The sequence below is a fragment of the Centrocercus urophasianus genome, unplaced genomic scaffold (genome assembly GCF_019232065.1).
Source record: "Centrocercus urophasianus isolate 14NV4802_14NV808 unplaced genomic scaffold, USGS_Curo_1.0 seq_13, whole genome shotgun sequence".
NCBI classification, from domain to species: Eukaryota; Metazoa; Chordata; class Aves; order Galliformes; family Phasianidae; genus Centrocercus; species Centrocercus urophasianus.
In genome coordinates, this window is record NW_024884475.1 from 51,424,708 (window position 1) to 51,546,603 (window position 121,896).

Here is a 121,896-nt window from a genome sequence, read left to right on the forward strand (position 1 = left end):
ACAGGAAAGCATGAAACAATAGAAAGAGCCTTCCAACTGTCACCTTGGATTTGTCATCAAATATGGAATATTATGGGAAAACTTTCAAGAGGTGAAACATATCTTCCAAACTGGCAAAATATGCAAAACAACACTTCATCATGTTTAACTGGCTCTCAGGTATCTCCCTGTACTGTTCACAGTCACTGACTTAAGGCTAGATACAGTAAGCCTGTCAGAAGTGTTTTAAGCTTAGCAAAGTCCAAAATCAAGCAAACAAAAATTCTCTTTTCAGTATTTATATAGTGTTGTACAATAAATACTTTTTCAGTAAGACTACTGCTTGCTTATATGCCACATACTCTGTATCACACCTTTTAATACAGCAGTTAAAGCTACCGAACTCTATCAGTTCATTTCTAAGACACCAATTCACTGCAATCTATTAACAATATCTGCACGATGAAACTTCCCAGGTCTGTTATGACATATATACAAAAGCCTAATATATTGTATCTACAGTAAAATCAAGGTTGCTTTTACTGAAACTTGAAAGACAGTCACCAGTTTCTGGTCTGAAGTAAAACATAGGCATTGCTACAATTTGAATGTGTTGGTTACAATATTTTCTTCTATGTTTTAATGCAGTGGAGTGTGTATCGACTGAAACCCAACAGGGATTTTTTCACAACTTCTACACAGCTAGGATCATCAAAACAATTTTAAATGATCTGTATGGTGAGTTGGATGAAGTTTGTAATACAGTAGCTAAACAAAAACAGTCAATAATTGATTCTGCAACTATTCCTCATGGTTATTTTTCATATAAATAAAAAAAGATAGCTCTCTCTGCTGATAGCTATTTTTCCTAGTATGGAAGTATCAACATCCTAAAAGCCTTTCCCTTTCATTAATAAAAGTATAGCCCTACGTATCTATATATTAATAGCATAACATCTGAAGATGCGGAATCTTGCCTAAAATGAGTCCATCTGCTGTGCTCTGAGTAAGATATTCCCATAAAATACAGATGCAAAAAGAGATGTACACTTGCAGTCTCATGCTTTGGAGTTAAGGAGAAAAAGCTAAACCTTCTGTCTAAAAGAAAAAAAAACCTAAGGCAAAGCAACTAAGCACAAATGGCTTCATCTTTTGATGTTGCTGGATCAAGCATTCTTTGCTGGCATGTTCAGAATCAAAAGAAACATCCTGATAATGAGACATAGTGTTTTTGTGATCTTTTTTGATTTCCTGTATTAACATTAATGAAATAAAGAAGGCAACACTTGAAGTCTAAGGTCTTCATTCTTACATAGCACAAAATCCTTTGCGGCCAAAACAGAATTGAAAAAGAAGTCGTATCTCTTAGACAAAAAACATATAAACTTGTTTTGCAATATGCAAACCTATTTCTTATTAAGTTTCATGTTCTCTACTTATTTCCATCATCTGTTTTCTCATGCTCCATTTATGTGAAAATTCATGTAATGTTCAGTCCATTTGCATTGTTCATATCCCTGAGACGAGGTCTACCTGAAGTTAAAATACACGTTCATACACACTGGCCTATACACTACATGAATTTCAGCCCTTGCTTGTATATTTTATGACCCTTCTTATAGAAGGAAGTATTCCTAATAACCACCTACTTGACCTACCAGAAAAAAAAAAATGTTCTGGGAAGAATAAAATCTTGTTGGGTACCTCTGAGCAGCAGATACGATGCCCAGAAAAACAAGAATGAAAATTATCTTCTCTCAAGTCAAACAGCTGCAATACAACTTTCACATGTCCATTGATATGCCTATCATCTCTAAATTAATTCCAGAGGAGTCTCTATTTCTGTTTTTGTTCACTCCTGGTAGGGTTAAAATACAACAGAACCAATTGTAATCATAGAAACTTCAATTTGAAAACCATCCCAACTCTTTCAGAAATATTGAAAGTTTTCAGTTTACTGAGACACTTAAACAGATGCAACTTTAAGGATATGAGTTGGTTCTATTAATTTCATGTGAGATTAATCCCAAAGCAGAGCTTTGAATATAAGTAACTTTCATTCCACTGAGTGAGTTAGAAAAACACCTCATTTGACTGACTTACTCAGGTACAAATGTACATATGCTTAACGATGATACCTTGCCAAGGTGGCCAAAGAAGGCAAAGTCAGCCATGGCATAGAAGCAGTTCTTGTTACACAAGCCCTTTATCCACACTGTAGAAAGAGGTTTGTTTTGCACTCAGCTTTGCCCATGGACCCTTCATGAGCCTCCTGTTAGCCATTCAGGATACTGCACACAGGAAAAAAATGTTGAGGGAAGGGAGCAGAGGGAGAAGGGGTGCATTTTTGAGCACTCTTGCTCTGTGTTATTGTTAATTAAACGATAATGAATAGGACTCAAAGAGTCAGCAATAATAGCCCCAAAGAACCTGCAATCTCCGTGCTTCCCCAAGGAGCATCCTAACGTTTGCAAGTCCCTTACATTCTATACCACATCCACAAAATAACAGTTTGTAGAAAAGCAAAACCTTGGTCTACCACCAAAGTGGGCAAAAAGCTTTTCACAAAAGTTAGCCAGAGTCTTCATTATACACATTTTGAGACGGGTACTGAAGGACTGACAACACCTATTCTGCTATGAAACACATCAGAGAAAATGTTCTCCTCTCCAAACACATTTCAATGTGCAAAATGATTGTCTATCAGTTTAATCTTTGATAGCATTTACCAAAGACATATTTAAGCCTGTACTAAATACGCTGAAGCTGGATTTGCCAACTTATTAAACTACGCTTTCATTTTCACTCTTCCTGGGTCTCCCATCCCCTACTTATACCAATTTCACAGTCAGGTATGATTCTGAACAAAGTACAGCCTTCTGTAATACCACCCAAATGTAACAGAGAAAAAGAAAAGAAAAAAAAGAAAACTCCCACTGTTTTTAAGATTGTACAAAAAGTTGCCCCTACATGCTTTGTTCCATAAGCAAACTGTCCATCAAATGTCCTTACACACAAGAAGTATTTAATACTTCTTTAATGTTAGATGACCACTGACTGGACTGACAGAATGCACTAGAAAAAAAGAACATCATTCTTTGGGTTTCCACTTTAGCTACTTGATCATTCCTGGTAAAGCCTTATTTTTTGTATCTAATTTCTCAAAGCTTATGCCTGTATAAACATTTAAGCTTCTTATTAATACAGCTCAGCTTATTTCTTTTTATCTTAATATATTCAGTACCTCAGAAGGCGCCACAGCTGGAATGCAGCTCTTGGATATGATCGTAAGTGCTTCAAAGGGAATGGGAGAGGTCAGCATGCCTGAAAGAAAAGATATTGCCACTGCCAAGGACAAAAGAGATTGTGACAAGATGGGAATATGGAAGTTAATATAAGAAAGAAAAGATAGCTAAGAAAACCAAGGTCAGAAACAAGGACGTTCTAGTGGTAGGAAAGTTAAAACCCTTTGCTTTCTCTAAAATAATCAAAGCAAATGCAACAAACAGAAAAGAATTTCCCAAGAGGCAATTACAGGCTGATAACCTAGTGCAGGGCTACAATAGAAAGATTCATCACAGAAATGTAAATCAACTCAGGGAAAACCAAAGCACTTTATAAATCTATACTATTTCCAAGAAACAGCCCACACTGTTGCTGTTTTTGTTTTTTTTCCAAGCTAAAACACTGTGAGGTTCTGACGTATTTGAATAGTTGATTGGGCTGTTTGTGCACATATTCAATTTTTGGCTTTTAGCCCATTTGAAACTAATGAAATACCTTAAGAAAATGTTTATTGCAAAAAAGCCATGATGTATCAGTTTTGTTCAAAGCAATATTAGTAAATCAGCAAAAATGAAATCAGTGTTTGTCCCCAGTTGGTTCAGAGTGAACACAGTTCTAAACTTATGAAGAAACTTCAAAGGCAATATGGAAAGGAAAAGGTCTCATGAGAAGGAACATATATATAGAGTTTCAAGTAGTTTGTGCCCATATACAAATATTTGTTCAGGGGTTATTGTTAATGAAAATACTTCTCATTGAGTTCAACCTCTGTAACTTCTTTCAATTTTCCTAAAGCTAGACACATCCAGCGAAACAAATACTCCAGATGCTGCCATGTTTTTATGATGCAGACTGATGTCCCATAGGTAAGGTCACCTCGACTGTTTCAATTGCGGATGTTCTGAACCACATTGTTCTCATCACAATGGTATCTCAAAGGAGCTCAACTTTCTGTGTGTTGAAATAAACATTAAAAAATAACAGAAAAAAAACAAGGATTTCATACATTCATACTTAACAGAGTCCAAATATACAAGGCTTACATTTAGTCTCAGTTCCCAGCATGTGCATACGTAAATTCCCTCTAGCAGCAATTCTTATGTCTGTGAAATTTTCACATAACAGATGCTACGTTTGATGGACAAGTCCAATGACAAACTGATGAAGGTTAGAAAAGAGCAGACATGGCAGGACAGTCATTTTTCCACCAAATGAATCAAGATGACGTCTTAACACAAGCCAGAAATTTCAAGTGATAACATCAATGTCAACAGCAACCTTTATCTTTTTTTAATGAAAACCATGAAGTGTGATGAAAAAAATAGAATGGAAACTAATTTTTGAAGACCAAATATTCTTCCTTTTTTTACCATCCCACCAATAACAGTCTTTAGATGAATTTAAAGTGTGTTGCTCTCCAGCCACAGGTATATCCTTTTGCCCCTGAACTCAAACACATCGAGGTTCATTCATAGCAGGTGCACTCCATATCCGCTACACCTGGACACTACATTATGTCATACTTTTGCTTGTCCGCATCCTCCAAAGTACAGATACATTTGAGATTAAGACATCAGTATTGAAAATTGACTTTCCAAAAGCCTACGTATAAATACAGTCACCGTACTAATTTCAGACACTTGGAAATTCGACAAGACTGTTGAAAAAACTGATCAAAAAGATTGCTTCTAGTCAGAAATTGCACTATCAAGTAAAATCAGGCTAATAAAGTTGAAGAAATACAAGCAAGACCAACAAATATGGGCTTTTAAGTATCATAATAAAAAACCTGCAAATGGAAAAAGAAATTAACAAAAAACATGTTGCTTTAAAAAAGCTTCACCCTGTTCTCGATAAAGCTACCAATCAGATCATCCAGATTAGCAATTGCAACTAATTGATTCCTTAGGTTAGAGACTCTCACAACAGATCTCAATAGCTACCAAATACTATTTATTTTAGGATGCCCAAAAGTCCATCTCCAGCAGTAATGCACTGGTGGTAAAGCCATCCAACCTAAAATCCAGATCTAGGAAAAATCCAGTGTTCCTTGGAAAGATCTTTGTCTCACTCCCAAAACAAATCATCAACACATATTATACAAGTCCAGAGATGCTGAACGGAAATACCTATTTACCCTTGGTTCTGCTGAGAGAGAATAACTGAAACACGAGCAAATTTCAGAGAGAATCAAGTGGCAAATGAAGACTGCAAAGCAGCTCCCAAGAGAGATATTGTATCCAGCAATATTTACACATACCTCTTCGTGCCTTGCAGAGGATTGTAACAAATGGGATAGGCATAAAAACTATTCCGATTATCATAAAGATTGCAAGGGCTACCTATCCTTATTTTAAATGAATTTGAAGACACCACTGTTAAGGTTTGGCATTACATGTTATACTTGTATTTAAAGAAAAATTTACAAAGTAGTAGTTTTATCTGATTTTAATGTAATCAGTTATAGCCTAGAAGCGTCTACTAATTTGGGACAGCCCACAAACAATAAAAATCTCCAACTCTCTGATTCTTATTCTGAGAGTAACCGCTCTATCAGTTTTTCCTGGTTTGCATTGGAACAGTCCAGCTATCAAACTACAATCCCTCACAGTACTGAAGCCAGCTCCAGTAAATAAGAAAAGCTGCTGAAATCAGACTTGCATCCTCTGGTTACAGAACTAAAATTGTTTCATGAAAGAAGAGCCCTTTACAGTTGAATGCCTCTTAGGAAAACGTGAAGCAAAAGTTTTCCATCAGATGAACTAGCATCCTCTACTGACTCATTAGAAATATTTTTTGCAACATCTGAGTTTTCTTTCGTGACTCTTCACCTGAGTATTGGTCACAGTTGACACCACTTGGTTCAGAGTGACTGATAATATTACACACACAAACTGTCCTTCTGCCGATCTGTGTAATAACATACACAAAGATAATCTACTTGAATTGATGATTCCTTTGTAAATAAAGCTAAACCACAAGATCAGAATACTGTGATTGTATAGAAGGGCAACAAGTGACATAGGTTATTTACTGATTGATACTTCCCTATAGTAATAACACAAGTTTCCACTGGAGAACATCTGGAAACATTACAGTGCAATAGTTCCTCAAAATAATGAGGTCTATCAATCATTCACGTAACCACTGAATATGAAAGAGCTTAATGTTGTCTATAAAACAACCAGACTTGATGCTACTCGCTCATGACTGGTGATTTCACTTTGGCCAGGACAAACAGGTATCTGCAGAGCAGCTGCTGTAATCATAATATAGGATATCTTCTTTGAATGGATTAATCTGCCAAGACCAGAGAGTGCACGATACAGAAAATAGCTCACCAAAGAAAAGAACAAAGCCACAGCTACAAGATAAATAAGTCAAAGAGACTTAACAAGATTTATAGGAGTTACCAAATCTTGGGCATGACTTCAACCGTCCAAATGCTAACAAAAATCAGAGCCGTTGTTTTTTCGCTTTTGTTTTTGTGTTTTTAAATTATGCCACTTCGAAGAACACATATAAGTTGTGTCATTATTAATTCTCGTAGAATAAACTAGTAAGACTAATATGTAAAAAGGAGATGTTACAATATACAGTAAGCATAGACAGCCCTAGAAAAGGAGTTGGAATTCAGTGTTGTGAGAACTTATTGCTCAATAAATTCCCAGCTGATTCCTCTCTCCAGTGCAGCACAATTGTCCTAGCCTACCACATTTCCTACTCACTGCCACATTGCAATATGTTCTGATGAGCATGAGCTGACTCTGTGAAAGAGAAATTAAGGAAAGGCAAGAGAGAGAAGAAAACTTAGGATAGAGGACAAGATGAGGAAAAATGACATAATGGGACATTCCTGAATTTTGCAAAGACAAAATTCAGAGTTCACTGTGGTGGTAGGTTAAGAAACTCTGTATTGCTTGGTTAAGTTAAAAAACAAAACAAAACTTGGATTTTTTTCCTGTTCAGAATTTTCTAATGTCTGTTGAAAAAATTGAATCTAATCTCAGATTTCACAGATAAAATCCCTGATCCAAAATACCGAGGGTTGGGCAACTAACATTCTGTACCTCTATCTATCTGCAAGCAGGCATCATATCAAAGGTCTGAATTTTCCTTACAGCTGTGACTAAGAGAAATTGTTTCAAATTGCTGAAATGAAACATAAATGGAGGTGCAGTTACTTGGTCCCAAATTATTACCTATTTATCTCCTTCCACATCTTTTTTCCAAGAAAATTGATATAAGGCAAATAATTCGCTTTTACTACCCAAAACACCATTTCAGAGAAACTTTTTGCTGGGAAACCTGTGTTCAGGCAACTTTCAAATTCCGTACAAAGTCCATTACTATTTCAGTAGTATTTTCTCTATTACCTAGACTCTCCTTTTTTCATTAGATTTTCCTGTCTTTGTTTTCCTCTCTTTGTCTAGCTGGGGAAGAAAGAAATAGCTAGCCAATCACATTTCTACTTCAGAGTAGAGAAATCAAAGCCATATTCCTGTAGTGCTACCTCCTTCCCCTTCTATCCTAATAATTTAGTCTTTTTTTTTCAGAAGAGTTATTTTAAGAGGGCCATGGAAGAAAGCTATACAGAGCAAAGTACAAATGCTTCAAAGTAATTTGTAGAATACAGAAATCTCCTAGGCAGGCAAAAGGCTAGTGAATTATCTGGGGCATCAGCAGCAAAAATAGTTATCAATTTGTACACATTTTCACCCATTTTGGGGGTAAAAGAAGTATCTTCTTTTATACATTTATATTATAATATACGCTCCACAGCATCACTTAAGGGAAACCCAGCCAGAACTATGATATGGTACGTTACCCAATTCATAACAGGCAGCACCTTGTGAGTCATGGTGTGGCTTGCATAAAAGCCAGCCCCGGACAACAAATAGCAAATATGAATTTGAGGTTTTTGATTCACAGTGTTTTCTTGTTACTAACAAGCAGCACAAGCATTTTTTGCTGTTACCCAGAGCATATGCTACTAGAAGCCTTTATCTTTGAAAGACCCTTGCTGGCAAATTTTCATGTAACATATGCTCTCTTGTATTGCCTGAAGGAGGCTTACTCCTCCCGTTCACTTCAGCCAGAGCAGAAGAAGAACTGAAAAAGGATTCATTTCACATCAGCTTCACTTGCACCAGCAGCCAGGCTCACATCACCTGGTGAAGGACACAACTGCCTTAATAGCAAACAAACAAGAGCAACAAGAGCTCACAAAAGAAAAGAAAGCTGATAAATAAATCTGTTCCTCAAGCAAGAACCTGTTGTACTTGTACATGCAACTCAGTGCTTGGAAAGTAGCTATTTATAAACATAGAGACGAATTAGGCTCATTTTTCCACTTTCAGTACAAGACAGTTTCTCAAGACCAGATTGATGATAGGGGTGGTGAATGCTGACATAGGCCAGATGGAATACTGCCCTTTCAGATCAATGTCAAAAAATGATCTTCTGCCAAACAAATAAACAGAGAGGGGAAAAAAGAAAGCAAGCCTAATTATACCAACCTTTCTAAGAAACACTTCCAAAAATACTTATTGGCCTTATCTGGAGTGGAAAGTTTCAGAAGAAGCACCAGAGGTGTTTTATTTTAGCTTGGCAAGAGTAGTGAAATTATAGGAAGGATTTCTAAGTGTGGCAGATGCAGCTGCTTCTCAAAGACACAGTTTTAAGAGTTCTACATAAAGCCATAAAATCCCGGAGAAACTTGTAAAGGCTGGCATGGTTTCATTTGAATTTAAGAACTTTTCTTTTTTATTTAAAGAGGCAGTTGGTCCCGTTGTAACAGAGCTCAAGGCAACACCATTAAGACAACAGTGGGAATACAGTAACCAATGGCTCCAAAGCATTGACACATCCAAATCTAGGCCCTCTAAAATTCCTACCAAATCACATCAATCAATCCAAAGATTTCAAATAATAAGAGGAGGATAACCTTTGCCAAGAATAGCCTCCTTTAGTTTTAGTAAATCACAATTACCTTAATGAAACAAGCAGAAACAAATCGGAAGCAAAAAAATTAAACACTAATCAAAGCCTGCCAGGCTCATGCTGTGAATAAAAGTCATGCTCTTGTTATATGCGAACACATTTCAAACACATATTGGGCTAGGCAGAAGTAACATTATATGGGCACTTTGATGAGTATTAATAGCTTTTACCCTGTACGAGGGAGGCAATACTGACAAGTGGAGGATTAAGAGAAAAAACTTCTACACCTGCAAAAATGGAGGTTTTTAACATGAACACAGAAACAATAAGGAATGTAAAACTGGTAACTTCATTGTTGAAAATAATTTCATTGTTTGTGATGCTGACACAACCAAAGACTGTTTCAGGAAGTACAATAAGTACATCAGATTCCTATCAAAGCCAAGGCTTTGAGGGATAAGCCACAGACTGATGGTCTTTAAGTGGAAAGTTTGTCCTCTGAATTTTTGGAAAGATAATGTTTTCCAGCAAAACAAATATTTAACTATAACAATTTTGCGAACAAAATTCAGACTTACAGGCTGCAGTAGAGTAACAGGGGTTAGTCTGGCCTTAGGAGTGGGCACCAAGGCATTAGCTGACAAGATGCAAGCATATTTTATACTCAAACCAGGGAAGTCCAAGAAAGTTACTTTGGATGTCACCGCTCACCTCAAAAATTCAGAGCATTTCTTTCACTTTCTCCTCAGCACACATCTTGTTTTTTTCCCCCTGTTATCTCATAGGAAAGCAGAAAGTCTGTTGCAAGATAATTTAGATCTGCTCTGCAGAGCTACAAAGCACTTCCATCTAGATTAAGAGACAGATGAGTATTTAAAGTTTGAGAGGCTGCTGATGAAGATGGGACTTTCCCAAGGTTCATTCAGCACTCATTTTACATGTAAAAGGAGGCTGTGCACATTTCTGAGATTTATCTCAGACCTGCACCCCTGCACAATGCAATAGAGACATTCATTCTAGTGTTTCATATAAGGATGAAAAATGGTGGTTCCTGAAAAACGTGAATGTCAACAACTGTTGTCTCTGCAAAATACTATGACAACCATAGCTCCTTGAAAATACTCTCTTACATGAAACAAGGATATTTGAGATCAAAAGTGTCGAGGTAGCACTAAAATTGCCACATTTTCACACAGGGTATGTGAAATGACCAATATAAATCAACGCTTTCATCCAGTATAGATTAAAAGAAGCATTTCTGACAAGATTGCATTCAGAACCAAATTATGAAATAAGCACAGCATATCAAAGCGGGGTTCTTATCAGTAGTTAGTATCATCAAGACAAAAAAATACATATTTTTTACAGTTACATTTCCAGGTGCACTTCAGGTACGTCTTTCTTGGTGTCAGATCATTAAGAAGCTTGCCCTTCTAGCAACAAGTTCACAACACTGCTCATCAGCTAGTTTTGGATATAAACAGCTTCAACCTTCACATGTGATGAAAACAGAAAAAATGTATAGCCCTAGAGTACCAAAACTTTGACATCTCCCACTGTTTGCAGAGAACCAGCAAGTAGCAGAGTTGGCCCGGAGTGATGGGAAGTCACTGACTATCCCTTATTGCCTAGAGTTTCCATAGTCTACAGCAACAGAACACTGCATAATAATCAAGAGTAGCCTGCACACCACCATATTTTTTTCTTAAAAGCACAGAGAGCAAGATACATTAATCTTCAATAAATTCCTAATTGTGTCATTTCATTCTGAGAGTCCCTTCAACAGTAAGGACTAACTCAGATTAGGCACAACTGAATGACTGCAACCCCAGAGGGCTTTCCAAACTTCTGACTTCTAATAACAAGTACATGATTTTTCCCCTAAAAATGATGTTTTTTTGGGTACAGAATGAGCAGTCTAGATATATTTTATTCTAACACTCAATTCCCAAATCACTGGCTTCATTTTAAGCCTATTGGTTAGAGAATTACCCTCTGTTTTTCTTCAGAACAGATGATAAGTAATTGTTCATACAATAGTGGTAAAGATAACCAATTTCTCAGGCTCTGCCAAAATGAAATATGTCTGCAATATCCTATTTTCTAGGTCCTTTTTTTTTTCCCCTCATGTCTACCTGAAGCATCAACTTTCTTCACTGTTTTGCTCCACAGTAGAGAGACTGCCAAGATTGATCATTTCCTGCTTAAGCAGCAATCTAAACCAGACCTTTTAATCAGATTCTCTATTGTGAATCCTTTTCCTTTGCTCTTTTACCTAAGATTCATGTGAGAATTAGAGAAGTGATGGTTTATTTCCATTTTCTCTTCTAATATTCAAACGTGATTTAAAGGTGAGTATACAGTAAGAAAAAAAAAATTACACTTGCTGCTAGATGAGGGCACTAACTAAAATTAAGTCAGTTTCTATCTGTAAATTTATAGGTAAGGTTGGGTTCAAACCAACAATTGATACAGAAACTATCAGTCACAGATCCAAAAGACCAATATTTCACACAAAAGTATTTTAAAAATCAGGTGCGCATATGTCAGAGACCCTTTTGCCCAAATTATCAGCTCTTAGCAATTAATTACTGAAGCACACAATTTCCCTATTGATTTTTTCTTACAAGAACTATTGGGAAAGATAGAAAACCAAATTTAGTTATTCAAAATCCCAAGCAGCAGATTTTCTTGTAATATTAATTCTTAGACACAAGAATGTTTTCTGTATTCCATAAACAATTAATTGTAACAACAACAACAACAACATTTTAAAAAATGGAATAATGAAATGGTTTTGTAGATTATGCAGCTTGGAAGAAGTGGTGCTTGTTATATGGTGATGACAACAAAAAAGGCTTCTATGACTCTCCCTGGCAAGACAGAAAATCTTTGTGCATCACAGACTCAATTCTATATTTTCATAATTCTCTTGCTAGCTCACCAGAGAAACAAGACAATAATTGTATGTTTTCAAAACCTATTTGCTGAATACCTTCATTGTGAGTTTATGAATAAGCAATACTTTTTACACCAAAACCTCTCAAGCTGATGCTCGATGGCTACTAAACCCTTTTTGAACTATGGCCTTGTTCATAATCATTTTGGGAAAACTGCAAAAATACTAAACCTTGTGTTTTCTCCTCATCCCTTTTCCCACAGTATATTAGCAGTCAGTGTTTTAAACCATTCTTGTATGTTATGCTGCAGAAGCACCCTACGTTTGGCCCCATAGAAGAACCCATAGCAGACTGCACATTACCAGGGTCATGGCAGGGACATGAGACCAAAAAGAGGAACAGGAGAGAGGCTGATCACTTGTAGGCTGATGAATACACCATAAGGAATAGTACAATTACATAAACAACATTGATTTCAAAAGTGCATAGTTCCTTCTTTTTTTTTTTTTTTTTTCCCTTTTTCTAAACACTTTTTTCTTTTTCTAAAAACTCCTCAATGTTTTCTTACAAGCTCACCAGAGAAAAAAACAGATCTCTCCTAGAAATCTGCCTTTCTCATCTGTTTAAATTGAATCGTCAGTTTCTACAGCTCACTCTTCACTGGAAGTAACTATACAACCCTTAGGGTATCTTGCTTTACTTCATTACTGTTTGCACATCTCAAATGGAAAAGCATTAACTTAAAGAAAAAAATAAGGCATGGAAATCCTTATCTACATCTAAATATTAATCTCTGTACGAGAAAGGATATATTACAATATTACAGCCAAACTCAGTTCTTTTTCCAGCTTTCCTGTTAAGTAACAGAAAACCTTTTTAAGGTGATTAGATTATAAAATAATCCAACGTATAGGATTACTGTCAAAACGGGTTATTAGAAAGAAAAGTATAATGTAGCAAACGGTCTGACAACGCATCTTTCTTTTTCATGTTTTAGTCCAAACACATGCTTGAAAAACTAATTCCATGTTTTGCAAGGCGAATGAGAAAATACATAGATTAAAAAAAAAAAATCATTCTCTCACATGTAAATGAATGCAGAACATTCCCACAGTTCAATATATCTCTATTAGTATCAGCTGGCAAAAACTGTTTTCACATCACAATCTGTATAAATCTGCAGAAATCCCACTGAAATTACAGCTTTAACAGACAGTAATTTAGCCCAGATCCACTCACTCACTAAATACAGTAACGACTATATCTGAGAGATGTTTAAGACAGGCCATTATGTTGGTCTCTTAGTCTTCATTAAGTATTCTTACAGATGTTGTTCATTTGAATATTTTTACTGGGTTACCCCCAGAAGATCCTGAAACCATATTTTGAAAATGTCTAGAAAAATCAATTGCAAGGTAATTATACAAGCAAATTTTGTCCACCTTACGAAAAAGATTTATTTGACTGAAGAGATGAATTACTTTGGTAGGATTAGCTTAATATGTCAAATATGTCAAAATATCCTGCAGGATCTGTAGGACTGAGAATAGAAGTTATCTGCTTGTAATTTCAAGACTACAGTATCATCCCTGAAGAATTATCTAAAATCAATACTTTGTTTGGTGATGAAAAAATTTAAATTTGCTAAAGCAGAGATAGAGCCTTGAAAACCAGTCTCTTCCATGGTATTGGTCCTGCTGTCAGGTGAAAGATCTTAGTCATGCCATGCTGATCTCTTGTATTCATGAGACAACAAGTATTTTTCTATAGAAAGCAACATGGAATTAACAATGCTACATCATTTAAGATGTTGAATAGATCACCAGGATGCATAGAATTCCCAGTAATGAGTACACGTCAAAAATAGTTCACGACTACAATTTCTTGGCCTACAACAGGCCTCATAAAAGATGCACGCAATACGGGATGTTGACCAGAAGTTGCCTACAGAGCAACCGAATAAATCATTCAATTAGATATTAACAGCTGCTGAAGAAAGGCACAGACAGCCCCAGAGAAAGGTCAGTACCTCTGGGAAAATCACAACCTGAATCTCTCCTATCTCAATGACTGTGGAGCTTGTGGGCTTACGGAATTATGACATCTTAGTTGTAACATAAGTAGCTCAATATGAACACATTGCACACATGAACGCTGCACACTTACAACGGAAGCTGATAGGTGAATCCTTTAAAAATAGTAAGAGATAAGTCTGCAAGTCTACCTAGGCTTTGACAGGCTCCTATATTGCAGCCTTTCTATAACTCCCACAGTCAGAGTACACATACAAAATACTTCTCTCCATTGTAAGAGATTCAAATTAGGAAAGATAAGGGAGTCAGTAGTGATATTAAGGATGGCAAAGCTAAGCTGTAGGCAAAGTTCCAGTACATACTAAACAGAAAGCAAAAGTCTCTAAAATACAGATTTTCACTAAGGCACTGTAGCATAAAACACACTTCTAAAGATTATTCACAAGCAGTTTAATAAAAGCTATACACTGGTAGTGCCTGTCTGTAATCCTTTTTATTAATATTTCTCTAAACAAAATGCCAGTAAAGTGAACATTTACATTGGCACTCATGAAAACCTGAAGGACTGTCCCTGTAACATAGTTGAATTTCTCAGATTATGAGTAGTAAACACTTTAAGACTCCCAAGGTGTAGGGCAGGCTATCCTGTGGTATTCACCTTTTTGTTTCCATGGCATGGATTCTTCTCTGAGATGTCATTCTACAAAGATCTTTGAACTTGCAGCTAACTGTCTTCCAAAAGCCTGTTCCTGTGGAAGAAACTGGAATATTTTCCTCTGGGCCATTTTACTCCTTTGAATGGCCTTGCACGTGTAACCAACCAGATATATAAATAAGGCTTCATGTAAGATTCAAAACCCATTCACCTTTACTTGCTACACTACAGGATTTTTGAGCAAGTCCCCAGAGGATGTGAAACCACCTAGACTGCTACAGGATTTGTACTCTGGCGGAATTGTTTCAGCTCAGCTTAGCTCGCTGTCTTTGACCTTCGTCACCAAAACCACCTCCCATCACATAAGCAATCCTTTATCTTCTCTCCTCCTGTTGAAAGTATTTTTGAATCTCCTCTACTCCGCCTTACAACATATGGCTTCTTTGTTCTGCCTTTATTAGTTTTCCACTACTTCAAACCTCCTGCCTAAGGACAGGAAGAATAAAACCTGGGTCTCTCAGTCTGCTGTCACTAATTCCAGCTCAATTTCCTAAAGATATCCCTGCAAGGAATGTAGTGCAACCTCAGCCATAACAGCAGAAACAAGTTCGAAAGATTAAAAAAATAAAAATAAAAAATTAAGAAGTCTTATACACAGTTAAGCCAACTAGAATACATTAGCTACACATAGATTCTGCAAAGTTATCAGAATCATAAATACTCAGAAAAGTTCAGCCCAGAAATGTCTGCGCACCCACAGGAAATGCCACTGCTTTCCCCCTCCCAAAGCTTACGGAAGCTTTATCTGTGAGGTCATGAATTAACAGAAAATCATAAATAATGAATAGTTGGAGGTATTGCTTGAAATGCTCTCTCAGCAGTTTCAAAACAAGGAACAAAATCATACATACATAAACATCCAAGACTTTCACTTAAATGAAATAATTCTGCATTATTTTGTTATCTAAAACATCCAATTCCTTTTCCACTCTCGCTGTATTTCTGTCTTCCATGACCTAAATGCTGGAGTTCCCAACCACATATTATGTTGATATTTCTTTCTATCAGTTTTGAATCTGCTTTCTTGAAATTTCATGAATGTTTCCGTGCTGCACTACCCTCTCTGAACCTTTTTTAATTTCATTGTTGCAGTTCTTTTTTAGCATCTTGTCTATAGGAAACAATCCTAGCCTCTTCATTTTGATTTTATATTAGCACAAATAATTTTCTACAGGGTAACTAGCACATTAGTCTAAATGATACAGCTTACTAGGTTCCCATACAGACATGTAATGTTTTCTGTATGGTCTTTCACCCTTTATGTTCTAGTGTATAGCTTACAGTTGCAAACACGACTACACACTAGACTGTCTATGGTAACATATTGATCAATCTAGATCAGTCAACGCAAGTATACAAAATGAATGCAACTACACTTTACCCTGAATGTTCAGACAACATAAAATGCTCAGTATCCTTGCAGATTCATTTATGAATCCACTTATGTCTGATTTTCCTTCTTAATTCCTTCAGAAACTCCTTTTAACCATTACGTACGGTACCACTACACTCTACCTGATGATCTGTCATGAGCTTCAACTGAAAAAAATATGGTGTCAAACTACTACACTGAATAAAAATCCATTAAGGGGGTGTACCTGGAAAGGGAAGGACAGCCATTTAATTATACTTCTAAGCTGCAAATTCCTAAGTAAAAGTAGAAATGTGTTATGAAATAAAGCCGCTCCAGAAGTCAGAATAGCTGAACTAATAGGTTTGCGTTCCCTTTGCACTGGAAATATTCAGAATAGGAGCACTCAAGGAATGAAAGAGAATGGTTTGTGCCACTCAGGATTTTTTTCTTTGTCAAAGAAATTCCTCAGGAGTCTTTGCCATTGTGTTTGCAGATTCTCTGCGACAAGGCAACCAAAGTATCAGGCCAATAGCTTATGTAAAATATGTCCATGAAATAATACGTTAAAATATAAAAGAAATACAGACATTTGCACATTCAAAGGAAAATGATGAACAAATCAAAACCTAGTACAAACAGGGAAGACCAGCTTGTTCCTCAGCTGCTGCAACCTGGAAATGCTACTTGGAAAAGAGGTTCTGACTTGACGTTTAGGAAGTGTAAAATGAAGATATCTTTCTAGAGTTCAGAGAAAAATAAAAAATAAAACAAATTGAGAGAGAAACAGAAGGAATTAATGCTGAGTCTAGTCTCCAGAGTCATGGACCACCATGCAAGAAATGCTTTGTGCAAGGAAGAAAACAAGTCCTATGTCGCACTCCCTGCAGTGTTCTTAAGCAGTGATCAATGAGAGCTCTGGGCTGGATCTGATAACTGTGAAATCTCTGTATTATTGCAACAGTGAGACTTTGAAACATTTGAGAAAGAGCTGTGAAGAAAGTGAGAAAGGAGCTGTAAGTCTCACTTCAGCTGCTAAAACTAGCTCTCACAAAGCTCCAGCAGCTGTCTGGAGCGAGAAGTTTTGAATGACCTTTAGGGATCGCCCTTATAACCATGAATGCTTTTTTTATATCCTCTCCAAGCAGAAATAAGTCTACTAATAGACTTTTTTTCTTTACCCTTAGACCATATCCAGCTAGGTTTGTGATGCGCTGCAACTGCTGCTTCTAGTGCTATGCCCTGTTCCTGTTCTTCCCTAACTGTTCCTTCACACTAACAGTCATTAACTATTCAGCTCAATTTCAAATAGATGTTACTAGTACAAGCATAGTACTGTCCAAAATCAGGCCATTTGTTTCAGAATGTCAGTATGAATAAACCATAAGGTCTACCTTGAGACCATAACTTCTTCAACATATTTGACGACATGTGGACCTAGTCAGCAATCAGACCTTGATTTCTAGATTCATTTCTACACAAGTATTTGTCACAGCGCATTCAGACATATCTTGAAATTAAACATTTATTAGGGTTTCTTTTGTGAAAAATCTCAAGTTCTGGTACATTTAGGCAACTTACCCGAAATATGATATTTTAATGAACTTTAGGAATCCATATAGTAAAGTGCACTGTAATGTCAATACTTTTCTTGTTATGAAACATACAAGTTCTTTCACAGGCTAAAAGTAACAACAAAAGTCACAGTACTTTATCAGAGTAGGAAAACTGCCTCCCTAACAAATGCATTACTTAACATAATACCAAGAGTGTGACAACATGAACTATTAGGAAGAAGTTCAGGCTTGAAAAAATATTCAAGTGCTAGTCAAATAAGCTTGTAACCCTGTATTTTCTGCCTGGGGCAAATTTCCCACTGACTTCCGGGCTCATTTCCCCCCCAAATAAGAAGGATAATCCTCTCTCAGAAAGACACTAGAGTACAAGGCTTTTTGAGCAATTTCTTTGGAATCTAGCGTATGCTAATACAAACGCCCCTATATTGCTTTCTTTACACAGAAAAGATCATACTTTGTCATGGATTAAAAGTCTTAACTTTCAAAGATGACAAGTTAGTGAAAGTTTTTACTTTAATGTACTTCATGTGTGCGTGAGAAATAAGCAAGAAAAAAAAAATTCAAGCATCCACAGCCTTCCCTGAAACCAGGCTCAGCAAGCAAAGATCTCCAAAAGCAGAGTAACACCCCAAACGTCAGAATCTTTGCCAAACACTGCTGAAGAGCAACACTCAAGCACTTTTAGTGGGAAAAGAGGTGATAACAATTGACATGTGGAACAACATCTATTGCTGCTTTGGAATATTTGCTGTGTATTGCAGATAACAGGCCTTGGCAGTCCATACTTCCAAGTCACATTCTTATCTCTTCCATTTTAATCTTACCATTCTACTGAGTTATGGACCTTTCAGCTGGTCACATACTGTTTACTTAACACAGCCTGGACTGCTCACTTGTCTAACTCAATAAAATAGAGCACAGTACATTGCTAGAAAACACCAGAGATCACACAACCTGCTCATGGTTTTTAGACATAATGGACATGATCAGACGGAAGAGACTACTTTCCATACCGAAGACCTGGATGAAATTGCTTAAAAATCCATTTGCAAAGCAAAACTCTCATCAAAGAAGAAAAAAGACAAAAAGAAAATAATTGCAGGAAATAAGATAAAAATGATAACTCACCACCATTAGCCACTGGGTTTCTAGGTGCTGTTTTCTTTTCCTGTGGAAACAAAAACATCACATCAGACACCTGACCTGAATCTGCTGCACAAAATATTCAGTTATTAAACATCTTGCTATCCATCTGTCTCCAATTTAGTGTACTACTTCCTTCCAGATAATTCTAAAACAGCTGGAGAACTATGTTATCCATGGTCCAGTGCTGCTAAGCTGGACTAAGCTAAAACAGCCAAAGGTTTGACCACCCAGTATTCTCAAATGAACATTTCCAGTTCCAGCTCCTTTATTCAGACTTCAGATGAAGCATCTCTGAGTCTTTCTTGCAGAACAGCTGTTTCTTAGTATTACACTGTCAACAGAATGAAGTGTTTAACAAAAGTCTATAATAATCCGCATTTTCAGCGAACGAATTTTGTGCAGCAAGACAGGAGATAGGTTGTGACCTATTTTGTTCCTTTTCTGCTATATTATGTAACACAGAAGACCAAGAAGCCAGAAGTAATAAGACAGTTGAAAAATTCCAGGCCTCTTGAATTCTGTAGGACTCTTCTTCACTGACCAATCTATGACCACATTTTTACATACATTCATTTTCTAACAGATACGTTCGCATAATCAAAATACAATGAAGTAAAAAGGCTAGCTGCAATAGAGTTTTGATAGGTAAAATTGGGAAATAACAGTAAAAAGCTGAATTTCAAATAAGCCATAGTTTACTGAGCAGTATATGGTTTGTATATGTGTATTGATATACAAAATCACTATCACGTTTAGTAAAAAATTCTGATTGCGGAATTGAAGCTACTATTGCTGATGGAGATGAACTGTCATTATTTTGTTACATGTAACAATCAAATCTGCTTCTGATAATAAGTAGAGGGGAAAAAGAAAAAAAAAAGAAAAAGGAGAAAAGGGGGTAGAGGGGGGAAGCGCCCCAGAAATGTTTCAGAAAGGAAAATAAGTTACGCAAGTGTTCTTGCATGCAACTTTACATTACAAGCCTAATTTTGGTTTAAATGCAAATTTTATGATCTACTTCCAGCTGCCTAAAATCTATAAATAAAAATAAAATAAAAAAACAAAACAAAACAAAGCCACATGGAACACCAATCATGAAATGATATAAAGATTTCTTTTATCCTGAGATATATTTTGTGTGTAATAAAAATGTACTGTAGAAATTGTACTCTGCGAGAATAATTCTTCTAGTCTTGGTAAAATGTTAGCTGCTCAACTTCCTGTGCTGATCAGCACCACCCATCTGATTGCCAATTCCATATGCTTTTTCATATTTTCTTTAATTTTTTCTATCATTGTTATTTATTCCAGTTACTGTGATCCTTAGTTATCCTATTTTTCACAGGTATCTCAACAGATTATTTTGAGGAAAACATGTACTGGGCCATATAACTGGAGATCTAGGCTCACAGAGCACATGGAATTGAAATTTTTGATCACAAATGTGACTGAAAGATGAGTTGGAGGGAGGAATACAAGTATCAATAACAACTACATCAAGAATTAGATTTAGCTCAGCACTATATGCATTTACATTTTCAGCAGTTTATTTTCAAAATATGGGAAACTTCTCAATAGAATAAGCTCACACCTAAAGAGAGAAATTCTCCTCTACAAGACGATTTCTCAGCAACTGACATTTTAATTTAATTTTAATTCAATTTTTGTGAGTGGATACCACAATAAGGAAACTCACTGACTTTTATAATTGTGAATATTACCCAGCCTATGAAGTTTCATGGATGTGTGCCAGGAGGATACCATGTACAACTGAAAATGACTGCAGGAAATGGTACCATTTCCATTCCTGGAAATAGAACTGGTTGAATCTGTAATTAATATTTTAGGTATCACCAACATTGTTTTGGAATACAGGAATAAATTGATTATATTTTGATGTGTTTTTTTAGCCCTAATTTCTATAATAGCAGAGAAAAACACTTCAACATCTGTATTCTGAGCATTGATTTTAGCATGGGTAGAACGGCCCAAATAATTAGTAGAATCTGAAGCATGCCAATTCTCCTAGCAGCATTAATACGAGTAATATCTGTTTTATTGGTACTGATATTGACTGAAGTAGAAAGATCAACAATACAAACTGAGTCCTTTGCTTGTCCATCGGGAGCACAGCCATTTTTTCTACTCCTGAGACCCTCATGGCACATCTAGGTTAGGATCTTGCCTGAACTTGGCATTAATCTGTCACCACCATGTGTTTTTCCCCACATAAATCGTACTTCAACATATACAAGACTACTAGAAATTGTGGTTCTGTTATTGCAGTTTGAGTTCATCCTACTGAGTAGCCCATCCTGCACAGAGCACGGAACCCAGGAACAATTCTCTCTCATAGTAGAACTCTAGTATGGAGTCTTTCCTGGGCATCTGGAGCCTATTCACAGGAGTGTTCCCAGAATCCCTCCACCCTCCACATTTCCAGCAGTTTCCCTGGAGCAATTACAAACAACCTAGTCATACACAAGATAAACAATCCCCAGTTCAATCACTGAACAATTACTGTTGCAAAAACCAAGCAAAAGAAAAGATTTGTAAACAATAATGTCCAAATCCCAGCAGATAAAGAGAAGGCAAATGTCAGATAAGCTTGTCAGACTCATTTCCCACTCAGGGAAGCATTAACATTTGTTCTTGGCTTTTCATTAATCATATGCCCTGATGTACATTTATCCAAGTGTAATTTTTTTTTTTTTTCCTACAGATCTGAACATAGTATAACATTTAGTAATGGAAAAGCAGAGACATTCCTAATAAGTGAAGTGACAATTCTTCCTGAATCTTCAAGTATATCTGCACATAATATGGCTCTTGGAAAAAAAACGAAACAGAGCAAAACAACAGCTGCAAGGACAATAACACTTTCGGAGTTCAGCCACCGTAAATGTCTTTATTTTGCTGAAAATCTTTTGATGAATCATTACTCATTTTAACTGCCAGTTGCACCAATTAAAGTGATGCAGCTTAAACAGCAAAGTTAATCTACAGTTTTTCATCAAGGATGAAATGTTTTAAAATAGACCTAAGTTGTATTTTGTACGTCAGTCATTTGCTAGAGGTTAATAAAAACATTAAGGAATAAAGGTAGGCAAGCATCAGAGTAGTAAGAATGTGTTTCTGATGAATTGAAATACTGCAGTTTCCACAGTTATGAAGTGTTATTCAGTCAAACCGGAACACCACATAATCCATCATAATGCCATGAATTAGCTACAGAAACAAACACATAACTAGAGTTTGTTACAAATCACTGAGTAATCTAGGTCATTTGACTAAGGAAGCATTATAATGCAAAAATTATAAGCAGATGACATTTTCAGCTACAAGGATGGTAAACCAGGTTATCTACTATACTGCAGATTAAAATAGATTCTTTAAAAAAAAAAAAAAAAAAAAGATATTATTAAAAATGCATGCAGATTCTACTTATCCAATGGTGTGATGAAATATTAATTATTAAAAAAAAAAAAAAAAAAAAAAAACCTACGAAGAGAAAACTAACCCTCAAAGAAAAGGTGAGTTACTCAAACTACAGAAGAAAAGTTTCTAGTTTATTAGAAAAGCCTCATGTGGACACTCTTGATTTCATTTCCCATGGCTCACCTGCAATTTTATGTTGCAGGTGAGTAATCAGAAATACAAATTTTTATCTGCAAAAATACTGTTTGTTACCCTTTCTATCTGTAGGATTTATATGTAGGTAGTCACTTGTATATAATTGCTCTATATTATCCAACCAAAAAAAGATCATTTTATTCAGTTTAAAAATCCAAATCAAGCAAATCAGTCACTAATTAGATAAAACTCAAAGAGAAACAATAGCTAAATGTGACAGTAGGAAGGACGTACTTAGATCTAGCTTTTAGAGATGTGAAACGTAACAATATTCACTTAGCTTCCAAAACATCCCACAGAGCAGACTCTGGGCACTATACAGCTTAATACCAAATACACCAAGTTTCGTACATGTAACCACAGAACAGAAATGTCATTCCAAATTGTTAGCACTTATGTTAGTACATTCTAAAGTAGACAGCTAGAAAAAGAACGAAAAAGGCAACAAAGTTGTCTTTTTCTACAAATTCAAGATAGATTTCCCAGTGAGTTCTTCCTGGTATAGCCAGAGTTCCAGTAAAGAGGAGAGAATCAGAAGGAGCATAGACCACAATCCTGAAAGCTGGAATGAGAGGAAAGATGATAGACATGTGAAATTGGAAAGGCAGAGAGGAGATTAGCAGCTCCTGAGTCAGTGAACACAACAGTATACGCTCTTAGCTTTTCTCTCTCAGACAGTCTTTACTTTCTGTCATAAGCCCATGTTTTCAATGATTGCACAAACTAACACTGCTGTATTTTATGCAAGAGGAACCAATGTCCAGCAGAGAACATAAAAAGGCCTCTTCCTGACTCAGAAGCTGAAATGTCTTTTTAATGTTGTGCTCCAATCCTTTGACCTTCCATCCCTTTCAAATGAGCCTTTATGCTTCTAGGACAGCTCTATTTGGCCCATGAAAAGTTTACAGGCATTGGAATTTGTCACTTAAAATTGACATTCAGTTGATGTTTTAAAGCATTCCAAACTGTTTTCTTCACTGTTAGAGCTACCATAGAATACATGTGGCTCAAGATATACCAAGGGAAAACACAGGGTCCGAACACAAGTACCCATTTTACCTGTGCTATTGTTTTCTCCTACAGGAAGATAAAGAAGACAGACAAGGAGAGAAACTGGTAACATCTCTGAGCTACAACGCTGGGAATTGCCTTGTTCCCATTCCCTGCTCTCACAGTATCTTAAAAGATCTCTGTATCTCTTCTTTCTCTTTATGAGGCTACCAAAAACAGCACCTTGGTCTCTCTAGGCATTTGGGAGGATAAATACAAGAAAACTTGCATGTTAATTAATAAAGCGTTTGGGAACCAAATTTGCATTTCCTAACAATGAGCTAAATTTTGTAAGGATTATTTCTTACCCTAAGAAGGTTGTTTCAAATAGCTGTGCCCTGCAATAGGCACCAGAAGAGTGCCTCTGTTTTCATTCCTAAACACACTTTGTGTGTTCTGGAGAAGAACAACTAAGAAATGTTTTCTTATTAATAGTTTCCATTTGATCTGCCATGATTAATTGAAGAACACACTATTTCATTATGTTTCTCTTCCTGGCAGCCTGTACAGTAATTGCACACAGTAGCTAGAGACAAGCGGACTAGGAGTTCTGGAATGATGAACAGGAAGGATGAACAATTTGTAAATTAATCTCTTCTTCTAGTGGTAAAAAACAACTGAAGTATTTATATTTTTTTTTAAAAAAGTTTATACCAGTGCTGCACACTGAATCATGTCAACCTATTATGACAGAGTTTGTATCATTCAAACAATGAACGACCTCCAGCTTTTTCCTGAAGCTCATTATTCTCCAAACTTGATTTTAATGGGAGTCCAAAGGAAAATAAAAAGATTCTTGAGTAAGAGATGCCAATTTCAGATAGAGATTAGAGCTTTTATTACATTGTTCCTATTGTACATGACAGTGGAGAATCAACTAGATAAATTCCAAACTGTGGTTTGTTACTGGGGTTGGACTGCTTGTGGTATGTAGTATGGAAGTCATGCCTGTGAGAGAAAAAAGAAAAAATAGCCTAAAGAATGTGGACACAGAGACTGTTTTTTCCTTACTATAAAAGTCAATCTTCTTATTGTGGTGACAACTAATTATTTTTCTTCTGTTTTCTGAACTAAATCTTCAGAAATTTCACACTACAGATTTTAACTGCAGATGAGTTGATGTTTTTTTAAAAATGTAAATAAATCTTTATTACTAAAATGCAGGAACTACCTCTTAACGTCCAGATTAGTAGGGGGGTTAGTATATGTCAATATATGCCACGTGCTGAGATCTTCAGAAAAGCCAAGTTGGATAACCAGAACCTTCTAGTTCTGGTTACCTTCTAGTTGATGTTACTTTCCTAGTTACCTAGTTTCCTAGTTACCTTCTTTTTGATGCATGAAATGAAACTGGGGGAGGAGGGAGAGTGGGACTCCTCTGTATCACACCTAAGAAGATTTCTTTCAACAAATTATTACATTGACCTGTTTATCCAACCAAATCTTGTTAATACTCAACTAGAACAAGCAGGCATAACTCTGACTGTCATTTCAGGCCACCAATTTATGCAAAGAAACACATATTCCTGATACATCTTGGGTTCCCCACCAGTGTAACCACACGGGCACACAACTACCCTTGTTAACCGAGGCACTCTGAGAGGCAGCCGCATAAATCCAGGCAGACTGTAGTGTGAATAAAGCAATAACATTTATGGTATAAACCTACTTCACCCACAATTCAGTCACTTCTGTATAAATCAGAATCCCTCTGGGCTTGTTCCTGGAGTTCAATGTAACCTAGAACTCCTAAAATCTACAGTTTAAGTGGTAAAATACATCACAACAAAATTTTATTTAACTGCTGACTCTATTAACATATTTTAAACTCCAGATCATGTCAGCAAATCCCTGATTTTGCAAGATTTTTCCATACACAATATTTTTGACACCCCTACTTAAAAATAAGGAAAGACATCAAATGACAGGCTTTAGTCAGGAGAAACTATTACACAGTTTCATCCATCTCATAATTTGGATATTTTTCCCCAGATGTTTTTTCTAGAATTTTTCACCATTTTTCAATCCACTGTTTCTAGTTTCAGCACCTTTTTACAAGTTCAAGTTTTTTGCCCTCTCTGTAATCTACAAATATCAAATATACAGAGTCACTGTTAGCTATCTTGGAAATCATTTGGTCAAACTTTGCCACGCACTGTTGCTTTTATCTTTTTTTTTTTTTTAATATATTCCTCCATCTGTCTTCTTCATGGCCGCATTTAGAGCAAACATCAAAAAACGCTCTTTTCCAACTAACTCAGTTGTTAAAACTCATTCAATATTGTCCTAGAAGAATATTTCCATAGATGGAAGATAACTGGTTATGAATAGTAGCAAAACAATACAAAACAAAGCCATTTATCTCCTTTGTTTGGAGCACTTAATTCTAAATATTTCCAATAATTTTCACATGGCTGACACAAAAGAAACTGATGATATATGGTCTCGCACCAAAAGCCTGCATGATGGGTGGCTCTTAGAGCTGAAAACGAGGGTAAGCACCACAGGAGAGAGAGGCTGATCACGCAGTAAGAACTACGCACAAAAGAGAGGAAGAATGAACATCCAGAAGGGAAATCCAGATATATTTAAGGAGCACTGAATCTCAAGGATGAGATGCAGTGTTGTAAGGATTAATACAATATTAAGAGCTTATAAGATAGAAATTTCAACAAAGTATTGTGCCATGACAGTTATCTTTTAGGTGCACCCAAAACAGCCAGCTTTGTCTTAGCAAAGCACAACTGTGTATCAGACTGACAAGAGTCCCAGGACAGTCAGTAGTTGAAGTCCACTCTCAGCTGCAAATTTTTTGTTGTGCACATATAAACTAATTTTAATTGAATAGCTTAGATAGTCACAAGTTGTAAGCATTCATCCCATCACAGCTGGGCATACCCAACCCTAGCCTAAAGATGCAGATTCTTTTTCTTCCTCTTAGAGTTTGAGAATTACACACCTGTATGGAATTGTATGAATTCATACATACACACAAATTTCATAACATTGACCTAGGGTTCAAATTTGAGGGTGACTGTGGTCCATGGTTTTTTAGATCCTTATCTGAATCTAGGGGAGTAAGTGCAGGAAATGGAAGGATTTGTTGTTCTATTGTGCAGCAATATAGAACCGAGACATCACTTGTGTAATTAAACAAAGGAAATAAAGGTACACCTACATTAAAATTGAGGTATACTGGGTTTGAACTTTCAAAAAAAATTAGAAAACAGTTAAGAGCAATGCTCTACAGGTGCCATACACACATTCTATCTATTCAGACTCAGACACCTTTCACCTGTGAAACTCTGCTGTTTCAAACAACTCCCAGCAAAATCATAACCCTTTGTGTGCTTGTGGGGACAAAAAACCTTCTTATACCCAACTTCCTTCATTTGCACACAGGGATTTCTGCTTCCTCCACCTGAACAGATTGTTTCTTAGAAACACTATGACTATCAAAGGAAGTAATTCACAGCCTGCATGTTTCTCACATAGCATTACATGTGGCTAATGCAACAAAAGACTGTTTTGCAAAAGGATAGAATTTCTCTCCTGAGTGGTGGGTCACATTATTGACAATCTAGAGTGTATTAGTCCCAGCGCTGCTAGCCAGTCAAGGGCATTGTCTCACTCCGTGCTGGTGTGGCCACACCTTGAGCACTACGTGCAGGTGTAAGAATGTAAGAAGAACTATTAGAGAGCTTCCAGATGAGGACTACAGAGACGGTAAACAGTCTTAAAGGGAAAGACGCATTCAAGAGTGGCTGATGTTTCTGGGTTTGCTGCAGCTTCTCACAGGGAGCAGAGGGGCAGCGCTGAGCTGTGCTCTCTGGAGTCAGCAACAGGACTCAAGGGAACGGCAGGGAGCTGTGTCAGGGGAGGGTCGGGTGCGGTATTAGGTACTTCACCAGAGGGCAGTACCTCAGGTGTAACAGGCTCCCCAGAGCAGAGATCACAGCCCCAGGCTGCCAGAGTTCAAGGAGCATTTGGGCAACGCTTTTAGAAATATGGTTTGAATTTTGAGCGGTCCTGAATAGCCAAGAGTTGGACTTGATGATCCCTGTGGATTTCTTCCAAATCAGGATATTCTATGAGATTACACTGCTACCCCAAGGCAGAGCCAATGCCTGCAAATCACAGATTCACCATGAACTGTACAACAGGCTGATTCTTTATTCCTTATACCAACCTGAAATCTACATTAAAAGGGGTAATCAAAGATAGAGGACTGTATCAAGCAATATGCAAGACAACCAATTTTTTGAAAGTTCTTTTGAACACTTTCCATCTAGCATTTCCCTCTCTCTGACTGCCAACCCTAGAGGTTAAGCAGTATGAAGGATTATTTCATGCAGAAGCAGATATCTATAAAGATAAGTGAATTTGAAGCCTTTATAGATATATTTTTGGAAGGTGGGATCCCAAATTCACTCTACTGCTACACTAATGCATTACAGATACAGTCTTAAACATATTAATGTCATTTCTTTTTTGTGTGGAATAAATTTTAAGAGTCAGTACATAGTTCAGTAATTTAGCTAATTTATTAATTGGCTAAAACAGTAATCAGAGTTAAAAACAAGGGAGTAGAATCATTTAAATAGAGATACTATTTTATCTGTGGCCCCATGAAACTGTAAAAATGTTTCTACAATTCTGTAATCTAAGAACTAGGACCATTAGTATGAGAAATGCCTGGGATGTTGAATAGGAATGCAGACTTCCAGAGGAACTAACCTGATAACGCAGTAAAAGGCATGAGATTTGTGTTTCAGAACATAACCAATATGCTTAATTACCAAGAAGTAGAAAAGCACTTGAGAAGCAAATAAGGTAATAAATACATAACGAGAGGGGTGCTATACTTTATGACATCTGACTGTTCTTAAGAGTTGAGATGCAATCCTGTAGATCTATCACATAATACTTGAATGCAACTACTGCCAGAAACAAAAGATTTTAGAACCTAGCCTGGAGTTGAAAAATACCCCTATACATGTTTACATGAGCTTTTCACTTGTTCTCACAGTAGACAGGACTGTAACATTGTAGGTATACTTTAAAAAAGGGAAAAAAAAAAAAGAAAAAAAAGAAAAAAAAGGGGGGGGCGGGGAGGGGGAAAAGCTTTCTAATCTCCTTGTCTCAATGCAACATCCTTCTCCTCACTAACCTTAGGGTCTCGTATCATTTCTTTGACAAACTGCTATAATTAAAGTGGTTTTAAAATGAGTTTGCACTGCCCTTCCTATTGTTGGAGTAAATTGCAATAGACTTCAGTGTGAAAAAAAAAAACTTAAGGTCACCATATTTTAGAACCATGTAACTTCAAATTTCAATCTCCTCCCTCAACATCCAGAGTTTGGTGGCATATACAATTATGAGTAAGATCAAACAAGCCCAGTGAAGGATTATTAAAATGATCAGTTCCATAACCTGTATCGTGTATCAACTTGAAGCAATTCAGCAAAAGCACACATATCAGCAACATAAGAAAATTTCCTGTTTGACAAAATAAGCTTGGTTTTTTCATTTATACCCTTGTAGTTCTACCCGCCAAAAGCTAAAAGGTTCGTAAACAACAACGACAAAAATATAATATATCCAATGGTGACTGATGTTTATCAAGAGGGTCACAAATGGACAAATGGAGCAGGTGGAAGCTTCCAGATCATGAGCAGACACAAAACTGTAAGTGGGTGAACCTAAGAAACAGGATAGTCTGTTCTCAAAACTGAGATGAAGCTTTAAGTGACTAGCACAGCACCACAGCTACAAATTAAAAACTCCTTAGTATAATTGTTTCTTTATTAACAAAATCCAGCTCAATTTCAGCAAAAGTTTTTGGTGTGTTTATTTTTTTCCTTTTTCTCCTTAATGCAACTTTGATTCAAAGCTATTGGAAAAAACACTGTGGTTTCTGGAGCCATTTAGTCTAACAAAATGTGGGCAGATCCTGCTGATAAAGGAATGATTTAACCAAAATGAATTTCTATAATCAAAAATAAACTAGGATGGGAAAATCCAGACCAGCCTAAATGAAAGAAAACTTTAAAAACATCAATTATTTGTTGCAGCACAGTTAAATATTAATGCAGCCTCTTTAAACTCTTTCCAGTCAATCACAAAAAATGACAAAACATGGGGCTAGAAGGGAAACAAAATGTAATGTCTGGCTAACTTCCCCTCTCTGTTACATCTAAACACTGGAAAGACTCAAATAATTTACACACATGCAAGACAAAATTTGGCCTTCAGAAACATATAGCAAAGCCAAGGATTAAGCCAGTTTTAAGCCTCTGTTAATAGAGAACCTTCTAGTGCTATCCTACTGTAATTTGTCTTAAAGAGAGCTTCTTAAGTCAGTTTGATAACATAAAAAGAAACAGCCACTTTCTCATCACTTTAAAAAAAAAAAAAAGAAAAAAGAAAAATTAAACAAAAGCAAAAGTTAAAAAAAAAAAGAAAAAAAACCAACCTCTCCTGGCATGCATCTGAAGACTCTCCTGGCAGCTCCACTCCCCATGCAGCAACACTCACTACACTAGCTGCAGCTGAAAGTCATTAAAGAAGATGAGGAACACCTGGTCTTCCCTCACCAGCTGAAAATGATCTGTTCTTACCCAAAAGGTGCCACAAAGGGTCTTGGTTACTATTCTGCAGATGTTTTGGGATACTGTTTAAATGTTCAGACTGGGATGTTTTCCCTGTCTTTCTAATTCAAACCTGCAAGGCTGGGAGTTAGCTATTCCACACTGTGTCAGAAGCTTAAGCAGAAGAGTTAAACAGGTCAGTACAGCAAGGCAATATCTCTGTTGTTACCTGCTGGGAGAGGTCACGCAACTCCTACCCTTTAGAAACCACACTTTCTCTGTTGGTTGTTTGTAATCTGGTCAGTCCTACTTCAGCTTGCTAGTTACATCACACTTGTAGGAGAAAATATCTTCAAAGCATTCCTTACCCTGTGAGCTATTTGGCAAAAAGAGAATGAAGACAACTCTTCCTCCTCTGGCTAGACTGAGAAACCCTCTGTTTCCTTTGCTCTTTAGATGTTACGACCAAAACCAAATCATATTTGAGTCGCTTTGAATACTTCTTTCACCTGCAAAACTAGGGTAAATTTTGACGTTTATGAAGACATTTATGGGGGATTTTCAAATACTTTTCAACTACTACTGCTACTCTGTGCCTTCCTTATTCTTTTGTGCTGACTACTGTGTCCCAGTAACATTTCCAGTAACTGCCAATACATTAGAAACCATGAGCAGACTCACAGGTAATGAGGCTTTACTACTCAGCCATCTTTTCTATGGTGTGATGTTCTGTTTTCTCTGCATGTGTAGGTAGTAGTTACCTCAAGCCAACTTATAAGCTGTCTTTCTTTCCTTATTTCTGAAAACTCTTCAGTTCTAGTCTTTCATTTGTCTTCAGCCACTGAGACAAACCTGCACTTTCTTCTACAAAGCCTACAGCAGTCTTTACCAAATAGCCAGGGATATCCCTGGGCTGAAGGCTACATACAACATATCATTATTCCTATTGCATTTTGTTTCCATCAGAAGCATTTTCTTCCTGTTACACACTGCCTACCTCTCCATTTATTTGCCTTGGAAAATTTCTCCCCAGTGAATGTCCCTGCCTACCTGTCTTTCTCATAGCAGATCCGGAACTCAAGCAGATTCTGGATTAAAAAACCTGGTAGCAAGTGTGCAGAAATACAAAGCAATAGAAAAAGAAAGAGAGAAAACTAAGAATGTTAGAATGAGGTCAAGCTTTCCTCCTGGCAAAGAAATAACCCTCAGATTAGACCACTGAAACATCACCTGTGGCACGGTGGAGAAACCACTCTTTTTTTCACAGACTCATGTTCCCTGCCACACAGTCAGTTTCCTATGGATGTTTGTGACAAACATCCAAAAAGCTCTTCTGACATAAGAATTTCATTTGTTGAGCCCTAGTTAAAATCGAAGATTACTTTGCTGTCTTGATTACACTAATTTTTTTTATTTCTTTATTTGAAACACTGTAACAGTAAAAGAAGGCACAGAAAGTCCAGGTGGTTCCTGCAATGCATTGATAACTTTCTGACACAGGTGGTGGAGGAGCTAATGAGGGGTATGCTACATAACCTTTTTTTTTTTTTTCACTAACAAAGAAGGGCTGGTTAGGGATGTAATGACTGGGGAACACTCAGGATGCAGAGATCAAGAAGATGGTGGAGTTCAAGATCTTAAGTGGAAGAAGGAAAGCAACAGGTAGAATTGCAACCCTGGACTTCAGATGAGCCAGCTTTGACTTCTTCAAAGACCTACTTGGATGTATCCCATAGGCTGGAGAGTTTGAAAGTAAGGGGAACCATAAGAGCTGGTTGACACTTAAAAAGCACTTCTTCCAAGCTTGAGATTGGTGCACCCCTAAGAGTAAGAAGTCAGAGAAAGGTGGCAGTGCAAACAGAGTATGTATACAACTACCCACAGAACTATTCTAAAATCTTTCAACTGTGCTATCATGTATTTTTTTTCTTATTAAATCTTGAACAATGCTGCTCATTCTAGAGTAGAAGCAGGCAGGAATTTGTTTTGAAATAGCAAGGAGGGAAAGGAACAGATTTAACTCTGATCCCTCAAAAGCACATGTGTAAATCACTGATATTTTACTCCTTATAAAAGGGAGGCAACTCCTTGGCATTCTAACCACAGGATTAATTAATGGAATAGATTACATTTAAGGTTCTCTCCAACCTGAACTATTTTATGATTCCATGATATCTAATCACTAGAGATCAGTTATAAATCCACGCGAATAGAAAACAACAGCATGACTTTCAAATTGTTAGTATGTTATTTTTTTAGTATCTATCTCATAACTGAACGCTGTTGTGGGAAGGCTGAGTCTTGGTATGGATTACATCTGTTATGGAATGTAGATCTTTTTATGATGGAGCTGTAATAGACCCCAATTAGAAATAGTTATCTGGTAATTTTGTATGGAAACATAAAATACTGATAAGCAACTCAAATGTCAGGAATGTAAACTGAAAAATAAGATACTGTTAACAGCTATCATTATTAAAAATGTTATACACCATTTGGTTTTAAAGCCAGTTATTCCTTCAATAAATACACTAGAAACATCTACGATGAAATTTTGCAATGATGTTACAGTAATCTGTTGTTTTTAACCTGGCAGATGGCTCAGCACCACAACATTGTTTGCTCGTTCCCTCCCTTCCCAGTGGGATGGGGGAGCAAATCAAAAGGAAAAAATAAAGCAAAACTTATGGGTTGAAATAAAGCTATATACAAAGAGAAAAAGGATAATAGTTATGACATTCGTAGACATAAATGTATATAACAAGTGATGCTCAAGCAATTGCTCATCGCTGCCCAGTCGATTCTCAGTTTTCCATCCCAAGCAGCAAAAGACAGTGAGATGAACTCCTACCCCCTACAAAACTCCTTTTGCATGATATCATATGGTATGGAATATCCCTTTCGCCAGTTTAAGTCGGATGTCCTAATTCTGCCCCATCTTAACCCCTTCAAAGTATGAGCTGAGAAACTCATCCCGACTCATAGGAATGGCCTTGGCTCTGCACAACACTACTTAGAGGCTACTATAAACATCAGTGTGTTACCAACACTGTTTTCTCCTAGAACCAAAACATGGCATCATAACAGGCATTCTGAAGAAAACAATTTCATCCCTGATGAAACCAAGACTCAATCCTAAACATTTAGCTATTTTATAACTCATGTACACAACTCCATTTCCAAGGCAAGGGAGAAGAGACATTAAGAGAAAATGGTTGTCAGGGATTAAGATGGATTAGAGAATAAATTATTTAAAGGGACCAAAAATGCTGAAGATTATTGTCAGTTACCATTTTAGGTCATCTTTCCCCTTTTGCAGACATAAAATACGTATTTTCCAGGCTTTGCCAGCAAATACTTTATTTCTACAGGAACCACTTGAGTGTTCAGCAGATCAAAGGTAGTCGTAAAGGTCTGTGTTCTTGCAAATCTGGTGAGTGTATGTTTACCTTACACAAAGGTTGTAATGTGAAACTTACAAAAGGCATGATATACACAAGAATGAATAAATTGATAGTTACGTATTTCCTTTAAAATTTCTACATGATAGTTATATAAGAGGCATTATATTGAGAAGAAAAAAATGAAAAAAGTACCTTACGTTACTTACACTGACATAATAATGCTAATCTAGCTTCTTCTTGCATAGCCTTTCTTTATGCTTAAGTAAGTCCATGATACTGAAGACAAAAAAGAATTCATGTTCATATATTTAAGCATATATGTTACTAAATGTGCCTGGGCTTAGACTCCACCTATTTTATAAATTTAAAAAAAAAAAAGTAATCATTGTCTTTCCATTAATCTAAAATATTATCTTATTATTCTAAAATAGTTAAAATGCTTTGTGGTAGGATAAATGAATTAGAAATAGATTTTAAAATTGTTATTATGAAATAAGCTGCATAGTTCTTCTTGCACTACATTAAATATATCAAACATCCAGATTCACAAGACTCATCCACAATAAGGCAGATTTTTTAATAGAGGAGTAAAATCTGGGATGAAACAGACTTTTTGTAGTCCTGAAGATGAAGAAACTGAGAAAATAAGCATCCATTCTGCATGAAAACAATACATCTAATCACTTCAAGAAACAATTGTATTGTTTTACGCAAATGAAAATATCTTAAATCTTCTCTCACTTCACCTCCTTTTTTATAACCGTTGTCCCATTGCACTCAGCAGATTTACTCTTGGCTTGTGTCCTGTTCTCTGTCAGAGCCTAGACTTCAACTCAAAGAACTCTATTTAGCCTTCACAGAGTCTGAATCCAGACCTGACTTGCCAAATTATTTTCATCTTTCTGAGTTGTGACCTTTGACTTCTAGAAAACTAGTGAACTCCCCTCAGTGCCTTACACATTCAAAGCAGCACAAGAGCCAAGACAATGACAGCATAATCACTGAAATCAGTGCTAATCACTGAGGTAGATTCACTACCCATTTCCTAAATAGAAAGAAGGTGAGCATATTTCTTAATCTGGAAATAGAACTGGGCAGTTTCTAAAATATCATACAAGGTCACAAAGTTAAAAAGAAAACTATCAGTAAGATAACACCTCAAAGATTCCTTTTAGTGAGATAACTTATTATTTTACTCAACTTCTCCAAAGTGTATTTGTCTGCTCCAGTAAAAGATGAAATGTACCATTTGCCAGGTGACAGACCACAGCAGTCAAAATGAGTTATTCAGTTAAGGAGCATTAGAACAAGTTCTGTGTATTCCTTTTGAGTTTGGGGCTCCTCAGAGCCTACATTTCTCCAGAAACCTTTATCTCACCTTCTGTCTCTATAAACTATCATCCCTAGTGCAGTCTCCGCAACTCTCTCCTTTGCTGACTTTACTACCCCAAATTACACTGAGATATAAACATAGATTTAGATTTCAATAAATGTTTCCTACCACACTGTTTTGTTTTCTACCTTCTCCGGAAGTACTGAATGTTGAACACTGACAGAAACAAAACACTGAATTAGGTAAACTAGCCTAGATCTCTGAGGTAACATGGTATCTTCTATCTATGTTGCTAGTCTCACTTTACGTTAGGTAAATTTCCAGGAAAAATATTGGATGCATGTTTTCCCAAACTCTTCATCATCAAAGTTATTTTATGCACCTAGATGAAGATACTTCATAGTGAAGAAAGTAACATGGCAAGAAGCAAAATTAGAAGAAATCAGATAACATTATACAGAACAGACAGGTACAGAAGGAGGTGCATAGCCTGTCAAAGGAGCACCCAAGCATCAAAGTAGTAGGACTATTTATAATAGGAGGAATTTCAAAGCTGCCTCATGTCAAAGCCAGAGATAATTACAAGGGCTGCTTGAAAAATAATGCCTCCCATTTTATTATGTTGGCCCACAACATCAGAAGCAAATGTTGTAATTTAAACACTTCAGATTAATCAAAAATTCAAAATCCCCAAAGCGAGTTTTTTTTTCAGAATAATCATCACAATGAAGATTTCAGGCAAAACATTTACAATCGGCTGCAACTTCAAATTAGAAATGGATAAGTCATTCTGCTTTTTACATTCAGTATAACATTATGTGAAGGCTACTTATTTTTCCCCCTCAGACCAGAGCAGGAGTTCCTTCTGCTAATATGAAACACTCCTTCTTTCTGTTTTAGTCAAAATGTCACTGGAAAGATGGAATGCTCAAAGTCAGCTCAGATCAGCTGCAATTTTATGCATCTGTGTGGCCTTCTATGTACACAATAGCCCTCTGTAGTTATATGACTTCACATCCCAGGAAACTGATCAAGGAGAAGGCTTATAACTAATGACCTTTGAATGGTCACTGAATTCCTCACTTCAGAAAAAACTGCACCCTCTGACATTCAGTGAATGTTTACGGAGACCAAACAGTGGATGTGAGCACAGTGAGGCAGTGGGTGGTGTGTTTCAGCAGGGACAACAGCGGGTTCACTTCAGCTGAGTGTAGTTTTGTATGAGTGCAGCATGATGACAACTATGTTGAAAAAATAGTGATTTGTAACTGAGAATTTGCTCTATCAAATAGTGCTATTATGCTCTTCTTATCTATCGTAGTTTCTGTGGAAATAAATAGGAGGCGTTACCTTCAGAGCCACCTACTTTCATTGCTGAAAGAGAAAAGAGGGGAGACTGAAAGTCTCTGAAAGTTTCTGAAAAAAAAAAATAGGTTGGCTGTAAAACCTCAGATATGTCACAGGGAAGAAGTGCTTTTGGAGAAGCTCAACTTGAGCAGAAAATGGAGGAAAGTAACAATCTGTGACTTCCTACAGCAATCCATTCAAATCAGAGGGAGATTTTGTTACAAAATATCTGATGCCTTCTTGCATTCCATGGCCTACATTTTTTATAAAAGCTTAGAACTGTGTTGTCTCTTCCAAACTGTGTTTGCATATTTCTATCAAGCTATAGCTAGTGGGCTAATTCTTCAAACAATTGTATGGTAGATGAGAGGGTGAAGCAGGATCTGTCAACAAGTGTTCAGCTTCCCTCCATATCATCCTAGGTTGTCCAAAAACTACCAGGTTATAAGAGAACAGCATTTAAACAAATGCATTGGACTGGAGAGTTGGTATCCCAAGAATTACATACAGAAGGGGAATATTTTAATGACCAGCAATAGCCAAGAAAGCCAATGGGTAAATGGCAATGAAGTGAAGAACACCTGATCCTACCGACTCAAAAAGAAATATATAATAATCATATTCTTGAGACCAACGGGATTATCAGGTCTGATGCCACAGAAACTTTTTTTCCCCAGGTTACACTGTACAAGACTGTGGGAAAAGTTCTTCTCATACACAAATCAATGAGGAACATAACAGCTGCTTATGTTCCTAATGCTATACGATCTTCAAACATTGTTATTTTCCTGTTACAACTTCATCTCCTGCTCAGACTGAAATGCTTTATGTAAATTCTTTATATACAATAAATAATTATTAATAATTAACAATAATATTAATGTTAATTAAAAATATTAATAATTATCATTGTATATAATGTATATATAATGCTTTATATAAAGTGATATGGATACTTGGGTGAAGATATGACAAGGTATATTAAATTTCCTTCCGAGTTGGGACCTTCTGAAATCCAAGCTACCCAATGCAAATCTGTAAGACTATATAAAGTGCTTTCTTCTCATCTTCCTCTGTCCAAGCTGCTGCCAAATTGTGATTCTATCTTCCTTCAGCTCATATTATGTACCCTTAATCTCAGATCCAGAAAAAGCACTTGAAGTGGTATCACAGCAGCGAGTAAAAGCAAGTGTCACGGCCACAAACTGTTTGGAAGAACAGAATTATTTGGGAATGCAGCCTGTGTACCAGCACTTGATCTGAATGCATCTCACCAGAATGTTTTAGGTTAACTTCTATTGAAATAATATACATAATGTTATTCAACTAAAAAGGAAACTGTCTTAATAAAACTCTGCTAGTTTGAAAGAATCCTAATAGACTTGCTTTCCCAGATAATTTGATAGTGGAACAAATTCTGCGGGACCGACATCTCAGATAGGACGGATGCTTTCCACTTCCTAAAAACCTCTGGTGCCCTAATAGTTTGTGTTATTTATTTATTAGACTGAGCTCAAAACAGAGCCTAGTAATGTGAGCTCTGTTAAGATTTAAAAAAAAAAAAAAAAAAAAAAAAAAAATTTGGTTTTGCTCTGTTTGAACTCTTACTGTCAGTTCATTTGGTTTGAATAATATGCATGATATACTCGTAGATTTTGCTGTGGAAAATCCCTTTAATAAGGAAAAACATATGAGACCTTGAAATATGCAGAGGGTTTTTTGCAAACACCAGAGTACAGAAAGCCTTGAACGCTTACCAAAGAGGGTGATGCGTGTCTATTCCATCTCCTAAAAACACTTCCTCCTTCAGATTTACAGTTACTAAGAACAGAGCAATTTTGATCAAAAGAAGCAGTAGCAGCTGTAAGGGAGAAGTGTTCAATTCTGATTGCTTCATCTGGAATGAAGGGGGTAGTGGCACAACTTTATTATACCAGATGCAGTAGAGGGCTTTATTTCATTTAATCTGGAAAACAGAGGAATTTGTCACAAACAAAAGATGAAAATAATCTTGTTCTTCTTGCCACTACCTAGGCATGATGGTTATTGCCTGGGTCTTCATAAGAAGTTGGAGATTATGATGCCTATTTACTTTCTCCTGCATAATTGTTGCAATACCAGAGGGCTGGTATTTTGCTTCACTATAAAGACATGCTGAAAAGTTATTTTTGTTTGGCATTTGCTAGAATGCATTTGTTTTGGGAATGTGTGCTTCTGGGATTCATGGTGGGCTTGAAGTTTCAACTGTACATCATAGTATGCTACTTGTTACTTGGTACAGGGTTTATTAACACTTATTCTAAGAACCTTCTTTGACTGGCAGTATACGCTGATAACACAAAATGGGCTCAGATAGAATTATTATTATTTTTTTTTTTTTTACTCCTATTCCTTTCAGTGGTAGTACAAAGGATTATTTAACCTGGTAAATGTATTACCAACTTATCAGTATTATCTTTGTTTGAACTCAGTTTTGGGGGTTGTATATTCCATAACTTTATTTATGCCATTAATTCAACAACATGGCTCTGTGTGAGGTTGAGCAGGAGCTAAGTTCAAAGTTAACAGAAAAGATTTATCCATCATCTACTTGTTCGACAAATAGTTCTTAAAGGCCACTGTTTCTGACATTGATATAATAAAACCTCATAGTACAAAGGGTAATAGCCATACAGAATAGAGACAGGAGAAACTCAAGCCCAGTATTTCTAGGTTAGACAAAGTTAGAAATTGCATTTTCTTGAAAATAGGAAAAACAAAACACAAGTTATTCACTGTTTTTTCTCTCAAGGGAAAACAACTTATTTTCAACGGATTGGCAGGTTCATTAACACAAACACAATGCGGCCAGGAAAATGGAAGATCATCCAGATCATCTCCCTTCAGTACTGTCCAGTGTCACAACACCAGGTTGCCCCTATTTCAAATAATGAGTATACAGGACCATTACTTCTAAGTGAGATACAAAAATTGTGTGTGCTCAGTCTACATATAAACAAGAGTGAGTGTGCCATACAAAACAAATGTGACTGACAAATAAGAAACCTTTCTGCTCAGATTTCATGAAGATGAATTTGTAACAGCCATCAATGGATCTCAGGCAGAAGCAATTGCATAATGCTAGGAAAAACGAAGAGTGATACAGCTTTTGGCAGACAAGAATTCTATGACAGTTTGAGATGCTCCTGAATTCAGCTTTGTTGCCCATCACTACAAAAATTAAGCTCTGCCACCCTTAAGTAGAAAGTCCCTTAGTACATAGTACTCATTTCTATCACACAGTATCTATCCTATATTCTTCTGTCATGACTATTAGACCAAAAATCAGCATTAGTTACAGAAATCAAAGGTAAACCACAAGTAAAAATCTCTTAAAAATACACAATATCTATTTGCACATATACTTGCAAAACATACCTAGACAAATTTTTTTCTAGCATTGTTTTCATATTTTCATTATCAAGAAAAATCAGTGCAAGACTTACAGTTTGCCTGGAATCCCACTTACTATTATGGCTAATTATATGACACTTCATGCTTTGTATCTTCATAATATTTACAACCTCCCCGCTTTCCCTAGTTCAATGGCCACATCTACTTTCTCCATTACCTTCATGGGAAGCCAAAGCCCATAAGGTCTACATTACTAATGCTCCAAATTGTGCATTACAATTTTAAATATTAGTGTTGACTGTTTCAGTCACTAGAGCAGGCGGTGAGCATAAGCATAAAATCACCGCTGAAATCCTCATGTTCTGTTAGGTAGGACAAATTAAAGTCATGCTTTTGCAGCATTAAACCAAAAAGTTAGAACTATGAAATCCTGCTATGGACTGAAACACCTGTCCTGTAAAAGATAAAAAGCATCAGAAGTCTAACTATAATTTAATACAATTTTTTTCTTTTTTTGCGTGAAAATCATCACTGCTTCTGCTTATCTGTGAACCAGCTTTTTCTATACGCTGATTTCATTCACGTTAATATATATTTTTGCTATATTTAAATGCATTTGTTATGGACGCAGTTCCCGGTTCTGGAAAGCACTTCCTACTAAGAATAGGAAGTTTTGAACAGCAGTCACACCTTTCCCTGAATCATGGCCATTCCAAGCAGTGGAAGACTACAGCATTCATAGAATCAGAGTTGCTCAGGTTGGAAGAGACCTTAAAGATTGTCAAGTCCAACTACAACTTCACCATACTACTGTAATTCCAACAACCCTCCACTAAATCACATCCCTGAGCACCACATCCAAATGGTTCTTAAATACATCCAGTGACGGCAATTCAGTCACCTCCCTGAGGAGCCCATTCCAGTGCTTCACAACCCTTTCTGTAAAGAAGCGTTTCCTGATATCCAACCTAAACTTACCCTGGCACAACTTGAGGCCATTTCCCCATTTCGTCCTGTCACCAGTGAGAAGAGACCAACCCTGCTCTCACTGTAAGCACCTTTCAGATATTAGAAAAGAGCAATAATGTCTCTCCTCAGCCTCCTCTTCCCAGACTAAACAGCCCCAGTTCCTTCAGTCTCACCTCATAGGCCACATTCTCCAAGCCCTTCACAAGCCCTGTTGGCCTCCTTTGGATCTGCTCCAGCACCTCCATGTTCTGTCTGTACTGAGGTGCCCAAAACTGAACACAGTTCTTGAGGTGAGGCCTCACCAGTGCCGAGTACAGGGGCAGGATGATTTCCTTAGTCCTGCTCACCACACCAATCCTGATCCAAGCCAGGATACCATTGGCCTTCTTAGCCACCTGGGCACACTGCTGGCTCATATTCATCCGACTCTCTATCAGTACACCAAGGTCCCTTTCCATTAAGGAGCTTTCCAGCCACTCCTCCCCAAGACTGTAGAGTTGCCTGGAGCTGTTGTGACCAAAAATGCAGGACCCAACACTTGGCCCTACTGAAATTCATGTGGTTTACCTTGGCCCACCGATCCAGTCCATCCAGGTCCCTCTGTAGTGCCTTTGTCCCCACTGGCAGATCAACACCCCCTCCCGATTTGGGAATTGTGCTAGAAGCTCACGTGTTAAAGAGAAACGGAGAGTGCCTTAAAGAGAAACCTACCTAATTTGATTCCAAAAATTCCTCTCTTGCTTCACACCCTCTGTCCTTCGTTTTCTAGGCTATCAGTCTGCTTTTATACAACTGGTGTCAGAGGACAGCGATGTTAGCAGGGCATCTTCCACGGGCTGCTCAGAGCCTGTGATGTAAAACCACAGGATTATCAAATACTGAGTGCATCCACAGCGCCACCTGCTGTGGATGAGGGGCAATAGACATTTGCTTCCCAAGTGTGTATATCCAAGTAAGAGTTTTCCTTGTGAATGTATCAACAATACCCATATGAGCAAGCGATTGAAACAGCCTACCTCTTATGGGCCTGTCCAACTTCAACGATTTTACCATTCCATGAACTAACTGCCAAAGCAGAGGTATGCAAATAATTACTATTCCCACACCCCCCTTCCTCCCCCGCCTAAGCATCAGTGCTATAAAGCCTGTTCTAAATTTTAAATACAAGATGTTTGTTCCTTTTCTCAGACTATTGTGATTAATAAAGATTTTGAAACCAAAATCTAGTAAACAGCTGATGATACACAAGCAAACACCATGAGAAAAGGCCGCATTACATATCTTTCACACACTCTTGGAGAAAATTCTGCTGCATACCACTTAAACGCAAACTGTACTCCAGGAAAGGAAAACTTTAATTCTAATCTCTGGCTATTCTGCCTCAGGCTTAGCTACCAGTTTCACGAGTAAACAGAGAACCTTCAAGAAAAATAATCATGCTGAGGACAAATTTGCTTTCCACTTTCATTCCTGTTGAGGACCTAAATAAACTCAGTGAAGATGACCCATTACTGAATCAGAAAAAACAGTGACTGCTTATGTCCTCTGAAAAGAGGAAAGCTAGGTAGAGCATCAGGCAAAAGGTAAGCCCAGACTAGTGATGAGAAGAGCAGTCTTTGCCTAGGAATGATTCCAGAAGAGGCTCACCCAAGTGCTGTGATGTAGAATTCCCCCATTTCATTAGCTGTATCACTCAATGAAAATAAGGAAGTGGAACTGATTGACGTTATGAGAGAGAATAATAGAGTGAGATGAAATTTCCAGCCATTCTACAAGCAGCAGGAAGTAGCTGATGATGAACTACTTTAAGCACCCACAAAAACCTGGAAGCAGCAACTGTGGACTTGTTCAGAATTTGCCAACTGACACACTCACTGATCTTGAATGTATGGTCAGCAGGCTGGTGCCTCAGTGCAAACACTGACTTGTTGCTGCTTCTCCATAAAAAAGTGTAATAGAGTAATATATGACAGTAATCCAAAATTAACTCCTGCTCAGATAACCAGTATTCTATCCACTCACCTCTCATTTGCACTTCATTTTCACTGAGAGTAGAATAAGCATACACAATTCTTCAGTCTCCTGCTCATGAATAAATTTCATTCTCTGAAAACATAAAAATGAGAATGAGTAATGGGAAACCCGTTCAGCAAATTTGCCTTGTATCCTACAAGGCTGCTTTCACAGCTGCTTTGGGAAGAGTAGTCTGTCCTTCCCTTTAGGCCATGAGAAAAACACCAATTCATCTAACTCAACTTTTCTCAAGCCCAAAAAGACACATTAACAATTCTCAGAGTATCAGCAACAGCAGCTTGCTAGTGATAGTGGGAGGAACTAACTGCCCTACCTACTGAGGAGCACATCCAGCAAATCACTCATGGTCATAGCAGACATTAAAGGTTTACAGACACACTTGTTCACCCCTCCCAGCAGTAAGATCATGCTGCACGGAAGTCTGGAGAACAGTGTGGCGTGGATGCATTAAGAGCATGCAGGAACACAACAGAGGCTGTCTTGCTACCGTGGTACTCATCAGTACATTCATACTAGCCTACTGTGCAAGGAGCAACATCATGGCTGCACACCAAGGAGGCAAACAAAGACAAAAAAAAATATGCACTTCTTGTTCAAGTTGCATGTGTATTTCTGCTTAAATTAATCTAGGAAGATTAATATATATGTAAAACATATACACATATAATAAATATATATAATATATATATTTTTAGCACATCTTATCTTTCTGAAGATATTTAAACATTTCCAAAGCAAGATTTTGGTACTGATGATCTTGGTTTGTGCTTTCTTACGCAGCTTCACAGCTAGAACACTTACAAAAAAGAAAGATGGGGAAAAATACCTAAAAACCTAGACCCTAAGTTACAGTTACAGGAAAACACTATTTCTTAATTATATCTGTTCAAATCCTTGATTAGTTTCAGGTGGGTTTCTATCTTCTTCACATTCACTTTCAACAGATATCTAGCAAAATGTTTAATGGGAGACAGTCACTGAAGCAAAGATTTGTAAAAAAATGGGTACAGAAAATGTGCCTAATGTGTTTTAAAGTGGTAGTCTCAGATGCTTGGGGTGAAAAATAGGTTTTACGTTTTTTTCTGAATGCCACTGAAGTCAGTGGAAGTCATTATGGAGGGTCCAAAGTCAAACTACAGGAATGCCATAGGTGATTCACACTGCTACCGATTTGTATCCTCGTAATGCTTTGGTGCCTCGTTTGTGAGCCATGGACACTTTGAGTAAGGGATCAAAGACAAAGAACAAAAAAAGCGGTTCCCCCCAACTAGTGAAAAATACTCTCCATTTAAAGTATATTTTGATACTTTTTACAAATTGCTTCTGAACAAGCTACAAGCCAAACTATTCGGCAGATGCTGTTTGGTGAATACTGCTGAATAATGAATACATTCTAGAAGATTGCAAGCAGGAAGGCAGAGAACACACCAGATAATTTTTTCCTCATGCCTTTTTTTAAAATCTATCTCTCCTCAGTAAATACGTCAGGGGCAAGCTGCCATGGGTGGTGTTGATTTATTTGATTAATAAGTGTCCCTTCACTTACTAAACAACCAGTAAAATAAAGTTTCCTGCAATAAAAGTATTTTATGCGTTATAGTAAATTAAATTGAATATTTTAATGCCTCAAACAATGATGTATTCTTAATGATCATGTTCCCATCACATAGCTTTACTATAAGTAGTTGCATCTTCAAGCAATTTCTAAAATAAAATGAGATACAGAATTATAAGTTGCTGCAGTTGGTAAGAAAAAAAACATCTGTTCCTTTCTTACTTGGTCAGTTCCCTTATGGCTTCAAGCAGGACACAGGGCATACTATGTATCACCTAAGCCTGATACAGAAGCAAAGCTACAAATGTGGTGCTATAGGATATTTTAGCATCAGAAGTACCACAGGTTTATTATCAACCAAACTTAGTAGTCATCTCAAAATCTGCCGTGTTAAAGTATACTTTCAATAAAAGTAAACTGAGATATCAGAGATGAGATGAAAGACACCATTTTTAAACCAGAACATTTTAAAGGAGGACACACTTTTGTAGAAATGAATATACTACACATTACAGGCATACCATACAGAAATGTGTTTCTACAACATATGGAAAGTATCTGAATCAGTTAGACAATGACCTTCATAAATCACTTCTTGTTCCAACTTTAAATTATGTCTTGTTCTCTCTCATGGGATATTCACTATATCTCATACAAACTCACAGTTGTGTATGCACAGTATTCCTACCTTTATAGAGAATTATATCATATCAACACAGAGAGGGTATGTAAAACAAAGAATAAACACATTTTTATGAGACTCTGACCAGATGAACCCACATACCTCACTTTTTATCACTTCCCTTTGGCTTAAGGGAATATTCTTTTTTGTTGTATGTGATTTATTAAATGGACTAACCAAAACTTTGGGGGATTCCTCTTCAAACTTTATCAGCAGAGCACTGAAATGCTCTGTGGGTGGCAATGGCCAAGCCAGTGCCACACAGGAGAATAACGTGGGATGAAAATCCCATTTCCCTACTCTCAAGTACATGAAGGCTCTTCATGGTTCATTCAAGCCAAAATTCAACTACCTATTAAAAAAATGAAGATTTGTGGGATTTTGTGCAAAAGTGTTACAACTGAGTGAAGACTATTGCTTGTGGTTGACTTACCTTTCCCTTCCTGTCACAGCTGTAGTTTGAGCAAACGTTGTCTATAGTATTGTTCTTTTGTTTTGCCTATAACAAAAAATATTCTTTTAAAAATAATACAGAAATATAGTACGTAACTGAATGCTCTAAAATTTTATCCCCTGCTTTTAGCAAATGTCCACCTGTTGATCCTATTCACGTAGTCTCAAATGAGCACCTCATATCAACACAACCTTCCTAGAGATTTTATATAATAACAATGCAGCTTTACTTACCTGTTCAGCATATTCTATTTCTTCTCTAGAGCTTTCTAATCCATAAAAACTGACAGAGGAAACTTATAGTCATCTGAGTCAATGATACAGCATTCAATACTTAGAAATATCTCCAAATCCAAAGGTTAGTACTAGCCCTAGAGACAATTAGCTGCACCCAGATGCTTTAATTCAACAGCTGTTAAAAAACGTTTTCATGAAGTGTGTATGCAAAGCTCTACCTGACCACTGCTTTTGCAAAGATAGATGCAAGAATACAATACTTCATAGACATGATTAATACTGTAACTGAAATATCTGTATCATATTTTTTTTTCCTTTACTTCTGAGGTTGGAAGGAACCTCTGGAGATCAACTAGTCCAACCTCTCTGTTCAAGCATGGTTCCCTGGAGCACATCAACCAAGACTGTGTTCAGGCTGCGTTTGAAGACCCCCATTGAAGGAGATTCCACAGCCTCTCTAGGCAACCTCTTCAGTGCTGTTACCATCACAGTAACGAAGTTTTTACTCCTCCAGACAGAACTTCTCTGTGTTTCAGCTTGGGCCTGTTTCCTCTTGCCTCTTCAGTGTGCACCACTGAGAACCCTAACCCTAGCCCCAACCTCTTGACTACCTCCCTTCAGATACACATTGAAGAGATTCCCCGAGAACCTTCTTCAAGCTGTACAGGCCCAGGTCTGTCAGTATTTCCTCCTGGCAGAGATGCTACAGTCCTTTAATTGTTTTAGCTGCCCTTAACTGGACTCTCTCCAGCATGTCCATTCCATGGGAAGCCCAGAACTGTACACGGTACTGCAGGTGAATGTTCTTCTTCACCAGGGTTGAGTAGAGTGAGAGGATCATCTCCCTCAACATGAGGGCAATGCTCTAATACAACACTCTAATGCAACCCAGATACCAATGGCCTTCTTGGCCACAAAGACGCATGGCTGTCTCATGGTAAACACACTGCCCATCATGATATGAGGACAGCATAGGAGACAGTATAAAAAACTTTGCTGAAGTCAGGTAGACAACATCTACTGCTCTCTACTGCTGTTATCCATGCAACCAGTTGTCCCATCACAGAAAGGACTTAGATTAGTTCAGCATGATTTTCCTTTGATAAATCTGTGCTGACTACTATTGATCATCTCATCTTCCACGTGCTTAGAGATGACCTCCAGATAACTGTTCCACCTCCCTTTCCAGGGACTGAGATGAGGCTGACTGGCCTGTAGTCTCAAGTGTCTTCCCACTTGCCCTTTGATGACTAGGGTCACATTTGCTTTCTTCCAAACCTCAGGCATGTCTCCTGACTGCCATTACTTTCTAAAGATGATAGAGAGCGGCCTGGCAATGTAGTTCACCAGTTATCTCAGCACTCAAGGATGCATCATATCAGGGCCTGTGGACTTACGGATGTCAGAGTACCGGAATTATATCTAACCAATCCTTCTTAACCAAGGGAAACTCTTCCTTTCTCCAGAATTTCTTACTAGTCTCTTGGGTCAGGGATTCCTGAGGGCTGGCCTTGGAGGTGAAAACATTCAGTAAGAATATAAGTCTTTGAAAAGGTGCTGGAACTATTACTACTACTGCAGTTATTTATGAACTGAACTTGTTCTACAATATGCTGACACATGATAAACACACAATGTTAAAACTCTCGGAAGACAATCATGCTTCAGCAGAAATTATATATCCATCTGGATAGTTCAGTTATATGTGGTAAAATAAACATTCTACAGCTGTTTGTTTATTTTATTGACCAGGTTTTGAATTGAATTTTAATCTGAAATTGTTAGTAGCTGTAAGAACACAGAGGGATGGCAATGAGATGTCAGTCTGCACTCTAGAGATTATTTTGAGACCAAACATTTTCATAAAACAGATTTCATCCTTCCTCTCAAACGATATTCCTAGGCAATATTAAGAATATCAAACCCCAAATGAAAAGAAATTGTGATACACAGTTTTAAATCAAGATGTAGTATGGTTGTACAGTATATAGGTAAAGCACATCCACATTGTAATAAAAACAAATGACTAAAGCACAATTATAGACCGCAGGTAGCTGTGAAGAGAAAGAAGATACCATCAGTGCTATTTTTCAGTGGAGAGAAAACACTTTCAAGAGGATATCTATCTGTCAAACTTCACTGCCAGTTAACAATTCATCTTCCCCTATGCTATATAAAAAAGTGGTAGAATTTGTCTCTTCAGAAATGCAGATAAAACTCTTTCAGCCTTGTTAACAACTTACACCATAGCGAACGAGCTGAAGCTTCGCACAGATTACCTTTAGCTTTGCACAGATGAACTTTTCAGTAACATCACATTACTTTTGTAACGCGTTTAAGTTAGTGGAACTAGAAAACACTTATCCAAGATTCATCATGATTAAATAAAGCATTTCTAACATTATGACATCAGCTTTCCCTCACTGAGACTCGTCATATGAATGCTGTCAAATTAATCACTTATTCTTGGAATGCCTCATTTGTATAATTGACTTCTCACATATGTGCCAGAACAACTAGATCAGGACTATCTCCACCGGTGTCTACGCAGCATTCACCAGACTTTCTCTCTGAAAGTGGAGGGATGAGAAAAATTCCTGAACGTAGCAACTAGTTAAATCCTTTTACCACACACAGTAAAGAGGCCAGACTAACAACTCCATAGCCAACAAAGGAAAGAACTTCCTATAAGCCATAATCCAAACACCAAATTTTTGGGGAATTTGAGGGAAGGAAAGCGCCATCCCACTTAAAATGCATGTTTTGACCATACACAGAAGGAGATATTTATTGTGTCACAACCAGACAAACAAACCATTTTTTAAAATTATGAGACACTGAAAAATACAAAGTTTCAGAATTTGGGCAAGTTCCAGTTTTCCCTGTTTGAAAATTACACTCTTATTTTCATTCCTTTTTTTGCTCCCTTTCTCCTATTTCAAAGGACAAAGAGTACTGGAAATAAAAGCTTCCTATGCAAATAAGTCCTCAATGGGCAAAAGAGGATATTTCCAAAAAAATGCATAATAGTTTAGGGATATGTGATATGAATGGAAGAGTCATGCCTCATGCAAATATTTTGTTTGTATTTTACCTGCCTACGCTTAACCTTTCAGAACATATTTACTGACATAAATAGTAGCATTTCAGGTCTGAACAGCTGCTAATCAACTACAGCATCATTTAAATCCTGGTAACCATTTGGAAACTCAGCATCTTTGAAAAAAAAAAAAAAGCTTCTGTTTGTATGCTTAGGGCCTAATATCAAGTGTGCAATCTATTAATGTTTCGGCATGGAAAAAAATCAGAACATATAACCAGCCACTCAGCTTGTAAATCTGTCAGTTTTTTTTTCCCCTCAAGAGTCACAGATGGCTCACATGACCAAAACCAACTCTGCAGCCTGTACCTAAGCGGGTAGGCCTAAGCAGGCATGTCCCACTCACAGCCCAACCCAGCTCTCCCCGCAGCTGCCCCCTGCCCCACTGAGCAGCCTGGCCCAGCCCTTCTGCTCAGCATCAATCAAATCTTGGTGCGTGCCCTTGGCACTGTCTAGGTTGGAACCAGGGCACAAGGAGGGCACAGAGCAATGCTAACTCAAGTTATGACAAATACATTTATGCATTGTGATTGATTGGCTAAACACAGTCTCCATGAACAACAAAAAACATGCAGCCATGCTTTCTGTTGCGATAACGGAATTTGAGAATGGGTTTTAAGGTTAAGGCCAAAAAAATCATAAATATTTTGCTACTTTTATGACTCCAGTTGACATAAATAAGTTACCTGCTTATTCTTGCATGGAATGTACACAGTTGCAGATACTCAAAGAAAAATGCAAACATACTTCTTTCCCAGACTTGTGTAAGCTCTCTCTTAACAGAGAGAGCTATCCCTCACCTCACAGTCACACCTTACATCATCACTTCTGGCAGTAGATACAGTTGCAAACTACAGTTTTCAAAACTGAATTACAGGAGGAGTAAGATTTCATCAAAAAAATATGACAAACACTTTGAGACCTCACTAAGAATTGGAGCCACTGCCATCAAACCAGAGCACCGTGTTAGCTTCAGAAAAATAAGGTCAAGTATCACACTGGTGTTACGGTTTTGTTACTTATAGAAATGAATTATATAATTATGTATTTTATATCCAGTCCAAGATGACTCCTCTTCAACCAGTGCAGCCCAGGCAAGCCAAAAGACTCATGGCCTAAGCTCTACAGTTGTCTTACAGACTCTAATGGCAGCTACGACATTTGGTATAACCAGAAGGATTTTAACCTGTAGACACAAGCTGTCCCTTCCTGCTGAGCATTAACCACTACCATTTCGGTGTCTCTGCCAGGCTAGAAAGGTCTGATAAGGAAAATGCTTCCTTAAACCATATATTCTCAGAGGTGATGCTATTGCCATTTAGATCTGTTTCTTTCTTCTAAATTAGCCAGTGATGTGCAATCTACAGAGCTAAAGGGACCAGTGACAAGTTTCAGACAATCAGTCACCTCCCCCCACTCCATATTAAAAACAAACAACCATTTTCCCTCCAATTTCAACAACACAAGAATATCAAGGGAGACATGTGAAAACTTAAAATGCCCTCACAGTCCATTGCCTCTTAAAATAAATGTGCAACATAATGCTTAACATTGCACATTCCAGAAATAACCTTCTTGCCCTTCTCATTCTGCCCTGCTTCACACTATTGACAAGAACCCTCATAAACCACCACTCAACAGCAGAGTGGTCTGGCAATTTTTAAAGTCCTGTAATAAAAACAAGAAAGTGTTGATAAATTTACTTGACACTTAAAAATAAATCTAATTCAGCCATGGATTAATAGAATTTTTATACCAAATAATTTGCAAGCAGAAGTTTTACTAGAATAAAGGCTGGCAATCATTTCTAGTGAACTCCTGATGCTAATTTTCATGATAGTTATTGAGATGGTAGTTTACCTACGTTTTTCCTTAGTATTGCAGGATAAAAGAATGTCAGGTATTTGCTTTAGGGTTAGGTGTTTGCCTGGGTTCTGACCACGTGCAATCTATTTCAGGCTTTTTTTAGGCATAAGTTTTGCCAAAAAGTTATAGGCCTCATTAGTTAGGCATGAAATGTGCTCACAGAAGTTGTAAGACCCACAGGTTGTGCCAACAAAGCTTCAGAACTTCTGTGAGGCTTCCAGAACTTTGTTCATGCTGGTTACAAGTAACACGATTTAAGACAGAGTTAAAGAATAACGTATCCCCATCTTTAAAACATACATCCCTTAAATGCCACAAAAGCTGGAAATTTGTAATCAAGCTTCTCATCTGTGATCCTATGCTTTCACTGTCCCTCTATTTCAAATCTTTTATACCAACTGTCTTTGGTACAAGATTATTCTCTCCTTACATCTGCTTTCTACATCAGTCAGCAGACTACCCTCATTCAGTGCCTTCAAGTATTAAAGAGATCACAGTATCTGGAGGCAGACTTGCTCTGGTGCAACTGGTACACGTGAGAACAGACTACAGTTTGATATCAGACCTTCAATTTGAAGATGCAGTTTTGTGTTGAACTTCCCAAGCTGCAGGCATAACACATTTTCAAGATGATAGAGTAAATCTCTGCTTAAATTGCTTGGTGTAGTGGGTCTGGAGTTTTCTTCACAGAAGCTCAAATAGTGTTGTTTTAGAGTTGTGACCAAAACAATGCTGATAACCCATGTCTTAACTATTGCTAAATAGTGTTTACACAGCATCAAGGTCTCTGTTTCTCACTCTGCCCCTCATTGAACAGAGCAGGAGTTCACTGGAGGTTGAGAGGGGCCATGACTTACCAAGTAACGTTTGCTTCAACACAAAGTTTTCTTGCTTTTACTTTCTTTCTGCTTATTTGAACCTTCTGAGGCTGGCTGGGTAGAATTGAGCAAGCGGCTATGTAGTGCTTATCTGCCTACCAGAGTTATCCCATAGCACTTGGACATCATGCTCTACACACAGAGAGATTTCAGAGCCAGTAAGATAAAACTTGCCAGAGTTCAGTTGGGATAAAACTAGCTACATTACTTATGTAGCTTTTGCCTTTCTCTCTTTACTGCTGGTTGCTACCATTTGGTTTCAGTTACCTTGGGCACTGGTCCATCCAGCTCAAAATTAATTCTAGCAGTGGCCAAAAAACATAGGAGACTTCTGTATGAGGTCCCCAGCCTGTTTTGAGAGACCCAGTAGGCTCAGATGAGCATCTGCACTTTTCACTGCTATCCAAACTAGAAAAAAAACCTCTGAATATTTTGAGATTCACACATCACCACTATACTATTATTTCTTAGACACTCAGTGTTGCCAGTATAAATTAAACAAGCTTTGTAACCTATAGTTATGGCTACCCATGTAATACAGCATAAAGTACAATGCAGAGAACACAGCTGCACTCACTTTAGTTCCACAACTCTACACAGTTTCGACACTGTGATGAACTCTAATTGCATTGAAATACCTTTCTGTCTCTCATGAGCAGAAATATTCCCCTTACATGCATTTGTCTGTGTAACACTCTGCACCTAGAGGACACAGGGAGGATGACAGCCTCACCTTTTAACCCCATCCATCCCAAGAGCTGAACAATGGCTCATATCACATTGCAAGCAGTTTTATGGAGACAGGGTGACTCCATGGCCTACTGGTAACGTACCATTTACCACAGGTTTCTCAACCATAAACTAAAATGGAAAAAAAAAAAAATTCTTCTTCCCCTTCATTTTCCACTGGTTTCCCACACTGACAATAACATCCTGATTGACATGTGGGACAAGGTACCGTACAGCTTCAGTAAGGAATGTTAACACACAAATATTAAACAAAATGTGATGAGTAGGTAGGACACAGATCGTGAGGAAGCCTGATCTGGCTGGAGAAAAATATAGTTGAATAGTCACCAAGTTAATCTTGCCTTAAAACCAGAACAAAACACCAGAAGGACATATAGATAATAAACAACTCGCTAAACCCAATTATGCAGTCTTTCATCTCTTGCCAGCTAAGAGGAGACAAAAGGGTTCCCAGATAGTTAGAAAACCCATCCATACCAAAACGTTTTGGCTTAAAGTAGTCTTTTCATTGGCCAACAGCCCTGAAACTGTCCTCTCACTAGCTTCTCTCTTGCACATGGGAGAAAGGTACACCAGCCACAGCAGAGATGACGGTTTGTTCCACTCTCTGCTTTAACAGAGGAGCCCATCCAGAGATGTGGGTACCAAACCTGGGATCTGCGTATGCGTTTTGGTTTGGGTGCTGCTCATAAGCTGGTACAGGTAAATAGAAGGCAGCTAATACATGACATGGCCTGAATAACACTTCAGAAGTAAACCAGCAGTTTAAGGGAACTGTAGGGACAACTTTCAGGATCAGAATTATTATTAGTTTAGCAGACTTCCACACAAATATCATTATATATATTGAAAGCAATAATTTCATGTTCATGTATTAAGTAAGATGGTCTAACGCTGTTGACTTCAAAACAGCAGTCAATTTACACTGACCAAGAACTATATAAATCTGTTTGTATTAAAATCACAATAGTTTAAGATGCAAATTCCTCCTTTTTCTTCTGATCCTGTTCTAATGGCTCACTGCTTTCTACTTTAAATATTATCAGTCCAGGGTTGGCTGCTCTCCTTCAAATTCCAACCAAGATGACAAAAGTGACTGAAGTTGAGAAGAATATTTTTATAGTAAGTAAATGCAATAGGCTCTGAAAGGTTCTAAAATAAACATTTATAAAAGCAAGGTAGGCATTTCTTTGTCAGTTAAAGTACTCATGGCTCAAAAGTTAACATATATTTTTATGTGTTGGCTTATTGGATCAGACATGGGGACTTTTATTACAGAAAGTGGAAACAGATTGTGGAAAAGAATGTCAAAAATGCAGATGTAAAAAAATTTTACTCTCACTAAAGTTGGAGGCAGTAACTGGTTTGACTCTGAGGTGTTACACGTGCAGTGAAAGTGGACTAAGTGAGATGAGAGTGGTTTAAATTAAAAAAAAAAAAAAAAAAAAAAGAACTTGACTGAAGTTGACTTCCACAAAAAGAACTTCACCATAAAAAATAAACAGCTAGAGACTGAACATCATCATGAAAGGAATGTAACGCAACTGTTACAATACATTATGCAGATTTCAGAAACACTTCCTTTCAAAGTCATAACCTTACATTAAATGTTCAGCAAAATTAAATGTACAATAAATAAAATCAAGTACTTGAGGAGGTCTTCGGATTATTTCATTGATCTACTCATTATCAACTTCTGAAAAAAAGTATTTCTAGTTGCAATTCATCCTGCAAAAGCAAAATGCAGAAATTTCTAACTTTAGTGTGTTTTATGTCAGCCTCTCAGATGAGTAATGATAATATAAATAATAAAGCTTACTCTCATTTTCTCTTGCTCCTCTAAAATAAATGAGAGCATCACATTAGTCTCCTCTGAACTCTGTGGCTGGTGAAAAACCCCATGAGATGTATCTAAAATTTCATTTCTTACAACTGGTGTATGAATAGTACTTCTGTGGTTATAATAAATAACTTTGCCTGAGACAGTTTTAATGAGAATGGATCTCCTTCTGGTTAGCATAACGAAAAAATTCCATCATTCTACGTAGTTTCATTCTTTATGGTGAAAAGCTGAATGCTCTATAAAGAAATGAAGACACGTTCCTTCACATACTCACGAGAATAAAAGTTATGGAAGATGTCCAAATAAGAATGTGGAAGTATCTATTTTTCCAATGGTATTTACAGATACAAATGCATCCGCACAGATTGAATTAACAGTATATTCTGCATAATCTGTGTCAGTTAAAATAAACTGTAAAAATCACTAGTATTTCAACTCAGATTTTTTTTTTTTTTTTAAAAAACAATAGGATTGCATGCAGTGCCCTGCTCAACTCATCAGAAACTGGAAAGGAGCAAATATAACAAAAGAACTCCAAGATCATCCAGTCCAGTCATCCACCTACCACCAATATTTCCCCACTAAAACACATTCCTTAGTACAACATCCAAGCGTTTCTTGAACACCTCCAGGGACAGTGACAATCACAACATAGCAGTAACTTACCAATGATTTATAAGACCTAACTAGCAACAAGCTTTAAAAAAAAAAGTCACAACTAAAACACGTCAGTTATACCTAGGAATTCATTCTTGTTTGTTTTAGAAGGTTGCGGCTCATCCTGAATCTCCATCAAAAGATTGGCCTCCCTTCCCTTTCCTGGAAGAAAGGCTCACTATCATCAATGGGTTTTTCCCCAGTATGCACATACATTAAAAAAAAAAAAAAAAAAAAAAAAAAACCAACAACAACTAAAAACCTTTCACAGAACACAAGAAAAAGTGATAAAGTGATAAACGTTCCCAATTTTCAGAGTGTAAGCAGAGCCTAGGAAACAACAAGCAAACTTGGTTGCCTGAAAAAGAGAAGATAATTCAGATTTTTCTGCATTTTTCACATGGAAAACCTGTAGACTCTTCTAGCAAGTCATCCAGTGCCACTAGTCACTTCAGAAAATCAAAAGCTTTCACACTGCACTCCTCCAGAACAAAAATAATAGAAAACAGTACAACTGCAATTAAACTGAGACATGAGGAATGCCCTTTTCAAGACACAACTCTCCAGCCCCATATTTTAGTGGGATTTTTTTTTTTTTTAAAATGAGGAAAAACACAATTTTTTCATAACTGGGTTGCAACAATCTGATGAAGACTGCACAGTGGATGCAGAATCAAATATTTATCTGCAATATAATTACACACAAAAATGTTTGTTTCTCAGTGTTCTAGGAGACATAACAAATTCACCCACAGGAAGAAAGCAAATGAAAGTAATTTTTTGGCATTTGAACTTTTTTGGATGTTTACTTACCAGAAATAATGCTTTTTATTTATACACATACATACATTTTAATTTTGCCAGAACAAACCTTTAAAAAAACAGATGGCCACAGAGAACACTACACCCCATTTAACCATTATATTTCAATAATAAAGCCCCAACATTCAGAGCAATAGCAACAAAGCCAGTGCCTACTTAATAGTTTTACGTGGGATTTGAACTAATAAAGTCATGGTGATATTAATATGCCTGCTGCAAACAGACTAAATACCAAGCAACAAAATAAGTCCAAACAGAAATATATCTTTGTTCACTCACTGTTGGAATGCCGTTTCACTGCTTGGAAAATGGCTCCCAGCATCATCTCGTCTCTGAGTTAAATAAAGGACCTACACTATCAAGTTTATCTCCTCTGCAGAGCCACCTTCTTTGTGCACATAAACATCAATTTATCAAAACATCCTGTGACAAAGAGTTAAAAAATAGCCCTTGCAAAGTCCCAACTGCAAAGCACATCATTTCCTCACCTCACTGTTTCTTTTCTACCATGATATTCTTTCAGTCTTTTCTAGTCCACATCCCTATCTTTTCCCAAAGTTGCATGAACATAAGTTCTAAGATCTCAAAATTTTATGCCAAATAGAATTCTAGCCAGATGTAACAAAGCCACATCTGGAGAAGATAATGCAATGATGTGACTACTAAATTAAAGCAGAAGATACAGCACAACTGAAGCCTGAGGCATATGGCAATTCACTTCGTAGCTACATCAGAAAGCTGCTGGTGAGGAGAGAGGGAAAGGCTATTAAGTTTTGCCAAAGTCATCAGACTTCTCGTTAAAGTCTTTCCTCAAATATGGAAATGTGAACATGAATAAGTGAATGAGCTTTTATGAGATTCTCCTGTGCAAAGATGGAGATGGATTTCACTGCATCCCTTCTCCTTTATCAGAATTCCATCAACAAGATGCCTCTCACTGAGCACTGCAGGCCAAGTTCAGCCTTATCACAGCCATACACTACAGAACAATGATCAAGCTTTACAGATCACACAAGGCCTTCAAGGGTCTTCACGTTAGCAACCATTCAATAGCATTTGCCTGAAATACCTCTTTACAAAATTATTTTTAACTACCCTTTCTCTCCATTCTGTGCTAGGATTTTCGGACTTCTCTGTCACACTGAACATGTGTATTTCTTTTCTTTGTATTTATCTGTTTTTGGTTTATATTTTTAAGCCTTTCATTTGCCAAAGACTATCATTTTCAATCTTTATTTCTAATTTCATGGATTCAGGAGAGCTGGCATTTCTAGATTATTTTCAGTTCAGCGTTGTCAAAAACTTCAGTAATTAGATGTTACCACATCTTTTCTAGGTGATGAAGAACTAAAGGCCCAACAAGCTTGACAGAAGTTGCAAAGTCTGATCTTTATCAATTCTTCTCCCAGTTTCTTCTTGTCAGCTTAGCTTCCTTACGTTCAAACAGTATCACAAGTTTTACCAGCCCTTAATATAAAAAAAAAGGCACTTTATGACAGTTTTCTATGTAATACACTGAAGCCAGGTTGGTAAACATATCTACTGTAGTAAGCGTGACACAAGTAAAGGTGGCATAGCTACTAACATGCAGAACTTCAAATTAAATGGCAACGGTACATAAGGCCTTATTCTCAAAGTACAAGCCCTGAGCAATCCAGCTAAAGGTGAAACCCCTGACAGTTCTGACAACTAAGCAGCTGTAAACAGTCATCCTTTCCTCCTGAAATTCAATAGATCTTCAGTCTCTAATATCAGTAACGCTGTGCTTTTATGGACATCATAAAATAGATTTAGTTATCTATGCAAAGGAGAAAGCGTTTCTTTGTTTAAGTAGTCCCTCAAGCCTTTCAAGGCATTTAATGGAATACAAGTAATTAAGTTTGGATCCTGAGTGCAAGTGCAGGAAGACCTTGTAATTGTTTAGATGTGTCTGCACTTTCTTTCCAACTGACCTTACTCAAATTACAGTGTCAAATTTTTTATCCCTCAAACACCACCTGAGTTTTCTAAGAATCTGTGGAAGGCTACAGCCTTTCACTAACAGCACATACCTGGGGAAGGGGGAGAAAGTGTCAGCAAAAACAGCATTGCAGATTTGTATTGTGAACGTTTATATCTGCCTTCTTCATGTGGTTCCCATTCAGCTCTCAAAATGCAACTAAGGAAAAAAATAAAAGATGTGTTTAAAAGTTTTGCTGTTGCTAAACTAAGTCTTATTTGCATCTGCCGACAAAAAGTTTTATTAGCATAACAGTGGAAAGTCAATAAACCAAATAGAAGCAAAAGAGCAAATTCTCTGACAACTTTTGTTAATGACAAACAGAAAGAGCTATGTGAACACTGTCAAACAAACTCTGGGGCAGATCCAACTCATGCTGATGCCTGCTTTTCAGCTTTTGACTTCAGGAACATCATTACTGGACCTTGAGTTTGTTACACTGGCATGTATTACAATTCCAAAATATAGATATTCTTGGGAGACAACCTGAATGGACAGATGTATTAAAAAAGTTTGACATTATACACCATTTTCAAATAGGCTTTATCAGAACTCTAGGAGAAATATCATCTAATTCTCATTCTCTCAGTTAATTATGTTTCTAAGAGATTCTGTATCTTCATTTCTATTTTCTTTCTTGCTTAATGCAAACTAAGTAAAGTATATTTTGTGGAAATTTTTCAATGCTGCCCCTTAAATTCCTTCTCTGCCTCCTTCGTACACATACGTACATCAAGGAAATTTGTGACACAGGCAGAATGTAAAAGCAGACAAGAGCCAGCAGTGTGCCCCCACACACCAGAAAGCCAACCATACTCCATGATGCATAAATAGAATCACAGCCAGCAGGTCAGAGAGGTTTTTTTTGTCTTTTTGTTTGTTTGTTTGTTTTTACAGCGAGAGTGGTAAGGCACTGGAACACGTTGCCAAGAGAGGTGGTGCATGCCTCATTACTTGTTTTCCAAATTAAGGCTGGAGGGTCTCTGTGGACGTAATGGAGCTGTAGGTGTCCCTGTTCATTGCAGACGAGTTGGACTACATAGCCTCTTTAAGGTCTCTTCCAAATCAAACAATTCTATGATTCTATATACAGTCACATCAATACTCCATGGAGCAGAGTATACTTTCTCCAAAACTGGAGAAACGATGACAAGGTAACAGTACAAGAAGAGAACAAGTGGATTGTTACTCTGTCCCAGTGCATACTTCCAGCTGCTAAAATTGCTCAATTTCTGATACTTCAAAAGTAGTATCTTCTTAGTATATTGAATTATGGCTTATAGTAAATGACAAAGACTCACTGACTGTGTTGACTATTAGAAGCAATCTTCTCTATTGTTGACTATTAGAAGCAATCTTCTCTCTACAACCACGCAAAAAATAAATATTACCCTCTACAGCTTGCATGGTACAGACCACACAGGCATTGCTACAAATACCTTCTTCCACATAAAGGGAGTAAGGTTAATCTCTGGTAGATAACTGCCAAGCAATGTGACAACTTAATCAAGTCTGTAATCAGCAGCTTCCAAGGAAACAGAAGAAAAACAAAACAAAAGCAAATCCACAGTCGCAGAAGGTATCACACTGCATAACAACGTTTCATGTCTCAATTACGTATTTAGCAATCTACTTATCTTTTAAACTGCTAACATCAAGAAGAAAAACACTGAAGACTATATTAATCCGGAACATGTTCTAAACCCCACTAAAGACTGAGAAATAATTTAAAAATGACCTATGCAAGGTCAATAGTGAATTAAAACACGGAAGGGAAGAGGGGGATGGTAAACTAGTACAGTACTTTTGAAGAAAAAATAATTCATAAAGCCAGAAGCAGCTTCTTGGAAGAAGAATGTACTACGTAAGAGAGTTAATGTTACACATATCTCTACCGCAAGAATGCCTGGAAGGCCTGTTTCAGATCATAGCCTTACTGCATTAAGCATTATATAAATCCAAACAAACTTAATAAATAAACCAGCTAGAGATCAGTCTCCAAAGTCTCCTCTGACAGCAACAGGACTTAAAGTTACATCACATCACGGACCAAAGTTATGGTTCTGTGCTGTTAATTACGTATGAAGTCACAGCTGTTAACACCTTGTTATTCCCTGTCCTTCACAGTTACACTACTAGAAAAAAAGGGTTAAAGAAATTCAAGTTTGAGCATTAAGAATAATTTGAGTCTAATTTATACAGAAAAATTGAAAGAGCTAATTAGTAAAGGTATTTTAATGTTTGATATTAAAAAAAGATCACTTCAAACATTTAGAGTAAAATCCTGGGAATTTGAACTGAAAACAACAGAAGTAGTTTTAAAAGGCAGAGAATTAAAAAGTGTTTAAGCAATATGAATAAAAAGTCATCCTCAAGGGAAAAATTCTACAGTATCAATGTATCAAAAAGCAATTTTTGTTTTCTCCTAGCATAACAAGATCAAAACTTCATATTCAAGTGTAGAAAATTATAACCTACTCTACCAAATACGTAACATTTCCTCATGTAGCTTAATCGCTACAGGAAAAAGATCCTTAAAATGCCAGAGTCTCTATCTCATCTTACACTACTGAGAAATGAGGTTCTGTTAATAGAAATTTGCATTTTTAAACCCACGATACACATCCTTGTGAGTATATTTATGTATATTGAAGCAGATAGCAAGAGACTTTGCTTTTAATTTTTTAGGCAAACGTCCCAACTTTAGAAGCTTTGACTCCTTTGAAAAGACATATTTTGGTTTTAGAATTTTGCTGGCTATAGGTTTAACAACAGAACTTCAGATAAATGTATATTTTGAATTTTACAGCTGTGGTAGCTTTCACCCCTCTTAAGCCAGGCCCTACTTTTTCTGCCAAAATGTGCAATTACTTGATAACTAGCAGAATCTGACTCGAACTTGTATCCTCAGTACTGACTTCTCAAGTGGCTATCACAAATGGCCACTGAAGGGCAATCAAACTGACAAGATTGCAGCAAGTGGGAAGCTTGCTTATCTTGTACTTGTCAACATGTACATAGCAATTGTCCTCTCTGCCAGGAGCCCCGAAAGCTCTGCAAATTGGAACCTCCTGCTTCAGCTGACTGCTTGGCAAGTTGTTCTTGCACTACAGCTGAACACTGATTTTCTGGATGAAGATTTATTTTATTTAAAATTTCTGAAACACAAATCACTGAAATTAATTTTTTAAACATACAATTTTATTGCACTATTGGATAGATAAGTGTTTGATATGCAATTCTATTCCAATAAAAAGAATTTTAAAAATAGTTTTGGATCTGAGCTGAATGAAAAAAAAAAAAATTTTCCAAATTTCCAATGATTCAACAACGGCTCGGTGATGCGCATCCACTAATTGCATCTCTAATAGCACAAATGATCCAACAGAAGCTGCCATGCTCTTACAAGCACGTTATTTTAAGGAAAATCTGGTAGCTGGGCCAACTCTGAAGTCAAAGACTTCCCAGCCCAAGAAACCATTGTAAATACTGTGCAAATACACACCTACTGAATTAAAGCCACGATATTCTATGATATTACTCTCATCATATACAACACAATATTCTATGGTACTATGAACTGTGATAGAACTATGGTTCTATGATATTACTGTGGTACTGACATGCTAAAATAATTCACTAGCATATCATCATTAGTTCAAACTACATAATTGCGCATATTAAAAGTGGTGCAATTTATCCATTGAGGAGACAGGAATAATAAAGTCATTTATCCTCCGCACTAACCCTGCCAGATGTATCTTCTAATTTCACTACATTAAATGATAATTATTTGCATTACGTTATTCGCTAGTAGTTACAAGAGAGTGGGGTCACATTCATGCATAAAGCTGAGCATTTTAATATTAAAAAAAATTCAATTTATAAGGAGCCAACAGATAATGCAAGGCTAGATACAAGTAAACATGTAGAAGGCAGATGCCTAAGATTCTCCAACAAAGCAGAATCAATAGCTGTGGTAGAAGAGAAAAGCACGAGCTCTCCATCCTGTCAGACAGCTACCTCCCATTCAGCTAGACACCTCTGAACATCTGCCCACAGAGCCTTGCTCCAGGTTACATGGAATGAGCAGTAAATCCATCTCCTTGAAGATCCCACTAGCTCTTAATCATTAGAGAGCCCTTCCTTTTTTGGTTTCATTCACTAGGTTTAGAATAAGAACATACCCAAAGCAGTATGACACAGGACTGAGGGACATAGATATACCTCTTTTCCCTTGAAGCAGTTGCAATTGCAGTCAAAAGTTTTGGAGCATTCTTGATTTCTGGAGGTAGTTTTGGTTTGTTTCTTTGGGGTTTTTTTGGGGGGGGGAGGAGAGGAGGAGAGGAGGAGGGAGGGGAAAGAGGAGGCAGGCGGAGGGATGGTTTCAGGCTTAAGCAGGTACAGTAAGATGGTTCCACGCTTCTTATTACCTTATTGCCACAAATAACAAATGATACTTGCTATCAATTAACCCACACAAAAAAACCCACTGTACAAGGACCAATTGTGGTAAATAGAGGACATTCACAGACAGACAAAAGTCATTCTGGACAATAACTTTACAAACTATATCTGACTCACTAAATTCTATCTTGTCATTCAATCAGTATTCCCCCATATTACTTGTAAAGTAACATGATACTCCATGCAAATAATGAGGACAGTGGAAAAACAGTTCTAGAAACCTTTCCATTGACTTGAAGGGAGAGTGAAATAAATCGGTTTCCTGGGAAAATATAAAAACAAATGGTTTAATCCCTGCTTTCGTTAGAGTCACTGTGGAACAAGAAAATCTTTCCAAAACAACTTAATAACTTCGTTTACAGCTATTCATCAGCACTAATCCAGAAGGCTTGTTGACATCAATCTATCCCTCACCATTCAGGAAAATTACTTTTTCTTCACTTCCCTTCTCTCTACAACATAATTTAGAAGTAAGAAATCTGAAAAGTTTACCAGCATAACATCTACATTTAAATCCTTCTCCATCAGCAGCATGCTATCAGTCTCAGTAGAAAGTGGCTAACACTGTTTGCAAAAGCATTCCTAATACATTCTCCTTGGTTCCTCAGTTAATGCCAGAATAACTGATAGCTGAAGTGCTATATGTTCTGTCTTCCTGTGTAATAACAACTCAGTTTTACCTTAGTTTGGGGATGTTAAATACTGAACAGATGGATTTGATGCATTATTCTATTTACTCTCTGACCCACCCAGAAAAAACTCAGCCAGGAAGATGACAGGCATGATATAATGGAAAACCCAAAATAAGGAAGCAACAGCCAAACAAAGCAAGAATAAAATTATTCTGCAAATTCACTTAATCTAACTCCAAGTTTCAAGGTTTCAAGTTTGACCCTCCTCCCAGCATCATTAAAGCCTTGTTTTGTTCCCCCCAAGTATCAATCAGCAGATACATGCTAAAACCATCCCACAGGATGGGATGAGCTCATGCTTGGACTTTGTGCTTCTGCAACATACTTGTCTGAAAAGTAACAAATAGGTTTACTTTTTTCTACAGACACTTCACTATTTGCTGGAAAAAAGCAATAGACATTAAACCTTACATTCTCATTCCTGATAAGAATGTTTCTAGTTTCCTGTTTCTAGTTCACTTGGTCACCAGCCGTAATCTGGATGATGAGTGATGCCATGATCATAAATTCTTATCTGACATGAAAACTGATGTTAAAAATCTGCCTTTAGCTTTTGAGTTCCTTGTCTGTGCACTGCAATGCAAGTCTGCTTTTCATAACAAATATAAAGAATCTTGAAAAGGTACATACAACTGTACTTGGAACTGCAGTAAGTGTTAGAGCTAATTAATCTATTCACGTTTTTATTAACATTCTCACCTTGTAACTGAAGCATTACTCAACCAAACTGCTCCCGTTTCAAGAGGAATCTCTGTAAACAACATTCAACCTTCAGTTTGCCACCTAGGAAAGAATTATCCACGTGCATTATTTATCTATTTCTGGTAGATCATAGTCAGAGCTGTTTGATTTGTCTTGGAAGCAATCAATTCACATATAACAATAAGTATATAAGGCATTTATTAAAGCATGGGTGAACTTATTCTTATAGAATAATTATTGTTAGGTTTTTTTTTGTTACCAAAAAAAAAAAAAAAAAGAAAAAAAAGAAAAACCAATCTATATTATAAGCAGCAAGAAGGAACAGTATTTACAACACAGAACCAGTTTCATTACTCTGAAACCAGTTTCCTCCCACTGAATTTAAGGAATTAAGAAGTTTTAACTTCCAGCTTGCTTACAAAAAAAAAAAAAAAAAAAAAAAAAGGCAAGTGGAATATTTTCATTATTTAGTTTAAGAAAAAAAAAGTATTTCTGAGTCTTTGAAATAAACACTGCTCAAATGAGTCAGATAAATTCACATTAAGAAAATAAAATCAAATTAATACTCTTCATGGTATTTTCTTAATTGTTTTTCTATGTGAATGCTTTCCGGGTTCCACCCAACATCAGGATCTGGCTAAGATATTGAAGTAAAGCCAGAAAGGACACTTTCATGCTCTTTCCAGCTCACAATAAGCTTCTGGCATGCAACTCATTCAGTTGCCTGTGGAACAAGAAGAAGAAAGTGGCAGGGAAATGAGCATATGCCTGACAGCAGTTAGTCAGAGTCAGCCACCCAATGAGGAAGCAAATTATAGCATTCAAAGAAGCAGAAAGAAGTAGAAAAGAAAAGCACATCCAAACGCAGAGTAGTCATCCTCAGATGTGAACTTCCTGTGTTTGTTCCAGGTTCTATAATATGAACGGGCACAAGACTTCAATTGTTCATACCACAAATATGTTTATAGTTGACATTTTGAAGATACATTTCTAACGGCCTATGAATCTCTTTATGAGGTTGATTTCCACACTGCTGAGTGCTTCATTAGAAATCAAAAGTGTTCAGTGCTGCTTGGGATTAAATGCTTTTAAGAAACACAAGAAGATAGGGAATTTGTTTGAAAACAGGTAGTAGTCTGACAGCTGCTATGACAACTCATTAGTGGTTTCTGACTGCCCAAATGAAAGTTCGTAGATATTTATTTGGAATGGACGCATCTGCAAAATAATCATAAAGGCCCAAAGAAAAATTAAATAAAGCATTTTTAATAGTTATTTAACACACTTGGGCTCTGACATTAAAAACACTTGATTTTCACATCCCTGTAAAAATAGTAGAGGTGAAGGGAGTTACAGTTCTGTCCCTTCCTGAGTACTAGTTTATAGTGGGAAATAAGAAGCAAAATACTCATTTCTTACTATTTTAGTTACAGGTATATAAACCCATCAGTCCAATAACCAAAGTAAGTCTTCCTCAAATTCTGATTCCATCCTTTGTCCAAAACTCAAGATTCTAAACCACGTCCTACTTCACAGAAACTCTATATGCCGTGCCTCTTCATCATTTCTCATTTACTTCATTCAAAAAGTTTGATTAATCTAATTTTTACCACAGTCATTAAGCTCAAGGCTAGATTTTGCATTTCAGAATATTTTCGCATAAATCACAGGAAGTCTAAGGTCTGCTAACACTGAGCAGTGTTTGACCTCAAAACCTTTCCCCTTCTCCTAGTTCGCAAGGATAACTTTCCTCCTTAAAGTGAAAGACTACAGCAAGGAAAACAACTGAGATCCAATATGTTTTTTTTAAGCATTTCCTGAAGTTGTTGGCTTTCTTTTTTCCCCACCACTGGAAGATGAAGATTAATGAAAAAACAGAAACATATAACTCCCATGGAACAGATATATTTGTTTGTAGAGGAAGCATGTAATACAGTACAAAGATAAATATTTTTTCTTGTCTAACAGGTGGAAAGTCATACATGCAACTTTTTCAGAACAAAGAAAGGAAAGTCATTTCATTCCAAAGCATGTCCTGAAAAAAAAAAAAAAAAAAATCCAAATCCTTCCATGGATGAGTTTTAACATCACAACAAGCAATCAATTTTCATCAGAGCGATTTTTTTTTTTTTTTTTTTTTTTTTTTTTTTTTTTTTTTTTTTTAATTTAATTAAAACCTTTTGTTCTTCCCTTTTCTCCTCCAAGGTTCATGGAATAATTTAGGATGGAAGGGACCTCCAGAGCACATTTGATTCAACTCCCATTGAAAGCAGTTTATTCAGGACCTTGACTAGTTGCATTCTGATTATCCTAAAGAACAGAGATTCCACCTATTCTCTAGCCAATTATTTTTATTATTTAACTACTCTGACAATATTTTTTTTCCTAATAACAATTCCCCTTCTTGCAAATGGCTTTGACTCTTATTAATTGCTACGTACCTCCAATAAAAGCCTGCCTTCGTATTCTCCAAATCTCCCATCAGATAGCTGTAGAAAGTAACAAAGTCTCCCTCTAGCTTTCTCTTAAAGGCTGAAAAAAAAAAAAAAAAGAGTCAACTCCCTCAACCTCTCCTTACACTTCATGTATTCATTCTCTGATCATCCTTGCAGCCTTCTCCAGGACTTGCTCCAGAATGTTAATACAAGGCCAGATCCCCTGACTCGTGTTTTCCTTGTCCATCAGAAGTGCCAGATCCTTGCTGGAATAGTTGTCCCCTAACCCTAAACGAATCATCAAAACCAAACCAACCAACCACAAAGAGTTAACTATATTTATAACATTAAGAAGGCATTCTGGTGAGAGTTCCTAGTGTTTTGCTTTACCATTGTCTTAAAACTCTATTGCTTTGTTGTGTTTTTTTGTTGCTTTTTTTCTTTTAAATAAAGAGCTTGAATTTTGACGCAGAGGTCTCACATTGTAAAAAGATGAATGGGCAAAGATTCAAAATCTTACAAATGTCCTTAGAATATACAAGCTACAATTTCAACACTTATGTATGTACTGGGGCTACAGTGCCATTGCGTGACCAATAATGAATCTGGTATCTTTATTTCTCAGCCTAATGTCAGATCTTAATAATCTCATTTTTACGGAAAAATGAATTGACTCAATGTGAGTAACAAATAAAAGCAATTTACAAATAGCCTTGGGTTGAAACCAAACTATTTAAACTGTTGTTCAAAAAGGTCAGCTAACCAATATTTATTATAGTCAAGGGACTCATTAGCTTACATAATACCAAGACACAGGAGGAATTTATAAAGAAACTGTTTTAAAAGAAAGGCCTTCTGGAGAAAGGTTTCAATTGCCCTCATCCAAACAGAAAAAAAAATAAATAAAGAAAAAAAAAAAAAAGAGAAAGTTTCCATTAGTCATTAAAAATTTAGAAAGCCCTTACACTGTGCTTTTAAAACCATCTTAATTGTATGAAATTTCTCTATCAGAGAAGACAACGTATTCTGGTTGCTTTTTTAATTTTGCATGTTATAGAACAAAGATGTTCTCCAAAACAGCTAATTAACAAAAAACCCTTGCTTTTAATATTAATAGACCCAGATGCTGTTTATGTAAACCTCTGACCAGTTCCTACAAAGTATGTAGCATTACTTGTCAAAATTAAGCAAAACACCTCCTAAGACCTGGCTCCCAGGGTCAGTGACAGTTCAGTCTTCTTTAGAGCACTGAAAGACTAAGGGAATTCAAAAAGCTTATAGTTTTGAAGGCAGGATACCAAACATTCTCAGCATTTATTTTTCATCATAGGATGCCTTATTACCATCATATTTTCTTATCTTGCAGTATTTTGTTCTCCTATTGTACTGAAAATAGAGCTGCGAGTTCTTTGCAGTCTGCTTCCCAGTTAACTCAAAACACAGAATCACAAAATGATTTGGGTTGGAAGGGACCTTATAGATTATCAAGTTGCAACCGCCTAGTTGCCTCCCACCAGATCAGATTGCCCAGGGCCCCGTCCAACCATGCCTTGAACACCTCCATTGAGGGGGCAGCCACAGCTTTCCCAGGCAGCCTGTGCCAGTGTCCCACCGCACTCTGATTAAAGAATTTCTTCCCTGCATCTAATTTATATCTACTCTCTTTCAATTTAAATCTGTTACCCTTTGTCTTGTTACTACACTCCCTGCTAAGAGTCCCCCTCCAGCTTTCTAGTAGGCTCCCTTTAGGGGACCTACATTGTACTCATTTTAGCAGGCACGCATGAGGCACGCCAGAACAGAACAGCTACGGAGAATTCCGTAAGTGCTATCATCCTCAACAGATTGACACAGTAACAGCACCTCTCCTGCCATAACATTTTACATGCCATCTTGAGATGTCAGATATCAGCTTAAAAGCATGAATAGATATAATATCCTATACATCCTGGATGGACATCCTAGCATAGCAAATACAGAAAAGAGATATTAAGTTAACACACTTTATAAACAGCTTACATCAAATTTATTAAAATTTAGATCTTTTTATGTTTAAGTTATTATGTATCTATCCTAATATTCTGTATTTCTAAGAAGTCACAGAATATTTTATGCTCAAGTTTAATGATTCCTACAATGAACAGCAGCACATTTGGGCAACTAGCAAGTGTGGGCAACTGCATGGAATGAGATAATTAACACCAATTCAGAACGACAACATGTAGGCAATGATGTGGTACCCACATTCATTAGATAACATCAGTGTGATTTTACACATACTTCATTTTCAACCAGTTAACGATCTATTCTTTAAATAGCAACCCTGTGATTCTGAATACTTGTGCTGGTCTGAAAGAACTATAAAGGAGCACTCTTAACTCGCATTAGCCCTTTTGAAAAAGGGGTAACTTACCACAAAGCAGTATAAGTTAGAACTTGCAAACCAGTAGTTTCCATTAGGCAGCTTGTTCCCTCTGCATTAACATCAGTGCTTTCTACAACCAGTTTGAGAGTCTGCACCATCGACCTCTGTGAGTGAATCACTTTTTCCACTGGAAGACATTTTGTGTACAAGAAGTCACAGCATGCAGATGCAGAAGCTCCATTTAAAAACATTAGTGTCAAGAATATATTGAGAGGAAGTGACACACTACTTGATATAAAGGATTTTTTTTTTTTTTTTTTTAAGCCACAATGAGGAATAATGTGCAGTTTACGGGTAAGAACTTGCCAAAAATGAGTGTTCCAAACCTTTCTCCAGCAACAACAACAACAAAATCATAGCATGCCAGCTGCCAGCTCTGGTTGCTAAATTTCAGCTGGGTATAATTAGAAAAACCTCACATGTGGGAACTCAGGAATTAAGTTTGCTTAGCAAAAAATGCAGCAATCCTACAAACACTTTTCTCTAAAAGGTTTTAAAGTCCCTCACTACCACAGTTGTTTATTTCCATCTTTATAAACTACAACAAACTATTTTTCGTTCTAGACTTCTCTTAACATCCTGTTACAAGGTAGGCTAATAGTCTCAGAGACATTATTTTGGTCTTTGCAACTGCATCTTTTGTTATGATCAACTTTTGCTTAACTAAAAGCACCTTCCATCTTCATAAGTTCCTCGCTGAAATCAAGGTATGCCTTTCTTGAACACTGTTCTTTACTCAATAAAGTTCATCTGACATCCACAGCAACCTACTGGCAGTCAGCAAAGATTACTAGCTATCAGCTCTTTCCAGCACATAATGAAAGCAGTATATTAGGATCACTTTGCATGCATTACGAATTTCTTATTTGCCAGACAAAGGCATAATTGATAATATCAGTTAATAAAAAACATATGTCCAAGTTTTAATACGCTATTAGCAACAATGGTGGGGAAACTGAAAGCTAAATTTAACAGTAGTAAGCAGCATTGTCTTTCGAAATTAATTAAAAGACTTAAAATAGTTTTGGAATTTTAATCATGAAACTGGAGCTTCCACTAGAATTGCCTGCCTGCCTGCCAAGAGAATCACAGAGCCTCAACTACTGCTGTTTACGATTTCCATATTCCAATAATTTTTCTGTAATAAAGCCACAAAACCACTGGATATTTATTCCTATTGGCTTTTCCGAAGTTCACAGATCCATCAAGCATCGTCTTCAGGAAATACGTTGTTCGTCTTTGACATCATTAGCCTACTTATGTTCCCTTCAACCTTTTAAGGAAGAAGAATTTGGTTACAGACGAATATGCTTCTGCACGTCACCTTTCTTTGTCATTATAGCACCAGTGCACCATATGCAATCAAGGAACTTGTTCAGGATAAACCAGAGAGCAGATGAACATATTCTGCAGACGGTCCCTCCTGTGAACCTAGTCCACATGGTGTAAGTCTGCACAGTCCTTCCCTCCCATATATTTCACATGGATACTCCTACATCATACATATGAAAACAAGACAAAGAAACAATCGCTTCTCTAGGTAATTTGTTCTAATCTACAACCATAACCACTAAGAAATACAGCTGTATATCTCATCTGAATTTCTTTGACTAGTTTTGAGACACTAACTGTAACTATGTCTCTCTCTAGATCAAAGACTTCCGTCCATCACCAACTTAACCTAACTTGGAAGCTTTCTTTCATTATCAATCAAATAACTTATGAAACACCATGCCTTTCTGTAAAATACTTTCCACTTCTAAATTTATTATGATACTATTCTGATTTTTTGGCATCACCCCTCTCCTCTTGGGGAAACATAAGACTGAATTTGATGTTAATCTTCCCAGCTCTACAGAAGTTGTAAAGAACCATTCTCTCTCTCTTTTCTGCTGCTGTTCTGTACTTACAAAAATTAGGAAATCTGCTAGCCATTACAGTTTCAATGTGTACTGCTATATCGTGAAGGAAAATACAACGATAACAGCAAGGTAGCAAAGTCTTCGGCTGCAACAAACGAGGACAAGCCCAAACACAGTGGCTACAGATACAGAAATGAAGGAAAAAAAGCTGCTTACCTACAGAAGGCTTCAAGCATGCAGGAATCTCCAGAGCAAGATACCCTTGCTTCCACTGGCAACCATTAAGTGAAGTCTGGGAAGGGGTGGCTCCTGGCTCTACCCATTCTGGTCACTCAGATAGATTGCATGCACCTGAGCTCCGCTGGGTTGGCCCTGCCTTCCCACCAGGTGGTCAATCACTGGTTCAAGCTGTGACTTAGCATTTCTGCTACACCTGCAAATTAAGTCTCAATATTTTTCTCATTACAATGCCATAATACTTTTTAGCTTTCCCACCCTACAGAATTTTCATTTTATATTGGCCTTTTAACTGTTTGAACCACTGCCCTTGACCTACTTCTTGTCCCACACAAAAACAAAGCAAAACAACAACAAAAAAAAGATGCCTAAGTGAAGGTACAAAATTTGCTGCTTATCCACTGAACTTGGTAGCTATTAGTTATGAAACACTAAAGCCTATTAAAGTCATTTTCTGTAACAGAAAGATCTTATATTTTGTTATTACTCTTAGTAAATTAAGGCAGATCTACTTTATTTTTTAGAAAGATAAAAATGTAACACAGAGCTATTAAAAAAAATCACTAAATCTCATAGTTTTGTCTATTAGATCCACCATAAATGCTCTTTAAGTTGTATTTTTATATAAGTTATATTAAGTTCTATCTTTAAGTTATATTTAATTTATTTTGAAAGACAAAAGGCACATCCATTTCTCTTTCAAATCTCTCCAAGATATCTTGATACAATGGTCAGCATGAGAGAAAACTACAGCATAGTGTTTGCATTAAAAAAAAAACAAAAACAAAAAAAACCCAAAGCCACTACACCCACCAGTATTCGATTCCCTTCCCTATAAAATTTAGCAGTAGGAATTGAATTACTATCTTCTACTCAGTTCCATATTACATTGCCTTGAGCAGTACAGGTGCTCAAAATACAAATTATACTTAGAGATCATCCACGTTTTCAGAGGTCGCATGTTTTGGGTTGTTCCTTTCTTCTTCCTTCAAGTAACCTACAAGATTCCTAACTATAAATTGTTCCTTCCAGCAACCACACGCCATGATTTTGCTGGCTATTTTCATTCATTAATACCAGCTGCTTCACAGTGCCTGGAAGTAACAGAAAAAATATGCATATATGTTTTAACCATATGGTAAAATCTGATGAAGGATGGCCTTTTATGTAGGATAATTCATAAACCTGCAGTAAAATTCAGTCTTATGCAAAAGACAGAGCTAAAAGTATGTTCTCCACTTGAACTTTCAAGGACCTGCATCAGTTTAAGTTTCTGAGACAAACTCGGACACCTGAGTTTGCTCCCATAAAGTCAGCAGAGCAATATCTATTTTCCATCATGATGGACTTTCTGATCAAGTGGAAATAGGACTTACAATGACCTTCTGTACAGAGATAGATTTTACCATTGTGCTTGAAGATAGCAAAGCGTCATGCTGCAAACCAAAAGGTTCTCTTCCAACTCCCACTAGTCATGATACACTTCAGTTCCAGAAATATTCTCTTGCCACTATTTGCAGATATTAACATATAGATAGAAGTTCAAAAGGGATGAGAGCTGCAAAAACTATGCATTCAAATGACATGCCCTAGTAGTCTAAGAGCAAAACAAAATTAAGAACATTACATTCTAGCACTTAATTATGTACATAAGACTACTTAAGCAAATATTTTTTTCAATGCACATGAAATGTTTCTTACCTCGTAACCACAATAATCCTGAACACAGAATCATAGGACACATCAAAACAAAATAAATCAAAATAGAGAGGGAACTGGGGTTTACAGAAGAGTAACAACAGAAGGTAGAAAAGAGCCACTTATGAATTAGGAAAGATAGGATCAGAATCGAAACTAATTCCAGGAAACTAATTCTTTTTCCAGAGGTTACAGACCACTTCAACATAAGTGTTATCTTTCCAGGATGATCTGTCAATTCAATTAATAGATTATTTTTAATTTGCTACATAGAAAAAGAATAGGGCTTTTGTTTGTCCTCCCTCTACTGTTTTTTCTTGATGTTGTTTGTTTGTTTAAGACTATGTACACCTGTGAATGTTCTTTCACAGCAGTCTCTGGTATTTTCCCTGTTCCCACTTTATTCAAGTTTTACGTATTTTTTCACTAATATAACCAGTATATTCTCCAGCATAAGAGAAATGGATACTTGAAACCTGCAAAGGGCTGAGCATTCATTTCTGCTGTAGCTAAATCAAAAAACTATAAATAGAAAAATATATTTATATCACCTGGAACACAATGTTTTCAAGACTTACCACTAGCTTAAACAGAAAAAAATATATATAAATGTGAAACAAAATTGTATCCAATTGGATGATTAATTGTCATAGAATTCAATTGTCAAACTTCTTAGACAAAAATTGTCAGACTAGAATTAATCTCTTAAAATGACAACAAATTCTATTTCACTAAGTGGTTATTAAAACCACTTAAAAGAACATTAAAACATTAAAAGAGGATTTTTTTCATTATGTTCTCCATGAACATCAAGATCATTTAAACCATGATTTCTCTATTCTTTGTGTATTACAAGAGAAAGAAATGTAACACCTTTAGAAGAGCCTTTGTGAAACCCTGAACAGTAATTACATCTAACAGCAGGGAGAATCTCTTTATCTTTGGCTTAACAATGGTATTAACTACTCTTTCTTTGCTATTGTGCATGTACACCATTATATTAAAACCATTGTAGTTGTATGTGCACTGATAAGTATTGCAAGGCCACACTGAGCATGCATCTCTGAGTAGGGAAGGTATTCTGCTGAATGCTAAAAAGCTTCCTTTATCTGCTATATGTTTACTTTGGAAATATTACTCATTGATAAAAAAACACAGCACACATTAAGTTTTCCCAGCTTTACATACCCAGAGGTGTGTATTTTTAAGATCACATTAGCCAGCTAATACCTTCTTGTAGAGCCACTGAGAAAAAAAATCTTCCTCAGAGGGCAATTCCAAGAAGGCTTCACATTCTGAATCACCACATAGAGAAACCAGTGCATGCCTCTCGCTCTCTACTGATGGTGTTAAGGTTTGGTAGGGTAACTTTTATAAGTAACACTGAGTGACCTGAAAGTGCTTACAACAATATCTTGTATACTGCCTTAATCTCAAAAAAATCCTACATTCTAAGTCTGAAAAAGACCCTATTTGCTCTTCCTCACTGATTTTAATACTGCTGACTTTTGATATACAAAGGTTGGCTGCGTGGTAGAAATGTTTTCCTAACCAACAGCAGACGAAGAATGACACAAGATCTCAAAAATCATGTATTACTTCTGCCAGAGGCTAACACCTGTCCCCTGCACAAAATAACCAAGCTAACTAACCTGAATTAACTTATTAAGTAATATGGCAAAGAGCTCATTTTTCCCTATCAGTACTAGCCTGCAATCCCAATCAGGATAATGAAGTGGATTTGTCACTGAAGAAAACAAATGAAAATCAGTGGAAACATATGTTGTGTTTAAGATACTTTCTCTGTTTTCACATTTCTTTATAAGAATATACATGTATTTACAAACAAGAATACTTTAACCTCTCTTGAACGTGAATATTAAAAATATATATATATGCTTCCCAACTGTCTCCTCAGAACCAGATTTGTTTTCTTTTGAAAGCAGTGTTTTCAAAAAGCTCCTTTGTATTTCATTTAATCTGATTTATGTATTTATTTACATTTAATCCTACAGTTACTTACTCTTAGTACTAGAAACCTGTAGAACTAATTCAGCAGGCCAGAAAGGACCAGTAAAAAAAACCTCACCTCCTGATCAGAAGTTAGGAAAAATCTCATCTAGTAAAACAATTTAATCATATTGAGTCCACTGTTTGATCACCATCAGGCAACTTGTCCCGTGGACAAAGGCTAGCATTTCTGGTGCACACTCCCTGTGAATGAAAAAATCACCACAACATGAAAAACAAGTACAAATTTAGTTTGAAATTTTTTACTTCTAAAATTGCTGAAAACTTACATGTGTTCTTGATGTGAATTTAACTATTTAAACCACAAATAAAACCATTTATGGATGATGAAATAATAATCTTCTGTGTATAAATCCAAATAATCCAAAAATAACACAGTGATAGAAGTCAGAAGCAAGAATTTCTTCTAAGAAGGGATGAAAAACTCAATCTAACAGTAGAAAAATGAACATAATCTTACGTCCCTCAGGCTCTGGTAAAAAAGAATTCCTTAACATAAAACAGTATTCTATAAAACCAGGTGACTCAGAAAAAAGTAAACCAGTATGCAAAAAAATTTGCTACAGAGTTACAGAGAGAGAAAATTAATCATCTAATTTGTTATTTTCATTATGACAAAGAGTGTGTGATGTCACTATGCTAAATATTGGCTTCCACCAGAAGGAGATGAACTGAAGGCCAACAAACCAAAAATCAGTGGCTAGGCGCTCTTTCTTAAAAAGAAAATATGCAGCAGAAGGGACCATGTTTCAGAAGTTTTACCCAGATAAACAAACTCCACAACTGTCTGCGTAAAAGAAAATTTAAATAAGCCTGTAATTAAATCCTATTTGGTTCCTGCTCTTTTATTTGGGCAAAAGATCAGAGCAAATGCAAATAAGTGTGTCACATATGAACAGCAGGACTAGTTGGTATTTAATTTTGATGAAGACTATTACAGTCCTGCTTGTTCAGCAGAACTCTATAAAATGAAGATTTTTATTTTTCCGCACACTTTTAAGGGCAGCATTCATTCTTATCAAATGGGACAGAAAGAAAAAAAAAAATCCCTCAACAACCACTGAATTTTTCAGGTAGTATCTCAATCAAGTCATTCTAATATGTAAGACAGCAAGGCCTGTTTCAGAGCATCAGGAAAAGGTCAAGGAGTGACTCCTGCAGTGAAATTGCAATGTCCTTTTTTTTTGTATTTACAAAATGACTTTGCCATGAATGGATTGACCTCAGAATTCAAGAGGGTATCTGCCAGCATTGACTGCTGTAGAAAAAAGGTCCAAATGACTTCAAAGTCTACCGACGCAAGAATGCACCAAGCTAGCTGTTCCTACAGCAGCCTGTTCTTGTGGAAACCCACACTGCATTTTGCACTACACCCATTAAGTTAATCCCAGAGCATGGCAACAAGGGCAGATCTGCCGTTATCCCATTGGGAATGACATCTAATTAGTACAACATCAACTGGCCCAACGAGATGCTGTGAAGGAGCTCACAAACATGCTCATGTGTGATGGTGATCAATCTGCAAGACTTAGCTTTTTATTTTCACACTGGATTGGTACAGACAAGAAAACTCTAACACAAGAATTTTTCCACTTTCTGATTGCGCTTTCCTGTCCTTCTAAAACTTAGAAGTGCATTTAAAACAAATGTAGCATCTCTTTGATAACTGAAATTCAGTTTTGAGATAAGAAATGATGATTATTCTTATAACAAACTTGACCTCACAGTTTTCACATCATCAGCTCTTCAGCAAAGACCCCTGCTTAAGATCAGTAGCAGTGAAAACAATTAAGTCCTGTAGCCTTTTCTTGTGTTGAAGTTTTTGTGTCCCCCCAGCCCTCTACCCATTACAGAATTAAAATGTTTCTACTTCAAAAACAGCAGGCTTCCTTTTTGCTCTTTGCTTCTAACAAAGCCTGTAAAAAATATGAATTTTTCTAATATTTCCCAATTTGAGCATCAGTAATGTGGATGTTGTTATAACGGTTCTGAGAACGCTTTGCAAACAAAGTGCTACCAGCAGCAGCTCAGCCCCACTGCAAACAAAGACGCTTTCCCAACTACGATGATTATTTCAAAATTTTACCTTGATATCCTGAAGAATCGTGGCCTATTTCAAACTAGTTTTAATCTCTTTGATCCATATTGCTTGTCATGGAAACAGTAAAGAAAATGAAATACAAAACCAGGGAGATACCAGGTCAAAAGATGAAGTAAGTAACATTAAAAGGGTAATTGTGAGCTCCTCGCTTCTTTCATTTCAGTTCAGAATTTCACTGGCTTCCATGTCACTTTTCCAATGAAAAAGCAAGCAGTGGAACATTAATACTCAACGTGGCTTCTTCTTATACCAAGGTGTAACAATTTGTGTCCATAAGACCACTGCAAGCAAACATTCCACCACACAATGCACTGGCATTTGCCTTGGCTCCAACTCCATATCCATTGCACAAGAGAAGCACTCCCAAGTTTCAGGGTCTCAATTCCTCTTTCACTCCATTTCGTTCACTGAGTCTTCTAAGGCTTGATAGGTTTTTGGAGTTGACATTGCTTTCACTGGGCTCTCCCCCATGTCTGTAGCAGTATACAAACACTGACTGCCAACACCTATCAACTTTCTTCTAGATGATGAGCGTAAATTGAGTCTGGACTAAACAAAAATACAGAAACCTCTCAGATTTTGCCTACTCCATCTGTAATTCTATTTTTTTCAATTATTTTCCTTATAATTCCTTTGAATGCTTCTAAATTTTGTAATTTTGTATAGACAAAATTAATGAGTTCACTAGCTGTTATTCTAGAGCAATAATTTAAAATTTGTGAGTTGCACTTAATGGAAAAGTTCACAAACGGCTGCTAAGGGAACCTCAGAAGACAAGTGAACAACAAGATCATTGGCTAATACTAAAATTAAACAATAGGAAAAAAACCTACACTCATAAACCATAGTAGTCTGCAAACTGAGAAAGACTATGGGCCCATATTATACCAGCCCTGAACAAAATTAGAAACTCCATACATGAGTGGAATGTACTAAGGACACAAATTGTATCAAAATTACATGTGGAGATTTGAGATATTGAAAATTCCGCAGAAACCAGAAAGTAGATAACACACTTGTGCTGCAGAGAGTCCACTACCAGGCTAGAATTGTTTACAGCAGCGCAGGTCTTCCAGTGGAGCACAGGTCTTTGGGTTTCACAGGCAGGCCTTCTTTGACTTTTATCAACAATACTGTCATCCACTGGCTGAAAAGCTTTTATCTCGTGCTTTCATTTACGATCAGCCAGGATTTTTGTTTGAAACTTACGTTATCCCATCTCAGGAAACAGTCTATTACCCTTTCCTGTCAAAAAGGAGACTGTGTATTCCAGCAATCACTCACAAACTTTAAAAGGAAAAAAAAGTAGTGCACTCTCAATGCAATCAGATTCATGCTTTCTTGAAAGACAGTGAGATCTTAATTCAAGTTCGTTTTTCAAAAGGATTAAAGTTAAGCTGATATCTTCCAGAATTAATTTCACAAAATCGATGTGGAAAGATATCTACTTCCTCAGTAATAGTTTCAAGATCTACAAACATATTAGGATAATAATCAACCAAGAATGATAAAGAGATTGAATTTTCTTTTTAGCAAATACATAGGTATGAGAAAAAACCTGAAACAAAAAGTTGTTTCAAACTAAATACAGGTGAAAAAAGTCAACTGAGTCGATCTAAGAGAAAAGGCAAGATTGCTTTTTTTAAAGCATCCAGCATAGAATTGGATTACATAGGCCAGTATTTGCAGTTCATTGCCAATCTTCAACAAAACCTCAAACTGAAAACAGTGCAACTCTTTGAACATCAGAAAACACATTGTTCCTCATGAAGACACATCTTTACGAAAATGGAAAGATCTCAGTGTTTTTTTTTTATTTAATACACTAAAAGTGTGAGAAGGAATTCACTTTCATCTCTCCAGAAAACAAGTGACCAAAAAACCTTCATCACTTTCTGCATATCTTGTAGACGGAGCAGGCTGCTTTGAATTTCCATTTATATTTCAATAATCATCAAAGAAAAAGCAAGATATTATATTGAAAGAATTGCATGTTACAAGAGATGTGGCTTTTTTATTGTTAGTGCTTGAATAATGCTGTCCTGTGATCGACACTGATCGATTAATCATCTTTCCCTGAAATTATACTTTTCTATACTCTTATCCAGCACATGAAGTGTGTCAAAAGAAGTCATCACAGCATGAAGGATACACCTGAATGAAAAGCTTTTATGAAAAAGTCAGCCATAGCTGTTTTAATATTTCACAAAAATTGTGTACCCAATCTCTACATAAGACTGAGCTGTATAAAACTTTGTTGCTTTTTTTGTTTGTTTGTTTAAAGAGAGAAAAAACTAATGGTACTGTAGGTAAAATAGCCAAGACCACTTACAGAGAAAAACTTTAATTTAAACCTGTAATACTCTTTGCAAAGCTATTTTGATGTGGAGCTCACAAGCATGCCTTCCAAAATACTAACTGAAAATAGTATAAATTATGAACAGTGTCATTCTGAGTGTCTCTAACTACCAAGTAAGGCAAAGAAAGAAGCAGTATTTCTTTCCAGAAAGTAGCAGTATCATTCCTTGTAGAAATAAGGAACAAAGGAGTTATAAATAACTATCTCTAATGAAGAAGAGCCAATAGCAGTTTGCATTTTGCATTGTACTTTTGATGTTGACACTGACAGTATGTTTATTGTTCTGCTGTCACATAGCATGACATTTGCTCGCGTGATTATAACACTGTTTTGGTTTTTTTTTTTTAGACTATGCCACATTTTAAATATAAACTATAATAGTGGTAAGTTTTCTCCTGGCAGAAAGTTATGTTTAAACATAAGTGATCTTATCTCAATTGTCTAGGAAAACAAATGAATCGAATGATCAAAACGCTGCTTTTCGCAGTTGGTAGAATATTGTGCTCATCAGCTAGAAACAAGGCAGACCTCAGTGACACATTATCAATGCTCTTCCACGGACTGACTGCAGTCTTCCATTCTACAGCAGACAGCTCTTTTGAATCCAATGCTTGAAAGTCAAGGAGTTTCTTCTGTTTCCACACAAAACCTTTGAGAAAACTGTTGATGAAATAAAATTAATAGTACAAAAGCCTAAATGTTTTCTTCCTCTGATTAGCCCTCTTGAAATCAGAAACGTTTCTAAGTTAGAAGTGATTTGTCCTTCTGAGTGAAATGTCATACTTTTCAATAAGTGCAACAATGCTGTCCAGAGTGTTAACACCTGGATAATGTTTTTTCTCATCTGTCTCATCACAGCTATTGCAATAAACTTAAATATCAAATCATTACAGAAATAATTGATGTGTAGCCCACAAAAATTTGGACGAAGGCCATCTGGGTGGAAAGACTGGAGATATGCAGGTGGTCAGAAAGAAAAATAAAAACCCACAACTTAGACTGCAAGCCTTTTACATTCAGGAGATGAAAATAAACGGACATGGCCAAAATGCTTATTTTCTTCTTATGAGGTGCAGTTTAGACTGATGAGTGTAGGACTCCACAGACAAAATAGCTTCGCAGAGGATAAAAGAGATTCAGGCACTATTTCCACTCCACTGAAGATTAGGCTGAAAAGGATGTAGGTTGTTTTTTTTTTCCTCTTATATACAGACATTCTGTAGTAGCATTCTGACTAGAGATATACTTCAAAGTGTTGTATAGTTTGATTTCAACATAAAGGTTGGGTGACAGTTGTTATACTGAATCCAAGGCTCCTCGAGTTTTATGATATATTAAAATCTCCACATTCTCGTTTTAAGTTGCAGTCATTTATTGTCTAAGAATTCCAGATGTGGCTTTAAAGCACTGTTTCCTAGCTTTCAGGGCAGTTGCCTTCCCTCTTCAGCTTCAAAATTATATCAAGATGAATTTTCTAGGGCAAAAAGTTCTGGAAAGGTTGAAAGTATAACTCTGGTCCATGCACATACACACCCTCCCATAATGAAAAAAAGTGATTTTAATAAAAGACTAAATAATGAAAATGGATACAGGTAAAAAATTTCCAATATCAGAAGAGCAGACAGAGATCTTGCAGGAGACACAAAGAAAACTCCTCAATGGACACTTCAAAAGCCTGCTTAAAATCTAGCGCTATATTCATAGTCAAAAAGCTCTTCATAAAAGGAGAGAGCAAATAAAAATGAGGCCCTGTTACTCCAGCCCTCAGGCTTTCTTCAAGGTAAAACAGTACAACTGAGCAGAAACCTTACCACTGACTTCCTTTAAATCACATGTTTAGCCAACACCTGCTTCGCTGCTGGCAGGAACTCCCATATCCAACAGAACAGATATGGAAAGCTTTAAAGTTACCCTTGGCAACCTATCTTATATTATTAAAACTAAATGTGAAGAAAATTGCACTAACATCACCCTTCTTCACAGCAACTGAAGTAGGAGTTCTGCAACATAAATTTCCAAGATCAATTAATAAACTAGAAACAAAACATTAATTCTGAGCTCCAGTTGTATTAATTGTGAGATTCAACTCAGGCAATTCATCCAGCCTATTAAGTCCATATTATTTTGTGGGTGGCGCTGAAGGATTCTGCGTCAGGTTTCGAGAATAGAACACCATTCCTACACATTTCTTATTACTGTTCAGCCACCACAGTAAATCAGGTTCCTATAAAAGAATAAGCACAAATCCCTGCATAGAAACTGAATTTTCATTAACTATCTCATTTTTTTTCTTGTCAATTCTCCAACTTCAAGAACAACAATAACAACTTCTTTCCCTGCCTTTGGAGTTTGTGCCCTAGATGCAGTAAACTCATAGAGAAACTAATTTATAACAGAGATGAGAGCTTCTTTCTGTGTTCCTATGATTCGTAGCAGAAAAAGGCTCATAACCAGAGATGACAAGGCATACAGTGTGTATAAATGCAGGAGACAAACACGTAACTGTCTTCAAAGCTGTCAGCTTATACTGGGAAAGGGAATATATTGATTATCTGATTATGTTATACTGATTAGCACTTTTAATCCAAGGGAAGGGAAAAGCATCTAGACTACTGTAAGAATTTTGTCAGGGTTACTGAAGTATTTTTTATTCCTTCTGTAGCACAGAAGGTTTAAACTCTGCGTGACCCACATGTGAAACTTTCTGAAATTAAGGATACACAAAATACAGAAGAGGTCCAAACTCAGCCACATACAGTGGCTTACTGCCTGCATTGCTCATGCTAATTCTGTTCTGTTTCCACCACCAGCCCAAGATATTCACTCACTTCCTCCCACTCCTGACTTCTACTTAATTATTCCAGATGCATAAGCTTGATATCTCCAAACTGTGTCTAGAAAAAAAATTGTGACCAGATCTACATTTTCCATTTTGTATGTCTAATGTACTACTAAGTCACTAGCGTTTAAAACCCCCCTATGGAAATAAACCAGATAAAACCCAAACCCCTCAGTATATAGCCAGTATTTTTCTATTGAGACTCTCAGATTCTTAATTGAAAAGTCTCCCTGAATGAGCATTTATACCAGTCAAACACAGGCATAAAGTGCCTCACATAGGAAAATAGAAGAGAACAGTCTTCGTGGGACTATACAAACAGCACTGGATAACAGACAAATTATTCTGCACAAGAACAGCAGGTAAAGAACCATTTGGGAGGTGGAAGGCAAGGGAAACATTTCTTTTAATCACTTCTAGGGTAGCCCTTTCCTGTGGAGTACTTCTTTCATATACAAGAGAGTAAGAAAAGAGGAAAACTTAGAATTCTACAGTGAAAACATGCATGATATGGAAAAAAGATGTATAGAGCAAGTCCTACCCACAAAGTGACTAGATGTTCTCATTCTTAATTATGAATTCCTTAGGAATGCCATGGCTGTTACCTTCAAGTTAGAATAAACATGAAGGCTTCATTAACACAAAGCACTGAAAGGAATGTTTTCCAGAAGCACTGTAATAACAGAGCCTCAGCACTATGCCAGTTGAGTATGAATACTGGATCTGCTTGTTATCACTGTATTAAGTTGTTTATTCCTACTTCTAAATTAATTTTAAAGGATGATTCAAATTCTTGCTCACCATTCAAGTTATTTTTCAGACTTCTATAGTTGAAGTAGCACTTGTAAAATATCTACTTCCGTACTTTTCAACCTGTGCTTGCCGTTCTGCTAAAATACACTGTGATGGATGTTATTATTAATAAGAACCATACCTGACAGCAAAAAGTCCAAACTCTAACTTTCAACAGCAAATCCCTTTTTAGCAGCTCATAACTTTTGTTCATCTTTGTAGCTAAGCATGAAGTATTGCACAAACACCTGCACAGAGAGGAAGTAACTTTTTCTTCTGGATTGTGCATAACCTATATATTGATGGGATCTAAAAAAAAAGAAAAAAAATTTCAAGGCAAGTTTGAAGAAAACACATTTAGTGATTCTAAAATTTTATGCTATCAAAACGCAGTCTCAATAATCATTGTGGTTTCCTGATAAATATATCTCTTGTTTTTTTTCCAACTTTGCCTTATTTTCTTGCATCTTACAGAAGCATAAATCGCCCTAAACGTTACTATTTACATATTTTCAAGGAGACAGAAGAAGAAAAGAGAAGGAAGACACTCCCAAAGTATCTGTCTTAAAATTACTTCGAACAAGTAAATGAAGACTGCAGTTAGTATTCATCCCACTCACTGCACTGGTCCCTTCACCACAACCACCCACAATCCCCCTGAAAACAATTCTGTATGATCATATGCTTCGTTCAGGTTCAATAGCAGGCCAGTTTCAATGTTCTAAAAACAATTTTTTACTCATTCCTCCTACGTCCAACTTCTGCTAAAGAAGAGACAGTTTCAGTGAGAAGGATATGAGAAGTTCCTATTCAATAGCTAAGAACAGTTTGACTGTTCCTCTGATTACCTACAAACACTGGAAAAGATGCCAACAGATCAGTACTACTGTATGCTTACTGTTGAGTGTAACAGGAACAAAGACCAGTAAGTGAAATCAAATGGGATCAAATGATCCTTACTGACATTCATTGCAACAAGTACACATTAAAATAAATATCTTAGTTTATTAAGAGAAAATTAAGTATTTTGTTTTATTCATTACTTGGTCATCTTTACAGGTCCACAGCAGAAGAAAACTACCGGACAGAGCTCCAAGAACTCTAAAACTAAACAAAGAAAGCAACAGAAGTTAATTATGCTGCATAATTATGCAAAGAACTCTGCTTTTTGATTACATATACTGAAAAGTTAATTTTAAATGCTTCTGGAGATGCTGATGAGAATAAGATAGAGTACACTTTTAAGGTAGTTTAAAACTTATTTACTTTTTTCATTTATAGAGCATCTATCTATAGTTAGGAGTCTAACTATTACATTTTCTCCTACAAACTACTAAAACCAGAAAATATTCAGCAGTTTAAATAATATGAAAAAAGCTGCATCTATTTAACAGCTGCAGAACTCAGAAGACAGAGGCAGTAAAATAATATAAAAAAAACAGAGTTAAAAATCCCACTGTAAGAATATTAACTGTAATAAAAGAAAAGACATTAAAAACAGCAGCTAGTTAGGTGCCAGGATATAATAGAACCCATAAGGACAGGCAAAGAATGATGCTAAGTTAGAGAGAAAGAGTCTGTTTTCAGAGAAGAACTTCCTGACAGATACCACAACAAAGCGACATGAACGGTGACTGTGTGGTCCCCTTCTCGTAAATAAATCAGGCGTCAAAGGTTGATCTGCAGTTAATAAGAGGCCTAAGCCTTCTCCAAGGATTTGTAGTATTCTGTCAGCACAGTCCAAGCCTTAGGAGCCATGAAGCCTTCCGGTGGGTTCTGTCCTTCTCGAGCCAGCTTGCGCATGCGGGTCCCTGATATAAATTCGAAGTCTTCATGGCTGAGAGATGGGAGTGGGATTAAGGGAAGGGAGGGAGAGGAGAAGGTAGGGGGAAACAAGAAAATGTTTTAAAAAGCAGTATGAGCTGTTCATATTTCTTCTGCCTTTTTTTTTTAAAAAAAAAGAAAAAAAAACTTCAATGACATTTCCTCTTGGAATTATAATTCTGGAAAGCAACTGTTATTTCCAGACATTGTACATCGATGACAGTACATCTTCAAAAATACACACCCTCTACAAATATACATTCTGTACAGCAAACAGCTTAGGTAGCTCCTAAGTTTAGCAGCTTAGTCCAACTGATCTCCTGCAGGTTGAATCAAGTCTGTGCTTCCATCTACCTTGGCTTTCTCTTTAAGAAGAAGCAAGGAAACTATATGCTGTTTGTAGGTTATTTCAGTGCTAGCAGAAGATCATTTCAGTTCCACTGCAGAATGTGGAAGAACAACATGGCAGAAAATTACTTGATGACAGACAGTTTGCAAGAACAGAAAGAAATACAGAGGCAGGTGCTACAGATTCAAAATAAAGTAATGGAGTTTTATAATACATTTTTTTAATAGTAAAGTTAGTAAGGCAGTGGCATGGGTTTGCATAGAAAGGGGGTGGATACCCTGTCCCTGGAGACAGCCAAGGTCAGACTGGAGGGGTCTGAGCACCTGATGGAGATGTAGGTGTCCCTGTTCACTGCTGGAAGTGGACCACATGGCCTCTAGAGGTCCCTTCCAACTCAAACAATCCTGTGATTCTATTTTCTATAGCTTTTGCAGCTTGGCCAGTGCAAGCCACATAGCATGCATGTATGTATATATATATATATATACATATATATATACACACATATATATGGAAGTACACATGGTATATACAGACCCAAAAAAGAAAAAAAGCATAAAATTATCTGGAGGAATAATAAAACTGCCTTCCCATAAAGATGTTTTTCCTAAAAAAAAAAAAAAAAAAAAAAAAAAAGGATTTCAATTGGGCAGATAAAAAAAGTGAACCCAGATGAGGATTGTTGATTATCGCTGTTAACATGACAATCTAAATTAAAATGAACTTCTCAGGTATGTGGTAATAAGCAGCAAAAGCTCCAGTCAAATTAAACACTATTCCTCATAGAAGTGAAAAAGTATAACAAAGTATAACAAAAAATATAACAAAAGTATAACAAAAAATATAACAAAGTATAATAAAGTAAGACAAGAATGCCAGAATTCTACCAAATGTTCCATAGAAAAATGATTTATTCTTAAAATTAAATATGGCAATTTTACTTACGCCATTTGCTCAATTTGCAACATGTAACCATTACGCACTCTTTACTTGTCTGTTTGAAATAAAAGCCAAGTATTGATCTCAGATGCATTAGACAGAAACAAGAGCCAAGTGTGCGCATCAGAGGGCAGAACTTGGCTTTAAGTGCTGAGCTATGCTCAGCAGGGTATGGAAGTTAGCAAGATGCAGAAAGCATTCCACAGTTTCCTTTCACAAAACCACTAACCCCATAAATTTTTGATTTGGATTGTGTGCATCCACACAGCAGCAATGCCATACATGCTCTTTTCTTACTGCTTCCAATTTAGGACTGCGCGTTCTTGAAGTGCAAAGACAAGACAAAAAACCCTACTGCGCTTCAATTTTGCAAAACACAAATGACACAAAAATGCAAAGCCTTCAGCTTACGTAAGCCCATGAAAGAGTTATGTCACTACCACTCAGAACACCTGCAGATGTTGTTGCTTGGTAGGGTGATGTCTAGTATTTACTAATGCTGCTTGAAGGGAACTTGATTGTTTTGAAGACAGCTATTTCTACAAAACATACACAACGAAACGCAAAGTCTGGTTATTATTCTTGCAAAAACAAAATATTAAGTCTCTAGACAACTGGGACGGAAGGAGTAAAGCGTTTTCCATGTTTTTCATGATATCAAAGCCTGAGCATGAAAAACACATTAGCTGATTTATTGACTCCCTGTCTGTTTGTAGAATGAGCCTTCTAAATGCCCTACAAATTTAGTAAGAAATAAAGCTACCAAGAAACTTACATATACCATGTAAGTTTGCTTCAGTAAGACCCTCCTTCCTTCAGCTTCCTCCTCCATAGCTGTGCAAGAAGCAGTTCTAAGAATTAGAAAAAACATATACATGCAAAAAAAAGAAAGAAAGAAAAAAGAAAATCCATAGAAGCCTTAGAAAAAGAAAAATCTACGTGAGGATCAATTAAGAAACTAATTAGGTTCAGTGTTACAAAAAATTTCAAGAAATGTTTCAAAAATACTATTTTAAAAAGCACAGAAATACTGGCTGAGGCCCCTTATCTATGTCCCAAAATTCTCTGTCAAAAACTTTTCTTTAAAAACCTCCTAAATTAGTAATCACTAAACTGACTCCTATAAGGCTTTAGTAACGCATACAGAATACTGAAACGGCTCAGTAAATTTTTGCCTTTTTTGTGAATTCCTTCATCACTAATTTTGCTATTTAAGTTTCCAGCTTAATCTCCATATTCATACCTAAAACGGTCTTTCTATAACAGCTAAATACTCAATGCCTTCACTAATTATGAAAACTCAATTTCCAGAGTAACAGAAACTAATATTTCTACTACACAGAAACATGACTTCTTCACTCTGTTGTGACACCAGAGCAACTGCCATGTTCTACTCAGCTGGCAAACTTTCAGATGCAATTATTTCCTCAAGCAATTCACAGGCTTCTTTTTCTCAGGTTCAGCCTTTTAATAGCTCTACTCCTCTAGCTTCACAGTCCCTACTGAACAAGATCAGTCAGGAGGTGAAATCCAACCTTTTAACCACTCTCAAAAGGATTTCCATTGAACTAAAATTTGTCTTTGCAGCATGAAACTGCGACTCCACTTAGGTCTTGGGAGCCCTCTGCCATGCTGAGTAAACCAGCTAGTATCACACAAGTTCCAAACCTAGCTGGCTATTAACAAACATCGTGTGAGAGTAGAACATAATCAACATACTTAATATCAACATAAGGAAAGTAAATCCCTTACCTGACACACATTAAACTTCTTTTTGACTAGAAGTGTTTAAATCATTTGAGCTGCTGTGATATCTATCCTAATATATCCTAAATGATGCACTAATATTTACTATTTCACATAACGAAATGAAGGAGGACAACCAAATATGTCTTTTTCAGTCTCTTTACTACCACTTTTAAAATCAGACATCACATCAAACAAGTTTGCAAATGCTACACACTTGGTTGAAACAGCTAAGAATGACTTGACAGTATGGAGGTAGCTGTGACAACCGCATTCTGTAGTGTATTCCCAGGACTTTCAAACTTTAAAAGTCACAATCATTCCTACCCTTCAGATACCCATGCTTCATTCACACTTTACAAAAAGCATGAACAGTCTGCTCCAGTAGCCTTATTTATGGGCTCCTTTTAGCTGAAGTGATCTCATTGGTTTTCCTCAAGAAAAAAAAAGCCGTTTTTTTTTTTCCAGACATTGCTGAGGATTTTTTTCCCCTTTTATTAATTTATTTATTGCTTGTGCATGTGTGTTGGCTTTTTATTGTTAGTAGCTAGACTAATTTCCTTTCTTAACTGAGTTTTTTTCTCACCAGCAGGCTGTGGCTGCATTTTTAGGACTGATCTTCCGCAGAGAATTGGGAATCTCTGCTCGCCCAAACAACTATTAAGCCACCAATACTAAATTACATCTGCCTGTGGTAACTGTGCGGCCTTGCTGGCTGAAGAAACATAGTGACTTCTCCTGAAAGGATTTCAGCATTTGGTGGTAGTTTATGTTTTTTACTTTAGTTGCTTTGGGGTTTGGGGTTTTTTTGGTTGTCATTTTGGGGTTTTTTTTGCGGTGTTTTGTTGTTGTTTGTGTTTTGTTTTTTTACACTTCAGCCTGAACCACTTCAGTAGTTCTCAGATCAGACATTTGTTTGAAAGTTCTCCATTATAACAACAATTCCTTCTGTGCACTTCTTCAAACCATGTTTGGACTTACTCAATTATTGATCCCCTTTCAATTCTCTCTTCCGGGAGCGTTTGAACTTAGGCTACTGAAGTGCAAAGGGTTTCTTCTGACTCCTTTTTTTGTTCTTACAGACGTTTCTATTTCAGAATGCTGTTGGTGGCCTTCTAACATCTGTTCCATTTATTGACACTGTGCAAGTCATACAATGAACAGAACAATGGCAAAAATGGCAAAGAAATGACGGAACTTAAGCCTCTTGTTTGCAGTTACCAGTGCACATGCCACATGTCGTCCAAAGGAACTTCCTTGGTCACTGCTTAGCTGGAAAGTGATGTGGCCCCACGGATGACTGGTGAAAAGCAGGTACAGCCACTAGAGGAAGCTAGCAGGGCAGCACCTCAGATTTCAAGGCATGAGCATAACTGCTCTTGCTTGTAGGACAAGAACTGCAAAATCGGAAGACTAAAGTCTCCCAGATCAGAATCTAGGATTTAAATATCTATAGCAGTTTTCCAATGTTGTATCATAAAACGTACCTGCTGTTGTAAAATTAAGAAGCCCTAGGGGCAGCAGCTAAGAGAGATACAGCTCAGATACAGCTTAGTCTCAAGAACACTCATGTAATACTTGCTTGGCATAACCTTCCACACCTCTGTTAGTGTTGCAAATTTTTTAACTGGCTATTGGCTGTGAAGCTTCCAAGCCTCAAGCAATTAAATAAGATGCAACAGAAATCAAGTTATCCAATTCTAAAATAGGTCAGAGTAGCGCTTTTTTGCAAACAAATGCCTTCTCCACATTTTCAAGTTGCGTTTTTCTTGAGTTAAGTAGTGTGCTAAGAAAAGACTTTCATGAGGAATAAAGTCATTACTTTATTCCTGAGGTCCTCCACCAGTACTGACCCTCTCACATTTCCAGACAACTCTCTACTCCCTACCATCCTTCTTGCAGAGTTGAAACACCACTCGGTCCAGGAATCTGACAGGTTTTTGGCATTACATTGACTACCCTGAAATAGAGCCAGCTGCACCCACCCAAGCTCTGTCTGTAGCCTACCACAGTGTTCTGGCTACGGTGAGTAGGAACAATACTGGCTTTCTCTTTAGGGAGCTTGCATGCAGCTGCATTGCCATCTAGAGGATTGCTGTCACACTCTAGTTTATCCCACAGTTAGCGAACAACATCTAGAGGATGAGACAAGTAGTCCTGCATTCAAACAGAAGAAAGGTAAAGCTTCATGCTAACAGCAGCATTAACTTTTTTCCAAGATAGTGGCAGAAACAGAAAAAGCTCCTGTTGTGGTTTAACCCAGCAGGTAGTTAATTAAAATATATATATATAATAAAATTTAAAAAAGACACAGTCACTTGCACCTTTCCCCTTCCCAGTGGGATGGGGGAGAGAACAGAAAGGAAAGAAAAGAAAGAAGTATAACTTACAGGTTCAGATAAAACTATTTACTAAGACAGAGAAAGGAAAAAAGATAGCAATTATGACAATTTTTTTACACATATATGTGTATATATACACACACACACACACACACACACACACACACACACATAAATGTATACCTAAATGTATATAACAAGTGAGGAACAAGCAATTACTCACCATCCCCCAACTGATGCCCAGCTAGCCACCTCAAGTGGCAGAACAGAGTGAGATTAATTCCCATTTCTTTCAAAACTGCTTCTGCTTGATGCCATACAGTATGGAATGTCCCTTTGGCCAGTTTAAGACAGCTGTCCTAACTCTGTTCTATCCTAGCTCCTTGGGCCCTTCAGTGAAAATAGCCTTGGCTCTGTACAGCACCGCTTAGTAGCAACTATAAACATTGGTATTTTATCAACAGTGCTTTTCTCCTAGAAGCAAAAACATGGCATCATACTAGACACTCTGAAGAAAACAATTCCATCCCAGCTGAAACTAAGAAACTCCAACTCAAGGGTGCATACAGATATCACAAAAGGATAAGAGTACACATTCCACAGTCTGTGATCTAAGGCAAAACTTGTTACAAGGGGTTTTGTTGGTTTTGGGTTTGGGTTTGTTTTTTGTGGGTTTTTTTTTTTTTTGTTTTTTTGTTTTTGTTTTTGTTTTTAATTAAATCATCTGGTCCAACTAATGACAGAGACAAAAATTTAACTCCCCTCAATCTAAATCAAACCTATCCTGCCAAGAGTACAGTATTAATAATCACAATCAATATACTATACAATTTTCCTGTTCTGTGCAGTGAGAATTCTTGTGTCTGGTATCATTAACCCTATTCCAACATAGTAGAAAGTGACACACCGTTAGACCTATTCCATTTTGATCATGGTGTGCTTATCTTTCAAAACAAACATGTTGAATCACTTGGATAACAAACAAATAGGACAAATACCCATTGAATCTAATACAACAGCCTTTTGACTCTTACGTATAAAACATACAAGTTGTAACAAAGCCAGCAAAATTTACATCACAGTTTAATTACTGTGCACAGCAATGAGAATTTCTAGGTGCATCTCAGATAACAAACTGCACACACACACACACACACACACTTCACGCAAGTATTCACAGAGCTAGCTGTCTAAGTGGTAATAAACACAGGAACAGATTTTAATGTCCTATTTGCTAGAAGAATGCTTCCTTCTGATGTTATTCCTTCAAGTAAAAGTATCATTATGTAGGTCTGGTCTGATGCTACTGTTGCTTCATTTACAAAAAAAAAGAAATCATGCTGCAGTGCTATCCAAAGAGATACTTCGGAGCATTGAGGAGAGCCTCACGCTGGACTGCTGCCTAGATGGGAGTTAAGGAAGAGCAAACTACAAACTTCCTTGACTAACTTCTATTTCAAAACATCTGCAGTACAGCAAATCATCAAGTTTCTAATCACCTATGAACACTGTAGAGTAATACACAGGGAAGCTCCATTAATTCTTACCAGGTTTCAACACATTTGCCATTGTCCTTCCACTCATCATCTCCAAGGAACGCAAGAACATAACATAAGATTAGATTTAGTTATGCAAAAGACGATAATACTTTATAGCTTTCAAAAACAAGAGCAGGTCAACTCAGGTGCTTGGAATTTAAACACAGGAGCTTCCAGTAGTAACTGAAGTTGGATCAAATAAGTTGTGCTGTGAAACTACACCCAAATCATCACTGAAGTCAAGCTGCATTAGTGGTCTAAAAATGTCTCTAAAAACTGATATATTGTAGCAATATACATCTAATACTTCTTTTTCCTTGAGGAGTGAGGGCAGGAGAAGACAGTTGTTGTTTAAAATGTTTTAGAACTAAAATACGACTTACTGCTCAGAGTCATAGTAGTCCATGGACTTCTTTTTCTTATTATAAGCTGCAACCCTGAAGGGTACAATTTCCAGTGCTCGGAGGCCTGGGGCCATTGTCAACACTTTGGCACCATGAGTTGGTTCATACAGGTCTTTCCCAGTACCAGGGTGCGGCATCCCTGCAGGATCTCGGCCTACAATGTAGAAGTTAGCTCCTGCAACCATCCGTGACCTGCAGTGCCACTGAACCTAGAACACAGACAAGGTGAAAAGTTAAAAGAAAACAGTTAAAAATACAATCCTTAAAACATGAGCACTTTCCACCCCCCAGCCAAACAAACATTCTTTTCACTACAGAGTTACACCCAACCAATTATATGAATCACCAAACATACAGCTAAGACACACCATTCCCTGTGTCATTCGCACAGCAGGATGCTATAAAAAAAGACTTCAGTACAGAGTTTGGAATAACATCATCTGAGGATTTAGGTCCAGCCTAAAGCTGTCTCAAAACTAAATTATTAATAATGGTTTAGTAAGAATTTTAAACCATGAAACGTCTCGATTCTTACATTCTTGCTTGGGAGACCACGGTACAGCTGTTCTTAGGAAAAGCAGCTACATTTTTCTACTGCAAATAATTCATATAAAACAAAATCACGATCTTTCATATGTTGTTCTAACTTAATTTTAGGTAAGGAGCTCTAAAAACGATATCTCAAAAGAGAAATTCTTGTTCTAGTCATTTAAAGTTCTATAGCTAGTTGTTAGAAAGACATCAAGGAGGATAGTTTACAATCAGTTTGAAGATTCCTTTAAACCAGTACACAAATAATGGAATTAGGAAGCAGCCATGAGTAATGAAGCTACAGGTATCAGTTTTTGCTTGGACCACATCCAGATGCTACACCTGATGGACTCAACTGCTATTCAAACATCTGAGTTTTATAGATGCCGATAGATGTATTAACTACTTCAGTATTTATGTCACAGGCACAGAATGGGCCAATCTCACCAAATGCCAACAAACCACAACAGTAGGTTTTCCAAAACTATCCTACTACAGTTTCAGAATTTAAATTTCATGTTGTCATTTGGGTAACAGAATGGAGTTCTTAAATGATGCTGTTTGACTAACTTTAAGAAAATTTAGAGCAATGCAAATCACGTTTTTGAGATACAAACAGCTTGTCCATTGCTCTGTGCTACTTCAGAACACATTTACTTTCTTACACAGGTGAGCTCACTGCAGTCTGATACAGGATTTTTTCTTTCTGCTTTCTTTCAAAGTAGTTATTAGGAAAGTTAAAAACAGGAGGAAAAAAAAAAAACAGAAAAACACTAAATTCACACTCACGAAACATATGCATCAAAATCCTACAAATTGAAAGGTAATATCCACCCTATTGATAACCATGCTGACTCAACAGCAGCTTGTATTCCTGTAAATAATGCATGCTACTGAAATAAATCTGTATGTATGCCTTTTAAATGACCTACAGAAAACCATTAGAGGAAGAATCTCTTATTTCCTGACTACAGATGTTATTGTCAGTTTGTATTCTGAAATTACTGGCAACATATTAAGAAAAATTCTTACTCTATTCAGAATAAAATTTAGGGATTTCATTTCTTCTTGTACGCTTGTGAGTATGAAATTGAAGTATAATGTTTCTATTAATTCCCACAGGAGGTCTACAGGGAACACTGAAGATTCCTTACAGTAACTCAGTTACATACCTCATCTGGATCTGGACTACAGTTCTTCTGGGTTGAAAAGTAATGCAAGCACTGTTTGACCAGTCAAACAATCACTAGAAAAAAGTGCCAACTATCTACTTTCTTCTCACCAAAGGTATCTCCCCTTTCTATCAAAAAGCTACCACAGAGTTAACCACTTGAACCTGGTCAGAATCCTGTGACTCACAAAAGAAAAAAAAATTATGAGGTGGAAAAACAACGCTGCCTAAATGAATTGCCCTCAAGCAATAGCATTTGTTTTTCCCATTGCTTCCCACAGCCTATGCGAGTTTTAACCCAAATCTTGGTTTCTAAATAAAGTATTCCCAAATAATTCTTTCACATAGAAGCCTCAAAACAAATCTAAATTAAGCTTGCAAAAGTAAAAATAACATAGCCTTTTCTTCTGAATTTGTCTATCTCTCCAATATACACATTTTTTGCTTAATAGTTACAAAGCTTAAGATACTTAACATTCAGGATATCTATTTCACATGCTAATTGATCTTTTGAAAAAGGCTGTAAAAAAAGGAGGAAAGATTAATTCATTATTACACCCTTAAAACTGTTAAGAAAAACAAGCACACAAAAACCATATTGCCTCCTTTCCATAAAAATTCTGCACTGTAGAGGTCTCTTCAATGGATATCATTTTCATTGATGATGGAGAGATCCTTTACAACCTGTTTGAACAAGGGAAATTAGCTTTCTCTGCCCTCTAAAAAAACCACAACCCACAGGAATAACATGAAATATTTCAGTGCACTACTAATTTAAGTATGTTCTGGTTTTGTTGTTGCCATTACCGTTGATTTGAACTCTTGACATGCTTACCTCTGTTGGTCCAGCATACATCATAGGGGAAGGGAATATGGCCACTACTGTTGTTTCTGGATTCAAGACTCCCTCCTCCAGTACTGCAGCATGCTGTTTCATGCGCCACATGAGAGGGACGTCATCCTCCTTTGTCCAGCCTCCAAGTGGGTGCAACAGCAAAACTGGACGCCTGTAGCCACGTTCCAAAAGCTGCTTATGAGTATCCTGCATTAAAAGTGCATGGCCGTTGTGCACTGGGTTGCGTAACTGGAATGCAAAGACAGCATCTATGGAAAGGAGGAAAAAAAAACAATAGAAGACGAACAATAAGGAAGGCAACTTATTTCATCAGAAGTTGTACAACCAAAGAAAAATCTTCAAATGGTACAATATTTCCTCTGAACTTCATTAAACAAGTGTAACAGTAGCAGTCACAGGTCATTATTCTCAATAAGCAAATCTAATAAAAAACAAACTAAAATATTTACCAGCTTCCTTCATTTCTGAGATTTCAGTACAATTACTTCAGTTTCTCCAACAGCAATAGCCTCTTTTTCTAACTGCATGAGCACATAATACAGACCTAAATTAAATTGTAAGAGGAAAACAAACTACGCTACCTATCCAGTAACTAGCGTATCCCCAGGAGGTCAAAACTCAGTCCAATCCTGTCTAATATCCTTCACTAATGAGATGGATAATAAGGCAGAATACACTCAGTAAGCTTGCAGATAACACAAAACTGGGAAGAGTGAGTAGTATCACAGGAGAGCTGTGCTGTCATTCAGAGGGAACTCAACAGGCTGGAAAAAACGGGCTTAGAGGAACCTCGTGAAGTTAAACAACAGGATACACAAAGTCCTGCATCTGAGCAACAGCTTTGTACCGAGCTGGAAAGCCACTCTGCAAAACAGGATCTGGGGGTCCAACTGGACACCAAGTTGAATGCGAGACAACAGTGTGCTCTTATAGTAGAGGCACCTAACCGTACCGTAGGCTACAGCTACACTAGGCAAAGTAGCAGCATGAGGGAGGTGATCCTTTCCCTCTCATTGCTCAGCAGTGATGAGGCTACAGAGAGCTGGGTTCCTTGGCACAAAAGACTGGAGAAACTCTCCAGTGAGGACAGGCTGAAAGAGCTGGGGGTCATCAACTCAGACAAGGCTCAGGGGGGAATCTTATCAATACATATAAATATTTGAAGGAGGGTACAAAGAGGATGGAGAATGACTCCTTTCAGAGGCACCCAGTGACACAACAAAAAGCAGTGGACACAAACTGAAACAAAGGTGAATCCACTTGAACAGCAGAAAAGATTTTTATTGTGAGAGTGAGCAAACACTGACATAGGTTCACGGGGAGATTGTTGATTATCTCTCCAGATAACAGCAGCCATCTGGATGTGGTCCCAGGCAACCAGTTCTAGGTGGCCCTGCTTCAGTGGGAGGGAGTGGATAAGGTGACCTCCACAAGTCACTTACAACCTCAACCGTTCAGTGAAATATAAATAGTAAGCTTTTTTACAGGTATCAAACGTGTTTATTTGGGAAACAGTTAAGACCAAGACTGGTATATCTCAAACCTGAAGATCACAGTAATACTGACAATACTGAAAAAAGACAGGACCTCAAGACCAATCTCTTTGCATTCTTCATGCACTTTTGCAGTCTGTGTTCTCTTCTTTCACACTTCAAGCGCTTTGTAGCTGTCTGTTAGTTGCTGGATTTAGCTGGCTGTTTGTGATACTTAATATCCATTTATTTACATAGCCATCATAAGCTTTACTCCCCAAAAGCAGCATGTAGCAGACTTAAAAACTTCTGGGCTTTTATGCTCTTCTATCAGCATACCTCTACACTTCTAGTCAAATCTGATGATTTTTAAATCATGCTCTACCACATTTTAACATTATCTTTTCTTGCATTAATAATATGTTGAGCACGCATGGAAAAAACAAATTCAGAAACTTAAGGGTTACCAGCTTCTCTTCTCATTCAGGCAAGGCAAAGCCTGAACTTATAAAAATAAATACCAGTAAAAGGCAAAGAACACCACTTAAAAGAGGGTTCAAAATTAATATCCCTGAAACAAGGCTTGTCCTTGCAGTACCAAGGCAGTAGGTATTTGGATAAACCTTTGTATGAAGAAACAAAACAATAAAAAGTTACTCACCAGCATTCATTTCTTTGAACTTCTGTCTTAGTTCAGCTGGAGTGAGACGGTACTGATCAAGTCCATCATTCCAATAAATACGATCAAGGACCTGTAGATCTCCTCCTACAAGCCAGTTCCCTTGCTCCATAACCATCTAGGAGAAATAAGGAAAAACAGCTTGTTTTGAGCTTTTAGACTACTGCAAAGGACACGATCTTCACAAAGGAGAGAGTTCCAGGTTAATTGCATTTGATATTCTGAAGCCAAGCACCAATGTTAAAAAAAAAAAAGAAAAAAATTATGAGCTGCTGGGGTTCAATGGTACTGCATTCACCATACCTCTCCCCAAGTGAATGTCAGATTTCACATCTCAAATAGGAGGAAGGGGAAGGCATGAGACAGATAATGAAACTGAGAAAACTCACCACTATGTAAGCTCTGAGGCACCCAAAGATTTCTGACAATTTCAGAAGGGCCACCAGATGGATGCAGTATCATGAAACTACAACACACACATTCATGTGCTGTTGTGCTACTACTATACATGCCAATATAGACACCAGAACATGGTTTCTCATCTTCTACGTGAATTTCAGTAGTGACATTCTGTAACTGTTAATATATTGTAACAAGTCACCCAAATCTTTTCTGCCCAAGATTTTCTCAGCATTTCTTATATTTGTGTTACTTTTTCAGTAAAACAAAAATCTTACATTCATCAGCACAGAACACACTGAGAACACACCTTTCTCAACACTCTCAATTGTATATAGCAGATGTCCTTTCCAGATACATTCCTGCATAGTTGGTGTTGTGTAACTTTATTCAGTAAAATTATGTGATTACATGTTAATAAGAAAAACGACTAAGATGTCAAAAAAAAAAAAAATAAATAAATAAACAACCATTTTTCACATACGTGTAACTATTGGTCATACAGATGCTTTTAGAACACACAGAAGGCTTTATCTTTCCATAGGGAAATAATAATTGGAGTTTTGTTTGATTCCTTTCTATCTGATTTTAAATCATATAGTAAACAAAAAGATACTATAAAGAGAAATAGGAAGAGTAATACATTGATGGCTCTTCAGAGCTATAATGTAACATTTACATCAGCTTTCAAAACCAAATGCAGTATTGCTTTGAGTATGTTATGATTAAAATATTTCAGTATGACGTGCACATAAGGCCAAAATAGTAAAATATATTTAACACAACAGATGGGAAATAACTCCTCAAAGAGTTAAATCATGAACTCTTCAGGAAGGGTGTCTGTTTCAAAAGAATTTAAACAAGGCAATTCTCATGTGCTCCACACACAGCCAGAAAGGAACTTTTCTTGACTTCACACTGCATATTAAGGAGCTTTGATGATCCACCTGGGTCCACAGGGGAATGGATTTCCTAGGCACACAGTAGGGCAAAGTCCTCCCCTCTGCAGCACAGATTCTATATCCCAAATTCATTTCACATGTTCATATTTTTATCAGGTTTTCACACTAAGCACAGACTACTCAAGAGCTACATTGAACAGAAGAGCACCGTTGTTCCCATTCAAATGTTTTAATTATTTCTCAAAAAAGTTTTGTTCTCAAAATACACAAGTCACAGACACCAACTTTAACTAATTTGCATCTCCACAGACAGGACAATTTATCAGACTAGCTTTTCAACTTCACACGCATACCTTTATGTAAGGATGATCCTTGCATGTCGTTCCCCACTGCCTCGCACAGCGTTCCTCTTTCCTATGCTCATAGAATTCTGGATTACGGAGAATGGCCACGCGGCGACCCTCATACACTAATGCAATTGCTGTGCAGCCATCCAGTCTGTCTTTGTCTTCCTGCGTCGCTGTCAGCACTATAGGCACTGAGAGATTAATGACTCCCCCTACAGAGTGAGAAAAGCCATTACCCATATTATCAGCTATAGTCCAGACATCAAATTTCCTAATAAGTTACAGTCTAGCTGTTGTATGATAATACAACAGGTAGTTCTAGCTTTCACAATAAGGACGACTTTATAACACACTTTTGCATTGGTTTCATGTGCTGTAAGGATGTGCAAACACTGAGGTTTGGGAAAGAGCAAAGACACTACTGAAAATGGCAAGTACTTACAGCTGCACTAAAGTATTCATACTGTGAAGAAACTACGTTTGGGGGATCTCAAAACAATGAATACCTTGTTTAGGCAGCAATACAGTAAACTGAACCAGGTAACTTCAAACATTACTCAAGACTGCTACTACTATGACTACTACAAATACAAATATCACCCTCCGTAGCCCTAATTTCAGTCTGTAAGAAAAGCTCACTGTGATGGAAGCAGCAAAATACATCTTTGTAGTTAGCATATGTAAATCAAATATTTCAAAAGGTGACTTTTGCTGTTTACACCAAATTAAGTTCAGTCTCAAATGTATCTACCTCAAAAGAAACTGCAGAGTCAGATATTTTACATAGTTCGTTCAGCTGAAAGTTCACCAACTACTAACTTCCAAAAATTACCCAATATATCTGAACTCAAATGTTACGTGTCCTTCATTTTTAGACATTTACTTCACTGCTAAATCCCAGAAGCGTTGTTTTTCTTGACTACACGTGTAAGATCTGAGAAACCAGTAGAGTAAATACTCTAAATATCAAACAGTGGCAAAAATCTAATAAGTGCAGGCATTAAAAAAAAAAAAAAAAAAAAAAGAGTGCAAAACTCTTAGGAGTTCTCCAAGAGAAAAGTCATGGCCCCCTTGAAATTAATAGGAGTTTTGCTATTAGTTGTAATTGAGGTGAAATTAAATACAGCTGGTTTCCTTATTATTTGAGCAGTGCATTTTTTTTTAAGCCTTCTTTTAATCATATCTTAAGCAAGATAGGCAGTTACAAATGACAAGGCTGGGTGAAAAGGATAACAGAAAAAAAAAAAAAAAAAAAAAAAAAAGAGTCCAAGACAAATGGCAACCTTTTTCTGCCATTTGGTTTCCAGAAAGAAAATAGTGACACAGAAGGAAGCAGGACTCTTTGCTATCCCTTTCATCATATAAACTATGCAAAAACACAAAAAGTTGATGTAAAACAATCTTCAAAGAAGAACAAATGAAATAACAGAGAATCACTATTGAATTTTAAACTCGATGATGTTATCACTTAACTGCTTCAACTGATATTTGCTCTTAGCCTATTGGTAATGCAAAATAAAATGTTTTTGTTAAAACTGGGTAGTTATTAAGGCACAGTCATTCAGTGTCATGCAACAACCATCCAGTCAGGCCTTCTTCCCAATTCTGGTTTTATACCCAACAGAGCTACAGTACTCAAGTCACTTCATTGTCTCTTCCTTCATCACCGACAGGGAAGAAACCTTTTTGCACTCTTTGCACAAAGCTAAACAGCAACTAAATTTCAATTCTGAGTTCTAAAACAGATTTCTTCAACACAAATTAGAAATGTTGATTTCAGGTTTAAAATCTTCTCCAAAATGTAAGCATTTAAAAAATGTAAATTCTAATTTGTACAGGCAAAAAGATAAGGTGTTGATTTTTCAAACACAATGATACAAGCAAAAAGTTTTAAAAGTAATGATTTTACAATTCTATCCTCTTATCTCAGATTGCGCACAAACCTGAGAAATTTTCCCCACACCATTACTAAGAAGCAAAGCATCAATAATATTTTACAAGTAGCATTTGCTCAGATTTACTAGTGGAAGTACTTTACCATCAAGCAGACAGTCAAAGTGAAGGCACTGCAGGTATTCTCTCTCTCTCATAAAGCCACTCAGGGGTGTTGCCCAACCTTCTGCCAACACTTGCACCCACTGCATATCCACCTTGTAAAGAAACAGAGAAATTGAGCAAATAAAAGGCATTGCTCAATGACTGACGTTAGGTGTTAATCATAACAGAAGATGATTTACGCATAAAACGCAACGTGAACAGAAGATCTCTCAGTTGATGGTCTTAACCAAAGAATTTCAAATCTCTGTAAGTAAGAAAAATAACAACTTGCTCCTTAGTGTTTATAACTACTTTCCAATTCTTACACTAGATCAAACTTGATAGCGTTAAAAACAAATAAGCTTTACTCATAAACATTTGATAAAGTTTATCTTACCAGAACTAGTTTCATTTGTATTTATTTTTCAATAAAGCAAGATAAAGAAGAGCTTTAAAAAAAAAAAAAAAAAAGACAATAACACATACAATAACTACAAAACAGAATGAAGGAGAGAGAAGACTAGCGCTTCTGATCTTAGTACGGATTAGTAAGGAGATTTTTATTGCAGAAAGTAGTAAGAAAATCCAGAACTAAAATTCTTTCAGGAAAGTATTTATTTTAGAGTAAGATGCAACATTTTACAGGGAATTTCCTTCCTTAACATCAAAACTGTCACACTGCGACTTAGTGTGCAGCCTTTATTATTTTTGCATGCGCATTACTAAGACTTTGTAAGAGTTTTTGACAAAGGACAAAGTCCACTGACTCCACTTGTTTAAGTCTGTCTTGCAAAGAGCATGACTAGTTTTATTGCATCATTTAGTTTACGTTCAGACAAATAAAACACACATTTTCTTCCCTAGCTGATGTTATATACTTGCTGGTATCTGAAAAAAACACCAGTTAAGAATGGAGGGGAGAAGGCTGGTTTTGCTAGATGAGAAGCATTTCAGAATGGGACCCTACAGAAACTCAATAATGATGACCCTAAATACTTATTCCTCTGCAAAGCAATATACAGTTTTACTGATGCACGCGAAAGGAAATTTCGTAAGATGCAATGAGAGGAACCATTAAAATATATTAGAAATCTAAGAAGTTTTAATACTATTTAGTTTAGTGCTTGGTGTGATGTCTCAGAACTTCAAAGTCATTCACTGCACATGCTTTCTCAGGTCCCAGATACAATACTTAAAAGTTTTAATAGAACAGAGAAGTTTAGTTGGAAGGACCATATGAACATCATCGAGTGCAACTAACCGGCCAGATCAGAGACAAAAAAAAGTTAAAGCATGTCATCAAGGGCATTATCCAAATGCCTCCTGAACACTAACAGGCATAGGCTATCAACCACCTCTCTAGGAAGCCTGTTACAGTGCTTGATCACCCTCACGTTTAAGCAATCTGTCCTAACGTACAGTCTGAACCTTACCAGCACAGCTTTGTGTCGTTCCTACAGGTCCTGACCTCAGCTACCAGGCAGAGGAGCCCAGAGTCTCCCTTCCTCAAGAAGGTACAGAGAGAAATGAGGTCACACCTCAGCCTCCTCTTTTCTGGAGCATCCACGCGTCCTCAGCCTCTCCTCACAGGACATGCCTTCCAGCCTTCCAGCTCTGTTACTAGCTTTGCTGCCCTTCTCTGGATGCTTTCAAGAACCTCAACATTGTTTTGTATTGCGGAGACTAGAATTGCACATGAAATTCAAGTTGAGGCTGCACCAACACTAAATAGAGCAGAAGAATCATCTCTTTTGACCAGCTGACTATGCTGTGTTCAACTCAGCCCAAAGCGCAGCTTGCTTTTTTGGCTGCCAGGGTACGCTTTTAAAATAGAACCATTAAAAAGTCAGAAGTCAGTGAAAAAAAGCATCTGTATCTGTGTTTAGGCCTAGTTCTTCATAAAAAGATGACCAGGAAGAACAGAAACACAGTCAGAAGCAGCTTTGTCAAATTAAATACCACACTGGAAAATCACACATTTAACTGAAGTAAAAGTATTACACTGATCCACGCTTTTCCAAGTTATTTTTGTCCTGGAAGCCAGAAAACGTAGCATGAATTCATTCCAATTAGCAAAAAAATTGAAGCAAAAACTAATGAAGTAGGTCTGATCACCTACAGACGAAAGTTTGCAACTGTAGAAGCCTGATATACAAGGTTACTACTTAAACCTGAAGGTTACTAACAAGGATAATACTCCTTGGTCACTACAATTCAAAATAAAATTGCGTAAGCAATCTAGAAATGTATATATTAATAATTCATCTAGAAACAACTATGCACAGGATGCATGCAAAGAATGGTTTGGTCAATGCTCAAAGGGGAAAAAAATGACCAAATTTTAATCTCCAGACTTAGGACAAACTAAGTAGCATTATCTGAAATTCCAGCCAATACTTATGAAGTTATCAGTCAACTGCTACCTCTAAAAAACGACAAAAGAAAACACGCTATTATGCTCCTCAAGAAAAGAAGGACAATGTGTGTCAAGTTACAGTCTGTAACGAGTACAGGTGTTTTGACTGTACACTGTTCTGCCTAACCACAGACTGTTTTGTCAGCTTCAGTAAGGAGATAAATGAACACACGGTACCTTGTTTATTTCCAAGGTTAACAGAGACTCAGCATCAGTTTTAGCCAACTTCAGTTTGTTTTCTGGCACGTAAAGCTCTTTCACCTCATACGAGGCATCTACTGGTACGATGTCCTGTACAAAAGGAATAATCACAATTTTACGTTTGCAAAGAATGCCTCTTGGACACCAAATATACAGTCAAGAAGTAAAATTCTATGTTGAGCTGCTCGCTAGCAAGAATATGTGCAGTAAGGAATTTTTATTAACTTTTTAAGAGCACTGGTTCAAGATTTGTATATATTACCAGCAGAGCTGCTGGCTTGAGTAGCAACAGTGTCTGCCAAAAAGTATTACTAAAACCCATATCACTATAAAACATTTACCTATTAAGTATTTAAGTACTGAATTAAGTGCAGTTTTCATGACTTATTAATGTTTACATTAGCCATAGCAGAAAGAGCTTACACTTTTATACATGCTAAAGAAGTGAAACATACACATAAATGCTCAGTCTCTAAATCTTAAATAATCAAGTATATAACAGTGCTAATATGAAAATAAAACTGAAATTGATTAATACACAAGTATAAAGTGAATCTTCTGACAGCTAGGGAAATAAAAGCAGTGTTCTAATTATAACTCAAATACCACAAAATATCACTAATAAAAAAAAGCATTTTTCCTCTATGGTTTTTTTAAGACAAACATTCTCACTTCATATGATCTAAATTTTAAATCCCTCATAAGGATAAGGACACAATTCCAAGGGAAAAAGGGGAAGAGAAAGGAAGGTCATCATGACAAAATTTCCAAGAGCCTCCTGACACAGGGTGATGCCCACTGTCAAAACCCAGTCAAATTGCTCCAGTGGTGTTTAGTAGGAAAATATTCTTTTGAGAACAGTAAGAAAATGTTCTTTTCAAAGCAGATTTTTAAGATTTTTGAAATCTTCTGTGAAGTGACTCTTCCTGGGGTGGAGGGAGGGGCTCACCCATACAGCAAGGTATACACACACCTACAACAACAATACACCGGAAAACTAAAAACGACTCCTGTATTTGCAGCCCACAGTAAATAGGTGGGTCTGTAGAAACACAAAGTTTGCCCAAGAATGTTAAAGCAGTTAGTCAAGCATTTATCTGATGTCAGGCACCAACTCCATGGAAACTCAAAGGAAATGGCATGAAGAAAGAGAGATAAAATGACTGCAGTCATGAGCGAAAAGAGCCAAGCGTGACCAGCAAACTGTTACACTATTTGTGTCTCCAAAGACAAATAAAAGAAAAATAAACCAGCACTTAGACACTGTGTTATATTAGGAAAAGCTGAATCCATTACAATCAGATTTTGTTTGAGAAGTGATTTTGTTAGATGGTGAATGAGGTAAAACCTGTCTTGTCTTCTCTCTGTTTGAGCAGAAGATTTACAGCCCAAGACAGCCATAGCAGACTCTCCACAGCAGTAAGCCTGGAATCAAATGAAAGTGCTGCCTGCTGGTAAGAGCAGCAGATTTTATAAGCAAAGAGTAATGCCTGGGTACACATTAGATAGCTTCAGAGAATATTCTGCTCTGGATCCTAGTTTCTTACCACTGTATAATGTTCTTATTTTACAAACCACCAAAAGCTTTAAATAAATGTGTCTATTGAAGAGTTTTCTCCAGTATTATCCTACTTTTAGTGTCCTTCTAGTGGGCCAAACAGCAGAAGTAACAAACGTTACAGAATGTATTTTCTGTGAACAATCTCTGCCTCATACTGAGGGCGTAGGCAGCATGAAGGCAGCAATACACACAGTGAAAGGCAATAAATCCAGAGTAGGCAATTCAACCCTGCTTGTAAAACAGCTCAAGCCCCACCACCATTATCTAAAGCACTACATAGAAAACTACAACTACAGCCATGGCCACAGATGCATCTGTATTTCTACCCAAGTAGATAAAACAGTATTTTCATGGTATTTTTAATCTAGAGTTACTTATGTTTCAACTGAAACCAAGGAGGTTATATGGTTAGATGTGGGATTTTGATGGTTTGTTGGTGGTTGTGGTATTTGGTTGTTGTTGTTGTTGTTGTTTTAATTTAAGTGTTTTTTGTTGTTTTTTGTTGTTGTTGTTGTTTGTGAATGACACAAACATTATGGCGCGCTAAGACATTAAATAGAAGCTAAATATCTAGAGGATTTGCAGGATGAGTAAACCTAGACTCATCAGCAGACATAAAAATGGGATTTAAAGCAGTATTTTTGACTTAAAACATCAGCAAGAGAAGCTCATAGGTCGTTGAACCAAATGAATTTTAGATAAATATTAGGCTAGTAGGCCACCTAGTGACCACTTTAACGTGGTCACTGACATCTTAGACTGAGGTGACAGTTCCTTGCCAATAGCAATGCCCTTCTCAGTCTGTTAAAAAAAAAAAATAAACAGCCTTCAGGCAAATTTCCAGTAGACAAGCATTCACAAATGTCAGCTGATTTATAAGACCAGCCATTCAGTAATGTAAGTTTGTATTAACTGATGGGTGAGGCCACTAAACAGTTTACACAAAGAAAGAGACAGAACTATTTGCTTAAGTGTAATCACTGTTTCACACAATTACTGCTATCCAGAACTTGCAGGGAGGTTTATCAGAATATTAAATACGGGAAAGAATAAAAAGTGCAGTGACAGTTGCAAATCTTACTAAAGAGAACTAAGATTTTCTGTACTAACACCTGTTTTGTTCCCATCTCTGTTACATTTCCAGTTCACTCGAGCCACAAAAGCACCCCTCCTTGTGTCAAAAAGAGAAATTTCTGACCCCAGTCATTCACTGCTATTTCTGCCCTGACTATGCTTTTCACACATTTGTTTTGGTCAAAATAAGTCATGTTCAGCTTAAATAGAACACCTTAACTAAGACAAAACTTTTAGACCCCAACACATTGAGGAAATACTCATATAAGCCAATTAGTCAGGAAATCCAACTAGAAGATTACCTTCCAAATGGACTCTCTGAAGCCTACCAAGATTGTGAACTAAAAAATTGCCACTCCTTTTTCCCAGAATTCAGAAGTTAAAAAACAAAGAAAGCAAAAGTAATTTAGCAGCAACAAAAATGACACCAGCACTCTCTAATTACACAATTCACCATAACTGAAGTTTTGTTTTTTAATAATAACCACAAAATTATACGTGCTTTTTCAAAAGAAAAAAACACACTTGGAGCTGCTGAAATCCATTTCAGTAAAATCACTCTGCGCTATACTTCCAATGGAAAACAGTAATAACCAAAGTACACCTACCCCCATAGTAAGAAATCCATAACTTAAAATACAGAAGGCTGTGCTTACTTCCCTAAGCAAGAGAAGAAATCAATGTTTTATTGATGCAGGAATTACTGAAGTTGAATACTGAGGTGGGTGGGGTTTTTTTTAATTATACTTGAAAGCTTAAGTCATTTTCTGCTCACTGTGGATATAACAATAAATACGTATTTATTGTTGTGTGTAAATCTTCACTGCAGCAATACAAAACTACCAGTACAGCCTTGTATATTGTTTAGATTGGACGTGTTGGGTGTTTTTTTTTGGTTTTTTTCCATTGCTTCTCACACAAAATAACTACTGGCCTTAGCAGAGAATCACACAGGGACCTCTGCAGGTCTCCTAGTTCAGTTTCCTGCTCAAAACTAAAACAATCACAAGAGGCTGCTCAGAAACTTGCTCAACCACTTTTCAAATATCTGCAAGGATGAATTGTCCACAAACTCTCAGGGTCACTTGTTCTAATCACTTCCCTTAATCCGTTGTTGTATTAGCAAGAGTACAGCCAAATTTGCTATTGCCCTCTTTGTTGCAAAGGCAACTGGAAAAAAACTTACACAATTATAAATCATTTTAAATCCTCATGATTTATCTTACAAAACCCAGAAAGTCCCACCTACTGCTGTAGGTATTTGGTATTATCATCATGGTCAAAAAAGTAAGAAGTCGTATTCATACAAATTTTCCACTGAAGTAGTTTTGAAAGGAGATGGAAAACAAGGCTGCATGTAAAACAATTATTCCATACCCAGCCAGCAGGTGAGTACAATCAGCTGTGTCAAATACACTCTACTGACTGTATACTTTGTAGTCAATTGTGAATTGGGCTGAAGATGTGAAACGTCTGCCCTACATAAAGGTTAAGATACTAAAAATACTGATCTGCTATGTTTGTAGGTTTCTCAAAAAACACGGAAAGATGGTTTCTGGCCTGTTGCAACCCAATTTCATAACCAAGATGATCACACAGAGTATTCGTTGTTACATTTTTGACCAATGAATAAATGAGGAACTTAGATAAGACAGAGAACTTTGATCCAAAAAGAATAATTACATGACAGTGATAGCTGTAATATAAACAGAGGAAAATATATAGAAAGAGATTATACAGAACAGAATTGATTTCTGTGTATTTTCCTGGAATTGTTACTCTCCATTTCTACTTTGTTCTGAATACACTTGTAAAGAACTGTATGAATACAGTCAGGAAATCAACTCTTTAAAAGACCATATGGAGAGCCTCCCTCCAGCAAGTGCAGCGCCGAGTCTCAGAACAGAAAGTCCCTGAACTTAGATAAGAATTCAGTTCTTAGCTATAATTCAGGGGCTGGGTGGTAAAAGGAAGAGTGAAGGTTTATACTCACAGTCGATTGATCTAAATAGTAGAAGTATAAAATCAGATTCCCAAAATTTGTGGTTTGCTTTTGTGGTATTTGGAGAGCTGTGTTTTGTCCCCAGGAATGGGACTTTTGTACAAAAGCTGTTAAAAGACACTTTTTCTCAGCATGTTGAGAGTTACATACTAGAAACCCAATACTTTCTTTATACATTTCTGCATTCCTTAATAATAAAGGTGGCATTCCTGAGAGGTGACTTCTTGAGAAAATATCTCCCTGGTTAAATATTGAGCTGATATAATTACTGCAAAATCCCAGCTTTGTTTAACGAGGTAGATCAGCTACAACTGTTGACAGGAAAAAAACAAATGGAAACAATGAAATCTCTCCAGCCAAATATCTGCACTAGGCTTGTTTGACTCCGTTGGATGGTATCAGCACACTAAGAGCCAAATTTATCAAGCCCAAAGCCACTCATGCCTTTCTGACTGGGGAAAAAAAAATAAAAAAACATTGAGCAAGAACATCTTTGTATAGTATTGAAAGCAGTTAGGAATAAAAGGAAATTTTCATGACTCCGACTCAGTAGCTTTAAGAGATACTCATCAGTAGCTCGCATTCTAACTCCCTGAAAAGAACTTTCAAGTGTTTCACTCATTGCATTTACATGTAAAGAAACCTATCCAAATGCTCCTCAAAACTGATTTACACCACACAGTAACTTTCCAGATTCAACAGCTGCTTATTAGTCCTCTATGGGGTTACTTCCCTTTTCGTCCATAAAGGAAGAAACACATTTCTGGTGAATACTGGATACATTTGTTAGAGTTCTTCGCAAGTATTATGAGACAGTTTTAAGAACTAAGTCATTCCATTTCCTATGAAATAAAAATATTCCAAATTCTCAATATATATCTGTGTACATCCATCTGTTTAGCTCAACACACACATTACAGTTCAGCTGTGTTTCAGCTCTTGAAATTCCAGTATCACCAATACTGAGTGGAGTTCTGAACCATGTTTTAATCAGATTGTTTTTAATGCTGCTGGTTTACAACCCTTTTCCTAACTAACCATGGTGAATTGTTTAAAACCATGACCACTGGTCTGTCACTTCAAAAAATCCTAAAGAAATTATATCGTGAGGGTATCATTGGGTTATATATGGCCTGAGAACAAGATGTGCCTGTTCAGCCATGCCTTGGTTTCAATGTCTTATTGAAGTAAGCAACCACCAAGACACGTTTCTATTCATGGCACCATTCTCTTGAAAGAAAATAAAATACTAAAATGTGCTTTAAGCAAAGGATAGAGCCAAGCTGACTGGGCCAGAAGCCACCATTCAGTATTGTGTACCAAATGTACCAATGCAAGAGTCTGGGGATCACTATGTTAGCACACTGGTTTATAGAATTATGAAGTGTACTGAATTGGTCTTCTGAAGAGGAGGCTCAGGGTCTCTCACAGTCAGGAAGTGCCCCCTCCTACAGTAGGACTCAGGCAGCTCTTTCCTTATTCCCTCCAGAAAGTATTCAGATGAGCACTAGGATACACGTCCAGCACCCTGTTGTGGCTTGTGCTGCCAGAGCTCCCGAGCAATACTGATCAAACAGTGAACTGTTAAAAGCATTTTCTTGAAAATTTGGAAACAGGAACTAAATGTCTCCAAAGCTGTACTGGCAACAGTAGAATAAAATGAACTCAATGCTGTTTATATAATGAGGTCTTTTTTTCTTGGTGGAGCATTACTCAAGCTATTGCCTACACCTTAAATGTCCCGGACATCCACCTCACAAAAAACATGAGGAACAGTCTGTTGGAGAATCTAATAATAATCTTCTGTAATTCTCCTTTGCTAGCAAACAATTTAAAAGTTAGCATTCACCATTTCCATATTCTCCCTTACATTTGTTATTTATTATTCATCCCTTACATTGCATTTATGGCAATGACTATAACTCTCTACTTCTACAGAGCTTATTTCACTTGGTGATCACTGTTGTTGCAAGGCTTAGGTCAGAAGAAGACAATTTTAAAAGTTGAAACTTAAAAATGTGGAAGTCTAACTCAAAAATTCCATCTGCATTTTTCAGTGTGCACATTCAGACCTCATGCTTTGAAAAAGTCACTAAGATACACCTGCATTGCTGCTCACCCTCTCTTGAAGAAGTTCCACAACTTGTTGTACACAATCATTCACATCACAGGAATCAGTTTTAAGCACAAGCTCTGGGGCTTCTGGTTTTTCATACTCAGAGTCAATCCCAGTAAAGCCTACAAAACAGAAAACAAAGATCTGAAATGATTTCTTCAGAAAGATGACTGTACTTTAACAGTGTTCACATAGCAGTTTCCTTGATATAAGCCAGGCAGGAGCACAAAGTTTTAACTTCATTAAGAAATGATTTCATAGGGAAAACAACTGCTTTTTTCTTTATTGAGCCATTTGCCAATCCCTACCACATGACTGCATCTAAATTCAGCATTCTGCAGCAGGCAAATTGTATGTTTGCTGATATTCAAGGAATCAAGAAAAGTGCAAGAAAGCCAGAGAGCTGTTGGAGAGGGTCCAGAGAAGAGCCACGGAGATGATCAAGGGACTGGAGCACCTCCCCTACGAAGACAGGCTGAGGAAACTGGTCTTGTTCAGCCTGAAGAAAAGAAGGCTGCAGGGTAACCTCATTGCAGCTTTTCAGTACCTAAAGGGAGCCCACAAACAGGAGAGGAATCAACTCTTTGAAAGGGTTGATAACTGCAGGGCAAGGGGAAATGGTTTTAAGTTGAGAGAGGGAAGATTTAAGTTGGATGTCAGGGGGAAGTTCTTGGTGAGATGCTGGAACAGGCTGCCCAGAGAGGTTGTGGATGCCCCGTCCCTGGAGGTGTTCAAGGCCAGATTGGACGGGGCCCAGGGCAGCCTGGTCTAGTATTAAATGGGGAGGTTGGTGCATGTGGCAGAGGGTTGGAAATTCATGATCCTTGGTCCCTTCCAACCCTGGCTATTCTGCGATTCTGTGATATTCGATTTACATTGTGAATAAAATAGTAGCACTTATGAAAGAACTGTGCACTTCAACACATTCATCAACTGTCTGTCACTACTAGTGATTTCTTTTTACTTTTTTTAAGTAGGTTTTAGATTTTTATTTAAAAAAAAAAAAAAAGGTCTGATTTTCAACAAGTATATATTTAAATTCACACAAGCAATACCTTGCAGAGTATGGAATTCAATCCTCTATTGAATTAGTTTGCAGTTAACATACCAATTCTAAGATAGCTAGATAGAATAAGGTAGACATCTGACTCCTGTGTTTGTAAGGACTGTTTTCACAGACCACGTAAGCAATTCACAACACCTCTTAGAAGCCTGCTTTGAAACAGGAGATTCTAACAAACCTGCTGCATGTATACACAAGCAGCACCAAAAAAAAAAAAAAAAAAAAAATTAAGCCCAGTGGCTAAGCAATCTTCACTCAAGTGTGAGGGACTTAAATCACATTCATGGGCACTAGTACAATATCCTAACTTCAGAATAGAAGTTATTCTCTTCAGATGCATTTTCAGTGAAGAGTCTTTACAGAGTGATGGTGACTACACTCTACTTTTTGGGAGGAAAAGACAGTAATTCTTACTAATATCATTTTTTATGGACACAAAGAGAGAATCAGGCTCTTTTTTAACTAGTCAATGGACACAGAAAGATAGACTAATCTTTAATTCTGAGAGTCTGCAAATAAAAACCAGGAGCAAATTATATTTTCTATGTGAGGACAGACGTTTTTGCTCTGTTACTGTATTTTGCTTTTAAAGCAGTCAGCTCTCCCAGCTGGAAGTTAATCCCAATATCTTGCTCAATCCTATCCCCAGTTCACCTGTTTCTGCTTCACGTTCACACACTTCAGCACAGTCACTTATGTGTAGTCCAATCACAACATGTCACTTATATAGGAAGGATGAAACTATATCCAGGTTTACCTTTAATTTCTCCAGCTCTGGCTTTCTTATACAGTCCCTTAACATCTCTTTGTTCACAGACATGCAAGGGAGCATCCACAAATACTTCAAAAAAAGGCAGGCTGGCCCCTTCATGAATTCGTCTAGCATTATTACGATCCTGAAAGAAAATGGGAAAAGAAATATGAAAGACTGCACCCATATAATACCTGTATTGCTTTTCTGCTTTTGAGCTTCATTTTAAAGACACTGATAGTAAAATGTAAGCAAGTTTGAAGAAAAAGAACAAAAATGTACTCTGCCAGCTAGACTAACTTTTCTAAAGTTCTTCACACGTTAACAGTTGACGTGAAGATAAAAGAGGTTTTACATTAACCAGTTTTGGTTTTTATTGACAGCCACAGAGTACATAATTATCTATACCTGCTCCAGTACTAAGAGTGCCAATCCTCAGAGTTCATCTACTTCATGTAGTAAAGCCAGAGCAAATACTACCTGCAGCTCCTGTTATGATCAACTTTCTCTCCAGATCACCAGATTTCTGCACATTCACTTATCGGACAGACTTGTACACTCCAAATACTTTATTTGCATGGCTTACTGATCGTTGAAACAATTTGTGAATGCCATACGTGAATTCAATAAAATAACAAAAAAAAACTTTCCAAAAATCTAGTAAAACCATCTTTCACAAAAGAGAAATGAGAAAAAAAAAATAGCCATGTTAAGTCTTACTGCAGGATCTCAAGTTCCACAAGTCATTATCAAAAGAATTGTTTGTTCTTCACTATGACCAAAGAAATAACATCTTCTCATGCTATGTAGCTGAGCTACAGCCATTGGGCTGCTCTTCAAGATAGTTTGCATTCATGCATTCTACTTGTCTCAGCCATCCTGTTCTCATATATAAAAAAAGTCTTCAAAAACAAAATGAACAAGGACTTCAGCTAATCTGCAGATTAGCTAATGTCTTGTTGAACTAAAGAACTAAGAGCAACCACATGCTTGTTACTTGACTTGGTAAAATAGAGTTCCCACCATCAATTCACTGAAGGAAGAGCTGCTTTTAAAAAACAGTTAAACTGAGGATTTAGGTGAAATGTATACCAAGTTTTCGCATTTATAAAGTACTAGCATTTAAGTGGAGCAAACAAGATATTGTCACTTTGGACAATTTTTTATAGTATCTTTTGCTTTTATTCCTAATGCTAAATTAATAATTCTACTTAGTAAACTGAAGAACTGTTCCAGTTTTAAGAGTATTCTAAATTTTTTTGATGTTTTAGTTTATTGCTTATGACTTTTGAGTCATTTTAGAAGAAAAAAAGGAAGCATTTCATCCTGGCTAAGTTCAGTGAGAAACTCCTAAAAACTCAAATTCAGAATGATGCTTTGCATTTTGCTTTCTTCACAATATCTGGAAGGTTTTTGCATTTACCTGAGCATAAGGAGAGATGAAACTAGTGATGCACACCAAACCAGCATCTGCAAACAGTTTAGCAACCTCAGCAATCCGACGGACATTTTCTTCTCTATCTTCTGGTGTGAAACCCAGATTCTTATTAAGGCCTTGACGAATATTGTCACCATCCAATGTGTAGCACGGAATGCCATGGCATACTAAATATTCTTCCAGGGCCATGCTAACTGTGGTCTTCCCAGCACCAGAGAGACCTAAAATATTAAATATCATTATGTATCATAAGCACAGAAACAAATTAGGGAAAATTGCAGTGCATGTACACTGCTGGTTTGAAAAGCCCAATAAAGTGACAGCAACAATGCACGCTTCTGGCCTTCGAAGGCATTTATGTGCAATAAAAGTTAAATGCCTAATACAGACAAGAAATATAGGGAGAATAAACACAAAGCTAAGTTTGCCACTTGAGAAGAGTTTGGCCTCGACAGCTAGAGGTAGTACCTAACTCCCAGCTGCTGGCGGTTGTTTTTACTTGAGCAAACTAAATTCAGAAATCCAAAATGAAGTTGAGGATATGTCACATTTACATCAGAAAAGAAAGATCTCACACTGAAGTGAATTTCAGTCAACAGAAAGGGACCATACCACATTCCTTGCAGAGTAACAGCACTGAGTTAGATACCACACACACACACAAAAACAAAACACGTTAGTCTGTTAGTCAGAGAAATCTAAATACATGATGCTCACAAAACAAAGCCATCTTCCAGAATTCATTTCTCCTTCTTTTTACAGACAAAACCATTCAGTGGAAAAAGACTATGCTAAAATACCTCATCATATGCATTGCATCAACATGCAATTGCCATTAATAGGTAAAGGCTCATGTTAAAGTGCTATTTCGACCCAAAGAGACAAGAAGAATATAAAGAGAGGAAATCTTTGCAGAAGAGACTGAGCAACATAAACTCTTAAAAGAAAAAAAAAAAAAAAAAGTCATATATTAATAGGTGAAATGGGAAGTAGGACGAGGCAGAATGGATTTTAAAAAAATAAATAAATCACAAGAGCTACCAACATGGTCCAAGAACTAGAAGTAAGCAAAGGACAAGGCTAAGTAAACTTAAAGTTCCTAGAGCACCAAACAAGGCGGATTCTCAGGTTACTGTCCCAAAGCAATTTCTTGGCCTAAAAATAATAATAAAATAGCATCAAAGGCTCAGGTGCCACATTCCACTTCGGATGAAAAGAGGAACTACAGTTAAACAGCTTTCCAGAAGAAAAACTAAAACAAAACACAAGGAGCCTCAGAATTCCATAAATGTACCTGTTAACCAGACTGTGCACCCACGGAAACCACTTCTTGTTCCTACCACTTGGCCTCTCTTATTTCGGCTGACATGATGAGCTTGGTAGGTAACATTGGTTGCCCTCTGCATTCCCTGTAGAAATAGTAGTTGATTAGATCTTCAACTTCTAAAAAGGTAAGCTGGCACATATAAACTCTTATTCACAGGCACAAAGACTGAGAGACCTGCCAGTGGAAGCAAAAACAATACCTAATCCATCTGCTGCAGCAATTCAAAGGATGAAAGGAAGTTACAAAAGTCACCCACAGAGAACCACTTTGCGCTCCTTCTCTGGCACCTGGGTTTACAGGCTAGTCAATTACTGTTTTCAAATGCAGCTGGCTTAAAAAAATTAACCAAAGAGAGATGAACTGCTATATTTGAATCCTACTCGAGTCACTTAAATCTAAGAAGGTCAAGCAGATTCCTCTTACCTCACAGAAATTAAGGTTCCTGTCATAAACAGACTAACATTAGCCCACTTTCAACTCAAAAAAAGACACATTTTCACTGCAAACTATGCATGCGATTCACCTTTCAGTTCAGCAGTCACATCTCTGAACCACATTGCCTTTACCCAGATCTTAAGTCTCCAAAATTACAAGGGCTGCTCTGAAGGTAATGCCTCCTATTTTACTATATTGCCCCAGGATATCAGAGATGGATGTCGGTGGTATGGCAGCAAAGGTTGAACCTTGCCACCAATATTCCCTTGCACGCTGTTGCTGTGTGACAGATGGCAGCAGCGGTCTGACAAAATGGCGTCTGACACGGAAGTGTGTGTGAAGCAAAGGTGTGGAGCTGAATCCTTCCATGGGGAAAAAATGGCATCCATTGACATCCATGTACACTTGTTGAATGTTTATGGAGACCAAACACTGGATGTGAGCACAGAGAGGCATTTCAGCAGTGGCAACAGTGATGTGACAGACAAGCCATGCTCCAGTTAGACATGCAAATTTTTACAAGCACGGCATGCACACTCTTGTTCATTGCTAGTGAAAATGCATAGCTAATGGTGGTGACCATGTTGAAAATAGTGCTTTTGTAGCCGAGCATACATGCTTTAAGTGGTGCTACTGAGTTCTGTCTGTTGTAGTTTCCATGGAAACAAACGCAGGACCTTACTTCCAGAGTGACCTATCTGAGACAGTTACTGTATATTCTGAGCCTATATCAAATAATGTTTCTAAATGATTTTTTAAAGAACTTACTTACAAAGTAGATTTTCTGACAAAATTCTCTCATAACAAATCTGGTTAAAGACTTTCTTAAAACTATCGAGTCATCACAATAAGCTGCTGCATCATCTTCCACAAGATGACAATGTTGTCAAGCACCTTTCTTAGTGTAAGCCAAAGGAACAGGAAAATCAGCCTCAGCATCCCCTTGAGCTTTGCTGGTACCCGGTTACAAGAACTTTGTTGGTTCAAGATCAAGATCTTAGATAACCAGACCCAGTACAAACAACCTAATAAACAGAAATGAAAGCTTCAAGAACATGCTGAGGGTGGGACTGTTTGCTTATGTAAGGTTGCTTTGACTTCTCTTGCTTACAGATTGCAAAATATTTGTACTATCTTCTCTTCCATCATTATATCAATGCTAGCTGGAAAAGGTGACAATGAAAAAAAAAAACAAGGTTGGATATCAATCAATGGAGTACAAGCAGAGAGCTGCTCAGAGTTTTAGCGCCATCACAAAACAGGGTTAACAGAAATACATTATCTACTTATGACTTCAAGAAATACTGTTGCATCATTCTTTAGAAGAGTTTTTCAAAGTTCAGCTTATTATTAGAACGTAACAGGATTGTATTTGAGTGGTTGTGTCTGTCCCTGCACAGCTGGGCTCATAGCTATTAAAGAAACTCAAGGTAGGAACAGATGTTCAGATTTTTAAATAAATCAATTCTGTAACTCAGCAGTGACAGTCAGCATCTAAAACTAGAGGAAGACTGAGTAGCAATCCATACGAAACCACCACCTGCACAGGGTATAGCCACGTAGAACAACATTCCATTCGCCAATTGCATTATCCTCAAACAAATTATCTTCTACTTGCAAAGCTGTTTTGCAGATAAAGTGAGTGCAATAAAGCTAACTAAAACTAAGTCAAAGAAAAGTCCAAAAAAGCAAAAGTCAACAAGTCTTTCTTCTTGTAATAGAAACAACAATGCACTACCTAAAATCAGAAAGCTCTGAGTAGACACAAACTGTGTCACAAAAAACAATGAAAACTGTTTAAGAACGCTGTCTTTAGTTAAAAGGAAAGATACACTGTGGGCAATGAATGCACACATCAGTCCAAACTAATAGGTTACTAGGAACATTCTCTCTCCTTTAGTCAAGCTTTACCATATTGTATAGTCCCACAACACAGCTCCCCTGCCACTGTCTCAGTAGAGCTGCAGTAGATATTCATAACAAGTAACATTTCCTCCAGTTTCAAACATGAGGTATCTTGGTTTGCCTAACACAACTGCTTTGTTACATGTACTTAAATAATTTCCAAAAATAAAGAATTTCCATAAAAATCTCCCACCCTTCAAAACAAAATTATATTTAAAAAAAAAAAACACACCCATGCTTTGCATTCAACTCATAGCATGGGCTCAGTTATCAGCATAAATACTTTGGAGGTTAAGTGTGCCACACAACAGGACTTCTTCCAGCCTGTATTCAGTGAATTACATGAGGGTTTTGATTCGTTTTGTTTTCCAGAACTAGTAAAGCAGCAGCACAACTGATCCAGATATCTTACTAGCCCTACACCTAGAAAACACATAAAACCCTGAAGAAGCAGGCAGAGGTAATTTTTAAAATGATAAGAAGGACATAAATTTAAAAAGAAAATACAAAATAAAAGGCATCAAGTAAGGAATTAGCAAACAAGACAAATCACAGCAATGAAAAGGCCAAAAGATTGCTAAAACAAAAAGGCACACAAGTGCAGTAGAACAGTCAGCAAGCTCAGTGGTGGGACAAAAATACACCTGCATTAATACCTCCGAAGCAGGCATCTGAAAACTAAAATGCCCAAATAGTTTGCACACATTCAGAGACTCACCCACGCGCAGCAGGATGGGTGCACACACATGTACACCAACTATGCAGCTCAGTGGCAAAATCCTTCTTAACTTCCAACAGAAAAGAGCTTCTTATGGAAGCACATTGGAGTGTTAAAATCTAGCAAGTTATTCTCGTTGCTGACAAAAATAGCAATGTTTTCTAATCTCGTCTACCTTCCTACTAAGTCGTCCACTACCAACACTGAACAGCAAAAGCTGAGCAATCAATCACTGACAATTAATTACTGGCACACACACTTACTACAAACACTGCTGTGGCACAGAAGAGTACTTAGGAGCAGAGAGTGGTTGTGCTTGTAAGTTACTTTGCCAGTCTTCAAACTCCTGTACTTAAAATTTGATGAGTATCGATTAGTGAAATTTAATGGTCATCCAAAACAACAGCAGAAAAAAAAAGAACAATCATTTCATTTTATTCTCTAGCAAAGCACTGCTTACCTAGGAGAACACTATAATGGATGTTAAAGGAAGTGAGGCATATTAAAATGAGTAACAGAAAAAATATTAATGTAATATCAACGTTATGAGAAAGAACTTTTTTCTTTTTCTTTTTTTTTTTTTTTTTTTTTAAAAAAAAAAGCTAATTTAAATTTTCTAGCCTAATTACAGTCCTTATAATAATCTCTACTGAAAAGATACACTAGACAGTTTGGGTTTTACTTTGGTTGTTTGGTTTTTTTTGTTTGTTTTTTTGTTTTTTTTTGTAAGGAAAAATGGCATCAATCTCAAAGGCCTGCTTATCTCTTTTTTTCCCCACAACCATTGGTAATTTCATCACTTGATTTGCCCACAGAATTCTTTCTCCCCATGTTACAGTTCAAGTGCTTCCACACTGCTTTTAAAAACACTCCCTGTTCCCCATGTTAAATAATAATAATGCTTCAGTCCCCTGTTACACTGGAACTGTAATGTCAGACAAGAAGCGTGACATCTTTTCCCTTTCTTCCCTCCCCTCACTACGCCGGTTTGTTTCTCATATGAAATCTGAAGTGCCATCATAAGCTCATATTTTTGCATAAAAGATGGGGGGAAAAAAAAAAAAAAAGAAGAATTAAAATAAAAAGTTCCATCGTGCTTCAACAGCCACCTGTCAGCAAATCTTAACTTCTCACAAAAGCAAGACCTCTGGGTTAAGAAGCAAAGCTTCCAATGTCAAGTAGAGATTTCCCAAGCTACAGCACTAACTCCAGACAGTCAGCTTTGAGGCTGGAAGCATCAGGAAAGCACTGTGTACACAACAGGTGAAGTTTCTAAACAAATCATTTATATTCAAGAAGCTTGGACTAATTCCATTAAGAACACAGTGTGAATACTCCTAATACTGCTAAAAATTTCCACAAGCTAACAGAAAACACATCCACCACCTTCTCCCTAGAGTAGTCTTATCTTCAATGCCTTCCCCACTTCCCAACCACTCCAGACATTTTCTAGGCCATTTGCTTACTTGTTCACCACCCATCCCTTGTAAGACAGGGATATCCTGATAACAATATATTTGTATGACATTTATACTCAAACCGTATGTTTCTTTTTCCTTCCAACCTGTTCTCTTCAATAGCCAAACAGCAACTTAAACACACAGAACATTTCCCATCTTCTCTGTCTGCACACAAACAACTTAGCAAAATTGTAATGCCACATGTGCTACAACAAATGCACTACAGCCCACAGTCTGTCCGCTCAACTCTTCAGACGAGGTATGAAGAGCTGTTGGCTAAAAAGATCTGCCAAGAACGCCTTCCGAAACTACCTTTTCAAATTCAGGTTTGAAAATTTGTGCTTTGGAATGAAGGGCGAGTCTAGAATTGACAGCCAAACGCTAAGATTTTTACTATTGTTAAGAAACTTACAAAGCACCAATCCACATTCTGCCATAGCCTACAGCATTACATTTTCTCCCACCAAGATTTACAGCAAAAAAATCTTACTTTCATCCTGATATCTGCTCGCTGGAACATGTTTCACTACAGTGATGCTCACACACTATGTACCTACGTATGTACCTTCGTACATCGCCACCCAATTAGCTAAACACACGCACCCCTGCCACCTACACAGACTAGACTCACACAAGGCTGCCTTTGTCAGGAGTCTGAATGCTGCGGTGGTTTCAAAAATCACGTTGACAGAAAGCAAGCAGAACATTTTGAAGCACTGTGGATATAAGTGACTCTGCAACAACCAGATAACAAATGAGTTTATCTTTACCCGTCAGCTGCTGTGACCACCATCAGCAGCTCATTCACCAGTGTTGAATCCAGTCATTAGCTGGCAGAAGGAACTAATCAAAATGAAGTACTAACTGCAGAAATGCCTCAGCCAAAAATAAATACTGGAGAAAACTATCATTGCCTCATTTTGCAGGTAATTCCTAACACTGCAGGACTCGAATCTGTACTAAGGAAAGCGTTACACAAGTTTTCCAGCCGAGCGAGCCACAAATACTGGCATTGTACTGTGTTGTGTGCTGCTCTGTAACTCTGAGCACACTGTGCTCAGAGGTAGGTCTGGCAAGTCCACGAATACACACAGGGGTTTACCCAGATGGAGGGGCATTCTGAAAAGCACCAGATGCCCAGACAAAGTCAGGACAACACAGCTCTGCCTGCTCTCCTAAGGGCTGCCGGTCCCAATGGGACATCAGAAGCTGCTATGACCTCATTCTCCAAGGAACAGACACAGCCAGAAATGCCAGGACATTTGAATATTTGCAGTGTGCATGAATCAGGATATTTTTTTTCCAGCAAATCATATTGGATTTAAGAGAGCACTTCAGCTGAGGCCTTCTGAAGAAAAAGGAAGAGACGGAAGACTTCCTCTGCTTGCCACGTATCTTTTGGCCCTCACTGACATTCAATGAACTCAGCTAATGTTAATTAAGTTTTTTTAGCACAATCTCCCTGCTTTGAGCAAATCCATCACAATTCTGCTTCAGACAAACTAAATTATGTCATGTAACTTTAGAATAAACTTCGTTGCCTCCATCTAGAAAGGATTCATTTCACTTTCTTCTTGATAATATTTGATTTCAACTTTTCCTCACAGGAGCTGGAAGAATGTGATTTACCCATTACTCTGCTACATAAACAAGTTGGAACTCGCACACAGCAGAGGAGGACCGGAATGGCACAGCACCTACTTAACCTCTTATAGTACAGAAGCAGCTTCCTCATTTTTCCAGGACAGTGATGACGATTTCTTACTCTTTTAGTAGAAAGCTGGGGCCTGTTCTGCTCACAGCAAGCATCAGCGACAGCTCTGCAATGCTGCTACCATACCAAATAACTTCCAGACCTTATCTCTCATCCGCTTCAGCTCAGAGCTCTTTGACAATAATCACGCATCTATTTCTCTATTTTTTTTTGCCTCTTACTTGCTTTGCATCATCAGAAGTATCAAATGTGCCCAGTGAAGGCCTGCAATGTGTCTGCTAAATAGCTGCATTCTGATCTGTGCTGTAAGCCAATCTCTCTCCTCCTTTGAATGAAGGCTTTAGTTAATTTTTTCTAACCCCTGTCTCGACAGTTTTCCACAGAACACCCAGCATACAAAGAACCTCAGTCCTGGCCACCCTAGCTGTGTGAATGCCCGCATTGTGCATCACCTTCTTGACTCTGCCTTCTGCCACATCGCTGGAAGAAGGAGTGCTGGCGGCGAAAGCGGCGGGGACGAAGCCCCCAGACCTTCCTCACAGGCTGCCCGGGCTCCCCGGGGCAGGACGGTGCCTTCCAGGAGGGGACCGCGGCGACTCCGCCTGAGGGAGCGCGCGGCCGCTCTGGTAACGGTCCCGGCTCGCGCGCGTCTCTCCTCATCCCTCCCGCTGCGGGGCAGGGCAGCACCCAGGCCGGCCGCCACATCACCTCAGAGCCTTGGCCGTGTCTCCCTCCTCCCCACGCTCCTCCGCCCGCCCGCCCGCTCGCTCGCTCACCCAGCTCGGCACCCTGTTGCTCAGCTTCGCTTTCTTGCACTGGCTCTCGGGCAGCTCCATGGCCGCGGGAGGACGGATGAAGGGAAATAAGGAGGGCGAAGACGCGCGGTGCCCGCTGATGCTCGATACGGACGAAGCTGCTGCTGCCGCCGCCGGCTGCTGTGCCGCGGGTAGGACAGGGAGGAGCCGCGGCCCGGCGGGAGGGAGGAGGAAAAGAGAGAGGGAGGGAAGGAGGCGCGGTGGGAGACGGCAGCCCGGCGTGCGCAGCGCCGTGACGCGCCCGAGGGGTGGAGGCGGCCGCGGGGCGCCGCCATTTCCGCTGCCGCCGCGCTGGGCGGAGCGCTCTCGGCTGCCCCCGGCGGTCGGCGGGGCTCTGCCGGCACGGGGCTGCGTCCCCGCGGACCGGCGCGTCGTCGCAGGGGAAGAGGGGTCCGTGCCGCAGAGCTAGGCTTGGAGCGTCGCAGTAGTGGGCGCTGGTGGCGATGTGGCCCCGGCGAGTATGGTTTCCATTCACCCCCTACTTCAGCCGGACTTCTCCATCGAGTAAAGCTAGGAAACGGCTCTTGGCCTGAATTTACAACTGTGTGTCTCTGGATTCTTAGTTCAGAAGGGAATTGCTCTCACACACCCAGGTGCTAAGCTTATGGTGGAGGTGATGCTGTACTGGCATGAGTGGCATTTACTGTGTAAATATTGACCTAGTTATACTAGTTCAAGAAAGGCACTGCTTTAGCACTTAAGTGCTAAAGGTGAAAACGGTATCATGCTTACCCAAACTGCATTTTGTGTATACGTTAGACCATTTACATCTGTAAATTTTTTGTCCTCTGACGTTTTCAACAGGAAATTGAAAGGCCCTACTTGCATTTACTGTATTTTGTCAAAAAGACATCCTTGCAAAGGTCCTAATGCAAGGTAAATGACCTTTCTGAAATCAGGAAGGGAAAAAAAAAAAAGCTGTCAGGTAATTTGAAGGACAGAATTATCATTGTGTAACTAAGATGTACGGTGACTGAAGTTGATTGTTTGGTCTTGACTTAAACAGTAACGTTGTACTGCTCGGTGCTCTGAAAAAATTGTCCAGCAGACAATCCCTTGTTGTATAGGGACATTCTGACAAACAGTGACAGGGAGAGGGCCTGGATTTTATGTAGCCGAATTTCTCACATGATGTTCACCCAGGCGTGGGATGAAAACTATCATGCTTCTGCGGAATAGCAAGTTGGGAGCTTCTCTGTT

General features: G+C 37.4%; 1 protein-coding gene and 1 long non-coding RNA gene across 2 annotated transcripts; both read right to left on the reverse strand.

The window, feature by feature from the left end:
* Positions 1-42,669: 42,669 nt before the first annotated feature.
* LOC122157281 lies at positions 42,670-70,502 on the reverse strand. The gene is made up of 7 exons (XR_006167829.1): positions 70,324-70,502; positions 68,234-68,372; positions 65,827-65,917; positions 63,383-63,466; positions 57,577-57,683; positions 45,353-45,418; positions 42,670-42,754 (listed from the first exon to the last, which is right to left on the reverse strand). It is a non-coding gene; the product is annotated as an uncharacterized LOC122157281 (long non-coding RNA).
* A 12,647-nt stretch (positions 70,503-83,149) lies between these two features.
* On the reverse strand, positions 83,150-120,847 carry PAPSS1 (3'-phosphoadenosine 5'-phosphosulfate synthase 1). The gene is made up of 12 exons (XM_042812521.1): positions 120,658-120,847; positions 113,617-113,731; positions 112,308-112,543; positions 110,891-111,029; positions 109,074-109,192; positions 102,294-102,407; positions 99,702-99,813; positions 97,670-97,875; positions 95,998-96,133; positions 93,844-94,112; positions 91,286-91,515; positions 83,150-84,001 (listed from the first exon to the last, which is right to left on the reverse strand). Exons 1-12 carry the CDS (start codon positions 120,715-120,717, stop codon positions 83,863-83,865), a joined length of 1,875 nt encoding a protein of 624 aa, XP_042668455.1. The 5' UTR covers positions 120,718-120,847; the 3' UTR covers positions 83,150-83,862.
* Positions 120,848-121,896: the final 1,049 nt, after the last annotated feature.

Bases quoted from the DNA above. Each gene is read 5' to 3' on its own strand.
- PAPSS1 (XM_042812521.1), bottom strand. From the start codon at position 120,717: ATGGAGCTGCCCGAGAGCCAGTGCAAGAAAGCGAAGCTGAGCAACAGG. The intron at 112,544-113,616 runs GTACATTTATGG...TTAATATTTTAG, and splicing joins GTGCACAGTCTGGTTAACAG to GTCTCTCTGGTGCTGGGAAG. The intron at 109,193-110,890 runs GTAAACCTGGAT...TCTGTTTTGTAG, and splicing joins CAGAGCTGGAGAAATTAAAG to GCTTTACTGGGATTGACTCT.